The sequence below is a fragment of the Amblyomma mixtum genome, chromosome 1 (genome assembly GCF_055824585.1).
Source record: "Amblyomma mixtum isolate Tamu chromosome 1, ASM5582458v1, whole genome shotgun sequence".
Classification (NCBI taxonomy): Eukaryota; Metazoa; Arthropoda; class Arachnida; order Ixodida; family Ixodidae; genus Amblyomma; species Amblyomma mixtum.
Window position 1 is genome coordinate 99,243,059 of NC_143012.1, and position 129,435 is coordinate 99,372,493.

The following is a 129,435-nucleotide window of genomic DNA, read 5'->3' on the forward strand; positions in this document are numbered from 1 at the left end:
GCGCATGCGCAGCGCGTCGGCAGTTGATGTGACGTCATCATCTAGTTTTCCTCGGTTTTGAGCAATTGTTACCCAAATTATAGACCTTTCGGTGATGCTAAGTACTAATTACGATTGATTACACATTTTTTAATTTAATTTGGCACAAATCCACCGTTTTCCCGCCGATTCTGTGAAAATTTTCACTATGCTGTGACGACTTCCGGTGGACGTGACGTCATACCGTTCTCGTCGCTATATCGACATCCGCGCTGTATCGACTCATTTCGTTGATTTCTTTGGTTTTTTTCGCTACAATTGGCTATAATTAATTAACTATTCAATCTACAGTCATCAAACTTGGCGTGGAGGTTACACTTTGTCCCCTCTGTCTGATGCTACCATTCGTTTTCTCCTATCAGCTGCGCTCGTTGATGAGTCACCACAGGCGATGGATGTAACGCCGGGCGGACGGGAGAATGAGCCGTTAAAGTCTTTCGCCCTAAAATTAAACATACCGGCTGTACAAAACGGATGCATGGCTGACGTCAGTGAATTAAATTTTTTTTCGCTTTGCACAGTCTACGGGTTAGTAGAGCCCAGAATGTCGCTCCTACGCCGAAGATCAGTCGGACACATAGCCTACCTTGCAGAAGAGTGTCCCTGATGCCTGCACGCATCAGAATGCGTTGCGCCTTGAATGCACGTGGGAGAGACGCTGCCAAACTCCAGCTGCGGCAACGGTTCGAAGCATTCTACCACCAGCGTGAAGAAGGCGTTACCAGCTGGCCATTCCGCGGCAATTGTTTTTCGCGACTGACACCAACGCGGAGTTGCCTCCCACTTGGCGCCGTTATTTTTGCTGAGAAGAGGCTGGAGGTGAGATACGGCAAAGTGCTTTAGTGTCCGCCTGGTATTGTCCAAAAGATCGCGTGAATCTCTACTGTGAGGGTTTGTTTCTGGAAGTCCCTTGCAGTCGGGCGCGTCGTCAAGCGGTATTATCTACCGGCACGGCTTTCTGGCGAACAAGTAGAATCCACAGCGGTTTAGACTTATACGCCTGATATGTTTACTCCTTAAGTGAAAAATACTATTCTAGAAGCTTTTCATGCTCAATTTCTGAGTTAGTGTATATAATAGAATTACGGAAAACATTATCCCCTACCAAAGCTTTTTATTTAAACAAACCGTATGTGTAGAAGCCGGCTCGCTCCCATATTTAAATTTAATTTGAATCAAAGCACACGAGGCAGAGGTAGTCCTAAATCCATGAGTATTGGAAGCGGTATTTGAGAACTAAATCTGTAGAAATCACCATGGCTGTTTTGATCCAGCGGACGTTAAGTGGAAGCGTTATAATAGCCTCAGAGATGGAATAAAATAATTAGTGAACAACATTACTTCCCATTCAAGAAGAATGAAAGGAAGTGTGGCAAAATCTACTAGCAAGTTGGATGAAAGTAGCTGGAGTACTTGCACACGTTGCTAACGGGTGGAGTCAATTGTATACGAAATCAGTTGGGAACACGCTGAGAAGGAGAGATTTCTTTATAAGCTAACAGAGTTAGAAGGGCATGGTACATAAATAATAATCAAACAGGATCAGACGGAAAGTCTGCATGATGGCAGCCGGCCAAACCGCCTAATAGAGCTCGTTCGAACTAAGGACTAAAGGCTTATTATCGCAAACTCCATTTTATACGTACATGATGACACTCGTGGCGTGTGCATGGTTTAATATACCTAGGAAAATACAAAACCAATAACAACAAGACAAGAAGTTTAAATACAGAAGAATAAAAAGCGTTTATGATGTTATAGTACCCGGATGTAAGCAAAAACTTCGACCTCATGCCCCAGGAACGAACTGCTACACATTACACTGACACGTACCACGTGTTTCAGGGAAGACTCAAATATTTTCAGAAATGTACTTTTTTTGGGTAAACATATGGCTTTTGTAGCATTGTATTACCAGTGCTGACGGACACCGGACACCCGGTGAATTGTCTTAAGTAGTAAGCCAATGCGCACTTTAAAGAATGATATTCCATATGCCCGTGTGGTTATTTTATACTGGTACTACATTCCGCAGCGTGAGAACGTTGCCTATGCACTCATGGAAGCTTTGGTAGCGCTGCGAGGAACTACTTGGACGGGTTTATACTCGTAAACTAATTTTGTGAGGCCGAATAGCTGATAACTGTAACTGTATTGCCATCATCATCATCAGCAGCAGCATCACCAGCCTGACTACGCCCGCTGCAGGGCAAAGGCCTCTCCCATGCCTCTACAATTAACCCTGTCTTTTGCCAGTTGCGGCCACCGTATCCCCGCAAACTTGTTAATCTCATCCGCCCACCTAACTTTCTGCCGTCCCCTGCTACGTTTGCCTTCTCTTGGAATTCACTCCGTTACCCTTAAGGACCAGCGGTTATCTTGCCTTCGCATTACATGCCCTGCCCAAGCTCATTTCTTCCTCTTGATTTCGACTAGGATGTCATTAACCCGCGTTTGTTCCCTCACCACACCACCCTCTTCCGATCTCTTAACGTTACACCTACCATTTTCCTTTCCATAGCTCGCTGCGTTGTCCTGAACTTAAGCTGAACCCCCTTTGTTAGCCTCCACGTTTCTGCCCCATAGGTGAGTACCGGTAAGATACAGCTGTTGTACACTTTTCTGCTGAGGGATATTGCCATTGTTATTTATATCTGCCAGCTGTTGAGGGCCCACAGGATGAGGACGTTTCGAATTTTGTGGTGCGCGCAAGTGGACCTCGAAAACCAACATGGTTGGTCCGGCTGATGGTTCTCTGACGTGGACGATCTCCGGCGCGGGCACAATTTCCACGTTGGCTTTTAGTAAGGGCGATGGCGGCGTCAATTTGCATGGAGCTGTGTGGTACATACATTTGAATAGGGTGTTCACTGGTAAAACCATGCACTGTCAGCACCCTGCGGCTGAGAGCACTGTCACGCTGGCGCTGACAGCATGTGAGTGGCTGCTTTCTTGCAGTCGGTGAGCTAAAGCTCTCATTGAGATCTTTCATTTTGTGTTTCTAACTGGGACACACAGAATGCGCAATTAAGTTAGGTATGAATGAATAGGAAAACCAAAAAATTGATATCCGATGAAATGTGTGCGGCTTCAAAATAAAACTTGCTGGCTTATACTCGACGATGTGTCAAATTACAGTGCATTGGCACCATTTCACTTGTACCATGGAGAGTGTACTTTGTTAAATCTGCTGGAGGGCAATTAAATCGCAGCGTCACGTCAGCCTCCATCAGTAAATAGCCTGTGGAGGAGAAAAGGCGTCTAGTTCAGGAAAACAAAACTTTGCTAGGACAGAAGAAAGTGTGACGAAGAAACCCCTTTAGTCATAGCGCTTATTTATGAAGTGATGAGGTTTAATAGTAAAAAAGAAAGACAAAAAAAGTAACAAGACGGCAAATAGAAGTTGCCAATGACATGCTCAATCGTGCTGCTCGCGGCAGGTTCAACCAAGGCGCGAGAATTCGCAACATTATTGTTGCTTTATTGATTCCATTTAGGCATGCTGCGAAACCGAAGGTGCCCGGAAACACTGCGCCTTTTAGAGCGAAAAGCTTACCCCTCCCATGCTGAACCTGAAGGTCATCTGGCTCTTAAATTTGACCTCTAGCGGGAGGCACGCCGCATGCCGCCGCGGCGGCTCAGTGGTTATGGTGCTTGTCTAATGACCCGAAAGACGCGGGTTCGATCCCGACTGCGGTGGTCGAATTTCGATGGAGGAGAGAGATTCGTTTCTGTAGCCCATGTTCAGCGTCGGAGCAACATAGGCTCGCACATAAGCCGCCTCAGTTCTACAATTTCAATAAAACATGGTGCTGGGCTAGTTGGTTATTCATACTTGGTAGGAAGGCAGCGCAAAAAGCAACATGAGGAAGCATTTGTTAGATGTGCCATAGGAGTGGTTCACTTGATCCCCTTGTCCTACGGAAAATACTATATCGGCAGACAGGGCGTTGCCTGAATGACCGTTTAAGGGAGCATTCTCAAAACATAATAAAACAAGATAAGCTCGCCACCTTAGCGAAGCATGTTTTGGCATGCAAGTGCGTACCCGACTTCAATGAAGCGAAGATTCTGGGCAGGGGTTTTTCCACAAAAGCAAGACTTTTGCTTGAAGCTTTCCATATCGACAAGAAGGCGGACTACTGCATTAGCGATCCATCTATAAGCCTCTACTCAGCGGAGCGCGGTTTTTTAGAAGGATTTTTATAACAATCTTTGTAAAAGATTTTACTCCCTTGCCTGGTAGTATGTCATGCACGTTTTTTTCTTTTCCTTTTTTGTTTTTTCGTTTTCCATTTTGCAATCCGTCTCTGACAGTAGCCACACCCACAGCTGAAGAGGTGATTAAGCCTTTCTTATCTGTGAGTCTAGGAGCGCGGCAAAGTGTGGCATGTGATGTGACTGGCTGGTTATATGAATGTGATTTGATGACAAAATAAATCAGCTGATAGTAGCGTTAAAATAAGAAAAAAGCGTTCTTTTGTTTCTTGTCCTCCCCTGTGGTGTCGTCACAGTACTTGGCGCCCTTATCAGCTCTCCCCGGGTCTGTATGTGGCCTGACTCATGCACCAGCGTGCCTTCGCTATCTGTGCTTGCGCTGCCTTGGAGGCGCCCGTTTGTTTTCAACGCGCGGTCAACGACAGTACCCGTATCGGCCGCGCGTTGAGTAAGGCCGCGGGGCCCGGACAAAGTATTGCTACCCGACTCCGCCCGCTGCCAGAGCATGAGCGAGGCACGAGCGGCAGCATAACCATCGTGTTTTAACCTTGCGACATTTTTGGTTCGCTTTACTGGGTTTAACAGGCTATGAAGGACGCCATAGTTGAAGGTTCCGGTAATTTCGACCACCTCGGGTTCTTTAACATACACTCACATCGCACAATACGCGGGCCTCTGGAATTTCCCCTCCATGAAAATATTGACGCCACCGCGGCCGGGATCAAACCAGCGTCTTTCGGGCCAGCAGCCGAGTGCCATAGCCACCCGCCACGGTCGCTCAGTGGTTAAGGCGCTCGTCTACTAAGCCGGAGTACCGAGGTTCGAACCCGACCAAGGCGGCCGCGTTTCGACGGAGGCGAAACGCAAAAGGCGCCCGTGTGCTGTGCGATGTCAGTGCACATTAAAGATCCCCAGGTATCGAAATTACTCCGGAGACCTCCACTACGGCACCTCTTTCTTCCTTTCTTCTTTCACTCCCTCCTTTATCCCTTCCCTTGCGGCATGGTTCGGGTGTCCACCGAGGTATGTGAGACAGTTACTGCGCCATTTCCTTTCCTCAAAAACCAATCGACAATCGACTTATCCGCCCACCTAACTTTCTGCTGTCCCCTACTACGCTTGCCTTCTCTTGTAATCCCCTCCGTTACCCTTAAGGACAATCGGTTACCTTGCCTTCTCCTTACATGCCCGGCCCACGCCCATTTTTCCTCTTGGTTCCAACTATAGGTGTCACCTCCTCATTTAAACTGGCTCATTAAATGAAGAGTCCGCCCGCGTGGGTTACCATGCATGCAGTACACGAGGCGTCAGCACGAAAGACTGGATTTCAGCGATTTTCATTCGAATGCTCGTGAAAAGCTGTTGCATACAGATGCGATATGCAGCTTAAGTGGTATTAACCGTACACGCGCTTCAGCGAGGAGAAAAATTCAGGGGGCACTTTGACTGTCTAAAGTGGGTAGAGGCGGAAGCGTTTTCCGCACCACCTTCGCTGTTTCTGTGGCACTGGTGGCGTCACATATAATTGAGTACTAATTACTAAGTGATGGCAAATCAGTAATTAATGGTTAATTACTGATTAATGCCTGAATACTAATTAACTGCTAATTAATGAGGCTTAAGCTTCGCCTTTAGGAGTGGAACGCGACAGCGCGTTGTAGCGCTGCCAGGGAGTCCACGGAACACCACCCGTTCAGCGCGATGCCTTGCCCTTTGAACGCAACGCTTTTTGAGGAAAGGAAATGGCGCAGTAATTCTCTGTCATCTCGGTGGACACCTGAACCGCACCGTAGAGGAAGGGAGGAAGTGGGAGTGAAAGAAGATAGATAAAGAGGAGCCGTAATGAAGAGAATGAAAATTGTATTTGAGGAAAGGAAATTACGCAGTAACTGTCTCACAAAATTCAGGGGGCACTTTTTTGACCTAAAGTGTGGTCACTGATGCCCCTAAGAGTGGAACGCGAGAGCGTCTTGCAACGCTGCCAAGGAGTCCATCGAACGCCATCGCCCATTCGGTGCTACGCCTCGCTCGTCAGTAAATTGGTTTTTGAGGAAAGGAAATTATCTGTCTCTCATTTGTCGGTGGACACCTAAACCCCGCGGGAAGAGAATGGAGGAGGATGAGAGTGGGTGAAGACACCGTATTCACTAGACGCGCGTTTGTTCATTCCGAACCATCGAGCAGGCATGGCGGAGTGGGTAGCATGCTCGTCTCTCACGCCGAAGACCGGGGTTCGATTCCTGAGCTCGACCAATTTCTTAATCGGTTTTATTTATTTATATGGCCTGACTAGTAAAGCTAATTAGGCTAATTGAGTAATTAAGCAATTAACTAAGCTCAGTCCCACTTACTTGGAGCATCACTATACGATCCCTTCAATTGGTTGCATGGTTACTAGCCAAAGTACAATTGGCCCGGTTTGAAATTCGCGCACTGTGACGTCACGACCGTTTCCACCAATTGAAAAGCGTGACATTTTCTGTCGACAACTGCTGCTTACAACGATGAGACATTAAAGGCTTCCTTCCGCCTTAAAACATTCCATCAGCTGACGTGCTTTCGTCGAGATTTTGCGTGTATTCCGGAACCTACCATGGCTCTTTTGTGTTAACCCCCCCCCCCCCCCCCCCCCCTCAGAAAGCTATTCACGAACTTGTAAATCGTAACGGCCACAGCAGAGTCAATCATAAGGGTCGTCTGCGATCATACTTATACAGGGTGCATTCCAATACTCCCGAGTAGACGTCTACTTAGACGTCTTGCCGGACAGCCTCCATTTTGAGACGCGTTAAATTTTTCACGACGCCGTCCAAGAAGACTGCTTCGCCGAAGTCCACATCGATGCAGGCTAACTTCCTGTCTAAAGATGGCGGAGCAGTTGGTGCAGTCAGAGCTGAGCGAGCTAGCCGTGCTCTTGGCGGGCACTGGAGCCCGGAAACGCACCATCTTTCAAGTGTGAGTCATTCCGTTAAGTTAATGTTTATAAGAAGTGGAGTCCAATAAAGCAGTCTTTGTGGACCTACGATTGCTACTGCACCTTATATGTGTGAATCGTGCGGGTGAGATCGTCTGCTAAAGCGGTAGCAATGAACGCACAATTATTTCAGCAAAAATGAAAAGAAAACAAAACAAGCAAACTACTAACAGTGCGTTTTTAACTTGTTTTATTAACAATTTTTAAGAACATAGGAGTGCAACTATTGGTAAATTTTAGTTCAATTTGTATGCCGCGAGGCGGCGCGTGAAGTAGACACGTTCCAATATGTAGACATTCAGACGGCTTCCTAGACGTCACACTAGACGTCTTGACGGACGTCTAGAGAATTGGAACGCACCCACAGCGTCAGTCAACGAACACCCGATAATAGATAACACAGCGCTCTGTTTGACGAGCAGTGCGCATGCAGATTTGACTCGGATACGGTGTTCCCTGAAATACGATAGAGCGCGACTGATGCTCGCATGCGATCGAGGATCCTCCGAAGCTTGCGTGTACACTTCACGCCATAACACAACGGACCCAAGGCCATGACCTCGCCGCGTCGTCGCCGACGTATGCGTGCGTTAGAGCAATACAATTTGTTCTGCAGTTTGCGACTGCACTCGATAACTCAGTTCGTTTTCCACCCATACAGCCTATTTTTACCGTAAGCGTGCAACCGTGAAGCAGACCGTGAAGTCGACATTGCAAAAAAAAAGAAAGGTATAGCCCAGAAGCAAGGTTTGGTTTGGTTTATTGGGGTTTAACCTCCCAAAGCAACTCAGGCTATGAGGGACGCCGCAGTGAAGGGCTCTGGATAATTTCGACCACCCGGGTTCTTTAACGTGCACTGACATCGCACAGTACACGGGCCTCTAGAATTTCTCCTTCAGCGAAATTCAGCCGCCGCAGCCGGGATTTGGTGACGTCCAGAGAATCAGTCATGGAGAGCGTGACGCGACGCACTCTGGCATTGAGTGCGCTCTTCCAGTGTCTTGCGAAATGCTCGTGCCTGCCATCTTAATGCGGTCATAATCTATATCAGTGACTTAGTGAGTGTGGCTGATTCTGATGACAGTGAATTTTGATGACGCAAGGCCATCTGTGGCCAAAGAGCGCTATGGCAGAAGATATTTTCGTACTGCTCAAGGCGGGGTCAAATAGCAATTTCCCAAGCATTTCAACCAGAATTAAGCCAAGCCCCAGACCAGGGAAAAGGCTGTACCCAGTGTATCGCCGGCGGGTACTCGGCGGCACTGGGGACCGAACCCCGCACCTCACGCATGCGAGGCTGTCAGTGTGATTGATTCTGAAGTTAAAATTAAACTACTTGCAGAAGGCTGTCTTCTCTACACAACGGTTAATCACAAAGCGAATAAAATAAAGTTAGACAACAATCTTAGACAACAACAAACAATTTAGACAATGAAGTTAGACAACAGCACCGCACACATCGGCTCGTGTACATCACACGATGAAGACTAAGCCCATTTTCGTCCGTAAAAAACGATACAAATCTCACCTTTGGTCCTGATTAACTTGTACCTTCCTTCTTAACTTGTTTATTTCTGTTTTCAGCCGTTTGTATTCTGTGTTGTATATTTGTTAAGTTTTATTTGATGAATCCCCCCCCCCTATATAATGCCCGTATTGGGCCTTTAGGATATTGAAATAAATAAATAAACATATAAAATCTCGAACAGGTGTACAGAATGGCCCACCTGTCTTAATATTGAGAAGTGTTTGGAACTCCGAACATGTAAAAAGAAAACTGCTCTGAAACATCCATTTTCTATAGCTGGAGTGCAACTCAATCAGCGGTTCTAAAATACCTTCAGATTCAAATCAGCGATTCCTTAAACTGGGATACGCATGTGCTCTTAAGTCCCTGCGGCGTTTGAGACGTAAATTGCCAAAAGCCTTGATGCAGGTCAAGTTGGCAGCATATAAGCCTTTGGTGTAGCTTCGTCTTGAGTATGCATCCTGTTTACGGTACCCATTCGCTGCAAAAAAACGTCGCAAAACTGGAACGAGTGCAGAGAATCGCAGCTCAATAAAAGAACACACAGCCTAACAACAATGATTGTAATGGGAACGACCGGCAACCGTTCAAGCGGTGGGAGGTCGACGAAGTACAGTTCTGGTTCCTTAGTGACTCCTGGGAGTGTGCTAGTTGTGACGCTCTTCCATCAACGACCACCGACCTGCGCTTCGAAGACGCACCTTTGCACTTAGTGGAAGTGCCTCGATCACCGTCCCGGTCCTCAACCTGTAAGTTCGGAGCGGAACGTTACTCGCCCCACCCACAATGCCAGACGCTCCGACTCAGTCATCGCCGCACATCCTTGCCACCGCCCTCTGTTCCGGGGTGCAACGCCAGCGCGACCCTTCTCCATTCAGTGGTACGGACGACCATGAAGTCGACGACTGGCTGGCCTCATACGAGCGCGTCAGCAGTTACAATAGGTAGGACGATTCCGTCAAATTGAGCAACGTACTCTTCTACCTCACAGACGTTGCTAGTGGCAAGGGTGGAAGAGCGGGCTAGTTGGTAGTTCATCTTGAGGAAAAACACAGCGCACTCCTAAGACACGGACAAAGAAAGGCAAGACGATACAGCGCTGGTCAACTGATTATTTTATTGTGGAGCAACATATATACGTTCGAAAAGTGGGCGGGAAGACATGAGTAACATCTGCTGTGTTTGCACGCGACCGAAAGATAACAAACTGCAATTGAAAATAACATGAGGGCAAGGGTGACCCTTGAGGCAACAAAAAATGAAAACTAGACAAGATAAAGAGACAAGTGGAGGGGCGATTAAAATGAGCGCTGTATCGTCTTGCCTTTCTTTGTCCGTGTCTTAGGTTGCTAGTGGTTTCGTAACCATGAAGCCGACCTTAGCACCTGGTCCTCATTTAAGACGCGCTTCGCCGACATCTTCGGCCGTCCCGCTGTGCGAAAACTCCGCGCCCAGCAACGTCTCCGTCCTCGAGCTCAGCTACCGAGCCGAAACTTTTACGAGCTATATTGAAGACATCGTTGACTTATGCAAGCGCGTCAACTCTTCTATGTCTGAGACAGACAAGGTTAACCACATTATTAAAGGGATCACCGATGACGCTTTTCAAATACTCCTGGCGAAGAACCCCACCTCCGTCAGTACCGTCATCGAGCTGTGCCAAACTTTGACTAGTTGCGCAAGCAATGCGCTTCTACGCGGCAGTCTGGTGCGCCTACCGAAGGTCTTGCTGGCTTGGCCCTTGGTCCCTCGTCTTCGGAGCAATCCCTGTTCATGGAGCGTGTCAAAGATTTCATACGCGAGGAAGTCACCCGCCAGCTCTCTCTTCTGTATCACGTGCAAGACCCTGTCTATCCTACTCCCGACATAGCTCCCTCCCTTGCGCCTACTATTTGCCGTGTTGTTCAGGAGCAGGTCGTTGCAGTCCTGCCATCCAGTCCCCCGCTTCCTCCTCTCGCAGCAGCGCTCACCTACGCTGAAGCCTTCACCTGGGCACTGCGCTCTCTTGCCCCTCCCACTTGCCGCAGCAGTCCTGTCTATTATGCACCACCCCCGTCCATGCACCTCCGGAAGCCTCGTTTCCTCGCACACGACAACACCCTACGAACCCTTGGCGCACAGACGATAATCTGCCCATCTGCTACGCTTGTGGGCTTCCAGGGCACGTCGCACGTCTCTGCCGTCAGCACTTGCCTCGCTCTGGGGATGCTGTGCACCCGTACGGATACGATCACTAGCCGCCCTTGCGGCTATGTCATGTCACGCTATGTCATCTCCAAGGACGGCGTTCTTCCTGACCCTGCAAAACTTCATGCCGTCGGTGACTTTCCCAAACCGACCACCTTAAAAGAACTCCGCAGTTTTATATGCTTGCGTTCCTACTTCCGCCGCTTCATCCGAAATTTTGCCTGCATCATCGCCCCTTTAACATCGCTTCTTGCTGCCAGCCCGAATCTCTCGTCTTGGCCGCACGCCTGTGATACCGCATTCAACACTCTCCGTCGCCTGCTGGTCTCCCTCCCACCACTACTCCGCCATTTTGATCCCGGCTGTACGACCGAAGTTCACACTGACGCGAGCGGTATGGGCTTGGGCGCAGTTCTTGCCCAACGGAAGTCTGGGTATCCGGAATATGTTGTCGCTTACGCAAGCCGTGCTCACACCAAGGCGGAATCCAACTATTCTGTCACAGAAAAAGAATGTCTGGCTATCATTTGGGCGATTGCCAGGTTCCGCCCTTACGTCTATGGCCGGCCGTTCTATGTCGTCACTGACCATCATGCCCTCTGCTGGCTGTCCTTCAATGACCCCTCTGGCCAACTCGCTCGCTCGGCTTTACGCCTCCAGGAATTTGATATTCACGTCAGTTATCGCTCTGGACGCAAGAACTCAGACGCCCACGCACTTTCCCGTTCGCCGCTACCTTGCGATTCCACCACTTCCCTCGTCTGTGCCTACGACTTCTCATCGTTCGATGTCCCTGATATGCTCTCCGAACAACTGAAGGGCCCTTGGATCAACTCGCTCCTCACCTTCCTGACTGATCCCTCGCCACCTTCTTCGTCCCGGACCCTCCGGCGCAAAGTTCGCCATTCTGCCGTTCGTGATGGCCTCTTATACCAGCATAATTACATCTCCGACGGGCAGAAGTGGCTGTTGGTGATTCCTCGCCAACTCCGTGCTGCGATCTGCGCCTCTTTCCACGCAGATCCACAATGCGCCCATGCCGGTGTTGTATTGAAAACGTACGCTCGCCTGCGTCTGTGATACTACTGGCGTGGTATGTACCGCTTCATACGTCAGTACATTCGGTCATGTACAGCCTGCCAACGCCGAAAGAACCCTCCCCGCCACGACCCCGCTCCGTTACAGCCGTTACCCTGCCCTGCCCGCTCCTTTGACCGCGTAGACATTGATCTTTGCGGTCCAAACAGTTCGGCTAACAACCACTGGTTCATCGTGGCCGTTGACCACCTAACCCGCTACGTAGAAACGTCGCCTCTCCGATCTGCCACTGCACAGGATGTTGCTTCTTTCATCCTACACCGTCTTGTTCTTCGTCACGGTGCCCCGAAAGGACTGCTAAGTGACTGCGGCCGTGTTTTTTTATCGAAAGTCGTCGCGGTGCTGCTAATGGAATGTCAAATCGTTTTTTGTTGTACTAGCGCCTATCACCCCAAACCAACGGCATGACTGAGCGGTTCCACCGCACACTCAGTGACATGCTCGCCATGTACGTTGACACCGCCCACTCCAACTGGGACAAAGTACTTCCTTCCGTAACCTACGTCTATAATACTACGCAGACAACGACGGGATTCTCCCCTTTCTTCCTCTTATATGGTCGAGAGCCTACATCCACCATGGACACCATCCTTCCCTATCGCCCTGAGCCTTCCGAGACCACATCCCATTCCGAAGCTCACATGTATGCCTAAGAATGTCGACAACTTGCAAGCTCTTTTACCACACAGCTCCAGCGGCACCAGAAGCACCGCCGGGACTCCTTGAACCCTCCCGCGTCATATCCCTCAGGCGCACTCGTTTGGCTCTGGATGCCTTCCTCCACTCCCGTCCTCGCCACGAAACTGCTTTCCCGCCATCGCGGCCCTTACCGCGTTCTACAACACACTTCTCCCAAAAATTATAGTTGAGCCCCTTAACCTCTCTCCGGGTAATCGTCGCCGGAAGGGGTGGGGGGGGGGGGGTGAAGAGGATGAAATTGTACACGTCGTGCGTCTTAAGCGCTACTATGACCCGATAATTCTTTCGTCCCCGTAAGTCGCCAGGATGGCTCCTTTTTCGGCTGGGAAGTAACTGTAATGGGAACGATCGGCAGGCGTTCAAGCGGCGGGACGAAGAGGTCGACGAAGTGCAGTTCTGGTTTCTTAGTGACTCCTGGGAGTGTGCCTGTCGTGACGGTCTTCGAACGACCACCGACCTGCGTTTCGAAGACGCACCTTCACATGGTTAGCTTTCTTCGCTTAGAACTGCTCCAGACGAGGCGCGCAAAAGCCAGGCTGAAAGTTCCGTATTCATTATCTAATGATCTGGTCAAAATCAATAGTTATGAGTACATTACTCCTGCGCTAGAATTTCTCTGCACTGCAGGCCTTGTGACAGCACGAGTCTATGGTGGCAAGTTGTTTTCCCACTCATGGACGGGTGTGATATAATGACATCATTCGAAGTACTATAATTCGGATCAGTTTTGAACTTCAAACCCCTAATGCAGTCCCTGTCACTGCAATCAGACAGACGAGCGGATGATAAGAATCAAATTTTAAAACGAATAACGGTGTCATAGCATAGCCGCGTCACATTCATTACATGCCTTCCATCTACATAAGAACTGGGAGCCCAAAATGCAGTTAATTCCACCGAAACGACAGCGCACGGAAAAAGGTGCCGGTTGCTCAGTCCATCGACAAAAAAACGCTAGGTTATCGTGATGTTTTAAAACAAGCGCGATTTTATTGTACTTGATGCTTGGGCAGCGTTTGAGAGGACAGCGGAAGATTAGAAGCGAACATTACGTACATTTAATTCCAACGTAAGCTGCATCCCGAACTTTTTCGGCGCAGATGGTATAGCAGTTGAGGAGGGCTACAAACGCTTGACATACTGTAGTGGTGGCAGTTTGCTCTGTCTAACACATGTGCGACATTTACAGATTTCGGGCTAGACAAACGTCGATAATCAGGATGCCCTTATGTCCAATAGGGCCTATAGGGGTGGCGTGAAGTGGTTGAGTATAGAAGTTTGGTTTAGTTTATGGGATTTAACGTCCCAAAGCGACTCGGGCCGTAGTGAAGGGCTCCGGATATTTCGACCACCTGGGGTTCTTTAACGTGCACTGACATCGCTATAGTACATGGGCCTCTTGCATTTCGCCTCCATCGAAACCCGACCGCCGCGGCCAGGATCGAACCCGTGTCTTTTGGGTCAGCAGCCGAGCACCATAATCATTAAGTCACCGCAGCGGCTCAGAGTAGAAGTGTATAGCTTACATAGGCAGCCAGAGCATTTATTTATTCAATGTAACTTGCATTATGTAAACCGCGTGAAGAAAAGCACAGAGCGAGAACGAGAGAGACAGGCGTTACCTGGCCATTGCTCGTATTGACCTTTTGCGAAAACAATTTGCAAGAACATTTCGCGAAAAAGAGATGCAAAATTTTTCCTCTCTTTAAAGGGTCAGGATGCTGAGCGATCCTGGTTGGCTGGAGGCCTGTGTGCTGTGCGATGTCATTGGACGTTTAAGAAACCCAGGCGGTCGAAATTTCCGGAGCCCTCCACTACGACGTCCCTCATAGCCTGAGTCGCTTTGCAACGCCTTAGGAAAGGAAATGATCGTGGATGGATCCGGTGGTGGTGACTGTGGTAGAATAGTTGCAATCTGGGTCATTTAGTACATAGTCTTGAATAAATAAAGCAGCCAAAGACGAAGGTCAAAGAAAAGACAAAGCGCACACAGCGACTGCACTAACAATAGTGCTTTATTGAAATAAGTCCGTCGCCCAGGAAAACCAACCAAGCATGCGCACCACAACCACCAAGTCTTTGTTGCGCTGCGCGTGCTCCATTGCTTTTCCTGAGAGACGGACTTGTTTCAGTAGAGCACTATTGTTAGTGGAGTCGCTGTGTTTGGGCCTCGTCTTTTCTTTGTCCTTCGTCTTTTGGCTGCTTTATTTATTCAGGTTTGTGGTAGATTTTATTCGTCAGTTTTGCCATGGGACGGATTGCATTTCTGCTTGTCTTTTCTTTTTTGCCGACCAGTGCGATGACCAAAGCGCGAAAGAGCACAACTGCCCATTCAGATGACCTTTCGAATTGTTCGAAGTCACGAGAAGGATCCCTTTAAAACAGCAGCTTTAATTATCGTAGTGGTAAAGTATTTCAGCGCATGCCTTGCCAAGTGCACTCAAATGCGGGGGCACGACATATTCCTTCGGACTGATATACGAGCCTTCAAAATTCACGCAGCCATCCTGATCGATATCACAACGAATAGTTGGAACGTCGCGGATGTTATGCGGCTATAGTGTTCGTAAACAGAACTGAAGATTGTTTCCGATTTGTATTAGCTATGTTCATAAATGAGGCTCACGGTACACAGCAAGGTAGCCTCGCAATAAAGCACGCCTCGAGAAGAAACGTAATTGGACAATAATTTTTTGATGCCTGTAGACACATATGAAGAAATCGTGGACATGTCTTCATTATATTGGTGGCGTCTCCAGTAGCAATCAAAATTACACTGTTACTGCCACTTTCTCACAGATAATGGCGATCTACCTAGCAGCCAGGCTTTCATCTGTATCCATGGCCGGCTCGCGATGACATTACTTTTATCAAAAATATTACGCGTTTAGTAAACTAAAAAAGATACAAGCGTGTCGATTTGAACACTGCGCGTACATATTTTCGGAGTATTTTGAAATACGCCACCATTATATAGCAGATAGAGACCCAGCTACGGGGCAATGCTGCGCATATGTCACACCCTTCCACCTTTTCCTTTTTATTTTACCTTCTTTTTCCCCGACTAAGTGCAGGTGACGCTAAGCATGTCTCAGACGACCGTCACACGTGCTGCAAAAAAAAGGGAACACACAAAACGAAACATGGCAAGGGCTCACGCCGAACGACACCTCGTTAAGTACGGACCCTCCTGTCAAGTGCCGGGGCGCTAAACGAAGCTATAAACATGACGAGGACACAGCCACACTCGGCTCACGTCGTGTCCGTGACAACGACGTGAATGCTCTCCAGTATGCACACTTATAAGTTCGTCAAAACCTGCGTAATAAAGTAGCCAACAGATGCTTGAATGGACCACAGCACTTGCTGCCAACGTCCCTTCGTGCAGTTCACCAAAACTAGGCCTAACGCTGCCTGCTCAATCTCTACAATGGCGAATAAACGCTCGCACACGATGACAAACGTTCGCAGACGATGACAACCCTGTTTACACAGTGTGTGAAAGACAGTGCAGTGTGCTTTGCACTGCCCATGACAGCATCTTGCACGAGTGATCGCGCATTGCTAGGAGGTGGGAAGCATGGCAAAGCGGAGGAGCTGAGGCGCACTGGAAAGTCATTGAGCGCATCAGTCGCAGCGCGGCGCTGCTTGGTGGGGGCGGGGAGACCTGCAGCGCCCTCTACTTGTCGACGGCGGCGCTCGAGTAGGCCGGCCCCATGGGAGCGCAGTCCCAGTCTTCGCCCACGGCAGGCACGTGGTCGGGCTCCTTGGCCGGCGGCGGACAGACGCAGGGGGGCTCCCGGTACACGAACCAACAGTACCTGCGCCGTGCATTTGGACCACATACTTAAAACTACTTTTCGACAAAAGAAAATGACGGCCTATTACCGTTGTTAGACCAAATGCTAAACAGGAGCGTTAGTAATTTGGTTTTTATTTCGTTTGCAGTGTTTGAATCCATCGCTCACGGATGGAAGTTGTTTCGACAGCGATAATTAGTTAATGCGCATGTATACGGAGTAGGTCATTCTTTACATTCATAGATCCCTGGGAATGGCCATAGCCCTGGTGCAGTAATACAGCGGTGAAGCGACGCGCTACTGCCCTGCGATTGCAGGTGCCGCCATCGGTGGGCATTGTGAGACCCACTTGTGACCAATCACTAAATTTATCTACGAACTGCCACAGAGGACAGTTTGTTCACAATCTGGTGGAAGGTTGCAGGTGTATACAACACACACACACACACACGCACACACATACACACGCACACACACACACACACACACACACACACACACACACACACACACACACACACACACACACACACACACACACACACACCGGAGCCCTTCACTACGGCGTCTCTCATAGCCTGAGCTGCTTTGGGACGTTAAACCCCAAAAAACAAACCAACCAACACACACGCACTCTCTCTCTCACTTGGGCAAGTTTCTCATATCCCGGTGGGCAGACTGTCACAAAGCAGGCTTCAAACACACGACAGCTAAACGCGAGGAGCGGTCAGTACAAGCGCTGCATTCTAAAAGGAACTGCAACCGTGACTCCCTCACCCAACTCTTACGTCGACGCTAAAGTGAAAGGGCTGTGACGATACGTGCAGTTCGCTTTCATTTTCCTATCATTTTCTTTTCCGTAGCTCATTGCGTAGTCCTTTTCGTTAGCCGGCATGTTTCTGCCCCATAGGTGAGTACAAATAAACAAATTAGGCGTAATCTTATCACAGCTGCTTTGTTAAGGGCAAGGGGCTTGCACCCGTGCGGTTCGCACGCCTGTTCGGCTGCTCTCTCGGGCTCGGTCAGCTCGAGCTCTAACGAAGCCTCGGCTATAACGAAGTAATCGCCTGGCCTTTTCGAATTTTGTTATAACGAGGTTCAACATATGCAAATGCCGGTTACGTCAAAGCAGGGCGTATACCTGCTACTGCCGCTAGCAGACAGAATATGGCGGTTGATGAAATGACGTAAACACACAAAAACTTTTAATCTAATCTAATGCTTTCGCCTTTGACTCTTATTGTTCTGTCCTATGGCGCTTTATTACTTTTTCTAGACGAGGGTTCCATCCCGGCCGCGGCGGTCGAATTTCTTTAGAGGTGAATTCTAGAGGCCCGCGTACTGTGCGACGTCAGTTCACGTTAAATAACCCCAGGTGGTCGAAATTTCCGTAGCCCTTCACTACGGCGTCCCTCATAGCCTGAGTCGCTTTGGGACGTTAAATCCCAATAAACTAAACCAATCCAAACAATGAACCATCTTGCCCAGCAACGTGTTTTAGCAGCACCTTTTGATGGGACTTAAGCGCCCTCATTGTTTGTTTTTTTCGACAGCCCACCGATGTCCTCACCGACTAACTGCAGCTACTTATAGCGTCACACACCTCTCCGGAATTCTCCATTTTCTGGGAAAACACAGCGCCAGTATGTCACTGCCGCTGAAGAAATCGTGCAGCCAAAACAAAGCCTTTTACAGCCAGCTTTCTGCAGGATTATGTGCTTATGGTGCTGATGCCGTACACACACACTCGGAAAAGATAACACTCCTACGGAAGGCAACCTTATCGCGACCGTAAACACACCATGGGAAAAAAGAAGCGGACAATCGTTTGAATGTGGCTTTTTCTGGATAAGCGAACACGAGGTTCGACCAACACAGTTCCCACCTCGAGTTATTGATCTATTCGCTCTCGTCCTACCATAGGCTTGCCGTCGCGGTTAGCTCAGTTGGTAGAGCGACTGCTCCGGTGAAGTGGTGGTCCCGGATTCGAACCTCGGACAAAGACGAATTTTTCTTTAACTGCGAAGTTTCTGAGAACGCTGTATAGCTTTCCTTTGCAGCCGTATGGCTGCGCTCGGGTGGATGTCAAGGAGTAATTACTCCCTTATTACGAGCTTACGAGAATCAAAAGGGACCCGCCCATCCCGGATCACCTCGCGGACGCCATTCGCGCACATTAACACGGCCCTCCCCTTATCTCCCTTATCTACAGCTATCTTCGAGGTGACCTCCCGGGGTAGCCATGCCGTTGTGCAGCGTCCAGCACAAAGCGCGCACATGGACTCCGGCGAACAGCAGCATGTATCTTTGCGCCTTATCAGCGCTCCTTCCCTGCCGTTTTTTTTCTTCTCTTGTGAGTTATCTGGCATTCTCCTGCTGCCGTGCCTCTCCCCTGCTTCTGCTCTTGATGTGATAACGCAAGGGGGCTATCTCTTATCTGCTTGCTGTGACCTGTGCCTCATTCAGCCCAGACCGCCTCCTCCGATGCTCTTTACGCTGCCACAACTGCCAGATGACCGACGATCCATATAAATAAGCAAAAAGCAACCAAGAAAGCGTTAGGTAATGCAGACACGTGATAATTAAAAATCTAGAAATCCAGGATTGTTTACGTAACTAGTTTACATTGTCCTCATTCAGCGGACTTTCTAGAGAGTGAGAGCAACAGTCGGGAGGAAGCGAGCACAGCAAGACCGATACTTTCAACGAAGTACGGCATTCTGGCGTCATACCAGGAGGCCAGAAGCATTCTATTGTGGTTCAACACTCAAGTCAGGTCAGCCTCCAGTACCTCTCTCCGACATTCGTCCAATTTCTTTCATGCTTACCATCTCCAAGCTCTACGAAAACATTTTCGCCGCACGCTCGTCGTGGTGGCTGCAATCCCGCGATTCTTACCCAGATTTCCGTATCGGTTTCCGTCCACATATTGGAACGGAGGATGGCCTTCCTACTTTGGCGGCTGACGAGCTTCACCACAATCCACACAGTCACCTTGTTCGAACACTATCTCTCCAAAGCTTGCTCCTTCATCAAGCATTAAGAAAAGTAGAACAACGGCAGATTGCGCGAGTTGGTGTTCCATGGTGACAAGTACATATAAACAGCGCTAAACAACAGTCCTGTTTTCCTGTTGTTTAGCGCTGTTTTTTAGCGCGTCCTGTTGTTTAGCGCTGTTTATATGTACTTGTCACCATTAAGAAAAGGCCAACTTGGGCTTCCGCATTGTTCACGGCCACCCTACATAGCTCGGATCGTGGTTCGGAGCTGTGCCCACACGACCACGAATCCGATCAAACTGTTAAGGGTAGTTGGGGAATTTCTACTTGCCATGATTAATGTAGTGCGTGACAGCATGTCGAAGCGGCAAAGAGGCAAAAATTTTTTGTGTGCCCCCGAGCCGATAGCAATCTTTTTTTGTATTTTATGTTTTGTAGAAAAACCGCGCGATACTGTTTATAAGCCCCGCGGCTGCTCCTTCTGCCTTGTTTCTGAGTGATGAATGAATGAACGCGTTAACTGCACTAAACAAACTATATACATATGTACAGAGCTATCGACCCGGGGGCACACGCCCTCTCCAAAGCTTGCTCCTTCATCAAGCATTCAGAAAAGGCCAACTTGGGCTTCCGCATTGTTCACGGCCACCCTACATAGCTCGGATCGTGGTTCGGAGCTGTGCCCACACGACCACGAATCCGATCAAACTGTTAAGGGTAGTTGGGGAATTTCTACTTGCCATGATTAATGTAGTGCGTGACAGCATGTCGAAGCGGCAAAGAGGCAAAAATTTTTTGTGTGCCCCCGAGCCGATAGCAATCTTTTTTTGTATTTTATGTTTTGTAGAAAAACCGCGCGATACTGTTTATAAGCACCGCGGCTGCTCCTTCTGCCTTGTTTCTGAGTGATGAATGAATGAACGCGTTAACTGCACTAAACAAACTATATACATATGTACAGAGCTATCGACCCGGGGGCACACGCCCTCTCCAAAGCTTGCTCCTTCATCAAGCATTCAGAAAAGGCCAACTTGGGCTTCCGCATTGTTCACGGCCACCCTACATAGCTCGGATCGTGGTTCGGAGCTGTGCCCACACGACCACGAATCCGATCAAACTGTTAAGGGTAGTTGGGGAATTTCTACTTGCCATGATTAATGTAGTGCGTGACAGCATGTCGAAGCGGCAAAGAGGCAAAAATTTTTTGTGTGCCCCCGAGCCGATAGCAATCTTTTTTTGTATTTTATGTTTTGTAGAAAAACCGCGCGATACTGTTTATAAGCACCGCGGCTGCTCCTTCTGCCTTGTTTCTGAGTGATGAATGAATGAACGCGTTAACTGCACTAAACAAACTATATACATATGTACAGAGCTATCGACCCGGGGGCACACGCCCTCTCCAAAGCTTGCTCCTTCATCAAGCATTCAGAAAAGGCCAACTTGGGCTTCCGCATTATTCACGGCCACCCTACATAGCTCGGATCGTGGTTCGGAGCTGTGCCCACACGACCACGAATCCGATCAAACTGTTAAGGGTAGTTGGGGAATTTCTACTTGCAATGATTAATGTAGTGCGTGACAGCATGTCGAAGCGGCAAAGAGGCAAAAATTTTTTGTGTGCCCCCGAGCCGATAGCAATCTTTTTTTGTATTTTATGTTTTGTAGAAAAACCGCGCGATACTGTTTATAAGCCCCGCGGCTGCTCCTTCTGCCTTGTTTCTGAGTGATGAATGAATGAACGCGTTAACTGCACTAAACAAACTATATACATATGTACAGAGCTATCGACCCGGGGGCACACGCCCTCTCCAAAGCTTGCTCCTTCATCAAGCATTCAGAAAAGGCCAACTTGGGCTTCCGCATTGTTCACGGCCACCCTACATAGCTCGGATCGTGGTTCGGAGCTGTGCCCACACGACCACGAATCCGATCAAACTGTTAAGGGTAGTTGGGGAATTTCTACTTGCCATGATTAATGTAGTGCGTGACAGCATGTCGAAGCGGCAAAGAGGCAAAAATTTTTTGTGTGCCCCCGAGCCGATAGCAATCTTTTTTTGTATTTTATGTTTTGTAGAAAAACCGCGCGATACTGTTTATAAGCCCCGCGGCTGCTCCTTCTGCCTTGTTTCTGAGTGATGAATGAATGAACGCGTTAACTGCACTAAACAAACTATATACATATGTACAGAGCTATCGACCCGGGGGCACACGCCCTCTCCAAAGCTTGCTCCTTCATCAAGCATTCAGAAAAGGCCAACTTGGGCTTCCGCATTGTTCACGGCCACCCTACATAGCTCGGATCGTGGTTCGGAGCTGTGCCCACTCGACCACGAATACGATCAAACTGTTAAGGGTAGTTGGGGAATTTCTACTTGCCATGATTAATGTAGTGCGTGACAGCATGTCGAAGCGGCAAAGAGGCAAAAATTTTTTGTGTGCCCCCGAGCCGATAGCAATCTTTTTTTGTATTTTATGTTTTGTAGAAAAACCGCGCGATACTGTTTATAAGCCCCGCGGCTGCTCCTTCTGCCTTGTTTCTGAGTGATGAATGAATGAACGCGTTAACTGCACTAAACAAACTATATACATATGTACAGAGCTATCGACCCGGGGGCACACGCCCTCTCCAAAGCTTGCTCCTTCATCAAGCATTCAGAAAAGGCCAACTTGGGCTTCCGCATTGTTCACGGCCACCCTACATAGCTCGGATCGTGGTTCGGAGCTGTGCCCACACGACCACGAATCCGATCAAACTGTTAAGGGTAGTTGGGGAATTTCTACTTGCCATGATTAATGTAGTGCGTGACAGCATGTCGAAGCGGCAAAGAGGCAAAAATTTTTTGTGTGCCCCCGAGCCGATAGCAATCTTTTTTTGTATTTTATGTTTTGTAGAAAAACCGCGCGATACTGTTTATAAGCCCCGCGGCTGCTCCTTCTGCCTTGTTTCTGAGTGATGAATGAATGAACGCGTTAACTGCACTAAACAAACTATATACATATGTACAGAGCTATCGACCCGGGGGCACACGCCCTCTCCAAAGCTTGCTCCTTCATCAAGCATTCAGAAAAGGCCAACTTGGGCTTCCGCATTGTTCACGGCCACCCTACATAGCTCGGATCGTGGTTCGGAGCTGTGCCCACACGACCACGAATCCGATCAAACTGTTAAGGGTAGTTGGGGAATTTCTACTTGCAATGATTAATGTAGTGCGTGACAGCATGTCGAAGCGGCAAAGAGGCAAAAATTTTTTGTGTGCCCCCGAGCCGATAGCAATCTTTTTTTGTATTTTATGTTTTGTAGAAAAACCGCGCGATACTGTTTATAAGCCCCGCGGCTGCTCCTTCTGCCTTGTTTCTGAGTGATGAATGAATGAACGCGTTAACTGCACTAAACAAACTATATACATATGTACAGAGCTATCGACCCGGGGGCACACGCCCTCTCCAAAGCTTGCTCCTTCATCAAGCATTCAGAAAAGGCCAACTTGGGCTTCCGCATTGTTCACGGCCACCCTACATAGCTCGGATCGTGGTTCGGAGCTGTGCCCACTCGACCACGAATCCGATCAAACTGTTAAGGGTAGTTGGGGAATTTCTACTTGCCATGATTAATGTAGTGCGTGACAGCATGTCGAAGCGGCAAAGAGGCAAAAATTTTTTGTGTGCCCCCGAGCCGATAGCAATCTTTTTTTGTATTTTATGTTTTGTAGAAAAACCGCGCGATACTGTTTATAAGCCCCGCGGCTGCTCCTTCTGCCTTGTTTCTGAGTGATGAATGAATGAACGCGTTAACTGCACTAAACAAACTATATACATATGTACAGAGCTATCGACCCGGGGGCACACGCCCTCTCCAAAGCTTGCTCCTTCATCAAGCATTCAGAAAAGGCCAACTTGGGCTTCCGCATTGTTCACGGCCACCCTACATAGCTCGGATCGTGGTTCGGAGCTGTGCCCACTCGACCACGAATCCGATCAAACTGTTAAGGGTAGTTGGGGAATTTCTACTTGCCATGATTAATGTAGTGCGTGACAGCATGTCGAAGCGGCAAAGAGGCAAAAATTTTTTGTGTGCCCCCGAGCCGATAGCAATCTTTTTTTGTATTTTATGTTTTGTAGAAAAACCGCGCGATACTGTTTATAAGCACCGCGGCTGCTCCTTCTGCCTTGTTTCTGAGTGATGAATGAATGAACGCGTTAACTGCACTAAACAAACTATATACATATGTACAGAGCTATCGACCCGGGGGCACACGCCCTCTCCAAAGCTTGCTCCTTCATCAAGCATTCAGAAAAGGCCAACTTGGGCTTCCGCATTATTCACGGCCACCCTACATAGCTCGGATCGTGGTTCGGAGCTGTGCCCACTCGACCACGAATCCGATCAAACTGTTAAGGGTAGTTGGGGAATTTCTACTTGCCATGATTAATGTAGTGCGTGACAGCATGTCGAAGCGGCAAAGAGGCAAAAATTTTTTGTGTGCCCCCGAGCCGATAGCAATCTTTTTTTGTATTTTATGTTTTGTAGAAAAACCGCGCGATACTGTTTATAAGCCCCGCGGCTGCTCCTTCTGCCTTGTTTCTGAGTGATGAATGAATGAACGCGTTAACTGCACTAAACAAACTATATACATATGTACAGAGCTATCGACCCGGGGGCACACGCCCTCTCCAAAGCTTGCTCCTTCATCAAGCATTCAGAAAAGGCCAACTTGGGCTTCCACATTGTTCACGGCCACCCTACATAGCTCGGATCGTGGTTCGGAGCTGTGCCCACACGACCACGAATCCGATCAAACTGTTAAGGGTAGTTGGGGAATTTCTACTTGCCATGATTAATGTAGTGCGTGACAGCATGTCGAAGCGGCAAAGAGGCAAAAATTTTTTGTGTGCCCCCGAGCCGATAGCAATCTTTTTTTGTATTTTATGTTTTGTAGAAAAACCGCGCGATACTGTTTATAAGCACCGCGGCTGCTCCTTCTGCCTTGTTTCTGAGTGATGAATGAATGAACGCGTTAACTGCACTAAACAAACTATATACATATGTACAGAGCTATCGACCCGGGGGCACACGCCCTCTCCAAAGCTTGCTCCTTCATCAAGCATTCAGAAAAGGCCAACTTGGGCTTCCGCATTATTCACGGCCACCCTACATAGCTCGGATCGTGGTTCGGAGCTGTGCCCACAGGACCACGAATCCGATCAAACTGTTAAGGGTAGTTGGGGAATTTCTACTTGCCATGATTAATGTAGTGCGTGACAGCATGTCGAAGCGGCAAAGAGGCAAAAATTTTTTGTGTGCCCCCGAGCCGATAGCAATCTTTTTTTGTATTTTATGTTTTGTAGAAAAACCACGCGATACTGTTTATAAGCACCGCGGCTGCTCCTTGTGCCTTGTTTCTGAGTGATGAATGAATGAACGCGTTAACTGCACTAAACAAACTATATACATATGTACAGAGCTATCGACCCGGGGGCACACCCCCTCTCCAAAGCTTGCTCCTTCATCAAGCATTCAGAAAAGGCCAACTTGGGCTTCCGCATTATTCACGGCCACCCTACATAGCTCGGATCGTGGTTCGGAGCTGTGCCCACCCTTATAAAAATTTCTATAGAAAGTCCATAGACTGTCTATAGACTTTAGTCTATGAAGTCTATAGACTGTCTATAGACAAATCCTTTAGACTGGTCTATAGACAGTCTATAGATTTATGGCCATACACTTTTAGTAGACTTTTGTCTATAGACAGTCTATAGACAAATGTCTACTGAAAGTCTATAGGTCTATAGGAAGTCTATAGACACATGTCTATAGACAGTCTATAGACGATCTATAGACTTATGGTCATACATTTCCTGTAGAGTTGTCTATAGACCGTCTATAGACACTTGTCTATAGACGGACTATAGACGACCTATAGACTTATGGCCATGGACTTCCTGTAGATTACTGTCTATAGACAGTCTACAGACAAAAGTCTACTGGTCCAGTAGACATATGTCTATAGACTGTCTATAGACATTCCATAGGTGTGTGGCCTGGTAGTGCTATAGACCTTTGTCTATAGACAGTCTATAGACCTCTGTCTACTAAACTATTAGTAGACCATTATCTATAAACTGCCTATAGACAGTCTACAACCACTGAAAAAAGTCACCAGAGTTCACAAATGACACAATCATATACTTACAAATTTAGTTTTATTTCCAAGCTATCCAGGCCGGGAATATGCAATACATGGACCATAAGAATGCACAATAACATAAATGTTGAAAGTAACAGTCCCGCTAGTTTCCTCAGAAGCATTCTTGCGGCCTGTTGTCTGCAGTCAATCATCCGGGCATGTTCACCTGTACAGCACAAAGGAAAAAAATAACAGAGGAACTGAAAAAAAAATTCCCATACCATCTCTACACATGTGCTTTACAATGAAAGGCATATCCTGGCTATGCCATTCTAGAAAGGCAATCTTGATCTTTTGGTTTGGTTTTATGGGGTTCAAAGACCCAAGGCGACACAGGCTACAAGACGCTGAAGTGAAAGGCTGCGGAATAATTTCGGCCAACTCTGCAGAGTACAGAAGCCTTTAGCATTTTGCCTCTATTAAAATGCGACCGCATAGGCCGGAATCGAACCTGCATCTTTCAGGTCGCCAGACGAACATGATAGCCACTGAGCTATCACGCCGGCGCAATCATTTCAGTAAATACACGACAGATTATAAGTGTCTTCATAAAACATTGTAACAAAGACCCGTAATCCCTGGAGCACTCTACTCTGAATCCAGTACTGATACTGATTTCTGTATGGCAATCCTTTTACATTATTTGTAACAGAAGACATTGAACAATTGTGCCACATATCTGCATTGACTCGCAAGGAGGTGTTAAGAATGCCACCTCCATAAAATACAGATTCAGCGCACCTTACACAGGGATCCAAAAAAGAAGAATATTGCAGCATTTATTCTTATAACCGCTATAGAAGAAGCGCTTCAAAATACCCTGCGTGAAGCCTGGTAAACCCGGCCAAATTTTTAACTGGCTCTGGTGTTGCACCGCTAAAGGCACCTTGTAAAAAAGGTGCCTTTTAGCTACACTGCTGGTATATTCATGCTGTAATTTGACGAGTGAAATGTCATTTCGTGGTTCCTTTTTGTTCATATATTGTTTGAGTGCAGCACTTGCGTGTTTAGATCAACGTTATCAGAAATATTCGTCTGCCACTACAACAGCTGAAACAAGCGGCAGACGCAGCAATGAATCTGGTCCATATGGCCTCATCGTCTGGGTAAACTGCCACTCCTTTCATGGCGGACAAGTCGTTTACCTAGAGTAAGTGCAAATGCGCCACCAGAACCATTGGTGCGTATTCCGCTTGTTTCGGCTGTTCGTAGCAGCAGACGATGAATATTTCTGATAACTTTGATCGAAACACGCAAGTACTCCACTCAAACGTTATATTAACAAAAAGAAACTATGAAATGCCATCTCACGTGTCAAATTACAACATGAATATGCCAGCAGTGTAGCCAAAAGGCACCTTTTTTACAAGGTTCATTTATCGATGCAACACCAGAGCCAGTTAAAGATTTGGCCGGGTGTACGTAAGTCGATACTCAAACGGGCACAAGCTATACAAAACCGGCAGGCAGAAGCGACCAGTTCACCACAGATTTGCGCCTATAACTTGAAGCACAAAGATGGAACAGCATACTCATACATCTGCGCGTGCTCTTAGAAACAAGCGGGTTGCAGCGCTTCCATGCCGCGCTCATTATTCAGAAAACCCATACTGCACACAGAGGCTGCAGCTGCGCCGTTTCAAAAGCAGTCGCGAGTTTAAGACAACAAATTACTGTCACGATAAAATACCGTCTGAAATTCAATTAGTCTTTCCTTCAAGTGCAGCCCCAACAGCGCTGTAAAGAGGTGTGTTTCTTGCATGGAGGTAGCCTAACCCAACGCTGCTAGAAAAATCAACGAAAGCATTGAACGCGCTCAAAGTACGAAGTATTTAAATGAAGCAATTAACGCTTTCAAGAGGTGCAGCTATAGTAACACGAGAGCTTAATTTAATTTTAGGCGCAAATAAGCGGCGAATTACATCGGCGCTTTCGTAAGTTAGCAGTCTGAAATCAGAAACACATACTTTGCCTCTCGCGCAAATGGTATTAGAGAAATCTGTGCACGCGTGAGCGGGATTCATGAACGAACCACTCGGAAAGAAATGTAAGCCACCTCTTGTCGAGCCGACCTTTACCCAGCTTTCAAAATGAAGTGCCCGCAGGCGAGCGGGGGCGGCCAACGGCTCTGATGACAGACATGGAGGAATCCGTACGTGTGCAACGACGGGGAGACGGGATGGAGCTCGTGGGTTCTTCGCGGTGTTTGAGCACGCCGGCCAATCGCGCGGGCAATGAATTTTATACCATCACACTAAAAGTATTCCTTCAGCGCTGCTTAACCACAACTTTGACAAACGTCTCGCGCTCCAGTCTGTAGCGTTACAAGACACCTTTGCTGAAACGTCGGCGCCCACGACGCGCACCTAGCGAACGTCCATATACGTAGGAAGGAAATGCACACCTAAAAAAGAACAGCACTCCAAGGTCCAGACAAGCGATAACACAAAGATTAGAAAATAAATGTAATCCACCACAGAACGAGAGTGTATGTAAGTACGTTTTCGGAGGTGCAAAGTAAATTGAGCTCACACGGCGCTAACTACCGCACAGTTCCATTTCGGCCGTTATTCACAGGCTAAACGACATTTCTGGCCGCGCGTCTACCTTGACACACGAAAACTCTAGTAGACAGCTCGCGAGGAGCGGCTTATCATCAAGGGCATCGCACAGACTGCCTTTCCGCGCGTTAGTAAAGACAGCGGCACAGAGATAAGCGGCATTAGTCGAGAACCCGATGGCTTCCGCCTTAGAAACGAAGATAGGACGTTTGTCACTGCGCACATAATCTGTTCTGCACACACAGCTCTGCTTAGAGTGGTTTAGGAGACCAAATGAATAAAATATAAACGTATAGACTTACCGTAAGCGGACGATGCAGCTGGATTTTGAAGAAAACGTAATCCGCGAAAAAAACGCCGACTCCCCCGATGCAGCCACGCACAGGGTTGTTTGCAGCCCGAATGATTTTCCGCCGTCTCGTGGTAAAACGGTAAAACGTGAAACAGAAACCCATTTCACGGTCGTATCTTTATCGCTCGCACTCTTTCCGTGTGGAGCTTGATCTGATATCCAAGACCACAGAAGGTAACTGGTTTATAAGCGTGAATTCTTCGCATACCCTCTAAAAACCTTATTGTTTTCGTGAAAAGAGAACCGAAATCTAACTGCTTGACTGTATACGCGCCGCATCTCCCACCGAATAGTATGTGGTACAATAGACGATATGCGAAATGCGCAGCGCCATCTCTCGGCGCTCAGAGAACTAAGTCCTCCATGTTGGCACGGTACAGAAAACGAAACCGCTGCCCAGCGTTGGGTTAAAACGGCTGCGCTTCGTTTGAAAAGTAAAATGCCGATGCAGTGTTGCGCTACCCTCTCCACTGTGAAAAGACACTACGATGCGTGCCAGAACTAGGTGCGTTCAAGCTTTTCACTTTTCTATTTTTTTACTCCGTCCCAACGTTTTAGTAACACAAAACGCCATGCGAGGTATCATGTGTCAGCACGCGGATCAGTGCGCAGCTTTCGCTTTCTGCGCTGATTTTTGACAAATCTCTCGAGGTGATTTGCGTTTAAATTAAGATAAGGACCACAGCCTTTGTTGTCTCTGATCAAAATTTGAAGCCGATTTCGTGCATTTATCAACTCTCCGGTCGGGCGTGAATATATATAGACGCATACTTGAACAACGTAATAGAGAAGGTAATTTTTTTGAGCGGGCCAATCCGTGGCGAAATAAGTTCACTCGAAGAACCATATGCCGATTACTGCTTAGTTTGCTACGTGTTCAGTTAAGTTTTTCCCGTGTTCAGTTAGTTTTAGAAGGGCGAGCAAACTCTCTGGACCATATACGCATATGTTATGCGCGTTAAGGAGTCTTTGTGAAGCAATACACCCTACGTATAAAAACTGAGGTGCGAATGGTTTATTTCTTGAGGATTCCTATACCTTCGATATCTGCGGCGACCAAAATCTAAAAAAAAAGGAGCGAATAATATAGCTACTTTATTATGAAGGAGGGACGCATGTCTAAGCTAGAAAGTAAATGCAACAGTGTTCTGAAAACGCTTCAGGCCATCAGATTTTATTATCATTGTGGCAAGCTCCAACAGCTTGCTTCGCAACAAAGCCATTTGTCCAAGTTTGGGAGTAAGCTAATTAAGTTTCGGAAGCAACCGAACATGCTAATTTCGCCCCTGCACACACAGCCTGACCAGCGTATCGAGTCCGTGCATGCACCTACAGCTGTGACATCTTTCTCTAATCAAGCCGCCGCGGTGGCTCAGTGCTTATCTGAAAAAAAAAAAAAAGCTGCGTCTTTGCTTACAATATTTTGAATTATATGTGCATGCCCACTTTCCTCTTGTTAATGTCGACTGACTGCGAGCAGGACGCGGTTTCAACGAATTGTGGCGAAAATCAACCGACGCCGGGCTCTGAAACGGTGACGTTGAAAACCGCGGATGCGCATTGCACATTACAGTAAAGGAATCGAATTACGCAGCTGGTCGAGGGTCTTGTGTGATTATACTGCAATGCACGAAGCTCCTGGCATCGGCGCGAACGAAAGTTCGCACTGTCACAGAAGTTTGTCAACACACGTGCGCACTCACCGCAAAATAACCGCTCGCTACCCTACCAGATGAATTCGCGTCCACTTGGGAATAAAATAGCCATGATAATGCGTGATGCTTGAACTGGTGCTTTAATGCGAGCATTAAAACGACAACAGCACACGGTCACGGTTCGACTTTCCAACCCACTTTCGAGTGCGGATTATTGCGATCATCAGCGCCAGACTTCAAGCGAAGCTAAGGATGCGGTAGGAGTAAGCTGGCGCTTATTGAAAGCACCTACATTTGGTCGAAGATCAGCTGTGAAAACAACGCAGCAGCTGAAGCTTGCCTGTTGAAATTCCACTCGCAAGAAGAAAGTACGCATAGCAAACGATGCACCAGCTCGACGAGCTCGACCGCGCCAAGATGGAAACCGGAAGTTGTGGGCGCGGTGTTGCCAGACCGCCAAGCAATTTCGCATATCGTCTATTCTCAAATAATAATTATAATGTTGCATAGCATAACGTCTTTTTTGCGTGTGTTCGTGTTTAGAAAACTGATATGCTCGACATCAGCGTGTCATCGGCTCCGAAGCAACAGGTGCAAGGGTAGGAACGAAAAAATACTGGCTTTCTGATTGTTGCGTCGGTGAACTTATTCACGTGAATACAAACTGCAAAGGTATAAATGGGAGATGTTAATCGCACAGAGGACCAGGCTCTTTGAGACTATTCTGAGGTGTTTCTAAGCGATGGGCGCTTCCTTGAATTCTCACACCCGTCTTTCCCCCTTTATTTTCAGGACGTTTTATAGAGAAATGTAGAAGCGTTGATGAAATGTGTCTGATTTCAGCGCGTTGGACAGTAACGATCGAAAGATGGAATGGAACTGTGTCGAGCGATTCCTTTAAGGGACAGCGTATTCATTCGATGTAGTACAGTTTGCGGCGCCTTTACTTCAAGAACGGCTGCCTATCCGCGGCTTACTTGTTAGCATTAAATATTTAACTGTATTGACAATATACGTCACGATATAACGAAAAGGAGCTTGTCAAGGCTCCTGAAAATATACAGGTGGGTGTTGTAATGTCCTCACACAATACTTTTTTAATTTCCGTAATAGCGAAGGAGGTGGAGGACTCCCGACATAGTTGCGGTCACCAGATGCAGGTCCCCGCAGCATGCAGTGCAAAAATAAATTGGCATTGTTCTATACTTAGTCGAAAGTCAGTGTATCAAACATTGTTAGATAAAATTAGGATTGTTATAGACTGGTCTATAGACAGCAGACTATCTCTAGTGTACAGTGCATAGACGAAAGGAAATTGAGGTATTTGTAGACTGTAGTCTATAGAGAGTCTATAGACCGACTATAGACGAAAGGAAATTGAAGCAGCTATAGACCGTAGTCTATAGAGAGTCTATAGACCGTCTACAGACGAAAGCAAATTGAGGCTATAGACCTTAGTCAATAGACAGTCTGTAGACCATCTATAGACGAAAGAGAATTGAGCCAGCTATAGACTTTAGTCTATAGAACGTCTATAGACAAAAAAAAGTTGAGGCAACTACAGACCTTGGTCTATAGAGAGTCTATAGACCGGCTATAGACAAAAGGAGATTGTGACAGCTATAGACCTTAGTCTATATCGAGTCTATAGACCGTCTATAGACAAAAGGAAATTGAAGCAATTATAGACTTTAGTCTATGGAGAGTCTATAGGCAAAAGGAAATTGAGGCAGCTATAGACCTTAGGCTATAGCGAGTCTATAGACTGTCTATAGACGAAAGGAAATTGAGGTAGTTATAGACCTAAGTCTATAGGGAGTCTATAGACCGTCTATAGACGAAAGGAAATTGAGACAGCTATAGACCTTAGTCTATAGGGAGTCTATAGACCGTCTATAGACGAAAGGAAATTGAGACAGCTATAGACCTTAGTCTATAGATAGTCTATAGACCGTCTATAGACAAAAGGAAATTGAGGTAGTTATAGACATAAGTCTATAGAGAATCTATAGACCGTCTATAGACTAAAGGAAATTGAGGCTGCTATAGACTTTAGTCTATAGAGAGTCTATAGATAGTCTATGGACAAAAGGAAATTGAGACAGCTATAGACTTTAGTCTATAGATTTTCTATAGACTGTCTATAGACAAAAGTAAAAGTCTATAGGATGTCTATAGAGTCTATAAAAAGTCTATAGAAAGTCTATAGACCATTTTTATAAGGGCACAGGACCACGAATCCGATCAAACTGTTAAGGGTAGTTGGGGAATTTCTACTTGCAATGATTAATGTAGTGCGTGACAGCATGTCGAAGCGGCAAAGAGGCAAAAATTTTTTGTGTGCCCCCGAGCCGATAGCAATCTTTTTTTGTATTTTATGTTTTGTAGAAAAACCACGCGATACTGTTTATAAGCACCGCGGCTGCTCCTTGTGCCTTGTTTCTGAGTGATGAATGAATGAACGCGTTAACTGCACTAAACAAACTATATACATATGTACAGAGCTATCGACCCGGGGGCACACGCCCTCTCCAAAGCTTGCTCCTTCATCAAGCATTGAGAAAAGGCCAACTTGGGCTTCCGCATTATTCACGGCCACCCTACATAGCTCGGATCGTGGTTCGGAGCTGTGCCCACACGACCACGAATCCGATCAAACTGTTAAGGGTAGTTGGGGAATTTCTACTTGCAATGATTAATGTAGTGCGTGACAGCATGTCGAAGCGGCAAAGAGGCAAAAATTTTTTGTGTGCCCCCGAGCCGATAGCAATCTTTTTTTGTATTTTATGTTTTGTAGAAAAACCACGCGATACTGTTTATAAGCACCGCGGCTGCTCCTTGTGCCTTGTTTCTGAGTGATGAATGAATGAACGCGTTAACTGCACTAAACAAACTATATACATATGTACAGAGCTATCGACCCGGGGGCACACGCCCTCTCCAAAGCTTGCTCCTTCATCAAGCATTCAGAAAAGGCCAACTTGGGCTTCCGCATTATTCACGGCCACCCTACATAGCTCGGATCGCGGTTCGGAGCTGTGCCCACACGACCACGAATCCGATCAAACTGTTAAGGGTAGTTGGGGAATTTCTACTTGCCATGATTAATGTAGTGCGTGACAGCATGTCGAAGCGGCAAAGAGGCAAAAAATTTTTGTGTGCCCTCGAGCCGATAGCAATCTTTTTTTGTATTTTATGTTTTGTAGAAAAACCACGCGATACTGTTTATAAGCACCGCGGCTGCTCCTTGTGCCTTGTTTCTGAGTGATGAATGAATGAACGCGTTAACTGCACTAAACAAACTATATACATATGTACAGAGCTATCGACCCGGGGGCACACGCCCTCTCCAAAGCTTGCTCCTTCATCAAGCATTCAGAAAAGGCCAACTTGGGCTTCCGCATTATTCACGGCCACCCTACATAGCTCGGATCGTGGTTCGGAGCTGTGCCCACAGGACCACGAATCCGATCAAACTGTTAAGGGTAGTTGGGGAATTTCTACTTGCCATGATTAATGTAGTGCGTGACAGCATGTCGAAGCGGCAAAGAGGCAAAAATTTTTTGTGTGCCCCCGAGCCGATAGCAATCTTTTTTTGTATTTTATGTTTTGTAGAAAAACCGCGCGATACTGTTTATAAGCACCGCGGCTGCTCCTTGTGCCTTGTTTCTGAGTGATGAATGAATGAACGCGTTAACTGCACTAAACAAACTATATACATATGCACAGAGCTATCGACCCGCGGGCACACGCCCTCTCCAAAGCTTGCTCCTTCATCAAGCATTCAGAAAAGGCCAACTTGGGCTTCCGCATTATTCACGGCCACCCTACATAGCTCGGATCGTGGTTCGGAGCTGTGCCCACACGACCACGAATCCGATCAAACTGTTAAGGGTAGTTGGGGAATTTCTACTTGCCATGATTAATGTAGTGCGTGACAGCATGTCGAAGCGGCAAAGAGGCAAAAATTTTTTGTGTGCCCCCGAGCCGATAGCAATCTTTTTTTGTATTTTATGTTTTGTAGAAAAACCGCGCGATACTGTTTATAAGCACCGCGGCTGCTCCTTGTGCCTTGTTTCTGAGTGATGAATGAATGAACGCGTTAACTGCACTAAACAAACTATATACATATGCACAGAGCTATCGACCCGCGGGCACACGCCCTCTCCAAAGCTTGCTCCTTCATCAAGCATTCAGAAAAGGCCAACTTGGGCTTCCGCATTATTCACGGCCACCCTACATAGCTCGGATCGTGGTTCGGAGCTGTGCCCACACGAACACGAATCCCATCAAACTGTTAAGGGTAGTTGGGGAATTTCTACTTGCCATGATTAATGTAGTGCGTGACAGCATGTCGAAGCGGCAAAGAGGCAAAAATTTTTTGTGTGCCCCCGAGCCGATAGCAATCTTTTTTTGTATTTTATGTTTTGTAGAAAAACCGCGCGATACTGTTTATAAGCACCGCGGCTGCTCCTTGTGCCTTGTTTCTGAGTGATGAATGAATGAACGCGTTAACTGCACTAAACAAACTATATACATATGCACAGAGCTATCGACCCGCGGGCACACGCCCTCTCCAAAGCTTGCTCCTTCATCAAGCATTCAGAAAAGGCCAACTTGGGCTTCCGCATTATTCACGGCCACCCTACATAGCTCGGATCGTGGTTCGGAGCTGTGCCCACACGACCACGAATCCGATCAAACTGTTAAGGGTAGTTGGGGAATTTCTACTTGCCATGATTAATGTAGTGCGTGACAGCATGTCGAAGCGGCAAAGAGGCAAAAATTTTTTGTGTGCCCCCGAGCCGATAGCAATCTTTTTTTGTATTTTATGTTTTGTAGAAAAACCGCGCGATACTGTTTATAAGCACCGCGGCTGCTCCTTGTGCCTTGTTTCTGAGTGATGAATGAATGAACGCGTTAACTGCACTAAACAAACTATATACATATGCACAGAGCTATCGACCCGCGGGCACACGCCCTCTCCAAAGCTTGCTCCTTCATCAAGCATTCAGAAAAGGCCAACTTGGGCTTCCGCATTATTCACGGCCACCCTACATAGCTCGGATCGTGGTTCGGAGCTGTGCCCACACGAACACGAATCCCATCAAACTGTTAAGGGTAGTTGGGGAATTTCTACTTGCCATGATTAATGTAGTGCGTGACAGCATGTCGAAGCGGCAAAGAGGCAAAAATTTTTTGTGTGCCCCCGAGCCGATAGCAATCTTTTTTTGTATTTTATGTTTTGTAGAAAAACCGCGCGATACTGTTTATAAGCACCGCGGCTGCTCCTTGTGCCTTGTTTCTGAGTGATGAATGAATGAACGCGTTAACTGCACTAAACAAACTATATACATATGCACAGAGCTATCGACCCGCGGGCACACGCCCTCTCCAAAGCTTGCTCCTTCATCAAGCATTCAGAAAAGGCCAACTTGGGCTTCCGCATTATTCACGGCCACCCTACATAGCTCGGATCGTGGTTCGGAGCTGTGCCCACACGAACACGAATCCCATCAAACTGTTAAGGGTAGTTGGGGAATTTCTACTTGCCATGATTAATGTAGTGCGTGACAGCATGTCGAAGCGGCAAAGAGGCAAAAATTTTTTGTGTGCCCCCGAGCCGATAGCAATCTTTTTTTGTATTTTATGTTTTGTAGAAAAACCGCGCGATACTGTTTATAAGCACCGCGGCTGCTCCTTGTGCCTTGTTTCTGAGTGATGAATGAATGAACGCGTTAACTGCACTAAACAAACTATATACATATGCACAGAGCTATCGACCCGCGGGCACACGCCCTCTCCAAAGCTTGCTCCTTCATCAAGCATTCAGAAAAGGCCAACTTGGGCTTCCGCATTATTCACGGCCACCCTACATAGCTCGGATCGTGGTTCGGAGCTGTGCCCACACGAACACGAATCCCATCAAACTGTTAAGGGTAGTTGGGGAATTTCTACTTGCCATGATTAATGTAGTGCGTGACAGCATGTCGAAGCGGCAAAGAGGCAAAAATTTTTTGTGTGCCCCCGAGCCGATAGCAATCTTTTTTTGTATTTTATGTTTTGTAGAAAAACCGCGCGATACTGTTTATAAGCACCGCGGCTGCTCCTTGTGCCTTGTTTCTGAGTGATGAATGAATGAACGCGTTAACTGCACTAAACAAACTATATACATATGCACAGAGCTATCGACCCGCGGGCACACGCCCTCTCCAAAGCTTGCTCCTTCATCAAGCATTCAGAAAAGGCCAACTTGGGCTTCCGCATTATTCACGGCCACCCTACATAGCTCGGATCGTGGTTCGGAGCTGTGCCCACACGACCACGAATCCGATCAAACTGTTAAGGGTAGTTGGGGAATTTCTACTTGCCATGATTAATGTAGTGCGTGACAGCATGTCGAAGCGGCAAAGAGGCAAAAATTTTTTGTGTGCCCCCGAGCCGATAGCAATCTTTTTTTGTATTTTATGTTTTGTAGAAAAACCGCGCGATACTGTTTATAAGCACCGCGGCTGCTCCTTGTGCCTTGTTTCTGAGTGATGAATGAATGAACGCGTTAACTGCACTAAACAAACTATATACATATGCACAGAGCTATCGACCCGCGGGCACACGCCCTCTCCAAAGCTTGCTCCTTCATCAAGCATTCAGAAAAGGCCAACTTGGGCTTCCGCATTATTCACGGCCACCCTACATAGCTCGGATCGTGGTTCGGAGCTGTGCCCACACGAACACGAATCCCATCAAACTGTTAAGGGTAGTTGGGGAATTTCTACTTGCCATGATTAATGTAGTGCGTGACAGCATGTCGAAGCGGCAAAGAGGCAAAAAATTTTTGTGTGCCCCCGAGCCGATAGCAATCTTTTTTTGTATTTTATGTTTTGTAGAAAAACCGCGCGATACTGTTTATAAGCACCGCGGCTGCTCCTTGTGCCTTGTTTCTGAGTGATGAATGAATGAACGCGTTAACTGCACTAAACAAACTATATACATATGCACAGAGCTATCGACCCGCGGGCACACGCCCTCTCCAAAGCTTGCTCCTTCATCAAGCATTCAGAAAAGGCCAACTTGGGCTTCCGCATTATTCACGGCCACCCTACATAGCTCGGATCGTGGTTCGGAGCTGTGCCCACACGAACACGAATCCCATCAAACTGTTAAGGGTAGTTGGGGAATTTCTACTTGCCATGATTAATGTAGTGCGTGACAGCATGTCGAAGCGGCAAAGAGGCAAAAATTTTTTGTGTGCCCCCGAGCCGATAGCAATCTTTTTTTGTATTTTATGTTTTGTAGAAAAACCGCGCGATACTGTTTATAAGCACCGCGGCTGCTCCTTGTGCCTTGTTTCTGAGTGATGAATGAATGAACGCGTTAACTGCACTAAACAAACTATATACATATGCACAGAGCTATCGACCCGCGGGCACACGCCCTCTCCAAAGCTTGCTCCTTCATCAAGCATTCAGAAAAGGCCAACTTGGGCTTCCGCATTATTCACGGCCACCCTACATAGCTCGGATCGTGGTTCGGAGCTGTGCCCACACGACCACGAATCCGATCAAACTGTTAAGGGTAGTTGGGGAATTTCTACTTGCCATGATTAATGTAGTGCGTGACAGCATGTCGAAGCGGCAAAGAGGCAAAAAATTTTTGTGTGCCCTCGAGCCGATAGCAATCTTTTTTGTATTTTATGTTTTGTAGAAAAACCGCGCGATACTGTTTATAAGCACCGCGGCTGCTCCTTGTGCCTTGTTTCTGAGTGATGAATGAATGAACGCGTTAACTGCACTAAACAAACTATATACATATATACAGAGCTATCGACCCGGGGGCACACGCCCTCTCCAAAGCTTGCTCCTTCATCAAGCATTCAGAAAAGGCCAACTTGGGCTTCTGCATTATTCACGGCCACCGTACATAGCTCGGATCGTGGTTCGGAGCTGTGCCCACACGAACACGAATCCCATCAAACTGTTAAGGGTAGTTGGGGAATTTCTACTTGCAATGATTAATGTAGTGCGTGACAGCATGTCGAAGCGGCAAAGAGGCAAAAAATTTTTGTGTGCCCCCGAGCCGATAGCAATCTTTTTTTGTATTTTATGTTTTGTAGAAAAACCGCGCGATACTGTTTATAAGCACCGCGGCTGCTCCTTGTGCCTTGTTTCTGAGTGATGAATGAATGAACGCGTTAACTGCACTAAACAAACTATATACATATGTACAGAGCTATCGACCCGGGGGCACACCCCCTCTCCAAAGCTTGCTCCTTCATCAAGCATTCAGAAAAGGCCAACTTGGGCTTCCGCATTATTCACGGCCACCCTACATAGCTCGGATCGCGGTTCGGAGCTGTGCCCACACGACCACGAATCCGATCAAACTGTTAAGGGTAGTTGGGGAATTTCTACTTGCCATGATTAATGTAGTGCGTGACAGCATGTCGAAGCGGCAAAGAGGCAAAAAATTTTTGTGTGCCCCCCAGCCGATAGCAATCTTTTTTTGTATTTTATGTTTTGTAGAAAAACCACGCGATACTGTTTATAAGCACCGCGGCTGCTCCTTGTGCCTTGTTTCTGAGTGATGAATGAATGAACGCGTTAACTGCACTAAACAAACTATATACATATGTACAGAGCTATCGACCCGGGGGCACACGCCCTCTCCAAAGCTTGCTCCTTCATCAAGCATTCAGAAAAGGCCAACTTGGGCTTCCGCATTGTTCACGGCCACCCTACATAGCTCGGATCGTGGTTCGGAGCTGTGCCCACACGACCACGAATCCGATCAAACTGTTAAGGGTAGTTGGGGAATTTCTACTTGCCATGATTAATGTAGTGCGTGACAGCATGTCGAAGCGGCAAAGAGGCAAAAAATTTTTGTGTGCCCCCGAGCCGATAGCAATCTTTTTTTGTATTTTATGTTTTGTAGAAAAACCACGCGATACTGTTTATAAGCACCGCGGCTGCTCCTTGTGCCTTGTTTCTGAGTGATGAATGAATGAACGCGTTAACTGCACTAAACAAACTATATACATATGTACAGAGCTATCGACCCGGGGGCACACGCCCTCTCCAAAGCTTGCTCCTTCATCAAGCATTCAGAAAAGGCCAACTTGGGCTTCCGCATTGTTCACGGCCACCCTACATAGCTCGGATCGTGGTTCGGAGCTGTGCCCACACGACCACGAATCCGATCAAACTGTTAAGGGTAGTTGGGGAATTTCTACTTGCCATGATTAATGTAGTGCGTGACAGCATGTCGAAGCGGCAAAGAGGCAAAAAATTTTTGTGTGCCCCCGAGCCGATAGCAATCTTTTTTTGTATTTTATGTTTTGTAGAAAAACCGCGCGATACTGTTTATAAGCACCGCGGCTGCTCCTTGTGCCTTGTTTCTGAGTGATGAATGAATGAACGCGTTAACTGCACTAAACAAACTATATACATATGTACAGAGCTATCGACCCGGGGGCACACGCCCTCTCCAAAGCTTGCTCCTTCATCAAGCATTCAGAAAAGGCCAACTTGGGCTTCCGCATTATTCGCGGCCACCCTACATAGCTCGGATCGCGGTTCGGAGCTGTGCCCACACGACCACGAATCCGATCAAACTGTTAAGGGTAGTTGGGGAATTTCTACTTGCCATGATTAATGTAGTGCGTGACAGCATGTCGAAGCGGCAAAGAGGCAAAAAATTTTTGTGTGCCCCCGAGCCGATAGCAATCTTTTTTTGTATTTTATGTTTTGTAGAAAAACCGCGCGATACTGTTTATAAGCACCGCGGCTGCTCCTTGTGCCTTGTTTCTGAGTGATGAATGAATGAACGCGTTAACTGCACTAAACAAACTATATACATATGTACAGAGCTATCGACCCGGGGGCACACGCCCTCTCCAAAGCTTGCTCCTTCATCAAGCATTCAGAAAAGGCCAACTTGGGCTTCCGCATTATTCGCGGCCACCCTACATAGCTCGGATCGTGGTTCGGAGCTGTGCCCACACGACCACGAATCCGATCAAACTGTTAAGGGTAGTTGGGGAATTTCTACTTGCCATGATTAATGTAGTGCGTGACAGCATGTCGAAGCGGCAAAGAGGCAAAAATTTTTTGTGTGCCCCCGAGCCGATAGCAATCTTTTTTTGTATTTTATGTTTTGTAGAAAAACCACGCGATACTGTTTATAAGCACCGCGGCTGCTCCTTGTGCCTTGTTTCTGAGTGATGAATGAATGAACGCGTTAACTGCACTAAACAAACTATATACATATGTACAGAGCTATCGACCCGGGGGCACACGCCCTCTCCAAAGCTTGCTCCTTCATCAAGCATTCAGAAAAGGCCAACTTGGGCTTCCGCATTATTCACGGCCACCCTACATAGCTCGGATCGTGGTTCGGAGCTGTGCCCACACGACCACGAATCCGATCAAACTGTTAAGGGTAGTTGGGGAATTTCTACTTGCCATGATTAATGTAGTGCGTGACAGCATGTCGAAGCGGCAAAGAGGCAAAAATTTTTTGTGTGCCCCCGAGCCGATAGCAATCTTTTTTTGTATTTTATGTTTTGTAGAAAAACCACGCGATACTGTTTATAAGCACCGCGGCTGCTCCTTGTGCCTTGTTTCTGAGTGATGAATGAATGAACGCGTTAACTGCACTAAACAAACTATATACATATGTACAGAGCTATCGACCCGGGGGCACACCCCCTCTCCAAAGCTTGCTCCTTCATCAAGCATTCAGAAAAGGCCAACTTGGGCTTCCGCATTATTCACGGCCACCCTACATAGCTCGGATCGTGGTTCGGAGCTGTGCCCACACGACCAGGAATCCGATCAAACTGTTAAGGGTAGTTGGGGAATTTCTACTTGCCATGATTAATGTAGTGCGTGACAGCATGTCGAAGCGGCAAAGAGGCAAAAATTTTTTGTGTGCCCCCGAGCCGATAGCAATCTTTTTTTGTATTTTATGTTTTGTAGAAAAACCACGCGATACTGTTTATAAGCACCGCGGCTGCTCCTTGTGCCTTGTTTCTGAGTGATGAATGAATGAACGCGTTAACTGCACTAAACAAACTATATACATATGTACAGAGCTATCGACCCGGGGGCACACGCCCTCTCCAAAGCTTGCTCCTTCATCAAGCATTCAGAAAAGGCCAACTTGGGCTTCCGCATTATTCACGGCCACCCTACATAGCTCGGATCGTGGTTCGGAGCTGTGCCCACACGACCACGAATCCGATCAAACTGTTAAGGGTAGTTGGGGAATTTCTACTTGCAATGATTAATGTAGTGCGTGACAGCATGTCGAAGCGGCAAAGAGGCAAAAATTTTTTGTGTGCCCCCGAGCCGATAGCAATCTTTTTTTGTATTTTATGTTTTGTAGAAAAACCACGCGATACTGTTTATAAGCACCGCGGCTTCGCCTTGTGCCTTGTTTCTGAGTGATGAATGAATGAACGCGTTAACTGCACTAAACAAACTATATACATATGTACAGAGCTATCGACCCGGGGGCACACGCCCTCTCCAAAGCTTGCTCCTTCATCAAGCATTCAGAAAAGGCCAACTTGGGCTTCCGCATTATTCACGGCCACCCTACATAGCTCGGATCGTGGTTCGGAGCTGTGCCCACACGACCACGAATCCGATCAAACTGTTAAGGGTAGTTGGGGAATTTCTACTTGCCATGATTAATGTAGTGCGTGACAGCATGTCGAAGCGGCAAAGAGGCAAAAATTTTTGTGTGCCCCCGAGCCGATAGCAATCTTTTTTTGTATTTTATGTTTTGTAGAAAAACCACGCGATACTGTTTATAAGCACCGCGGCTGCGCCTTGTGCCTTGTTTCTGAGTGATGAATGAATGAACGCGTTAACTGCACTAAACAAACTATATACATATGTACAGAGCTATCGACCCGGGGGCACACCCCCTCTCCAAAGCTTGCTCCTTCATCAAGCATTCAGAAAAGGCCAACTTGGGCTTCCGCATTATTCACGGCCACCCTACATAGCTCGGATCGTGGTTCGGAGCTGTGCCCACACGACCACGAATCCGATCAAACTGTTAAGGGTAGTTGGGGAATTTCTACTTGCCATGATTAATGTAGTGCGTGACAGCATGTCGAAGCGGCAAAGAGGCAAAAATTTTTGTGTGCCCCCGAGCCGATAGCAATCTTTTTTTGTATTTTATGTTTTGTAGAAAAACCACGCGATACTGTTTATAAGCACCGCGGCTTCGCCTTGTGCCTTGTTTCTGAGTGATGAATGAATGAACGCGTTAACTGCACTAAACAAACTATATACATATGTACAGAGCTATCGACCCGGGGGCACACCCCCTCTCCAAAGCTTGCTCCTTCATCAAGCATTCAGAAAAGGCCAACTTGGGCTTCCGCATTATTCACGGCCACCCTACATAGCTCGGATCGTGGTTCGGAGCTGTGCCCACAGGACCACGAATCCGATCAAACTGTTAAGGGTAGTTGGGGAATTTCTACTTGCCATGATTAATGTAGTGCGTGACAGCATGTCGAAGCGGCAAAGAGGCAAAAATTTTTGTGTGCCCCCGAGCCGATAGCAATCTTTTTTTGTATTTTATGTTTTGTAGAAAAACCACGCGATACTGTTTATAAGCACCGCGGCTGCGCCTTGTGCCTTGTTTCTGAGTGATGAATGAATGAACGCGTTAACTGCACTAAACAAACTATATACATATGTACAGAGCTATCGACCCGGGGGCACACCCCCTCTCCAAAGCTTGCTCCTTCATCAAGCATTCAGAAAAGGCCAACTTGGGCTTCCGCATTATTCACGGCCACCCTACATAGCTCGGATCGTGGTTCGGAGCTGTGCCCACAGGACCACGAATCCGATCAAACTGTTAAGGGTAGTTGGGGAATTTCTACTTGCCATGATTAATGTAGTGCGTGACAGCATGTCGAAGCAGCAAAGAGGCAAAAATTTTTGTGTGCCCCCGAGCCGATAGCAATCTTTTTTTGTATTTTATGTTTTGTAGAAAAACCACGCGATACTGTTTATAAGCACCGCGGCTGCGCCTTGTGCCTTGTTTCTGAGTGATGAATGAATGAACGCGTTAACTGCACTAAACAAACTATATACATATGTACAGAGCTATCGACCCGGGGGCACACCCCCTCTCCAAAGCTTGCTCCTTCATCAAGCATTCAGAAAAGGCCAACTTGGGCTTCCGCATTATTCACGGCCACCCTACATAGCTCGGATCGTGGTTCGGAGCTGTGCCCACAGGACCACGAATCCGATCAAACTGTTAAGGGTAGTTGGGGAATTTCTACTTGCCATGATTAATGTAGTGCGTGACAGCATGTCGAAGCAGCAAAGAGGCAAAAATTTTTTGTGTGGCCCCGAGCCGATAGCAATCTTTTTTTTTGTATTTTATGTTTTGTAGAAAAACCACGCGATACTGTTTATAAGCACCGCGGCTGCTCCTTGTGCCTTGTTTCTGAGTGATGAATGAATGAACGCGTTAACTGCACTAAACAAACTATATACATATGTACAGAGCTACCGACCCGGGGGCACACCCCCTCTCCAAAGCTTGCTCCTTCATCAAGCATTCAGAAAAGGCCAACTTGGGCTTCCGCATTATTCACGGCCACCCTACATAGCTCGGATCGTGGTTCGGAGCTGTGCCCACACGACCACGAATCCGATCAAACTGTTAAGGGTAGTTGGGGAATTTCTACTTGCAATGATTAATGTAGTGCGTGACAGCATGTCGAAGCAGCAAAGAGGCAAAAATTTTTTGTGTGCCCCGAGCCGATAGCAATCTTTTTTTGTATTTTATGTTTTGTAGAAAAACCACGCGATACTGTTTATAAGCACCGCGGCTGCTCCTTGTGCCTTGTTTCTGAGTGATGAATGAATGAACGCGTTAACTGCACTAAACAAACTATATACATATGTACAGAGCTATCGACCCGTGGGCACACGCCCTCTCCAAAGCTTGCTCCATCAAGCATTCAGAAAAGGCCAACTTGGGCTTCCGCATTATTCACGGCCACCCTACATAGCTCGGATCGTGGTTCGGAGCTGTGCCCACACGACCACGAATCCGATCAAACTGTTAAGGGTAGTTGGGGAATTTCTACTTGCAATGATTAATGTAGTGCGTGACAGCATGTCGAAGCAGCAAAGAGGCAAAAATTTTTTGTGTGCCCCGAGCCGATAGCAATCTTTTTTTGTATTTTATGTTTTGTAGAAAAACCACGCGATACTGTTTATAAGCACCGCGGCTGCTCCTTGTGCCTTGTTTCTGAGTGATGAATGAATGAACGCGTTAACTGCACTAAACAAACTATATACATATGTACAGAGCTATCGACCCGTGGGCACACGCCCTCTCCAAAGCTTGCTCCATCAAGCATTCAGAAAAGGCCAACTTGGGCTTCCGCATTATTCACGGCCACCCTACATAGCTCGGATCGTGGTTCGGAGCTGTGCCCACACGACCACGAATCCGATCAAACTGTTTAGGGTAGTTGGGGAATTTCTACTTGCAATGATTAATGTAGTGCGTGACAGCATGTCGAAGCGGCAAAGAGGCAAAAATTTTTTGTGTGGCCCCGAGCCGATAGCAATCTTTTTTTGTATTTTATGTTTTGTAGAAAAACCACGCGATACTGTTTATAAGCACCGCGGCTGCTCCTTGTGCCTTGTTTCTGAGTGATGAATGAATGAACGCGTTAACTGCACTAAACAAACTATATACATATGTACAGAGCTATCGACCCGTGGGCACACGCCCTCTCCAAAGCTTGCTCCATCAAGCATTCAGAAAAGGCCAACTTGGGCTTCCGCATTATTCACGGCCACCCTACATAGCTCGGATCGTGGTTCGGAGCTGTGCCCACACGACCACGAATCCGATCAAACTGTTAAGGGTAGTTGGGGAATTTCTACTTGCCATGATTAATGTAGTGCGTGACAGCATGTCGAAGCGGCAAAGAGGCAAAAAATTTTTGTCTGCCCTCGAGCCGATAGCAATCTTTTTTTGTATTTTATGTTTTGTAGAAAAACCACGCGATACTGTTTATAAGCACCGCGGCTGCTCCTTGTGCCTTGTTTCTGAGTGATGAATGAATGAACGCGTTAACTGCACTAAACAAACTATATACATATGTACAGAGCTACCGACCCGGGGGCACACCCCCTCTCCAAAGCTTGCTCCTTCATCAAGCATTCAGAAAAGGCCAACTTGGGCTTCCGCATTATTCACGGCCACCCTACATAGCTCGGATCGTGGTTCGGAGCTGTGCCCACACGACCACGAATCCGATCAAACTGTTAAGGGTAGTTGGGGAATTTCTACTTGCAATGATTAATGTAGTGCGTGACAGCATGTCGAAGCGGCAAAGAGGCAAAAATTTTTTGTGTGGCCCCGAGCCGATAGCAATCTTTTTTTGTATTTTATGTTTTGTAGAAAAACCACGCGATACTGTTTATAAGCACCGCGGCTGCTCCTTGTGCCTTGTTTCTGAGTGATGAATGAATGAACGCGTTAACTGCACTAAACAAACTATATACATATGTACAGAGCTACCGACCCGGGGGCACACCCCCTCTCCAAAGCTTGCTCCTTCATCAAGCATTCAGAAAAGGCCAACTTGGGCTTCCGCATTATTCACGGCCACCCTACATAGCTCGGATCGTGGTTCGGAGCTGTGCCCACACGACCACGAATCCGATCAAACTGTTAAGGGTAGTTGGGGAATTTCTACTTGCAATGATTAATGTAGTGCGTGACAGCATGTCGAAGCGGCAAAGAGGCAAAAATTTTTTGTGTGGCCCGAGCCGATAGCAATCTTTTTTTGTATTTTATGTTTTGTAGAAAAACCACGCGATACTGTTTATAAGCACCGCGGCTGCTCCTTGTGCCTTGTTTCTGAGTGATGAATGAATGAACGCGTTAACTGCACTAAACAAACTATATACATATGTACAGAGCTATCGACCCGTGGGCACACGCCCTCTCCAAAGCTTGCTCCTTCATCAAGCATTCAGAAAAGGCCAACTTGGGCTTCCGCATTATTCACGGCCACCCTACATAGCTCGGATCGTGGTTCGGAGCTGTGCCCACACGACCACGAATCCGATCAAACTGTTTAGGGTAGTTGGGGAATTTCTACTTGCAATGATTAATGTAGTGCGTGACAGCATGTCGAAGCGGCAAAGAGGCAAAAATTTTTTGTGTGGCCCCGAGCCGATAGCAATCTTTTTTTGTATTTTATGTTTTGTAGAAAAACCACGCGATACTGTTTATAAGCACCGCGGCTGCTCCTTGTGCCTTGTTTCTGAGTGATGAATGAATGAACGCGTTAACTGCACTAAACAAACTATATACATATGTACAGAGCTATCGACCCGTGGGCACACGCCCTCTCCAAAGCTTGCTCCATCAAGCATTCAGAAAAGGCCAACTTGGGCTTCCGCATTATTCACGGCCACCCTACATAGCTCGGATCGTGGTTCGGAGCTGTGCCCACACGACCACGAATCCGATCAAACTGTTTAGGGTAGTTGGGGAATTTCTACTTGCAATGATTAATGTAGTGCGTGACAGCATGTCGAAGCGGCAAAGAGGCAAAAATTTTTTGTGTGGCCCCGAGCCGATAGCAATCTTTTTTTGTATTTTATGTTTTGTAGAAAAACCACGCGATACTGTTTATAAGCACCGCGGCTGCTCCTTGTGCCTTGTTTCTGAGTGATGAATGAATGAACGCGTTAACTGCACTAAACAAACTATATACATATGTACAGAGCTATCGACCCGTGGGCACACGCCCTCTCCAAAGCTTGCTCCATCAAGCATTCAGAAAAGGCCAACTTGGGCTTCCGCATTATTCACGGCCACCCTACATAGCTCGGATCGTGGTTCGGAGCTGTGCCCACACGACCACGAATCCGATCAAACTGTTAAGGGTAGTTGGGGAATTTCTACTTGCCATGATTAATGTAGTGCGTGACAGCATGTCGAAGCGGCAAAGAGGCAAAAAATTTTTGTCTGCCCTCGAGCCGATAGCAATCTTTTTTTGTATTTTATGTTTTGTAGAAAAACCACGCGATACTGTTTATAAGCACCGCGGCTGCTCCTTGTGCCTTGTTTCTGAGTGATGAATGAATGAACGCGTTAACTGCACTAAACAAACTATATACATATGTACAGAGCTACCGACCCGGGGGCACACCCCCTCTCCAAAGCTTGCTCCTTCATCAAGCATTCAGAAAAGGCCAACTTGGGCTTCCGCATTATTCACGGCCACCCTACATAGCTCGGATCGTGGTTCGGAGCTGTGCCCACACGACCACGAATCCGATCAAACTGTTAAGGGTAGTTGGGGAATTTCTACTTGCAATGATTAATGTAGTGCGTGACAGCATGTCGAAGCGGCAAAGAGGCAAAAATTTTTTGTGTGGCCCCGAGCCGATAGCAATCTTTTTTTGTATTTTATGTTTTGTAGAAAAACCACGCGATACTGTTTATAAGCACCGCGGCTGCTCCTTGTGCCTTGTTTCTGAGTGATGAATGAATGAACGCGTTAACTGCACTAAACAAACTATATACATATGTACAGAGCTACCGACCCGGGGGCACACCCCCTCTCCAAAGCTTGCTCCTTCATCAAGCATTCAGAAAAGGCCAACTTGGGCTTCCGCATTATTCACGGCCACCCTACATAGCTCGGATCGTGGTTCGGAGCTGTGCCCACACGACCACGAATCCGATCAAACTGTTAAGGGTAGTTGGGGAATTTCTACTTGCCATGATTAATGTCGTGCGTGACAGCATGTCGAAGCGGCAAAGAGGCAAAAATTTTTTCTGTGGCCCCGAGCCGATAGCAATCTTTTTTTGTATTTTATGTTTTGTAGAAAAACCACGCGATACTGTTTATAAGCACCGCGGCTGCTCCTTGTGCCTTGTTTCTGAGTGATGAATGAATGAACGCGTTAACTGCACTAAACAAACTATATACATATGTACAGAGCTATCGACCCGTGGGCACACGCCCTCTCCAAAGCTTGCTCCATCAAGCATTCAGAAAAGGCCAACTTGGGCTTCCGCATTATTCACGGCCACCCTACATAGCTCGGATCGTGGTTCGGAGCTGTGCCCACACGACCACGAATCCGATCAAACTGTTAAGGGTAGTTGGGGAATTTCTACTTGCCATGATTAATGTAGTGCGTGACAGCATGTCGAAGCGGCAAAGAGGCAAAAATTTTTTGTGTGGCCCCGAGCCGATAGCAATCTTTTTTTGTATTTTATGTTTTGTAGAAAAACCGCGCGATACTGTTTATAAGCACCGCGGCTGCTCCTTGTGCCTTGTTTCTGAGTGATGAATGAATGAACGCGTTAACTGCACTAAACAAACTATATACATATGTACAGAGCTATCGACCCGTGGGCACACGCCCTCTCCAAAGCTTGCTCCATCAAGCATTCAGAAAAGGCCAACTTGGGCTTCCGCATTATTCACGGCCACCCTACATAGCTCGGATCGCGGTTCGGAGCTGTGCCCACACGAACACGAATCCGATCAAACTGTTTAGGGTAGTTGGGGAATTTCTACTTGCCATGATTAATGTAGTGCGTGACAGCATGTCGAAGCGGCAAAGAGGCAAAAATTTTTTGTGTGGCCCCGAGCCGATAGCAATCTTTTTTGTATTTTATGTTTTGTAGAAAAACCACGCGATACTGTTTATAAGCACCGCGGCTGCTCCTTGTGCCTTGTTTCTGAGTGATGAATGAATGAACGCGTTAACTGCACTAAACAAACTATATACATATGTACAGAGCTATCGACCCGTGGGCACACGCCCTCTCCAAAGCTTGCTCCATCAAGCATTCAGAAAAGGCCAACTTGGGCTTCCGCATTATTCACGGCCACCCTACATAGCTCGGATCGTGGTTCGGAGCTGTGCCCACACGACCACGAATCCCATCAAACTGTTAAGGGTAGTTGGGGAATTTCTACTTGCCATGATTAATGTAGTGCGTGACAGCATGTCGAAGCGGCAAAGAGGCAAAAAATTTTTGTCTGCCCTCGAGCCGATAGCAATCTTTTTTTGTATTTTATGTTTTGTAGAAAAACCGCGCGATACTGTTTATAAGCACCGCGGCTGCTCCTTGTGCCTTGTTTCTGAGTGATGAATGAATGAACGCGTTAACTGCACTAAACAAACTATATACATATGTACAGAGCTATCGACCCGGGGGCACACGCCCTCTCCAAAGCTTGCTCCTTCATCAAGCATTCAGAAAAGGCCAACTTGGGCTTCTGCATTATTCACGGCCACCCTACATAGCTCGGATCGTGGTTCGGAGCTGTGCCCACACGACCACGAATCCGATCAAACTGTTAAGGGTAGTTGGGGAATTTCTACTTGCCATGATTAATGTAGTGCGTGACAGCATGTCGAAGCGGCAAAGAGGCAAAAAATTTTTGTCTGCCCTCGAGCCGATAGCAATCTTTTTTTGTATTTTATGTTTTGTAGAAAAACCGCGCGATACTGTTTATAAGCACCGCGGCTGCTCCTTGTGCCTTGTTTCTGAGTGATGAATGAATGAACGCGTTAACTGCACTAAACAAACTATATACATATGTACAGAGCTATCGACCCGGGGGCACACGCCCTCTCCAAAGCTTGCTCCTTCATCAAGCATTCAGAAAAGGCCAACTTGGGCTTCTGCATTATTCACGGCCACCCTACATAGCTCGGATCGTGGTTCGGAGCTGTGCCCACACGACCACGAATCCGATCAAACTGTTAAGGGTAGTTGGGGAATTTCTACTTGCAATGATTAATGTAGTGCGTGACAGCATGTCGAAGCGGCAAAGAGGCAAAAAATTTTTGTCTGCCCTCGAGCCGATAGCAATCTTTTTTTGTATTTTATGTTTTGTAGAAAAACCGCGCGATACTGTTTATAAGCACCGCGGCTGCTCCTTGTGGCTTGTTTCTGAGTGATGAATGAATGAACGCGTTAACTGCACTAAACAAACTATATACATATGTACAGAGCTATCGACCCGGGGGCACACGCCCTCTCCAAAGCTTGCTCCTTCATCAAGCATTCAGAAAAGGCCAACTTGGGCTTCTGCATTATTCACGGCCACCCTACATAGCTCGGATCGTGGTTCGGAGCTGTGCCCACACGACCACGAATCCGATCAAACTGTTAAGGGTAGTTGGGGAATTTCTACTTGCCATGATTAATGTAGTGCGTGACAGCATGTCGAAGCGGCAAAGAGGCAAAAAATTTTTGTCTGCCCTCGAGCCGATAGCAATCTTTTTTTGTATTTTATGTTTTGTAGAAAAACCGCGCGATACTGTTTATAAGCACCGCGGCTGCTCCTTGTGCCTTGTTTCTGAGTGATGAATGAATGAACGCGTTAACTGCACTAAACAAACTATATACATATGTACAGAGCTATCGACCCGGGGGCACACGCCCTCTCCAAAGCTTGCTCCTTCATCAAGCATTCAGAAAAGGCCAACTTGGGCTTCTGCATTATTCACGGCCACCCTACATAGCTCGGATCGTGGTTCGGAGCTGTGCCCACACGACCACGAATCCGATCAAACTGTTAAGGGTAGTTGGGGAATTTCTACTTGCAATGATTAATGTAGTGCGTGACAGCATGTCGAAGCGGCAAAGAGGCAAAAATTTTTGTCTGCCCTCGAGCCGATAGCAATCTTTTTTTGTATTTTATGTTTTGTAGAAAAACCGCGCGATACTGTTTATAAGCACCGCGGCTGCTCCTTGTGCCTTGTTTCTGAGTGATGAATGAATGAACGCGTTAACTGCACTAAACAAACTATATACATATGTACAGAGCTATCGACCCGTGGGCACACGCCCTCTCCAAAGCTTGCTCCATCAAGCATTCAGAAAAGGCCAACTTGGGCTTCCGCATTATTCACGGCCACCCTACATAGCTCGGATCGTGGTTCGGAGCTGTGCCCACACGACCACGAATCCGATCAAACTGTTAAGGGTAGTTGGGGAATTTCTACTTGCCATGATTAATGTAGTGCGTGACAGCATGTCGAAGCGGCAAAGAGGCAAAAAATTTTTGTCTGCCCTCGAGCCGATAGCAATCTTTTTTTGTATTTTATGTTTTGTAGAAAAACCGCGCGATACTGTTTATAAGCACCGCGGCTGCTCCTTGTGCCTTGTTTCTGAGTGATGAATGAATGAACGCGTTAACTGCACTAAACAAACTATATACATATGTACAGAGCTATCGACCCGGGGGCACACGCCCTCTCCAAAGCTTGCTCCTTCATCAAGCATTCAGAAAAGGCCAACTTGGGCTTCTGCATTATTCACGGCCACCCTACATAGCTCGGATCGTGGTTCGGAGCTGTGCCCACACGACCACGAATCCGATCAAACTGTTAAGGGTAGTTGGGGAATTTCTACTTGCCATGATTAATGTAGTGCGTGACAGCATGTCGAAGCGGCAAAGAGGCAAAAAATTTTTGTCTGCCCTCGAGCCGATAGCAATCTTTTTTTGTATTTTATGTTTTGTAGAAAAACCGCGCGATACTGTTTATAAGCACCGCGGCTGCTCCTTGTGGCTTGTTTCTGAGTGATGAATGAATGAACGCGTTAACTGCACTAAACAAACTATATACATATGTACAGAGCTATCGACCCGGGGGCACACGCCCTCTCCAAAGCTTGCTCCTTCATCAAGCATTCAGAAAAGGCCAACTTGGGCTTCTGCATTATTCACGGCCACCCTACATAGCTCGGATCGTGGTTCGGAGCTGTGCCCACTCGACCACGAATATGATCAAACTGTTACGGGTAGTTGGGGAATTTCTACTTGCAATGATTAATGTAGTGCGTGACAGCATGTCGAAGCGGCAAAGAGGCAAAAATTTTTTGTGTGCCCCCGAGCCGATACCAATCTTTTTGGTATTTTATGTTTTGTAGAAAAACCGCGCGATACTGTTTATAGGCACCGCGGCTGCTCCTTGTGCCTTGTTTGAGTGATGAATGAATGAACGCGTTAACTGCACTAAACAAACTATATGTATATGTACAGAGCTATCGACCCGGGGGCACACGCCCTCTCCAAAGCTTGCTCCTTCATCAAGCATTCAGAAAAGGCCAACTTGGGCTTCCGCATTATTCACGGCCACCCTACATAGCTCGGATCGTGGTTCGGAGCTGTGCCCACTCGACCACGAATATGATCAAACTGTTACGGGTAGTTGGGGAATTTCTACTTGCAATGATTAATGTAGTGCGTGACAGCATGTCGAAGCGGCAAAGAGGCAAAAAATTTTTTTGTGCCCCCGAGCCGATAGCAATCTTTTTTTGTATTTTATGTTTTGTAGAAAATCCGCGCGATACTGTTTATAAGCACCGCGGCTGCTCCTTGTGCTTTGTTTCTGAGTGATGAATGAATGAACGAGTTAACTGCACTAAACAAACTATATACATATGTACAGAGCTATCGACCCGGGGGCACACCCCCTCTCCAAAGCTTGCTCCTTCATCAAGCATTCAGAAAAGGCCAACTTGGGCTACCCCAGTATTCACGGCCACCCTACATAGCTCGGATCGTGGTTCGGAGCTGTGCCCACACGACCACGAATCCGATCAAACTGTTAAGGGTAGTTGGGGAATTTCTACTTGCAATGATTAATGTAGTGCGTGACAGCATGTCGAAGCGGCAAAAAGGCAAAAAATTTTTGTGTGCCCCCGAGCCGATAGCAATCTTTTTTTGTATTTTGTTTTGTATAAAAACCGCGCGATACTGTTTATAAGCACCGCGGCTGCTCCTTGTGCCTTGTTTCTGAGTGATGAATGAATGAACGCGTTAACTGCACTAAACAAACTATATACATATGTACAGAGCTATCGACCCGGGGGCACACGCCCTCTCCAAAGCTTGCTCCTTCATCAAGCAGTCAGAAAAGGCCAACTTGGGCTTCCGCATTATTCACGGCCACCCTACATACCTCGGATCGTGGTTCGGAGCTGTGCCCACACGACCAAGAATCCGATCAAACTGTTAAGGGTAGTTGGGGAATTTCTACTTGCAATGATTAATGTAGTGCGTGACAGCATGTCGAAGCGGCAAAGAGGCAAAAAATTTTTGTGTGCCCCCGAGCCGATAGTAATCTTTTTTCGTATTTTATGTTTTGTATAAAAACCGCGCGATACTGTTTATAAGCACCGCGGCTCCTCCTTGTGCCTTGTTTCTGAGTGATGAATGAATGAACGCGTTAACTGCACTAAACAAACTATATACATATGTACAGAGCTATCGACCCGGGGGCACACCCCCTCTCCAAAGCTTGCTCCTTCATCAAGCATTCAGAAAAGGCCAACTTGGGCTTCCGCATTATTCACGGCCACCCTACATAGCTCGGATCGTGGTTCGGAGCTGTGCCCACACGACCACGAATCCGATCAAACTGTTAAGGGTAGTTGGGGAATTTCTACTTGCAATGATTAATGTAGTGCGTGACAGCATGTCGAAGCGGCAAAGAGGCAAAAATTTTTTGTGTGCCCCCGAGCCGATACCAATCTTTTTGGTATTTTATGTTTTGTAGAAAAACCGCGCGATACTGTTTATAGGCACCGCGGCTGCTCCTTGTGCTTTGTTTCTGAGTGATGAATGAATGAACGCGTTAACTGCACTAAACAAACTATATGTATATGTACAGAGCTATCGACCCGGGGGCACACGCCCTCTCCAAAGCTTGCTCCTTCATCAAGCATTCAGAAAAGGCCAACTTGGGCTTCCGCATTATTCACGGCCACCCTACATAGCTCGGATCGTGGTTCGGAGCTGTGCCCACTCGACCACGAATATGATCAAACTGTTACGGGTAGTTGGGGAATTTCTACTTGCAATGATTAATGTAGTGCGTGACAGCATGTCGAAGCGGCAAAGAGGCAAAAAATTTTTTTTGTGCCCCCGAGCCGATAGCAATCTTTTTTTGTATTTTATGTTTTGTAGAAAAACCGCGCGATACTGTTTATAAGCACCGCGGCTGCTCCTTGTGCTTTGTTTCTGAGTGATGAATGAATGAACGAGTTAACTGCACTAAACAAACTATATACATATGTACAGAGCTATCGACCCGGGGGCACACCCCCTCTCCAAAGCTTGCTCCTTCATCAAGCATTCAGAAAAGGCCAACTTGGGCTACCCCAGTATTCACGGCCACCCTACATAGCTCGGATCGTGGTTCGGAGCTGTGCCCACTCGACCACGAATCCGATCAAACTGTTAAGGGTAGTTGGGGAATTTCTACTTGCAATGATTAATGTAGTGCGTGACAGCATGTCGAAGCGGCAAAGAGGCAAAAAATTTTTGTGTGCCCCCGAGCCGATGGTAATCTTTTTTTGTATTTTATGTTTTGTAGAAAAACCGCGCGATACTGTTTAGAAGCACCGAGGCTGCTCCTTGTGCCTTGTTTCTGAGTGATGAATGAATGAACGCGTTAACTGCACTAAACAAACTATATACATATGTACAGAGCTATCGACCCGGGGGCACACCCCCTCTCCAAAGCTTGCTCCTTCATCAAGCATTCAGAAAAGGCCAACTTGGGCTTCCGCATTATTCACGGCCACCCTACATAGCTCGGATCGTGCTTCGGAGCTGTGCCCACTCGACCACGAATATGATCAAACTGTTACGGGTAGTTGGGGAATTTCTACTTGCAATGATTAATGTAGTGCGTGACAGCATGTCGAAGCGGCAAAGAGGCAAAAAATTTTTGTGTGCCCCCGAGCCGATAGCAATCTTTTTTTGTATTTTATGTTTTGTAGAAAAAACGCGCGATACTGTTTATAAGCACCGCGGCTGCTCCTTGTGCCTTGTTTCTGAGTGATGAATGAATGAACGAGTTAACTGCACTAAACAAACTATATACATATGTACAGAGCTATCGACCCGGGGGCACACCCCCTCTCCAAAGCTTGCTCCTTCATCAAGCATTCAGAAAAGGCCAACTTGGGCTCCGCATTATTCACGGCCACCCTACATAGCTCGGATCGTGGTTCGGAGCTGTGCCCACTCGACCACGAATACGATCAAACTGTTAAGGGTAGTTAGGGATTTTCTGCTTTGTTGCTCGGTCAGACTTGTTCTGCATCATCGGTTTCCTCTCTCCATTCACGCCTTTTTAACAAATCGAACCTTCAGTGTGCGTGTCCACGGAAAGCCCTTTAGTAACTTCTTTTCCAATAGAGGAGTGCCCTAGGGCTCCGTTATCGCCCCCACATTATTCAGTGTGGCTTTTATTAGTCGTGTTCAAGCCCTAGAAACCAGCCTTTCTATCCGTGTGCTTGCGTACGCCGATGATATTGCCTTATGGTTCTGTCACCCAGATGCGTCTATCCATCAGTCGGTCCTGCAACACGCGCTGGATGTCTTGACATGTTGCCTCCCACATGTGGGTCTAACCCTCTCGCCTACTAAATCATGTTTCATTCAAAATTGGGAACAAAGCCGGGTTACGCAAAGCTCCCCCTTTGAATTTTACGATAGGTAGTTATCCGATTGCTCAGGTAGAAACTGTTCGTATTCTTGGCCTTCTCCTTCATACATCTGGGAATGCCACTCCATGGCTGATAGCCACACGTAAATCTGCTCACGCTACTATTGGTCTGATTCGTCGCTTAGCTATGCGATCTGGTGGCGCTTAGCTATGCGATCTGGTGGCGCTTAGCTATGCGATCTGGTGGCGCTTAGCTATGCGATCTGGTGGTAAAGACGGCAGCGGGAGTAGAAGAAGTCGCAGCGGGGAGGCGAAGGCCATGGGCTGAGGCAATGGTTTCGATTGGTTTGGTTTATGGGGTTTAACGTCCCAAAGCGGCTCAGGCTATCCAGAGCGCCGTAGTGGAGGGCTCTGAAAACTTCGACCACCTGGAGTTCTTAAACGGGCGCTGAGGCAATGACAGGAAATGTGGCCAACGAGTGAGCAGTGAAAGCGGATGGTTCTGTCCATCTAGTAACGTTGGTTCTGTCGAGGGCTGTGCGCCGGATTGCAGTAATGCGGAGAAGAGCAGCCGGTGTGGTTTCTTTCTCTGTAGAAGGGAAAAGGAGGACAGAAAAAGAAAAGAAAGGAGGAAAGAAAGAAAGAAACAAAGAAAGAAAGGAAGGAAGAAAGAAAGAGAGAGGGAAAGCAAGAGAGAAAGAAAGAGAGAAAGAAAGAAACAAATGAAGAAAGAAAGAGAGAAAGAAAGAGAGGAAGAAAGATAGAAAGAAAGAAAGAAGGAAGGAAAGAAAGAAGGAAAGAAAGAAAAGAAGACGGGAAAGAAAGAAAGGAAGAAAGAAAGAAAGAAAGAAAGAAAGAAAGAAAGAGAGAAAGAAAGGAAGGAAGAGAGGAAGGAAGAAAGAAAAAAATAAAGAAAGTAAGAAAGAAAGAAAGAAAGAAAGAAAGAAAGAAAGAAAGAAAGAAAGAAAGAAAGAAAGAAAGAAGGAAAGAAAAAGAGCTGAGAGCAGGGCTGGCGTACGGCTTCGCTGCCGATGGAACATTGCCGGAAAAAGACCAAAGTTGACAATTTCTTTCATCATTAGCCTGACTACGCCCACTACAGAGCAAAGGCATCTCCTGTGTCTGGAAGCCGTTAAAGAAGGGTGGTTACGACAAAAACGGTCTGGAATGTGGCCACTATGGAACGAAGAGGGTATGGCGAGAGCCTAGGATTGCCTCACCGGAGAGTGGTTAGCGAGGAAGTAGTATGGTCTATCTGTGGCAGCTGCCGCGAAAAGCGTCACCCAAGGAGACGGTCATCGATGGCGCCCCGCGCCTAGAACGGGGGACTGTAGAATAGAGCTAGCATGTCTGGAAAAATAAACTGGTGCATTTGGAAAACTAGAAGAGCTTCTAGAACTATGCCGATGTGAAGTAGTTTCCATATTCTATACTTCAACTTACCGTAAAATTATCACCATCAACCTGACTGTGCCCATTGCAGTGCAAAGGCCTCTCAATGTCCCTCTAATTAGCCCTACGCTTTTCGCCAGCTGCAACTGTGATGGACCAGTTTCTTAAAATGGCCCTGGGTCCACACTGGGCATGAGGAGATTGATGCACAGATTGAAGTCGACAGCCACATTATGTGGCCATGTCTCTCCTTTGCGACACGACGCCAGGATGGTGTGGTCTGCCGCTTCTAGGGATAATCACTGAAGTCGACAGCCACATTATGTGGCCATGTCTCTCCTTTGCGACACGACGCCAGGATGGTGTAGTCTGCCGCTTCTAGGGATAATCACTGACTGGGTTTGTGCTGGCCCTGGTGTACGCGCACTATTCGTCACACAACCACCATAGACGCGCAAACTTCTTAATCTCATCCGCCCGCCGAACTTTCACCCGCCCCCTGCTACGCTTGCCTTCTCTTGGAATCCACTCCATTACCCTTAAAGACGAGCGGTTATCCTGCCTTCGAATTACATGCCCTGCCCACGCCCATTTCTTCCTCTTGATTTCCACTAGGATGTCATTAACCCACGTTTGTTCCCTCACCCACTCCGCCCTCTTCCGATCTCTTAACGTTACACCTGTCATTTTTCTTTCCATAGCTCGCTGAGTTGTCCTTAACTTAAGCTGAACTTTTTTCGCTAGCCTTCACGTTTCTAACCCGTGGGTGAATCCCGATAAGACGCAGCTGTTGTATGTTGTTTTTCTTGCATCACGACGCCGTAAAAAGCGTTGACGTCGGGCGATTCTTGTGACTGTGTCGGTGAGGAAACGCACGATGGTAAGAACAAAGGTGCAGGAGCGCCCACGTGGCCATGAAAAACTGAGAACTGGTCACTGAGAAATGGTGGCAGAGTAGCTGTCTCACTTCTCGGTGTACACCTCATCCGCGCCGTGAGTGATGGGATGAAAAAGGGAGCGATGGAAAGAGGGTCCGTAGTGGATGGTTCCGTAATAATACCGATCGCCTGTGGATCATTCACGCGCACGACATCGCACAGCACACGGGCACCTTTTTCGATTCGCCTCGATTGAAACGCGGCTGTGATTGAATCCGGGTCATCCGGCTCACTAGCCGCTTGCGCTTAGGGAATGTTATGAGAAAAGCACGTTATCTGTCGCGCGCAGCCATTCGCTCGTCTTCGCTCGGTGACACACAGCGTGCACGTTGTTTCAATTTTTTTTTTTGTACAACTGTGACGGAGCCTGTGTATTACTAAAACTCTAACCGCATTTTTGTAACCGCAGTGACACCGCCCAGAAAAAGTAAATGCGATCCAGCCAATGGATCGCATCTGCGCAGGATATTGTTTTATCGCATCTGACCATTTCATTTATACAAAACGTGTTATGACCACTCTTTACACTCGATTTTCATCGCTACGTTCAAGCTGATCAAATTACCAGAGTTGGTACTGTTTTGGCAAGTACGTCAAGACACTTCAGTAAAACGGCGAGTTGAGCGAGTTGGTAGTACATACTTGAAGAAAAAAAGAGCGCAGCAACAGGGACAAGAGCGAACCCCGTCCCGCCTGCCCCGGCTTCTCTCTTGTCCCTGTTGCCGCGCTCTTTTTTTCTTCACGTCAATCCGCCTCGGTCTTGTGTCGCTTCCGTCATCATCATCAGCCTGACTACGCCCACTGCAGGGCAAAGACCTCTCCCATGCCTCTCCCATTAACCCTGTCCTTTGCCAGTTGCGGCCACCGTATCCCCGCAAACTTTTTTGAAACTGAAATTGAAAGTTTATTTTCTCCACACACATTACAGTGGAAAAAGGGACTTCTTAATCTCATCAGCCCGCGTAAGTTTCTGCCGCCCCCTGCTACGCTAGCCTTCTCTTGGAATCCACTCCGTTGCCTTTAAGGATCAGCGGATATCTTGCCTTCGCATTACATGCCCCGCCCAAGCCCATTTCTTCCTCTTGATTTCAACTAGGATGTCATTAAGCTATCACTAAGCCAAGCTACACATATACGGTTTTCGAGGCGTCTTTCTTCAGTTAATCCGATCTTACTTAACCATCCGTTGTCAGCAGGTCAAGATTGACAATCAGCTTTCCGATATACAGGCTCTACGAGCTGGTGTCCCTCAAGGCAGCATATTGGGTCCACTGCTATTTACCCTTGACATAAATGATAGATAACAAATGCACATTTATAATGTATGCTGATGACATCAGCCTATTTTTTAAATCAGCTAATGCATATTATCTCTTTGGGCAGGCGAATAAGTGTCTGCTTTCCCTCCATGAATGGACTGCTATTAACTCCTTAGAAATTAATACCAAAAAAAACCAAGGCAATGCTTTTCCGTCCCAGAAATAGAATCACTGATTTTCTGGGATTTTCATTGTGGCTAGGTTCGGCAAAAATTGAGCTTGTCTCGGAATTTAAAAGCCTTGGAGTGTATTTCAATTAATATTTATCATGGAATAAGCATATAGGTACTACGATTAACAAAATAGCTAAGGTAGTGGGCATTCTTTCTAGGCTTCGGTATTGTTTACCACAATGTGTAAAAAAAACTATCTTTCAGTCCCTATTTTCTTCTGTTATAGGTTACCGCTTTTTGGTTTGGGGGACCACCACCTTTTCGAATGTTAGCAAGCTTCATAGATTGCAAAAACGAGCCCTTGGAATGATCGTCAACGTTTCTCGAGACGCATCAACAGAAGCGTTTTCTTCGTAAATTGAATATAATTCCTATCCCGCAGCAATACAAACAAACCTTATTAAGGCGCTACAGGACTACAGCCATAAATACAGCTATCTTCTTCAAGGAACTGTACAGGCTTGAACGCAAGTCTCACAATTACAGCACGCGTACAAAAAATCATTTCATCATTCCGAAATCCCGAACAAATTACGGACGGCAGAGCATTAATTACACCTGGCCTCTTCTTCTAAACACAATTGATTAAGTACAGTGTGCAGAGAACGTTATTTTTACCTCAGTGAAAGTGTGTATTTCTGAAAAAAATTTTTCCACACTGCGTGTATGTTTTTTCTTGTTTGCCGCAATTCTACGTCCCCTTTCCTACAGTCTTTGGTTAAACATTATGTGAAAGTGCCATTTCGTCCTGTTGTTTCTGTTAAAAATATATTTCATAGTATAGCTAACTCTTACGCCGAAGTTATCAAGTTTTTGTAACAGGCTTTTTAGCTGCGCCCCTAGCATCTTTGCGATCTTGAAATAAAGATTACTTGACTTGACTTCGTCGATGCGAGCGATGTTTAAAGGAGAGATTTGGCTGCATATCAGAAAAATGAACCATTGCCTTTAATATTCGCACAACAGTACCTTAAAATTTTCCACATTTTAAAATTTTGTCTGAGAATGTTCGACATATAGTGAGGCAAAGCCGAAATGAATTTTTCTCCGCAAACGTACATCCACCAAAATTTTCTCCGTTACTGTCCTTTATGAAGTTCAATGATTAAATAATTAATTAACTACGAATAATCAATTAACTGTTTATTTTTACTTCATGGACAAAATTATATTGTGAACTTGAAAGACGTCAGTATGGAGGGTGAGCTCGATTTTCAAATTTTCTTAATCGGCAATATGTTCGAATATCGAATGTCAGCAGAACTCTTTCCAAAGTTCATTGAGCTGACTTTTCCACGCTGAAAATTTTTAAAATGGTCTCGATGCAATTTCTAATACTGCAAATGCAGACGCGGTTTGTGCATTTCATCACATAGTAATATTTAACGTGATTTCGGAGATGATACTGCACGCAACGACATCATTTTTTTAGATAACCAGAGCGGGAAAGTCAACTCGACAAGCTTTAAATTGCGGAATTTTAAAAACGATATTTCGAACCACACTGCCGATAAAAAAAAATTGTAAAAACTGGGCTCACCTTCAGTCCTGACGGTCCTCAAGTTCGTTTATTTAATATGGCGCCATGAAGTCAAAGATAAAAATTTGCATAGTTAATTTTAGTTCACTAAACGTCTAATTATTGAGCTCTTTTACATACATGGCGTCCGCTTGCTGTACAATTCGCCTGCACAGAGTGCACTGGGGTTCTTCTGACAGCCTTTAAAATAAAAATCTGTAAACGATTAGGAAATAACTCTAAAAATAGCAAAAATATTTATTAATATGTTAATATTCTATGTATTTCCGCATATAGCGCAAATCTTTGCTCTAATGCACAGCCCCCCCTTCAAGTTCACCCTCAGCGGTTTCGAAACAGCGATTTCGGCCTAGAAGCATCTCAATGTCTGAGTTAAAAGTTAACACACACTAAGGAGACATCACAGACAACTTGTTCGCCGTTATTTTGAGCGTAAATGATACAGGAAGAAAGATGCTATATACAGCAAAGTATTTCAGCTGCAGTCTTGCGTATAAAGAGAATTTTAAAAAAGCGGACACTCCACACACTACAGTCCAGCACCGAAGGGAACGATTGCTTTTTATGGTGTAGTTTTCCGCTCTCACGAAACGTCTCCTTCATGCCGCTCGGTGGTGCCGACTAAAGCGAAGTAGGGATGTTGTGCGTTATGAGAAAAGAATTACACCTACATATTATAATGTGTTAAACAGCTTTTGAACTCCCCTTCATAATGGCTCGGTGATTGAAGATAGGCGAAATAAGTAAACGAACATGACAAGACCACACACCCTTCCGACCATACACAGGGTGTTTTACCTAAGACTTTACACAATTTTTAAAAATAGGCTTTTTCAGTCAATTGAGCGCTTTTTTCGGCATAGCATTGTTAGTGTTGCAGAACACCAGCATATAGCTAAAGACGTGCTAACCAGCCAGATGGTTAACTAATATTCAATAGTCGACTTTTTAACTATTATCGTTAAGATTCTTAATTACTGAGAGGCGCGTAGCCCAATGTAAGTAATATATCCATGTCACTTTTTAGAATTTCGAAAATCCGGTTATCCTCGGCGCTGTGGCCCCACAAACTTCGGCTATTCCGACGAGTTACGTGCACTGGAGAGGTTGCTCTGCCTGCAAGCTCCTCGAAAGCGCGTGAATTTTGCCGCGATGTAGCCAGGATTTTGTTGGCTCACAGCACCGATGGTAACCAAGTTTTCGAAATTATAACAACTGATATCGATAATACTTACGGTGGGCTACACGCCGCTCAAAAAATAAGAAGTCTAACAACAACAGTTAAAAAGTGATGCATTGAATATTAGCTAACCGTCCTACTAGTTTCCGCAAGCGGACTTGTCTGCGTCTGTGCGAAAGGTTGGCAAGCTTCTTGAGGCGTTCCCCTCCCTTGTTCACGCGCAGTACCAGTTGTACAGGGTGTGCCACCTATGATTTTTCATAATTTTTAAATATATGCTTTTGGGGTTATAACAGCGTTTTTTTTTTCGGGAACACTGTCAGTGCTGTAGTAGATAAGAATAGAGCTGAGGCATGCGCTAAGACAGACCCTTGTTCACGCGCAGAACCAGTTATACAGGGTGTCCCACCTATGATTTTACACAATTTTTAAAGCATGTCTCAGCTCTATTCTGATCTAATACACCGTGACAGTGTTATGCCGAAAAACAGCGCTCTTATAAGCTCAAGAGCCTATATTTAAAAATCGTGAAAAATCATAGGTGTGACATTGTGTAAAATCATAGGTGTGACACCCTGCATAACTTGTACTGCGCGTGAACAAGGGAGGGCAAAGCCTCAGGAAGCTTGCCAACCTTTCGCACAGACGAAGACCAGTCCGTTTGCCGAAACGTCGACAAACGCACCAGCAGTATTCGATAGGCAAACTAGAACGCATTCAAAACTTAGCAGTACGCTTTGTATATTCAAACTTTTCACAAGGCATATCAACAATCTCAGTGGTGCACCAAATGCAAGTCGTGGACGGGCTTTCAGTTCGTAACGGGGATACACAGGCTATGGAGGAAGTAGCGATAGCCCTAGCCGCAACGCCCTCCGCATCTAAATACATAGTTACAGACTCCCAGGCGGCTTATAGAAACTATATGCGTGGCAGAATCGCGCCGCTAGCCTGCAAAATTCTTAGTCAATGTAGGACTTCAGCTGAGCGGAAGGAATTAATATGGGTACCAGGTCACCAGGGAGTTGAAGGAAACGAGCGCGCACACGCTTCGGTCCGAGCTTTTCTTCCCCGGAATCCTTCTACGTCCTCCCTTACTGATTCAGGCTCCCCCTCTTCATTAACAACATATTCAGAAATATTGCAACATTTTCGCCTTAAGCAGACACTCCCGAGGCCCGCTAAGGGTCTTAGTAAATCAGAAGAGTGTCACCTTCGCAGGCTACAAACTATGTCTTTCAATAATCTAGCTACGCTTCATGCCATTGAGCCCGAGTCCTTTTCGGCACAGTGCAGATTTTGTGGCCAGAAGGCAAACTTGTACCATACGGTATGGGCTTGTCAGCAAAATGACAGCGTTGACATCATACATCAGCCAACGCGGGTGGTGGTGGTGGTGGTGAAAAACTTTAATCAAAGAGAGCTTGAGGGTAAAAAAAAACCCTGCTGCATGGTCGGTATCCTTAGTCCGGGATACCGCATGACGAGGCCCCGTCTCGCGCCCGCTTGACCAGAGCCCTTTGGGACTCCAGTGTGGAGCAGTTGAGGAGGGCAGTCTCCCATGCCTCTAGGGTGGGGGTGGGGGAGGGGGGAAGGTGAGGATTCTCACACCATGTGAAAGATATCGCAGATCTCTCCACAGTGCGGGCAGCGCCCATCTGTGTTCGGATCGAAGTGTTTTGCTATTGCAGGACAGAGAAGGGTTCCTGTCTGCAGGCGCCGCAGAGTTCGCTCCTCCGCCTTACTCAGCCCCTTGGCGGGTGCCGGGTAGAGACGGTGGCTGTCGCAATAATAAATTATAATTTCGCGGAACCGCAGAAGCGGTTTATGAGCTTCTGAGCCATGAGAGCTAGGATGAGGAGCCCGGTGTGTGAGCGCTCGGGCGGCCGCATCAGCGGCCTCATTGCCTCGTAGACCCTGGTGGCCAGGAGCCCAGATCACTTTTGTGCGAGTTGGATCGGCGAGAGCGCGTCTTAGAATTTGCGAGGCCAGAGGTGATATTTCGCCTGCAGGATAATGTTCACAGGCCCGGCGAGAGTCTGTGATAACCGTTTTCGATTTTGGATCGGCGGCAGCGAGAGCTATTGCGACTTCCTCCGCTCGTGTCGCGGAGGAAGTCGCGGAGGAACGCGGGAGGGCTGGGAGGCGGCCCTGTCCAGCTCGGACCTCGAGGAACAGCGAGCCCTCGTCGCCAGAGCACGGGCAGCGGCTCTTGCCAACGGCGACGCGGACTAGGGACCCGATCAGCCTTCCCTTCAACTAAAGCATTGTGGCTTTCAATAAATGTTTTCATCAGACATTCCAGCGTATCTAACCTACTTCACAAAGCAGATCTTCACAACTTGGCACAGCGTAGAACATCAAGACTAAAATTTCTGTTCTTACTTTATCACGGCAATTTGAGCATATCAAGCGAAGCATACTTCCAGGAACAATTTCGTCACTCTTCGAGCACTAACCATGAAAAAGCACTTCATCAACCCAAAAGCCACATTAATGCTCATAAATATTCTTTGTTTATATCGGCTATATCTAGCTGGAACAAACTACCCTCGGCTGCTGTAAACTGCAACTCAGTTGAATCATTAATAGAGCATGTCAATAGCATTGATTCATCAGTAATGGCACCATGATAAAGCTATGATGCTGACTTTCACGTTGTATTTTTTGTAACTATATTTGTTTCCTTGCTGAATCCGTTTTTTTCGTTTCCCCGAATCGGCATCATTACCACCACGATGCCGCTATGATGATGAATTCTTATTTTGTATTATATATGTACCTAACTTGTTCACTTGTATTCTCTCCTTTGTATCCACTCCTGCATGGGCCCGAGAAGGGCCTGCAGTATTTGTAAATATATATATATAAGCGCCCTGAGGCTTTCCCCTCTCTTGTTCTCTTCGTGACTGTCAAGAAACCATCTGCCTACTCTCCCTCTCTCTCTCTGCCTTGCGCTACGCGTATGATCACTGCACTGCACTGCGTACAATCACTGCACTCAAACATTCTATCTCCCTCCCAACACTTGAATCACGCCGCATCATTTCACGCCTTTGCCTACTGCACAGATTTTTCTACCATCCGATATCAAAACACCCCCTGCTGAAACCACCCATCCGAACTTCCAGTCGCCTCAGCCACCCCATAGCCAGCATCAAGAGCCGTACTTTAGCAATGAGCAGTTCCTTTTTTCCTGACGCAATAAACCATTGGAATGCCCTGCCCAACGACATAGTATCATGCAACGACCACAAATCATTTCGCGCGAAACTCACCACTCATTTTCAGAACACGTGAACCGTTTCTTGGCCTTTACTTTTTTTCTGTATCTTCCCTGTGTTTTTCTTGTATTTTTCTATACTTTTTTGGCTTCTCTTATTTATAACCACTTGATACTCTTTATTTTATTTTTGTAGCGTTTGCAGTTGCAGTGTTTCCTTCATTGTCTATGTTTTCATCATGAGTGCATTTACACAAATCAACTTGTAACCCCCTCCTTAAGTAATGCCCTCGGGCCTTTAAGGACGAAATAAATTAAATGAAATGAAAAGAGGAAGAGGAGGAGAAGCTTACACGATGGAGGCGAGAGGGTAGATCTCGAAGAGCACGTAGACGAAGTATGGCAGCCCCGGGTAGAAGCTGATGCAGGCGTTGTACACCTGCGAGCCGAACACCGAGGCCACGATGGGTGTCAGCGCCTCCACGGCGATCCACACCGAGAACACCTGCGCTGCAGAGGGAGGGACACTGAGCGGCCTCTTCCTTCAGTTCAATTCAATTTATTTCGAATCTGTTTTACAGAAAATACAAAACACTTTTTGGACCCGTAGCCAACGGCTAGTTCGGGTCCAAGTGCACAAGATACGTAAAAGCAAATTAAAAAACGGCGGACTTGTACAGAAAAGCGTAAGCGTAGTACAAGATTAAAAGCAAAGCAGTCTAAATAACAGTGGTGGATAACATTCGGTGAGCCAGAAAGGGAAGAAAACAGCTTTGAAAACATGACATGCAAAGAGAATTGCAAAAAGAACTTTCAAGCATCGAGTGCTAGTACAAGCTTAGTACAAGCTTTGTACAAGTTCTAGCGTTAAACGTTTCCATGTTCAGTTTCGAGTTATACGCGGTGTAATACCAAATTCGTATTCCGAATTTCCTAGCACTCGAAAATGGCAAATGTTTTCATAGTTGACTCAAACTGCTATCAAAGGCAGTTGAAAGAATGTGATCCGCACAGATAGGATTCGTCTTATCTTAAGGTATTTTGAACACTTCCAATACTTCTCGGTCCAAACGGTCACCCCAGTCAGTTTTGCTATGGCTTGTTTTCAGAAGTGGTTATGATAAGTTATCATGTGTGCACCGTCGTTTCCTTCGCAGAGGACAACATTCTCATATACGGTAGGCCACTAAAACAGAGGAGGCCAATCTTCGCTTACTCGTTTCGTCGCGGTTCAAGAGCTTGGACGCGTGCGCCTTAATGCCGATCGGTGCCGAAGCCTCCAGGGTGCCAACCACGTAGCCTGCGCAAAAGAGAGGGAGGCATCAGTGGACGACCGCAGAGTCCTCAGAACCTGCAGCGCAAGGAGTCCATGCCCGTCGAAGGCGGCGCCACGTCTCCCACACACACAGGTGGGCCCAGCGTGCACTGGCGCATAATCTGCTCTTTAGGTACTCACCTGGCTCCACGTATCGCAGGGCCGGGTCGGTTTTCTTCCTATGCTTCTTTCTTAGTCCTACCAGATTATTAGTCCTTACCTCCGTGTCAGTGGTACACCTACGGTATCTAGGCGGCGGCTCACTCTTGTGAAGCATTCTGAGTACAAACAACTTTTCTTACCAACATCTGTTGTGGCAATCAAAAGTCCTTGTGGCGCTAAGAAACATAACCGAAAAACTTAAAACCTCAGAAATCTACCTTTCTCGTCGCAGCTGGTATCTGCGAACCATGACGTCAGGTACACAACGATTGCCACGCCACCTATATGGCGCGCAAAGGCAGCAGTGTGCGTGCCAGTAAGTGCAATACATGGGTTTTATGGAAAGCATAGTTGAGGTGAGACAGATACTTTTAAAAGTACCTTCAATACAATAAGGCTGGTAATATATCACCAATAACCCATACCTCTTTTGCCGGCAGCACCGTTGCTGATTGCAGCGCCACTGGCAGAATAGTGGCAGCCTGCCTTTTTAGAACAATTGTAGAGCTATTCACAAAGGAGGGTTAAATCATGGAAGACACGATAACTAGTTGCAAGAACAACAAAATTGGAGGGTACACTTAAACTCCGCCTTAAGGGTATGATGCGATGACTTAAAGGGTTCCTTTAGTGGCCCAGGGCCCTGTACTCCTCCTCTGCCGCCTAGGTTCTGCCTACATGCCCACATACGCGAAATTGGTGATTGTCTACTTGAAACTCATATATCTCTGGGAGACCTCATACCACTCCTGGTGGAGCGGTGCAGCGATGCACCACTGCCCTACCATGGTAGGCGCTGCCATCGGTGGGACTTGATAGACCTAGGTTGCTCTTCGTGAGCAACCTTCAGTGGGCAGGTTATGACGACGACACAAGGTCACATGACCTAGGTGGCGGCTGGCACGCCTGATTTTTGTTCTCAACGTCGGCCACGACGATGACGCTGGATTTTCTGCAGAGCGGAGGAGTTAAAAATTATGGAACCTGAAGCTTCTTCCAGCAGAAATAAGGCTATGTATTGCTCTCAGCCCACGGTGTAGGTATATATCTAGGTGTTGACACTGACCGACCGCCCCGACGGAGAACGCGCACAGATTATGTTCGCCCTCTATTACATGGGCGATGCGGAAAAGTGGCCAAAGCGGCCAATCGTTTGCCAAAAAAAAAAGGCTGTGTTTGTGTTTATTCCGGCCAGAGGGCATCTCAATGCGTGAACGCTTTATGAACGTTAGGTTCTTTGTTTCTACGTTGTGGCGGGCATTATGCACGAACAAGTTCGGTTAAAACTAGGCTTTTGTGTTGCGGTTTGGTACCCCCCGCGCCGATCGTTGCGCAAGGTAGTACCGTAGTGTACGTTTCGTAGACGGTCGTCGCCGGCTATGGGCCCGGTGTTTGTGATGTGTTGGTTGCGGTTGCGGCATTACGAAGCCCACCTTGGTCCAAAAGCCGACTCGCCGCGATCATGGGTAATGCGTCCGTTGTACCCAACTGCAGTTCGGGCTAGAAGACTTACGTTGATCTAATGCCGTTTTTTCAAGTTCCTTCGTTGCATGCTCAACTGGACCTGTTTGGACAGGTTTCAAGACTTTTGACGTTCAAACGAGACTCATGCTATTGAACACCGTCGGGGGGAGGGCTCCGGAAATTTCGACCACCTGGGGTTCTTTAACGGGCACTGACATCGCACAGTGCACGGGCCTCTAGAATTTCGCCTCCATTGAAATTGCGACTGCCGCGACCGGGATTGAATCCGCGTGTTTCAGGTCAGCATCCGAGCACCATAACCACTAGGCCACCCACGGTGGCTTTGCCAGGACCTGTGGCGCAGGGTTATCTCCAGAACAGATAAGGTACGCCAACCGAGAGACCATGCCTGTTAAGTAGTTTTCAGTTCGGCATAAAGTGGATGCATATTTTTGAGAAGTTTCTGCAGTCATCATCCCAGAGACGGATGCAGTGATTGTCAGAACTGCTGCCCCGGTCTGGCCTCCTGGCTACCCAAAAATTGCCCATCAGGCTGGAACTAAATGTCTGTTGTGTCTAATCTTGTGAATATGCGAAATCACATCTCCCATCCAGGCTGTTTGTTCCCTCGCGTTTGTTCCCCGCATTTGCTCCCTCACCTACTCTGCCCGCTTGAGGTCTAAGGCCAAAGCCTTTAATTCCTCATACTCTCGTGACCAAGACGTGTTAGCAAATGTGTCCGCGTTTCGGATGCATGCCTTATATTGGCATATGGCAATCGACAGTTAATCAGGTGCAATCGAAAGACATCTGAACATGATATAAAGGGATTTCATGATTATATCATTGTACTTAATGACTAATTGGTAATTAGTAGTAGTTAAGAAGTGGCATGTGGGACTGCGCACTGCGCCTGTACCTTAACTAACAGTAATTAATTGGTGTACTAGTTAAGGTCACGTTAACTATCACTAACCATACATTAAGTAGTATCACGAAATGTGCAAGTGATGTTTAACTATCATTAACCAACATTAATAGCTAGACTTCGCTAGACGTTTCATAGACATTGTGTCGAACATTCTAGAGTTTTCCATCACTTGACAGGTGAGTGACAGGACATGATGGATGGCAATAGAACAATAGGAAAGACCAGTTAGCCGAATTAACCTTTCTAGTCAGACCACATAAATAAATAAAACCGAGTAGGAAATCGGTCGAGTTGGGGAATCGAACCAGGGTCTCCGGAGTGCGAGACGAGCACGCTAACCACTCCGCCATGCCAGCTGGATGGTTTGGAATGAACAAAGGCGCGTCTAGCTAATACGGTGTCTTCGTTCACTCCCATCTTCCTTCCTTCCCGTTACGGCGAGGTTCAGGTGTCCATCGAGATATGCGAGAGAGATACATTTCAATTTACCGTCGAGCAAGGCGCAGAGCCTAACGGGCGATGGCGTTCTGTGGACTCCCTGGTAGCGTTGCAAGGCGCTGTCGCGTTCCAATCTTAGAGGCGAAGCTTAACATCTTAACCACACATCGTGACACAAGCAACAACACCGCGCTTGGGGCTTTCGCCTCACCGCACTTTAGGTGAACAGAGTGCCCCCTGAATTTTTCTTTCCATAGCTCACTGTGCTGTCCTTAAGTTGAACGGTTTTCGTTAGCCTCCACGTTTCCCTAGGTGAGTACCGGTAAGATGTAGTTTATAAAACTCCCTAACTGACTGCACTGACTCGCGCACTGACTGCACGAAGCTCACTGACTGCACCTATCGCTCCCTTCAATTTTCCCATCAAAAGCAGTGAATTCTAGCCATCGGTAAAAGGAGCCACACATCGGCTGCAGCCACAGCGCTCGCATTCGCACGAGTACGGTGGGCAGCTGTCCTTGCGGAGACGCGACACGGTTTCCCGCATGGTCGACCAAGCGCGCCGCCCGTGGGCGCGCGCGCCCAAGGTTTGCGTGAAATACCGCCCGGAGACGACGAGACGCTACTTCGCCGTTGCACTGTTGAGCAGGGCTAGTGTCAAATGGAGTCCCATTCGTACCGTGATTTCAGGCGTAAAATCGGCGGGCTATACAAGTTTAAAAGCTGTTATTTTTCATTCGCGGACTAGGCCCCGCCGCGGTGGCTGAGTGTTTACGCCCGCTCGGCTGCTGACCCGAAAGATGCGGGTTCGATCCCGGCCGCGGCGACTGAATTTCGATGGAGGGGAAATTCTAGAGGCCCGTGTACTGTGCGATGTCAGTGCACGTTAAAGAACCCCAGGTGGTCGAAATTTCCGGAGCCCTCCACTACGGCGTCCCTCTTTGCCTGAGTTGCTTTGGGACGTTGGACCCCAGTAAACAAAGAAACATCATTCGCGGACTGTCTTGATGTGCGGAATTGCAGTATTTTCGTTTTCGGAAATGCCCATCCTATTACGTCAAACACGATTCCCATTGGCATGATGTTATTTCTTTCCTCGCGGTCAAATTTCCACCGTGCGGCAGTCGCTATCGCGCACCTCACTGGTTTGACGCCTGCCTACTCGAACTTATTAGCATATCATACACCTGCACACCTGGTGCGAACAACGGTATGGAAATAGTAGTATATAAGCTCTGTGGACAGGCACGCTTTCGTAGAGGATACTCGTCAATACACCATATTCACACTACCAATCGCGTGATAGAGAAATGTGCAGAATATAACTAACCCCTATATATACAGAGTTCATTAATTAAGTGGAAGGATTTGACTCAGTAAAGACCTGTGCAGTCATCGAGGCATTGCGGAATCAGGGTGTAGAAGAGCCTTATGTGAAAATACTGGAAGATATCTATAAAGACTGCACAGCTACCACAGTACTTCATAAAGTCAGCAATAAAAGTCCAATAAGGAAAGGGGTCAGGCAGGGAGACACGATCTCGCCAATGCTGTTAACTGGCTGTTTACAGGAAGTATTCCTCTTCCTGAAATGTGAACAGTTGGGAATAAGTGTTAATTGAGAATACCTGAGTAATTTGAGATTCGCTGACGACATTGCCTTGCTAAGTCACTCGGGACATGAACTGCAAAGCATGATCAATGAATTAGACAGGCAGAGCAGAACAGTTGGGCTAAAAATTAACATGCAGAAAACCAAAGTAATGTTCAGCAGTCTCGCAAGGGAACAGCAGTTGGCGATTGGTAGCAAGGTGCTGGAAGTGATAAGGGAATACATCTACTTAGGGCAGGTAGTGACAGCTGATCCAGATCATGAGAGGGAAATAACTAGAAGAACAAGAATGGGGTGGAGTGCATATGGCAGGTTCTCTCAGATCATGAATGGCAGTTTGCCAATATCCCTCAAGAGAAAAGTATACAGCAGCTGTATCGTACCGGTACTCACCTACGGGGCAAGGACGTGAGGAATTACAGACCGATCAGCTTACTGTCTGTTGCCTACAAAGTATTTACTAAGGTAATCGCTAATAGGGTCAGGACAACCTTAGACTTCAATCAACCAAATTACCAGGCAAGCTTTCGTAAAGGATACTCGACAATGGACCATATTCACACAATCAATCAGGTGTAATGAAGAGGTTGCGCCGAACCCGTAGACGTAAAAGAAGACGGGGAGTGTAGCCGCCCGGCAGACTACGAGGCAACTACGAGCTTCGAAACCAGAACATCGGTGCTGCGTTTGTGACGGCTGCCAGTGCTTTAAATCATGCCGTACACTTGGTGGAGGTCGCGGGTTTCGATCTTCTCTGTCCACCCTGGAACTCCGCAGCCGTCGGCTCCCCACCTCGATGACTGCTTCCGGCAACACCAGCTCCGGCCCCACTTCTCCGGCCCCCTCTGTGGCTTGCTCCGGAATGCTTCGCCCCCTGGACCCGCCAGTCTTCAGTGGCACCGACGATTAGGACGTCGAAGATTGGCTTTCATCTTACGAACGTGTAAGCACGCACAATAAGTGGAATGACGTCCTTAAACTCAACAACGTCATCTTTTACCTTACACAAGTCGCGAAACTCTGGTACACCAACCACGAAGCCGACATCACGACTTGGGACACCTTCAAAGCCCGCTTTGCGGATGTCTTTGGACGCCCTGCAGTCCGCAAGCTTCGCGCCGAACATCGTTTGCGCGGCCGGGCGCAGCAGTCTGGGGAAACATTCACCAGCTACATCGAGGATGTTTTAGACCTCTGCCATCGCGTCAACTCCTCGATGCCCGAAAGCGACAAGGTTCGACATATCTTAAAAGGCATCCATGAAGGCGCTTTCCAGCTGTTACTATTAAAAGAGCCCCGCACTGTTGCTGATGCCATCACCCTGTGCCAGAGTTATGACGAGCATCGCCGGCAACGTGTCGTCACACGGCAACCCGACGAAACGATCGCAGCCATCTCCAATGTCACTGACGACTCTGCGTTCCTTCAACATATTAAGGACTTTGTCCGGGAAGAGGTTGCCCGGCAGTTATTACTGCTGCCCAGCACTCCAGAGTCTACCTCACAGCTGCCGCCTGGGGTTCGTCATGTTATTCGCGAACAAGTTGCCGAAGTGCTTCCCCCTGCCTGCCGTCCAACTTCTGTTACGTTTCGCCTTCGTCGTGAGGAAAAATCGGCGCGGTTGCAGCGGAATGCCGATGAGTCACGAAAGGCACGCGGGGTCAACGCCTGAATTAGCCACGGAAGCGGCGTCAGTAATCCACCCCGCAACTAGCCAGCCAGCTCTGCAGTGCACCCTCCAATACAGAAAGAAGTTAGCTGCCACGGTCGGCAGTACTTGACATTAAAGCCGGGTCCAGTCATCAAGTTTGACAGCAGCATCCGTCTTCCAGGAAGAAGTGGTCAGCGACCGTTTCCTCTACACCGCGCGGCCTTGCGCGTAGCCTGGACCCTGCACGTGCGACCACATGAAAAGCGCGGGAACGCTGCTCGGGAACATTCCAGCGTCTGCGCGACGCAGATGGCATCCTCTCTCTCCCCACACGTGTCGGTGGCGTGTTCCCTAATGAAATGGTGTGTGATGGGTGCCACGGTGGACTTTTCAGGACACTCCTTCCTCGACAAGCCCGGCCCCCATCTAGGGAGCCCGGGGAAAAGAAACGCTATAAAACCCGGCAGCGAGGACGGCGGAGTAGCTTCTCGTCATCAAGCTCCTTGCTATCGAGACTCTCTTACTGAGACGTTCTCTCAGTTGCTGTTTGTATATAATGTAAATTTACCTGCATAAAGTTCTTTTTCTTGTCTTTCCCGTAACCTCGTCTCCGACCTCCCTCATCCCCTCTCCGACCCGACCATGCTACCTGAGCCGCAACACTTCCTACGACGCCCCGCTCACGGCTCCTCTCACCTATGCCGAAGCTGTTTCGTCACCACGAACGTCGTTTCCTGCTCCCCTATCTTATGCCGAAGCCGTGGCACGGCCACCACCACCCGCACGTTTCTCTTCCTACGCCTCACCCCCGCGTTCATTTACCTCCCAGCGACGTTTACCACCCCTTGCGAACTCTTGGCGCACCTCTGACAACCTGCCCATTTGCTTCGCATGTGGCCTCCCTGGCCACGTTGCCCGCCTGTGCCGCCGTCGCACGCCTCCGTACGTACGTCGCCGACCAGAGCCCGGCCGCCTATGCCCAGCCACCGTCCCCTCCCCGTGTACCGCTTCAGCACTCGTCCCATTTTGACCACCCCTTCTCCCCTGCGCATCGCTCGCCCTCTCCGCGTCGTCGCTCGCCGATGCGACGCCGACCTACCTCTCCACCGCCGGAAAACCACTAGCCGCAGTTCCGCAGGCAAGAACTGCGCTTTCGTCGACCTCCGAAAGTCCTGCCTCGTCTCCTCGAAATTTAATCAAACTCTCTATTGAACACGTCTCTACCCTTGCGCTTGTAGATACTGGAGCTGCTGTGTCCGTCATAGATGCTCAATTCTGCCGCCTGATTCGAAAAGTTGTCCTGCCGCTTTCTGGCGTTTCCCTCCGCACTGCAACTGCACAGTACATAGAGCCGCTCGGTACCTGTACGGCCCGAGTCAAGATACAGGACGTTCTCTACGTCATCAGTTTTATTGTTTTGCGTGCCTGCTCTCACATTATTTTAGGGTGGGACTTCTTATCACGTCATCAAGCCGTTATTCATTGCGCCCGTGCTGAAGTCGAGCTTTCTCCGCTCTGCGACGCACCCACGACCGCTGAAATTCTTCGAGAGGCCAAGTGCAATATTTCGGACGATACCGTTATCCCACCGTCTTCTTGTGCCCTTGTTCCTGTCACATGTGCCCCTTTTTCTGAACGTACCGTCCTCTTCACACCGTCTTCCCTTTTCGTCTCTCGAAGATGCCTTCCTCTACCCTTCGCCCTTCTTACTGTATGAAGCGGCCGCGCCGATCTAGCCATCACTAATGACTCTTCCTGCCCCATCATTTTGCATCGTGGTGAAGCGTTGGACACGCCGAGCCTGTTCGTCCCGATCACATCGTTCTAGTGCCGCCTCTATCCCCCACTGCCACTGGAGACCCCGACAGCCTCAATGCCCTCAGCCCGCCTCGTTCCTTGCCCACCTCATCACTACCGGCTGCCTTCACCACCGCCGTTCACCACGCCCTTTCTCCTAATCAACGCGCCCAGCTCCTCGACTTGCCGCACAGATTCCGCACTTCTTTTGACGCCCAGCAACCATCGTTGGGTCGGACCTCAACTGTGGCTCATCGCATATACACTGGTGAGCATGCACCGTTACGCCAACGTCCCTACCGTGTCTCCGCCTCAGAGCGCCGCATTATTGAACAGCAAGTCGATTACATGCTCCGCAGAGGCGTGATTCAGCCTTCCGACAGCCCCTGGGCTTCGCTGGTCGTCTTAGTTAAAAAGAAAGACGGATCTATTCGGTTCTGTGTCGATTACCGACGTTTGCATGCCATCACACGCAAATACGTCTACCCCCTGCCACGCATAGATGACGCGCTTGGCTGTCTGCATGGAGCCGCATTTTTCTCCTCTCTCGATCTACGGTCTGGCTACTGGCAAGTCCTCATGGCGGAGGGTGATCGGGCTAAGACAGCTTTCGTCACTCCCGATGGGCTCTACGAGTTTAACGTCATGCCGTTCGGCCTATGTAATGCGCCCGCCACCTTTGCACGCATGATGGACACCATTCTTCGGGGTTTGAAGTGGAACACATGTCTTTGCTACTTGGATGACATTATGGTGTTTTCCTCCGACTTCGCTACCCACCTCACCCGCCTTGAGGCAGTCTTGAAGTGCCTGACCGACGCCGGTCTGCAGCTCAATCTGAAAAAGTGCCATTTCGCCGCCCGCCAGCTCATTATTTAAGGGCATTCCGTGTCAAAAGATGGCATTCTTCCTGACCCCGCCAAACTCCGAGCTGTCGCTGCGTTCCCGAAACCGACTTCAATCAAGCAACTCCGCAGCTTTATTGGCTTGTACTCTTACTTTCGGCGCTTCGTCCGGAACTTTGCGACCATCATTGCCCCTTTGACGCAACTTCTTGGTAGCCACAACGACCTTTCTGCCTGGTCGCCGGCTCGCGATGCTGCGTTCACGAAACTGCGCACCATACTTACCTCGCCTCCCATTTTACGCCACTTTGACCCAGCTGCGCCTATCGAAGTTCACACCGACGCCAGTCACGCCGGCCTCGGCGCTGTTCTGGCCCAACGCAAATCTGGCTCTGAAGAATACGTCGTGGCCTACGCCAGTCGGACACTAACCAAGGCCGAGACCGATTATTCCGTCACCGAAAAGGAATGTTTGGCCATCGTCTGGGCGCTTCAGAAATTTCGGCCGTACTTGTACGGGCGCCCATTCGATGTTGTTACGGACCACCATGCTCTTTGTTGGTTATCTTCACTGAAAGACCCCACCGGTCGTCTCGCCCGCTGGTCGCTTCGACTGCAAGAATACGATATCCGCGTCGTCTACCGGACTGGGCGTAAGCACACTGATGCCGATGCTTTATCCCGCTCGCCGGTGCACTCTGACGTTCGGTTGCCGCTTGCCTCCAGCTCCGTCTTGTCTTCCCTGTCCGTTGACGACATGCCTGCAGAACAACGCAAAGACCCCTGGCTGGCGTCACTCATCGCTCTCCTCACCAACTCGTCGTCCTCGTCGGTCCCTCGTGCCCTTCGTCGTCAGGCGCAGCACTTCGCTCTTCGTGACGACCTCCTCTACAGACGCAATTACATGCCAGTCGGCCGTAAGTGGCTGCTTGTCGTACCTCGCCACCTCTGTAGTGCTGTCTGCGCTTCTTACCACAACGATTCCCAGTGTGGCCACGCGGGAGTGGTGAAGACTTATGAACGGTTGCGACAGCGTTTCTACTGGCGCGGCATGTATACCTTCGTCGTTGAGTATGTGCGCTCGTGTACCGACTGCCAGCGTCGCAAGCCTCCTCCACCACATCCTCCTGCTCCGCTAGTCTCTCCCTTGCCCGGACCGCCCATTTGATCATGTCGGCATCGAGCTGTATGGGCCTCTGCCGTACACGCCAGCGGGGAATCGCTGGATAATCGTGGCCATCGATCACCTCACTCGATTCGCGGAAACTGCAGCACTTCCGGCCGCCACCTGAACTGACGTCGTCTCCTTTCTTCGCCACTTCATTTTGAGGCATGGCGCCCCCCGTAAGCTTCTCAGCGATAGAGGCAAACCATTCTTATCTGAAGTTGTTGCAGCGCTCCTCCATGAATGTCACACAGTCCACCGGACCACAAGCGCTTACCACCCGCAAACCAATGGGCTTACCGAAAGCTTCAATCGCACACTGGGCGATATGCTGTCCATGTACATCGCCTCCGATCACTCCAATTGGGACCAGATTCTACCATCTGTTACATATGCGTATAACTCCGCTGTTCAAGCAACCACTGGTTTCTCTCCATTCTTTCTCCTGTATGGTCGCGAGCCTTCATCTCCGCTAGACACCATCCTGCCCTACCGACCGGACATTTCGGAGCACACGTCGGTTTCCGAAGCTGCCAGGCACGCTGAAGAGTGCAGCCAGCTGGCTCGTTCCCTGACATCAGAAGATCAGTGCCACAAGAAAGCCTGCGTCGACAATAATCCCTCCACCCATACCTTCCTTCCTGGTGATCGCGTCTGGCTGTGGGTCCCTTCATCACCAGCGGGCCTGTCCAGCAAGCTGGGTGCAAAATATCACGGGCCCTATCATGTCATCCAACAGACTTTCCCTGTCAACTATTTCGTTGAACCTTTAGCTCACTCCAGCGACCTTCGCCGCCGTGGCCGTGAGATCGTTCACGTTGACCGCTTGAAGCCATACTATGACCCCGCCATCATTTCGTCTCCCTGAGCCGCCGGGATGGCTTCCCCTTTCCTGGAGGGGGGGGGGGGGGGGGGGTGATTGTAGTGAAGAAGTTGCGCCGAACCCGTAGACGTAAAAGAAGACGAGGAGTGTAACCGCCCGGCAGACTACGAGGCAACAACTACGAGCTTCGAAACCAGAACATCGGTGCTGCGTCTGTGACGGCTGCCAGTGCTTTAAATCCCGCCGTACACTGGTGATAGAGAAATGCGCAGAATATAACCAGCCCCTATATCTAGCGTTCATTGATTACGAGAAAGCATTCGACTCAGTAGAAACCACAGCAGTCATGCAGGCATTGCGGAATCAGGGTGTAGAAGAGTTATGTGAAAATATTGGAAGATAATTATAACGATTGCACAGCTACCACAGTACTTCATAAAGTTAGCAATGAAAGTCCAATAAGGAAGGCTTTCAGGCAGGCATACACGATCTCGCCAATGCTATTCACGGCCTATTTGCAGGAGGTATTCCGAGGCATGGACTGGGAGCAGCTTGGGATGTGAGCTAATGGAGAATACGTAAGTAATGTGCGATTCGCTGATGACATTGAATTGCTAAGTCACTCAGGAGAGAAACTGCAAAGCATGATTAATGAGTTCGAAAGCGCAACAGAACGGTGGGTCTAAAAATTAATATGCAGGGAACGAGAATGATTTTCAACAGTCTCGAAAGGGAACAGGAGTTTACAAGTGCTAGCGAGGAACTGTAAGTGGTAAGGGAATACGTCTGCTTAAGACATCTAGTGACTGCAGATCCAGTCATAACAGTGCAATAACTAAAATGATACGAATGGGGTGGAGCACACATGGCAGGTTCTCTCAGATCATGAATGGCAGTTCACCGATATCCCTCAAAGAAAAGTATACAACAGCTGTATCTTCCCGGTACTCACCTATGGGGCAGAAACGTGGACGCTAAAGAAAAGGGTTTAAGGACAATGCGGCAACCTATGGAAAGGAAAATGATAGGTGCACAATTAAGGGACCGGAAACGGGCGGAGTGGGTGAGGGAACAAACGCCGGTTAATGACATCATAGTTGAAATCAAGAGGAAGAAGTGGGCTTGGGCAGGGCATGTGATGCGAAGGCAAGATAACCGATGGCCCTTGAGGGTACCGGAGTGGACACCAAGTGAATACAAGCGTGTTTCATTTCGGAAAGAGATAGAAGGGAAAAAACTTACAGACGGCGTGAGGGAGTGGGACGAGCGCTGTACAATAAACAAGCTGTATTGGACGAAGGGTGTTTATATACCAGCTCCTTCACTTCTGCGCCCGCATGGGCGCAGCAGCTAGTATATAAACGCTAATTAACCTTGTTGATAGCACGGCGCTAGTCCCGCTCCCTCACGACGTTCATTAAAGTTTTTTTTTTTTTCGCTACTAAGTATTTCCGAAATCTGCGCCCAGAAGGCCAGCTGCAAGTACTTCTCAAAGCAAACGCAGCAGGGGGCGGCAGAAAGTTAGGTGGGCGGATGAGATTAAGAAGTTTGCGGGGACATGGTGGCCGCAGCCGGCGAAGCACAGGGCTAATTGGAGTGACATGGGAGAGGCCTTTGCCCTGCAGTGGGTGTAGTCAGGCTGATGATGATCAAATATATGTCGGTGTGGTCTGTGCATGTGCATTGCAGGTCAAGGCGGGCATTTTTCGCGCGATAGATTGCACTAGAAAGCAGGATAATTAAGTAATGTTAACTAATCCGGACTGGGTTAATAGGGGAGATATCTGACAGGCCATTGTCCGCTAAGGGGCATTGTCCGCTAAAGGGTACAGTCAGGCTGATGATGATGATGATTTTATTTTTAATTTTAACGCGATAGCGTTAAAGCCCCTTTCACCAGAGAATCCGGTATCGACGTTGTCGGCGTCGGCGTTGCCCAGAGAGAGGAGCCGAGGAGGTAGGTGGACCAGCTAGGTCACGTGACCCTGCGCCGTCATCACAACCTGCCCACCGGATAGTGAGCAGACTGCCCGACATGGAAGGTGGGAGTTAAATTACTGATCGGTCACTGGGGAAGAGTAACCCGGGCCGCACAAAGCCCCCCTCCCCCTTATTGAGCACTGGCCATCACAGGGCAGAGGCGCATTGTTTAACCGCTGCAACACTGCGCCAGGAAGGGTATGCGGACTCTCTCAAGGATCTATGAATGTGAAGTAGAGGATGACCTTCTGCATATATGGTAATTAACTTTTACGGGCGAGCTTATGGGTCCTTTCCAGTTTTCTGGGGTACTAGGGTGCTAAATTGTGTCGCGAAATTTAAGCACATGGTTAATTGGAGAGACATGGGAGAGGCCTTTGTCCTGCAGTGGGCGTAGTCAGGCTGAAGATGATAATGATGATGGTGAACATCGAAGTGAAGACAAGATAAAATTTATTTCGGCATCGGGGTTCTATACATCGAAATTAACAATTCGCTTTTGATAGCATTCAAGTTGGCTTTGAAGCACTACAAACTAGTAAAATGGCCTCTATGTGCGCGGTTCGTCACAATAATCACGTCATAGAAGACCTAACCTGTGTTCTATTTAATTCAAGGGACGCCATTTTATCAATTTTTCAATGTGGCAAAGCCAAGTTGACATATCTTTCAATAGCATTTTTTTTTTCACGTTCAGTACTTCGAACCACAGCGCTGCCCTAAATTAAAAAAAAAACTGTGCTCTCCTACACTACTGAAACCTTCAGTTTCGTCATTTAATCATGTACCCTAAGCCCGAAAATAAGTAAGTTGATTGTTTAATTTTAGTTAATCGTTTTTTTTTTTCACTCTGTCCGCCTTAGCTTACAACCAACCTGCAAACACTGCACGGAAGCATCTTTCTCGGTTTTTAAAGGGAAACTGCATAGGTTTTAGAAATGAGCGAGCTTAAGAGGGTCGAATGTGTGAAACTTGCAGGTGAAGCATGCGAACTCTTGTTGAGCTAGCACTTGAAATAGTGAAGTAATCGCCGGTTAAAATCCCGATGCCCTTCAAGCTTCTCCGCAGCGCACAACGTCAAGTGGGGGCGCATGATGACGTCATCGAAGGTATCGGTACATTTCCAACGCACAAACGCCTGCTTTGAAGGAAAAAAACCGAAGCCACCGAAGGCAAATCCTGCCGAGATTTGTTTGGCTGCGTCCAACGAATCAGGGCAGGTGTGGCTGACGACAGAGGTAATTTAAAATCATACCTTCCGTGACGTCAAGCTAAACTTCTCTGCACATCTCCGGTGCATTGCGGAGAAGCGCGAAATTCAATCGTCGATTACGTCACTATTTTAAATGCTAGTGCGAAAACACTTGGCTTGCTTTACCTACAGCCTATATAGATTTCAATCCTTGAATATCCCGGAATTCTCAAAAAAGTGGTGCAGTTGTCCTTTAGAAGAAAAATTTGTACTCCATAATTTTAAACTGTGCACGCAATGAGAATTCTTCGTTGTTTCTTTAGCCATTCTTCTCGCAGCTAGCGCATGCTTTTCTATACTTGTCCTTTCTGGTTTTTGTTACAGTTGATCCCGCATACATCGAACTCGAAGGAGACTACGAAATAGCTCGATATCGGGTTTTTAACAGCGCGAAAAAGACAACGACGTTTGCACACACAGCCACGCGAGCGCTGACTTTCAACTAAAGATTTATTATCACAAACGACATTTATACATAATGCCGCCAAAAGACACACAAAAACCTACTTATCCTATCTTAATCTTCTGGCAACGACTTCTCAAGAAGGGCAAATTCACGGTTAATCAATGACAACGACGGTTTTGCCACACACGCGGAACCCCCCTTATCAATGTGATACGTCTCTACTAGTTCTCTTACCGTCTGATCTTTGTGCTCAAAAATTACAGACGTCTCTTAAAGCAAAGGAGTGCAGGCGTGTTCACGTTGTCTGAAATGCAGAGCTAAATTAATTGAGCATGAATAAACAGTACCAAGGTGCGCTTTTCCGAATCCAGTTCATTTTCCGTTCTCCTGCTGCCTTTCCCCCAGCACTTCTCGATACTTAGAGAGCCAGCCGCATTGTTAGAGGGCTACGATGAGGAGGCTGCGGATTTTCTTCACCCCCTTACAAACTCGAGCGGTTGTGCTTATAGCTGCACCAATTGTCTATCATCGCTAAACGTATGCAGACAGTTTTTTTTTTCTTTTCTTGACATTTAAACAGCGCTAGATATTTAGACGATTACACAGAAAGACATAACAGGATGGGCGTTGTCCTGTCATTCCTTCTGCATAATCGTCTAAATACGTAGTGCTGTTTAAATTTCAAAAAAAGAATATGCATCACAAATTAGCCCCGCAACATGTTTTAGTATGCAGATACGCCAGGCTGAGTGCCAGTTTCTTTTCTGACTCTTCTGCATAATTAAAATACTGTTGAAGCATTACTAATAGAGACGAAAAGTGATCTAGTTGAAGCAGATGGGGAAGGGGGGCTTGCTGCTCATAGCATTTCCCAGGAAGCGCCCACGCTACCGGCTTCCTTAGAGACCTTTGCTCACTCAAAACTTCATCCCCTAACGATACAAAGACATCGCTATTTAGACGGGCCAGTGCACAAACTGTTCTGGTCAATATAGTTCTTTGCCAAAAACAAACAAACGTCAGTTATACCAATGTGCCCGCCTTAGTGTATCGTACTGATGCGTACTTTATGCTATGTTGTAAATAATATTTGGTTTTTCAGGAAAGGAAATGGCGCAGTATCTGTCTCACATATCTCGGAGGACACCTGAACCGCGCCATAAGGGAAGGAAGGTAGGAGTGAAAGAAGAAAGAGATAAATATTTGTCGTAGTGGAGGTCTCCGGAATAATTTCGACCACCTGGGGATCTTTAACGTGCACTGACATCGCACAGCACACGGGCGCCTCTTGCGTTTCGCCTCCATCGAAACGCGGCCGCCGCGGTCGGGTTCGAACCCGGCTACTCCGGCTCAGTAGCCGGGCGCCTTACCACTGAGCCACTGCGGCGGGTATAAGTTATCGCCCCAAATCAGCCAACAGCACCTTTCTTTTCCGCACCATGTCCTCAATCATAGAATTCCCCGAGATAACCTAGTACATCAATGGAAACATGCCTACTGGAGCATCTCGAGTGGAGGACAGCAACGGCCGAAGCGTATACCGCATGCACGCTCATATTTGTCGAGCGTCTTTTAGCAAACTTGGGAAGTAAGAGGATTTAGGCCAACTCATACGCAGTTAGAGGCACAGCTGAGGGCTTTTGCCGAATGCCGAGTATTATATTTACACCTTTCTCTTAAAACCTGTCAAGGCTTCAGTTCACTTTGCTTGAGGGGATGTTTGTAGCGCGACAAAAACAGACAAGGGACAGAAGACGAACGGGACCCTTGTTTGTTTTTGTCCCTTGTCTGTTTTTGTCGCGCTACAAACATCCCCTCAAGCAAAATGAACCAACTCGCCCAGCAAAAAGTTTTATTGAGCTTCAGTTCAATTCAATGTGTTTTATTTCCTGCATAAGTACCAAAACATTTACCATAGTCCAGGGCTAGTTGTGGGTCCAAAAAATAAAAGTGTATTGTTGTATGTAGCCGTCATGAGAGTAATCGGACTAGATAAGTTATTGTAATAAAGAACAAGCAACATAAATGCTATATACAGATATAGAACCTTATTTATATAAGGTGGATTCGCATGCAGAGTTAGCAAAAATAGAGCACAACATTGCGTTTTTACAAATAAACAGAGTAAACTCGATGTCTGGTGTCAAAGAATATAAATACACTAAATAAGGAGGACAATCTTAGGCATTTAAGACAAGGTAATAGTTTTGATGAAGCCTCAGACCAACAAGAATTTTATTTCAAACTATTGCACCAATGGCATATTCTTAAGACGCTGACCAATTAAATTATTAGTTAGGGAAAGATTGAAATTGTTGAGGGCGAAGTTCCTTGTGTATTCTAGAGGACTGTTGATTAAAGAAACAGGAAATTAATTCTATGACTACAGCGCAACGAACGGGTAAGAAGAAGGACAAGAAGAATGCACAAGCGCACCATCTGTATTGCTGTCAGGAAAAGAAAAACGCTACCTCGAATGTGAATGTTGACACGCGTGTGCTTTATTTTGTTGTTTTATTTTTTATTTTTTTAATTTCGTGTTTCCGCTGCATGGCTTGTGTCCATTACTTTCCATTTTTGGCCCCCAGTTAGGTACTTATTCCGGCTGGCAGCTAATGAAGATTTCAGTTGTGAGTCAGCGCTGTGTTGTGTCCCTGCCTGTGTCCTTCCCCATGTCCCGTTCGTTGCGCTGTAGTCATGGAATATGGAAACCAACTCAATTCAATTCAATTCAAGTTTATTTGCATCTATACATGTACAGATGACGGGAGTGCAGACAAAAAGCCAAATGGATTTGGCTTGACGGGGTCTGTACCCCCTACAGAAATGGCACTATGCACATAAAGAGAACGCAAAGATACAATAATGGATAAACGAAAAAAAAGTATTAGTGAACATTCTATAACATACTATGCTATAACAGAAATACATACGGCCAAAAAAAAAATCAATGATAGAATGCTGAAAGGATTTAAAAAGCAGAAAGCATAAAGCATAAAATTATACAAATAAAATAGCTTTGAAATTCACAAACATAAATAATAAGTTACTAACAAGCAAAGAAAATTGGTTAGACATTCATGGCGTCAGTGTATACTACAGCAAAGCAAACAAAACAAAAAAACGAATCCACAATGAGCCCATAAAAGGAGAGCTACGTTGTTATTAAGTTTCTAATGAGTTTAACAAAGATGGCAGTGTGTGGCGTAACATTTGTTGACCGTAGTTAGTGCGCGTTTTAGGAACGTACCATGTTTCTCTGTGACGTGTGTCGCCCAATAACTCACCTTAGGAAATGGATGAATGTTTCTAATTAGGGTCCAACGTGCTATTTTTTCTTCCCGAATATTATAGATATTAAGAAATTAGGCTCGTTAAATAATTATGCTTCGCGAATTTCATTATTCTAACTGCACGCTTTTGCAATCGTGTGACAAGATTAAGATAAGTAGCGTAATTCTAGCCCCAGGATTATAAACAATATGAAAAATTACTGCTGATATATGCAAAGAATAAGATACATAAAATGTTAGTGTCAAAGCAATCACGAGCCTGTAAAAAGATGTAACAACCAGAGGATAGCTTAGAACAAACAGCAGCAGTTTGATTTGTCCAATACAAATTGATGTCAAATACAATACCTCGGTATGTAAAAGAGTTGGTTTGCAGAAGTGCACTGTTGTTACTAACCAGGTTTATTAAAGTGGAGTTTATGGTTTTATCGGCAAGTGAAATACTATGTATTTAGCTTTCTTGGTGCTAGTGGTTCATTCGTTTACCAAGACTCAATCTGATATCTTCAGCTCAGTGTTTAAATTTTATTGCCGGTCAACCTCGTTTTCAGCAGTGAATACGATGACAGCGTCTTCAGCGTACGTGAACATTTAGAAACAAATATTTGAGGCAAGTCGTTAGAATACAGCGTAAAATGCAGGGGCTCGAGCACTGACCCCTGTAGTACACCTGCGATTACATCGAGGAGTCAAGATGTTATGTTCTTAATGAGCACTTTCTTTGTTCAGGAAATTATGAAATAAATTGAAGGTTTCGCCTCGGAAGCCATCTTTATTTAGATTACTCAGATAGTACTGTGATCCACTGCATCAAGTGCTTTTTGTAGGCCCACGAATACCACTGCAGCAAGCTGAGATTATGCAACGCAGTATTTATTTAACCTAAGAGAAAGAACGGCTGTTATTGAGTGTCGTGGATGGAATCCCTGTTGCTGTGGACGCATTAGTTGTTACTTTTCAAGAAACTGATGAACGGGTACTCATATTAGTTTTTCGAAAATATTATTGATAACATTCTAAACTGAAAATAGTATGCAACTACACAGGTCCGATCGGTCGCCCTATTTCAAAACAGGGATAACTTTGGCGATTTTCAGGCGTGATGAATATACCCCCAGTAAATATAGAGTGATTACATGAGCGGCATAAGAGAGGGCCAAGAATATATTATCTCCAATAAGGCGCACGCTGATTTCATCCGATTCCATTTGTTTCTCTTTCTAAAAACATATTCGTGCCAGTGAGTGAATGCTACACTTTTTTTCATTACCAGCGATTTGTTAACATTTAGAGAAGTCGCGCAAGCAAGGATACCCTTCTGCTGCTGAAGCTAAACACGGCTGACGCGTCGTGGTTCACAAAGGGCATTCCATTTCATCCCAAAACTCGTAGCTTGCAGTGAGCGCTTTGTTAGATAGTTTTATTCACGGAACGCCAACGAAGGAGGCTTGTTCCAGAAGACGACGCGAAGGAGAAGACGTACAAGTGTGAGAAATAGAAATGCTCATCCTGTATGAATAACACAAGGTCGATTCGCTGTCGGCATGTTAGTGGCACGAGGAAATTAAGTTACGACATTATATTCTCTTAGCCGCCGCGGTGGCTCAGTGGCTATGGTGCTCGGCTGCTGACCCGAAAGACGCGGGTTCGATCCCGGCCGCGGCGGCTGGAATTTCTTTGGAGGAGAAATTCCAGAGGCCCGTGTACTGTGCGATGTCAGTGCACGTTAAAGAACCCCAGGTGGTCGAAATTTCCGGAGCCCTTCACTACGGCGTCTCTCATAGCCTCAGTCGCTTTGGGACGTTAAACCCCATAAACAAACAAACAAACAAACAATTATATTCTCTTCTAGGCGTCAAGTTTTGAGTGACGACCTGCAGTTGCGCTTATATGCCGGTAAATAAGGTACTTACTCACATAAAAAAGAACTTCGTTGGTGGCCACGCCCGTGCTAATGCCCTGCAGGATGCCGCAGCAGATGCCGATGAACGCTATGGTGCAGTCGGAGAGTCGGAGGAGTAGGTTGGCCACCACCACGAACGCCGAGACGCTGACCATGCGGAAGAGCAGGAAGCCCGAGTTGATGTCCGAGTACTTGCTCACGTCCCAGTCGAACATCTTCTTGGCGTAGAAGAAGTTGATGCCGCGGGTGCCCTCCGACACGAACAGTATGGTGCACATGGACGTCATGAGCAACAGTATCTGGGCGCGGCCGCGATTGGGCCGTCCCCGGACGCACACCAGAAGGCCGTCCACGAGGTTCCGCGGCTGCATCAGGTCCCGGAGCATGGTGCGCCAGGAGTTCTTCTCAGCCGCAGCCGGGTTCTTGAGCATGACGACGACCCAAGCGAGGGACGCCGACAGCAGGCTCGCCGAGACGATGAACACGGGGAGGTATCCTCCGGCGCGGAAGATCTGTCCGGCCATGAACTGGCCGATGGCCAGGCCGACCATGGCCGACATGAGGACGATGAGGAACTGCAGCGTGCGCATGCTGCCGGAGGTGTTGAGCGAGGCGTTGCTGCACACTGCGGTCAGCACGCACACCAGGCCGCCGCTGAATCCGTTGGGCAGGCTGCACAGCACGTTCAGGTACATCGGCGCGCCCATGTCGACCACGGTGTAGATAGTGCCCAGGTCCTGCAGGATGCCGCCCAGCGTGGCCAAGAATATGGGGAGCTTGTGGCCGTACCTGAAGAAAGATATTAAGGTTTATTTGGTTTATTGGGGTTCAATGTCCCAAAGCGACTCAGGCTATGAGGGACGCCGTAGTGAAGGGGTCCGGAAATTTAGACCACCTGGGTTTCTTTAACGTGCACTGACATCGCACAGTACACGGGCCTCTAGAATTTTTTCCTCCATCGAAATTCGACCGCCGCGGCCGGGATCGAACCCGCGCCTTTGGGGTCAGTAGCCGAGCGCCATAACCACTGAGTCACCGCGGCGGCACCGAGATATTAAGGGAAGCTGGTACGGTGTCAACCACTTTTCGCTGGGCTGCGCTTGGAAATACAGGTAGACCCGTGTGCTGTCTTCGGCTCGCGGAAATTGTAGCATTTGTAACAGATCTCAAGCTTGCATTTAAGAGTGAAGAGGAATTTGGCAATCGCTCCGGTTGGTATGAATCTTGAAAAACACAGGACGGGCGCTGTGTTTTTCGTGTTTCTTCTGTCCTTGTGCCGTAGCGCTGTTGTGAATCTGTTTATTAAGCATGAACCAACTAGCCCACACCAGAATCCTCTTAGAATGGTATGAATCTATTCCGCTAGAAACTTAACGTCTTTCTTTCTATACCTACGAGCTCTCGGTAGGTGACACAGTTCTACAACTTCACTATACGCTCACATGTGACAATTAACAAGGTAGACTTGTTCTTCATTTGACAAATGTGTCATATATAAAGACAAAAATGACACCAAGAAAAGAGGGGATGAGAAAGTAACGTGAATCTATCAGGTCGGCTGCGTGTCTGATGAAAAACCGACACCAAGATAAGCACACGAGGAAACCGTGGTTTGAGGACTATTGCGAAGGTTTACCTTTCGGCGCTGTAAAGAAGTCGAGATGACTTTTCGCGTTGTAGCTAGATCAAAGTGAGCAAGAACCGGATTACAGGCATCGGCTGCAGGATGGCCTGTACTCGCCTTTAGATTACGCGTGCATTTGTCAAATTGTCCCTGAGTCCTTACTTGGAAAAGAACAGTCCGGGTATCACAGCAAGAGTAACATCACAGAGAGTGGAAGAGAGTTAAGAGCAGAAGGGGAATTGAGACATTGGCTATAGTTAAGGCTGCCACAGCGGGCGTAGGACAGAACAACTGAAGAACAATAGAAGAAACTCTTGTCGGACAATCAATGTGACCTGCCTTATAATGATGATAATAATGGAAAACGCAAAATGATGTGGCTTTAATTTTGAAGCGCCCGGTTGCAATACAGATTATGTCCACCTCGTCGCGTATCAATAAAACGCGATGTGCATTCACCGCCCCTAGACCAATCTCTCGAATATAACGTTGTTTATTTTTTTGACGCGACAGCGTTAAGCTCCGTTCTGCGCAGAAATTTCAGTAGTTGTTACGTTGGGATGTCGAGAAAATCCCCATTGGTCGAAAATGCCGGGACGTTACACTTTGATCCATGTTGTGTAGGGGCAGCAGAAAGTTAAGTGGGTGGCGGATATTAAGACATCTGCGGGGATACAGTGGCCGCAACTGGCGAAGGACAGGGTTAATTGGAGAGACATGGGAGAGGCCTTTGCCCTGCAGTGGGCGTATAGTCAGGCTAATGATATTGATGATGATTTACGCTGACTTTAGTAGCGAGAGCTACACTACGCCAGCCGCTTCGCGAGGTCAGCGTGGCTGCGCGCTGAGCCGTGGCACCACGCTCCGCCAGCTGTGCGCATGCGCGGAGTGACGTCACATCACGCAGCTGGTGGGCGTGTCGTGCGCCTCGCCGCGTTGGTAGAGGTCAGTTCCGAGGGAGATGTGACTTCTCCCTCTACTAGAATGCGCTCCATGCCGCCGTCGAGGCGCCGACGCGCCAGTGGTCCGAGCGCGAAGCTGTGTCGCTACCTGCGTTCGGTATCGGTGGCTGCTGCGTCGCGAGGCTTAGCCTCTTAGCGCAGCGCTGTGAGGAAGAGGTATAGAATTGCCTCTTGATGTGGTAGTCCAAAGCGGAAAAGGTTGGCATCGGCAGGTTCCTGACGAGAAGCGGAGGTTAATAACACTAGTTTCAAGCGGCTTTGATGAGGTAATCCGGTCGTAAAGGATAAAGTTTGCGGAGCGCATAGTGAAGTGCGTCCGCTCACACGGCCTCCGAACGCTGCGTCGTGTCTGAATTTCAAGCGAAACCTAAGCGTAGCCAGGGGTATGTACCTGTCGCCATTCTACCAGGTTTGACCAGAGATAAACCACAGCAAATTTTTCAAAGGACTTCGGCCACCTTGTCACCAACCCTCTTTAAAAATTTTGAGTTAAACGGAGTTCGTGGGACAGCTACATCTCGTGCAGTCTTATCTGCAGCAACATATTCAATGCGTCAGCTCTGAATATAGTAAGTCTTCCTTTGAAGATATTTCTACAGGTGTTCCCCACGGAGGCGTTCTCTGCCCACTGTTCATTTTGTGCATTCGTGGCATCACTTGTACTAGCGATGAACCTAAGTTATCTACGCTGATGATAATACCCTACTCTTTCAGGGCAACGAAATGCAGTCATGTTACGGGCAGTTAATGACACCCTGGTAGAATTTAATAAATAAAGCGAATTAATTAATCCCGCTGAAACAAAAGCCGTTCTTTCTCATCCACGGCACCCTGTGACACCAGTGGAGAACGATTTATACCTTGGTAATTGCCGAACGGAATTTATTAACACAATAACAACCCTAGGTGTTCTTTTCAACGCAGGCATGTCATAACAGCTTTCAAGTTCTTTTGAGCCTTGGAACTTTGTGTCCCCTGTGGTCTTCGGACGGAGGTTACCAGTCCGGGTTGTACAGCTCAACCATTCGCTGACCTGTCAGGACCGAAGCAGATCGCTCCTGAACTGCGCGAACTGCGCCTACGAGACACTGACGGCGAAGAGACAAAGACGCTCACAAACAGAAGCTAACAACTTTACTACGTGAAGGATTACAAGGCGTATATATTCTTGCCTCGGCACTTGTTCACGTGCCGGCGTTCTTTGGTAAAATGTCGAGATCGCCTATGTGTACGTCTGTAGTAAAGTTGTTAGACTGCACTTGTGTGCGTCTTTGCCTTTTCGCCGTCCTTGACTCGTTCGCAGAGTTCTTTTTTAATAGTAGTAATAGTAAGGTTCACTTTACTTCGGAAAAGTGCATACACTCTTTAGAATAAGCCACAGGCCAAAAGCTAAAGAAAATAGCTTGAAGATGCCTGTGTCTCATCAAAAGCCATTACAAAAAAATAAACACATACATACAACGGTGGCAGGTCACATACGAGCACACTACAGCAAACAAATTATAATATTTACGGTTGAAGACATTGTAATACAGAGTAGTCGTTTTGAAACTAGCAAAAACATTACAACTAAACAAAACACATTTGAAAGTGACACACTGGTGGGTCGCTGACAAACGGGAAAAGGACACCGATACATACACAAACTACAATATATACCAAAAAGTTATGGAATATTATTTACAAGGTACACTTTTAAATCATGTGGTCGGAGGTTATGCATGCTAAGCTGGTTAGATTCGTAGCTGTTTAGAACATGAGGTATATGGAAATAAAGTGCTTGTTTGTCATAATTTGTTCTATCGCGTGGAAGTGTCCATTTCTCAGTGGATCGGGTTTGAACATACTTTTCTGTGGGCTTTAACATTGCGATATTAAGCAAAAAAATCACATATTGATGGTGAAGAATCTCTAATGAAGTAGCTAGGCACACAAGTTTTACCAGTTGACGACCGAACAACGGCACCGAGGCACGACAAAGCCCCGCCAATATAGTTCGGCGGCCTTCTGGGCTTCGTTTGCGGCGCTGGCCGTCTGCGCACGCCATACGCATCTCTTCATCCGTCGCGGCGCTAAGCCATTCATAGTCTTTCATTGAAAAAAAAACTATCAAAAGACGGGACATAGCGAAGAGACGAGGCGCACACACGACGAGTGGACTCACAACTGTGCTTTATTGAAGTAAACAGTCTCACAGGAAAAAGGTCGCAGAGCATGCGCAGCTCAGTCGTCAAAAATCTGCATTCTAAAGATATGCCTTGCTCTAGCGCCGTTGAGAAAGGATGATTAGTTCCATCTGCATAAGGGAGATAGAAGGATTGCTGATGCAATCATCCCCTTGCAAACTAATGAGGAACGACTCGAGGATTTCACGCTCAACTTTTCCCCTTGCCTCTGCCAACAATACTGGCATACTGACATTCAATACTGACATTCTATCTCCCTTATCCAGAAGGAACTAATACCCCTGTCACACGGGCACTGTAAAGGTACTTTGAGCTAAAGCTCCATTACTCCAAGGGAGAACGCGCGCTGCCACACGGGCGCGCCTAAGGACACCTAGTTCAAAGGAACTTCGAATCAAGGCAGCTCGAGTTTGTCCTTTGAGGCTGCAAGGGAGTACTCTCTCTCCCAGTAAGTTAGCAGCAAAAATAAATGGGGATAAGAAACGATCGATATTCTTTTCTGAAATTTGCTTCGTAAAATTATTGGTCTTTTAAAATATAAGGTTATTTGTTTTGTGGCGGTTTCACCACGCCATACTCTCGTCCCGGATTTACAAGCGCCACGGTAACTACGACGCCATGTGGGCCATGTTTGTTGTTTTCAGCAAGTACGGACAGTGGCGGACAGCAGCTAGTGATACATCTTGACGGAGATCGCCGAGCATAACATGTGCGACAACTTCGCCGACGCGCCGCACCGATCGTCGCGTGCGAACTGGCATCCCACTGCAAACAGGGACACACGGAGCGGTGAGCATTCGCTGCGCCGCTCTACCCAAGCTCCGCCCACAACCGCTGTCACACTTCGCCGCCGTGCAGCGGTGCCTCAGCGCTGCTTGTGATCGTGTACAAATATCCCAAGAAAAGACAAGATTGCCTTGTTATCAGAAAGTCTGCTCGAGCAGCGACAAAGCATGCCTGCTTATGTTGCGAGCTTTCGGCAACGGCACCGCTCGCGGGCGCTCCGGGCGACGAGCTCTGCTACTGCCTGGCTGCCGTGGTCGTCGCTAGGCCTATAGCCTCTTTCGGATCGAAACCGCAGCGGCCGGCGCTTCGGAAGTCGCCTGAGCTATAATAAAAGGCCTACTCCACATATCGCTCTACTGTCAACAGCATCATCTCACAATAAAGTAATAATATGGTCAATTTCCGCGACGCCTTCGGCAGCGAAGCGAGCGAGCGCCAGGCGAGCCGGACCCCAACGTCATGCAAGCGGCAGCTGCGGGGTGGTTGTGGATAGAAGTAGAAGTTTGCTTGTATCGCAGTCGTTACCTTTAGCAGCAGCTCAGTATTGGTCAGCGATCCTCAAAAATGACATATTTTTCACATTTCTCATCCCAGGGTTTATTATTTAAGTCAAGAACACACTTTAGCTCGTTTTTATGACGCCGGCAGACGGGATCCAGGCTGGCCGGCCGGCCGCTCGGAATACTTCACGTTCGCACAAGAAAGTACAAAACAGCCATGTACCAGAGAGGATGCTTCCTAGATTCGAGCAACGACAATATACCTGTGCAAAAGAGGATCTTTCGGCAACGACACCGGCTGCGGCAACGCCGGGCAACGAACTGCGCGCTGGTCCCGGCTGCCGTAGTCGTCGCTAGGCCTACTGGATTTCGCGTCGAAGGCGCAGCTGACAGCGCTTCGGAAGTCGCCTGTGCTATAATAAAAGGCCTACTATTCACATCGCTTGACTGCGAACTCGTCCCATAATAAAAGATATGTTCGATTTCCACGACGCCTTCAGAAACGGATTAGCAGACGGCAGGCGAACCACACCAAGTAGCAGCAGCACCGAAGCGGCTGTGGGATGAAATTTTCTTGTTACGTGCAACTCGGTATTAGCCAACGATCGTCAGAAATGACGCAATTTTGACATGCATCTATCCCTGGGCTTGCTAGAACGTCAACAAACAATACTAGCGCGTTTTTCAGTCGCCGGCGGCTGGCATCAGAGCTGGCAGACCGGCCCGGCATGGCTCGGCCCCGAGCGCCCTGAGCCTCGCGTTGATTGAGCATAATATTGATATAAAACAAGTTTTTTTATGAAAATATGTGACACTGCTATATTCTCATGTGCACTGAAGTCTGCAATTTTAATCCAGTTTTCACCGATGAGGGCGCTAAAATCGTTTTTCAAAGGTCGTTCCGCGACCGTGTAGCACGGGCGAACTCCCTTGAAGTAGTGCTCCTTTGGTAGCGTAATGGAGCTTTAGTTCAAAGTACCTTTACAGTGCCCGTGTGACAGGGGTATAAAGCTTCCTTTCTCAACGGCCCTAGAGAAAGACATATCTTTAGAATGTATATCTTTAGAATATCTTTAGAATACAGATTTTTGATGACTGAGCTGCACATACTCGGCCACCTTTTCCTGTGAGGCTGTTTCCTTCGATAAAGCACAGTTGTGAGTCCAGTCGTTGTGTGTGTGCCTCGTTTTGACCGTTTTTTTATGAATATACACCAAGTGACCCATATTTCAACTGTACTGCATAGTCTTTCACGTTCGTACCCGCCGCCGCGTCGTTGATTCAGTCTCTAAATATCGGCTGGGATTCGTCATGTATTATTTCAGGATTCTCATTCGGACCATTCTCACTTCTGTTCTGATAAGCAGGCTGCTGTACAGCACCCAGAAAATAGCACATTCAAGAGGCTGTCATCAGTAATTGACTTTTTCTGCGATTGGCGTAACTCGAGAGATGGAATATCGGGTCCGTCGGATGCATAACTCTCACATTTAGTAGTAGTTATATAATTTGGCCATATTATGTACAATATGCCCTATATATAGGAGGTAGCCAAGCATGCTTCCCGACAAGGCCTACACACCGGTTAGCACATCATGGAAACGGTGGCCGAATGGACAAAAGAGAAAAACAATGAGCAACATTATCACAATAGAAAATAGTTAATGATAGACAATAATAAATATCAAATAACAATAAACAAAACATTTAATAATATGCACATTCAGGCAAAAAAAGGAAGACAAACACACACTCAAACTAAGTATACGCAGTTAGCTGAAATTTAACCTGGGGGGGGGGGGTAGAGAATATTCAGTTTTTTCTTAAATACAGACACACTATAACTTCCTAAAGCAATCTGAATAAGAGACTGGTAGGCATTACACGATGTTATAATTTGATAATCTGTTGTTTGTTTACAATAGTTTGTTCTGGGTCCTGCAGTAGATAGGGCAACGGAACGTAGACCATACGCAACATTTCTTGCATTATAAGCATTGCAAAATGAGCTGAAGTCATGCTTGACTTTATAAAAAAAATGTGTAGAGCCAAACTCAAACTCAGCGTCTTCTTTGCGCTTCTTCTCGCATAGTTTCCTTGCAGTTTTGTTTAGAGCTAACTAGAGACAGGCGTCAGTCCTGTCTTGTGTGCCTTCTGTGTACCCGTTTCTTGCGCCAATACCAGTTTTTTTTTTTTCAGAGCTAACTGTTTAGAGTAACTGTAAACTCTTTAGACAAACTGCGTCTAACTGTCCATACTTGAGTCCATGGTAGAGAGAGGGTGTGGTAGATGGTACTTGGCGATCACAAAATGAACAAGGGAGGGGAAAACCTCAGGTTGCTGGAGCCAACGTTTCGACAAGGGGACAAGGGGACGAAGACAAGTCCCCTTGTCGAAACGTTGGCTCAAGCAACCTGAGGTTTTCCCCTCCCTTGCTCATTTTGTGATGTCCATACTTGAGTAATTTTGAACTTGAGGCCATTCCGCAGCCCCGTAAGACAAGCACGCCATTATGCTTGAACGGTATTCGCTGGGACCGGCCCCGAAATGCCTTTTGCTCCTTCTAGGAGGCTCGCCAGTTAGTGAAGTCGAGGGAGACAAAAGCCTAGCAATGTGGCAAAAAGGAATGTCTATTGGGTCCTGCTCCGGCCGCATCTGAACTCAAGTTCAAGTTCAAGTTTATTTTCCTTTCTTACAAAGAAGGAGCCGGGACTAAAAGCTGTGGTAACAGCTTGACTGAAGGTCCCGACTCCTTGAGACAGTGGCAGTACAGAAGGAAGGCGAGGGTCACATCATTTACATCAATTAGTAATGCCACGGGTATGCGATGCAGATCCACATTTACGCGAAGCGCGAACACACATGCAAAACGAAAATCGCAATACACACATGTACTCAAAGCAAATGTAATACATAACTAGAATATACAGGATAGATGTCCCAAACTTTGGACAAAAAAAAATGTCTGCTTCTTTCACAGACTGAAATTGTCTCGGCAGTAGTCACGGATATTGTGTTTTGAATTTCTGGTAATATCAAAATTGTCATGGATTAGTTTGTTTAGCAAGACGGGAGGGTTGTAACTTAAGGACTGGTTCATAGAGTAAGTTCTTGGTGTTGGAGTGATCCAAGTTTCTTTGTATCTAGTGTTACGGCAGCTGTTATTTTCTCTCAGTTGTCCAAGTACAGTGAAGGGATTATCACTAACTCGGAGAGGAAGATGAGGAGGGCGCTCGTGCCTTAGCGAGCCAAGGTAACGACACAGCCCTCCTCGCCCCCTAACATACGAGGTGGTCTTCCTCCTACGGGGCTTCCTCGTAGCCCCTTTGCCAAAAGTAACCAAGCAACAGGTTTTTGCTTCTCAAACGTATAACGGAGCATTTATAGCAGTCCTAAAGACCGAACGGTGCCATAATGTAAGGACAAGAGACATAACTTCACCAGCGAAAGAACGAGACACCAGGAGAAGAAGAACACAGGACAATGCTGGTGAAGAGTGAAGAGTTCGACTCAAAACTCGTACGCTCTAACCAGCGTGTCTCAAGACAAACTACTGTAAGCGATCCTTCGTTCCGAAGAGAAACCTTCAGAGTATCACAGCTGACTAGACATTCCGGTTTTTCCGGCTGTCTGACTTGCGAGTAAAAAAAAATCCAGTGTTGTCCTGTGTTCTTCTTCTCCTGGTGTCTCGCAGTTATGTCTGATGTACACCAACTATCCCACATGGGTACCTTGTTTGTAAGGACAAGGTGTCAACTTTCTTTACACAGAATCAGAGCTTAAGGGCTGTCATGAGTGCTTCACTACGCGACTAAGAAATAAACCACCTGTGCCGGGTTAGTTTTGGCAAAGACTACGTGTAACGTGCCGGGGAAGGGCGACTTCTGGACGTGGGCCTCTTTTTTGAATAATAATTCATTCAATCCAGGGATATACGTCGACGTGAGTTGCGACTCAAGTTTTTTCACGCGATTTATCATTGTTCTGTTGGCATTGAAAGAGAGAAGTATATACTGGCACCTCATTATAGTAGTAGTAGTAGTAAAAGACTTTTTAATCGACCATAATTTACAGGCCGCGCATTTCGACCGCCTGGGCGACCAGAAGCCGCTGTTCTTCTTCCCCTTCAGCGCCAAGCCAGTCGAGCCAGGTGGTGATGGATAGAGAGGGTGGGGGGAAGGAACCCGACTGCTGAGCAGCCGGGCAATAGAAGAGGCAATGGGCCAGGTCCGCATAGATACAGGGGCAGTTGGGACAGGAAGGGTCCGATCGATAGCGATAGAGGAAGAGGCGGGACGGAGTGATAATTGCATTCATCTGAATGTGCCGAAGAAGGCGAGACTCCGGCACCGTGAGTGATGGATGAGGGGGAGGGTAAAGGCGTTTGTCGAGGCGGAGCTCAAGGTAGACCTCTTTTATGGTGCGGCGAAGGGTGAGTCTCCCACCGTCCTCCGAGGGCTTGGGCCAGGGGATCAACGGTGCCCGGAAAAGTGTGTCGCGGGCGAGCTGATGGGCCAGCTCATTGCCGTCATTCCCTGAATGCCCAGGGACCCAGCGGAGGAAAACGATGGAAGGCTGCAGTGCGGAGACCGCTCATTTGACCTCCTGTTGGAGAGAAGGGGTCTATCTGACCGCGTAGACCACAGTTTCAGAGTACGGGAGATTGCCTCAAAAACTGATGCATTTCGATTGTCTTTTTTTCCCAGAACAGTACACGATTGGAACAACATGTCTTCAGACACTGCTTGTATTGTGCCTAATGATATTTTCTTTTCTACCTTATAATAACCATTTCAGCTTCGTAATTCTGTGAAGTTTTTATCTGTTTTTGTTTTTCTTTGTTTTGATGCAATTTGTACTTGTTTCCGTGGCTGACACTGCTTATGTTATGTTTGTTTTTATGTATACCCTCCCCCACTGTAATCCTTTCTCGTTACTTAAACAAGGAAGGGCGCAGGCGATGGAAGGATTAATTAATGGATTAAAGCGGTCAGCCTGAACCCTTTAATCCTAGCTATAACACGTGAAATTTAACTAGTCTCTTGATTTTAGCCACCAATCAGATAACCTTCGCTTGGTTTTTCCACCCGCTTAAAATCTGTTTTTTTCGTCACCATTCTTAAACCCCAATGCTTTGTGTAACTCAGCGTCGCAGCAACACGAGCGCCACGAACGGCCTGATTGCTGCGCACGCGCGCTTGCGGAAGGCAACTCTCTCTTCGGCTGGGGAGCTCGTCGCGTACGGATGTTTCGGCGCGGCGCTCCGCTCTCCGCCAGCGAGGCGAGGCCTAGTGGGAACATTTTCCCTCTTGCTTGTCCCGTCCGCCCTCGGAGCTTCTCCCTTGCCCTAGCGGGGGCGAACGTTCGCTAGTAAACTTGCGGGTGAGTCGGACGACCTCGATTCATTAATGTATTTTGTTACTAGCTGGCGTTATGGTTGTTGTAGCAATAAATATATTATATATTCCTTGGAACTAGTCCAAAATAATTCCGTTCGCTTCATTCTTTCAAATTACAACCGTACGGCAAGCATCGCAGCCATGAAATCTAACGTGTCACTCCCCCCGTTACAATCTCGCCGTAAAATTGGTCGCCTAACACTGTTTCACAAGCTATATCATCGTTGCGCTTCACGACTATTTCATATCACCCCCAGAATACATATCACGTCGCATCGATCACCGCCACAAGGTTGGCATCCCAACATGCCACACCAAACCTTCTGTTCAGTCATATCTTCTTCGCACATCTGTGGAATGGAACCGCCTTCCCCCCGTTATTGCAGCGATTGCAGATAACAAAACCTTTCACGGCGCAGTAGCTAACATTGTTTATTCAGAAGAAAGTTGATCATGTGTTATATCTGTTTCATCTGTGTTGTGTACATTGATTTTATGCTATTTACACTTCGTGAATGTTGTTTGTTTTATTCTGAAGAAAATTTAATTTGCACTACCTGTTTTCACTGTATTATATTCATTGTTCTTTATCCTAATTAACCCACTCCCCTCTGTAATGCCTTTGGCCCTGAGGGTACAATAAATAAATAAGTGTTGTGTCCCCTTATTGCTTTTGTGTGTGTGCGCCCCCGCGTCCTCCTCCTAACGACAGTTCGCATCCTCCTCCTAACGACCACTCAATCCTCCTCCTAACGACCGCTTGCCCTTCGTCGCACGCTGTCGCCGGATGCCCCCCCCACGGTGCGCCCCCGCACCCTCCTCCTGTTCTGGGAAGCCACTCCCCCCCGTGGACGCTTCTCCACTCCCCCCTTTCTTCGGGCGGCCAGTTCGGCTCCTGCCTCGGTCGACGCTGGTCGCACCCTCATCGGCTTTAAATAAACGAAGTCTTAAAGTACCGTGTGCGTCTTTCGCTGCATTCAACACAGCGACCGGACACGACAGTGGCGACGAGAAAGTGGATTCGACCCGCGCTACGCAACGCTATTGACAAGCCATGGCTACGCGAGGGTTTCCCAATCAAATACCAGAATTCAACGGCTCATCGTGGTCATCGTGGGTTGGACGCCTTCAGTTCTACTTTGAAGCTAACAACATCACAGACCCAGCCTTGAAGAGGGCCAACCTGCTGACGCTGTGCGGGGAGCAGACCTACGATACTGTCTGCGCCCTTATTCAGCCAAGCACACCAGCGGCAGTGTCTTACGACGACATCGTAAAAGCGCTGCAAAAGCACTACGACCCAAGGCCATCCGAGGTCTACAGCCGGGCTCGCTTCCAACGACGAGATCAACTGGGAGGAGAAACTGTGAGCGCCTACGTAGCCGCGCTCAAGAAGCTCGCTGCCGACTGCAATTTTGGAACGCTGTCGACAACAGCTACCGGGCAGGAGGGAGACGCAGCTTCTTCTGCTAACACCACCATGCTTCCCTCGGACGTGATGTTACGCGACAGATTTGTGTGCGGACTGAGTGACGAGTCACTGCAGCAGCGCCTGTTCGCTGAGAAGGACCTCACATTCAGCAAAGCTTACGACATCGCCGTTCGAGCGGAGAGCGCCGGTCACCAGCAGAGAGGGATTCGCCGGAACACCGAGCCGGTACACCAGACAAGCAACCAGGTGCGCAAGCCTTCTGTTGTTGTAAAATCGGTCAAAAAGGCACAACGCTGCTGGCGTTGTGACGACCAACACAACCCCCAGGGATGTCGATTCCAGTCAGCCACGTGTAATTTTTGCCACAAGCGAGGGCATATCGAAAGAGCATGCATTACGAAACGGAGACTTGCCAAGATAAAGTCACCTTCCCAGCCTAATCACAGCGTCAACGCCTCAGAGAATACGCCGCTATCTGATCTCCATGGAACAACATCAGCAACACCATCTGTGTTGTACGACCTGAACACCATGAATCTCGGCACGCGACCGAAGATTTTTACAGAAGTAAGCGTACATCACCAGCTGATTAAGTTCGAGGTGGACTCCGGCGCAGCCTGTACTCTGATCAGTGAGGACACGTTCCGAACTTCATGGCCATCTGACGCACCCGCCCTGCAACAAGACGACACGCACCTGCGAACGTGGTCAGGACAGAATCTGCCACTATTGGGCTCTGCCAACGTGCAGGTTAACTACAACGGCCAGACCCATACGCTACCTCTGCTTGTTGTGAAGGGCACAGGATCAAGCCTTCTAGGGAGAAACTGGTTTTCCCCACTAGGCGTGATGATATGCGGCATACACCAGACGCCGAGCCAGAACATGGTTGAGCAACTCCAAGAGAAATACGAAAGAGTATTCTCGGAAGAGATTCCAAGAAACGAAGGGCCCCCGGTCACACTGGAGTTGTTGGACAACGCGCAACCCAAATTTCTGAAGGCCAGGCCGGTGCCGTTTGCTCTCCGAGATTCAGTTGAAAAAGAGTTGGACAAACTGGAGCAGCAAGGTGTCATCGAGCCGACGCAGCATTCCATCAAACTCTCAGCGTACGACTACGCTCTGGTCTACCGCAATGGGAGTAAACATCAAAACGCCGATGCGCTAAGCCGTCTGCCACTAGACGCAACTGTTGACGAACCATTTCCACCAGGAGACGTTCTGATGTTCGAAGCACTGCCAGAACCTCCGCTTACAGCAGGCACAGTTGCAGCATCTACGCAGAAGTGCGCAGCTCTCCGGCTAGTTTACACAGCTGTTCAACAAGGCAACGTGCATAAACTCAAAGGGGACAACTTCGACGCTTACCGCAGGCGAGCTACAGAGTTGAGCACCCATCGCGGCTGCATCATATTTGGGTCCCGAGTTGTGATGCCGAGAGAACTACGCGCACAAGCTATGTCTCTCATCCACGCCGGACATCGGGGCATCGTTGCGATGAAAAAGTGTGCCAGAAGCTACATGTGGTGGCCTGGCATTGACAACGACATCGAAACAGTGGTGCGAGAATGCAAGCCTTGCCAGAGCAGCCGGAGCGCCCCGCCGAAAGCTCCTGTCCCAGAATGGGAAAAGCCAGACACACCATGGCACACACTGCACATTGATTTTGCAGGACCAATTGAGGGCTGCACTTTCCTTGTGGTCGTAGACGCCTACACAAAGTGGCTTGAGATAAGGCAAATGGGACAGACGACTTCAGCAGCAGTCATTGACAACCTCCGATCACTATTTGCAACGTTCGGCCTGCCGCGCAAGGTAGTGTCGGACAACGGAACACCGTTTGTGTCTGCGGAGATCCTCAAGTTTTATCGCGACAACGGGATCTCATCAGTTACATCGGCCCCCTACCACCCAGCGACAAACGGACAAGCCGAGCGCTACGTAGCCGAGCTAAAACGCGCCCTTGAAAGAGATCAGACAGGCTCGCTGCAGCGCCGCCTTGCGCGCTTTCTCTTCAAGCAGCACACGACGGTTCAGAGCACAACAGGCGAGACCCCCTCGAAAATGATGTTCGAGCGTGAAATGCGAACCCAGCTCACAGCCATCCTCCCCGAGCCAAAGGCAGAGACGTTCCGGGAAGAAAAAGCAATTCCGCGCTGCGGCACGCTTAATGAGGGGCAGCGCGTCCTCGCCCGACAGTTTCTGAAAAAGCCACGCTGGGAGGAAGCTACAATTGTCAGACGCATAGGCCTGCGCTCTTGGCTCGTCAACATACATGGCACAGTAGCACGCCGACATCTCAACCAGCTGCGTAGATTTACGACGCCGTCTGAGAGCTGTCCGCCAGCGGAGAGAACACGTGCACCATTTTCCCACATAGCCTGGCACCTCTTCCCGGAAGAAGAGACTTCGCCCAGGACAGACCCAGGAGACACAGCGAACAACAGCCAGCCTACAAGTGTTTCTCCCCCGAGCGCACAAAGCCAGCGCGCCTCCACGCGTGAGCGCCGACCCCCTGCACGATACCAGGCAACTTTCTAAGGGGGAAGGAAGTGTTGTGTCCCCTTATTGCTTTTGTGTGTGTGCGCCCCCGCGTCCTCCTCCTAACGACAGTTCGCATCCTCCTCCTAACGACCACTCAATCCTCCTCCTAACGACCGCTTGCCCTTCGTCGCACGCTGTCGCCGGATGCCCCCCCCACGGTGCGCCCCCGCACCCTCCTCCTGTTCTGGGAAGCCACTCCCCCCCGTGGACGCTTCTCCACTCCCCCCTTTCTTCGGGCGGCCAGTTCGGCTCCTGCCTCGGTCGACGCTGGTCGCACCCTCATCGGCTTTAAATAAACGAAGTCTTAAAGTACCGTGTGCGTCTTTCGCTGCATTCAACACAGCGACCGGACACGACAATAAGTAAATAAATAAATGGCTTGTTTGTGTCAGCCAGTGTGTCGTTCCTTTGTTTCCCTCAGAGCAAGGCCCGCCGTGGTCGGTGTGCGCTCGGTAGCGCGCGCTATCATGGGGTGGGGCTTCGTAGTTTTTAACTGTGAAAGCCGCGGTTAAGCGGGCAAAACGGATGCATACCCCTATTACAACCCCGCAGGATTCTCCAAAATGAGTTAGCACTCTAATAATTATATATCAAGAAATTTTTCCCAGTGGGACTGCTTTAACATGTGCCAATTTAAAATCAAATGTCCAGAAATATCGTAGCACAACAATTCGTTGAACAAGCTGACAAATGAATGTAAACCGGTGGAGAGGAATATACCTTGTGAATTTTTGGAGGATTAACATATAACTCTTTAACGAAATTCTTAAGATTACGGTTTGTCCTGTTTCTCCACATAGCAGAGCATTTAAAGAAACAACACAGGCCAAATCTAAGCAAAGAAAAGCCTAAAGGCTGGGCTATTAAACGGGAACTGCATAGGCTTTAGAAATCAACTAGCTTAAGAGGGTCGAATGTGCGAAACTTGCAGGGAAAGCATGCGAAGTCGTTTTAGGCTAGCACTTGAAATAGTGAAGTAATCGCCGATTAAAATCCGGACGCCCTTAAAGCTTCTCCACAGCGCACAACGCCAAGTGGAGGGCGCATGATGACGTCATCGAAGGTATCGGTACATTTCCAACGCACAAACGCCTGCTTTGAAGGAAAAAACCAACGCCACCGAAGGCAAACCGCGCCTAGAGTTGTTTGGCAGTGTCTAACGAGTCAGGGTAGGGTGTGGCTGACGACAGCGGTAATTTAAAATCATACTGTTACGTCCTTTATTGCTGGTGGCAGGGTACAGACTGGCGGGAAAGCCGCCAACACGTGACACATGGTAGCTCAGGGTTGCTTGGCCCTAAAGATTGTCCCGCTATAACACTCCTCCCCCCTACGTCACGAAGTCCTTCAGATACGCAGGGCGGCTGCGTTGGCGCTGTGGTCGCTGGACTTGAAGGGAAGCACTCGCTTCACGGTCCTCACCACAGGAAGCAGATTCGGTACTGGGCGCTGCAGCCTCCTCCAGTCTTTCTCCTTGGTCCCGTCTTCCAGGGTCCTCTAGGCTTGAAGGAATGCCAAGCCCGGAACACCCTGCCGGGGAAGCAACCAGCGGTTCCTCCTCTTCACACATCCCAGAAGCGAAACTGTCCAATGCGTAGCTGGCAGAACGACTTCTGAGTTGGTCAACATGACGTCTCCATCGACGACCGTCCTTGGTGACGACCAAGTACGACACTGGTCCTGTGACAGCATCCACAATGCCCGGCAACCACTTGGGCCCATAGAGATAGTTGCGCACAAACACTCGATCCCCCACATCAAACAGTCGCACTGCCTGGCTACGGCGCTGCATCACCTGCTCTTGTTTCTGCTGCACACTGGACTGCAGGTCAGGATGCAGACGCTCTAACACAGTTGAAAGTTTCCTGCCCATTAGCAATTCGGCCGGGCTCTTGCCTGTTGTAGCATGAGGCAGGATATGCTGGGTCATTAAAAACCTAGCCAGACGTGTGTCGATATCGCCTCCAACCATTCGCTTGAGTACTCCCTTGGTTTCGCGCACCATGCGTTCTGCTTGACCATTCGAAGAAGGGTGATATGGGGCAACGGTCACATGTCGGATTTGATTCCGGCACATGAAGTCTCTGAACTCCTCCGAACAAAAGGCAGTGCCATTATCAGAAACAACAGTTTCTGGAATGCCATGGGTAGCAAAAAGGAAACGAAGCTTCGCACAAACTGTAGCTGTCGACATGGAATTCATCCGGCACACTTCCAACCACTTTGAGTGAGAGTCCACCACAATGAGGAAAACTTTGCCTTGGAAGGGCCCAGCAAAATCGATGTGTAGTCTTGTCCAAGGACGCTTGGTGAATTCCCAAGGGTGAATTTTTGCAGCTGCTGGCGCAGACCTGGATTCCTGACAACGTGCACAGTCTCTCACCTTCTGCTCAACATCTCTGTCGATTCCTGGCCACCACACGGCTCCTCTGGCAAGCCCCTTCATCTTGACAATTCCTGGATGAGCTGTGTGAAGAATGTCCATGACATACGGTCGAGCTGGCTCTGGAATGACCACACGACTGCCCCACAGCAAACAACCTTGGTACACCGACAGTTCATGCTTGCGGCTCACAAACGCTGCAAACTCTTCTGGCAGCTTACCCTCTGGCCACCCATGCTGCACCCAATTGTAGACTCTAGCCAACAGCTTATCCCTTGACGTGAATCTTGCCACCTTCCTAGAGTTCCATGCTACTTCCGGCGCCATTTCCAGCATCCCTACTTCCCAAAGACGCTGCTCCTCTTCCTCTGCCCTACTGGCTCTCAGTGGTAAACGACTGAATGCATCAGCATTGGAAAGCTTCTCCGCTGGTTGATACTCAATTTCATAGTCATAAGCCGATAACATGAGGGTCCAACGCAGCATCCGTGGTGATAGCACCTGGGGAATGGGCTTGGCATGGTGCAACAGTCCTAAGAGGGGTTTGTGGTCTGTCACAATTTTGAAATGTCTCCCATATAGAAACTGATGATACTTCTTTATGCCAAAGCCGATGGCGAGCGCTTCTCGGTCTGTCTGGGCATAATTCCGTTCTGCCGCACTCATAGTTCTCGACGCATATGCAACCGGTCTCTCGCTGCCATCTTCGCACACATGACTCAACACAGCACCCAGTCCGTACGGGGATGCGTCACAGGCCAGCACTAGGGGTTTGTTGACATCATAGTGCACCAGAACATGTGATGACTGTAGCAGATCTTTCGCCTGGCGAAATGCTTCCGCCTCAGCTTCCATCCAACGCCACTCGCGACCCTTGTCCAACAGCCGGTACAGTGGCTCCAAGGCATGAGCTGCTCCTTTAAGAAACTTGTTGTAAAAGTTCAGAGCTCCTAAAAAGGCTTGAAGTTCCTTTTTGCATGTCGGCTCTGGGGCCTTGTGAATAGCACGCACCTTGTCTTCTGTCGGCTGCACACCTGCAGAGTTCACACGGAATCCCAAGTAACACACTTCCTCAACACCAAATTGACATTTGTCAAACTTTAGTCGCAGACCGTCTTCATGAATTCTTTTGAGCACTTCTTGTAAACGAGCATTGTGCTGCACCTCATCCTTTCCACCGATCAAGATGTCATCCAAGAACACAAGAACACCATCAATTCCATGCAACAGTTCTTCCATGTACCTCTGAAAGATAGCCACTGCCACTGCCACGCCAAATTGAAGACGGGTTACGCGGAACAGTCCCCGATGTGTTGTAACCGTCAACAAGTCAGCTGTTTCTTCATCAACAGTCTTCTGTTGATACGCCTGTCCGAGGTCTAGCCTTGAAAACTTCGAGCAACCTGCCAGCCTGGCAAACAGCTGCTCCGGTGTCGGCAGGGGATACGTCTCCCACTGCACTACACGATTGACTGTGCTCTTGTAGTCCCCACAGATCCTTATCGATACATCTTTTTTGACAACTGGAACGACAGGTGTTGCCCACTTCGAGTGCCGCACAGGCTGGAAAATGCCTTGGCTCACCAACTTGTCCAGTGCTTCGTCCACCTTCGGTCTCAATGCAAACGGTACTTGTCGTGGCTTCAGAAATCGCGGCGGAGCTGCCGGGTTCACCTCTATGCGTACAGGAGGCCCTTTACTTGTCCCAAGTCCAGGCTCAAAGACTGAAGAATACTTCTTGAGCAAGGCTGTTGTTCCCCTACTGCCAGTTCGACTCGGCTCGTACACACTGTGAACACCACTCAGACTTATTCCCAAAGACTTGAACCAGTCCCGACCGAGAAGTCCGATACTAGCACCCTTAACCACCACCAATCGCAGGCGATGTTCCTGCCCCTTGAATTCCACCTTCACGGTCAGTTCACCCAACACTCGTAGTTCCTTGTTATTGTAAGCTCGGAGATGAAGAGTACTTGGGCGCAACGCCCTTTTCGATATTAGCAGCTTCTGCATAGTCCGGTCGTTGATGACTGAACACACTGCACCAGAGTCCACCTCCATCTCTAGGGGACTTCCGTTGACGCGCACTTCCACTCTCACGGCTGGCTCTTCACCAGACAGCACGAACACGTCGTAAACGTCCGACGCAGCATTCTTGTGACGGCCTCCACTGGCCCGTTTTTTGTTCTGAGAGTTGGGTTCAGCCGAAGCGCGAGCTGCCGCCTTCCTCCTGCATGCTCTCACTATGTGCCCTCGTTGCTTGCAGAAGTGGCACTGCATATTCATGAATGGGCAACTGCTTGGCGAATGCGCACCCTTGCAGCGGAAACATACGCTTGTGCTTCCAGGCGAACCAGCCTGCTTATGGGTACCCTCCTTGGCTGTCACTGGCGCAGAGACCTTCGCAACACACGGGTCGAAACGCTGCCCGCTCACGCTGCCAACTTCACACGATGCGGCACTGCCGCGAATTTGCTCGGTCTGTCGCTGCGCAGATTCCATTGCAATGGCTTTCTCCCGAGCTGTAGCAAACGTAAGCTCCGGCTCCGCCAGCAACCGACGCTGAAGGGTCTCGCTTCGCACCCCGCACACTAGCCGGTCGCGCAACATGTCATCGAGCGACGCACCGAAATCGCAGTGTTCCGAGAGACGTCGCAATTCTGCGATGTAGTCGGCAATTGACTCACCGGGCTGCTGTTGACGTGTGCCAAACTTGAAACGCTGTACTGTCACCGACGGTCGCGGCGAGAAGTGGTTTGAGAGACGCCTGACGATCTCATCGTAGGCCACGGCCGACGGCGCATCCGGAGAACAAAGGGAGCGAACGATGGCATACGTTGCTGGGCCGCAAACGCTGCAGAGCGTTGCTCGCTTCTTCTCGTTACCGTCGATGTCGTTTGCTTGAAAGAAAAATTCGAGGCGCTCCAAATACAAGGGCCAAGACGCCGCCTCTGTTGGAACGAATTCCCCAATCGTGCCCAGCGCAGTTGCCATTTTTACCTCGTCGCCAATTATATGTTACGTCCTTTATTGCTGGTGGCAGGGTACAGACTGGCGGGAAAGCCGCCAACACGTGACACATGGTAGCTCAGGGTTGCTTGGCCCTAAAGATTGTCCCGCTATAACACATACCTTCCATGACGTCATGCTGAATTTCTCTGCACTCCTTCGGTGCATTGATGAGAAGCCCAAAATTCAATCGTCGATCACGCAACCATGTTAAATGCTAGTGCAAAAAACACTTCGCATGCTTTATCTACAGCCTATATAGATTTGAATCTTTGAATATCGCGAAATTCTCAAAAAAGTGCTGCAGTTCCCCTTTAAAAGTCTGATGCCAAATTGCAGGTAATCCCTCATTGTCTATATATACATATATATATATATATATATATATATATATATATATATATATATATATATATATATATATATATATATATTTTCCAAAATACTGCAGGCCTATGTGGCCCAGGCCTATATATATATATATATATATATATATATCTGTACGAAGGTATTCTGCAGAAGGAACATAGGTAATGGGGTAGCAAGAACATGAGGCGGATCTGAAACTATGCCAAAAAAAATCAGATCCGTTATTCGGGACCAGTCTGTGTGGATTTTTAAAGCAGAGCAGCTTAGTTTTATGGGTGTTAATTTCAATTAAATTATATAATCTCAAATATGTTAGCCTAACAAAGTCCTGGTCTCCGTTGTCGTCATTATACGACAGATCAAATCTTTATTTAGATCATCCAGATGTTAGGGGCGCAGACAAAAAGCTCTCACTGGAGCTTGATTGCGCGCCTGCGCCCCCGTACAAGGTTTCATGGTTTGTTTTATTGCATATATTGGCAGCAACTAGCAAAACAATTGCGTTTGAGGAAAAATAAGCGAGACACAACTGACTCAGAAAAAATAGATAAACAAGAGATAAAAACAGACAAAAACAGCAAAAGAAATAAGTTGCAAAAATACTGGTTTGTAAGACTAACACAAAGCATTTAGCAATAATGGTAAGTGGTAGCTGAGCATTTGACGTCCATAGTTAGTACGTATTTGGGGAATGAACCATTTATCGCGGTTTCTTATGGCATGAGTGTGTTCTCTAGGTGTTAGTTGAGACAAGGTTTCAAGAAAATTACGGTATGTATTACTTCTCCTATATCGTTTTATTAAGTTGACATTATATAGATCGTGTATTGGAGTTATGTGGAAGGCATTAAAAAGGGGTTTTGTCGTAACGTCGCGGGGGATGCTTGCAATGCTTCTTATGGCTCGTTTTTGGATTACATGTAACCTGTTTAAGTTTGAGAGTGTGGTAGTTCCCCATACCGTGAAACAGTAGTTTAAAACGGAAGCAAACATGGAATTATAAAGAATTAGTTTCACTTTTTGTGGCAGAAAATAGCGCAGTTTACTTAACACACCAGTTATTTTTGACAGCTTGTCCGCTGTTTTATCGACATGTGTTGACCACGATAAATGCTTCTCAAAATATACTCCAAGGCTTTTTACGACAGGGACAACTTCTAAAGGCACAGACCCAATCCGAAGTGAAATGTCGCTATCGCATACTGTTTTGTTTCTTGGCCTGAAAAGCACGACTTTTGTTTTATTTATGTTTATAGATAGTGAGTTTACGATCGACCAATGATTTAAAAGATGTAAACACGTGTTTGCTTGTTCAGTCAGATTATGTATATTGCTAGAGGTGAAAAATAAACTCGTATCATCAGCATATATTATAAATGTTGGGCGTGGGTCAATGAGAACGATGTCATTAATGTAGATGTTAAAAAGTAGAGGCCCCAATATGCTTCATTTCATTTCATTTCATTTATTTGTCCCTTAAAGGCCCGAAGGCATTACATAAGGGGGGGCGTACATACAGGTTGGAGGGTAGTGGCGGGACGCCTGCTAAAACTGATTTCGGGTCGGATAATTTATTGTTAATTACTACTTGTTGTACTCGCGCTGATAAATAAGAGTGCAATATGTCATGAAAAACGCCACGGAAACCATAGAACTCAATCTTAGCAAGCATTGTCTGATGATTAATGGAATCAAATGCCTTTGAGTAATCTACAAATACACCAAGGGTTAATTCGTGCTGTTCGAAAGATTGCAGGATTAGTTCCTTTTGAGTTAAAAGCGCTGTATCTGTGGAATGGCCACTTCTAAACCCATGTTGATGAGGTGTCAATAAGTTATGTTTGATACAAAAGCTAGTGATCCTTTTGTACAGCAGTTTCTCTAGGCATTTTGAAAAAATGGAGAGGATTGATATGGGACGATAGTTCGACAAGTTATTTTTCTCGCCACCTTTAAAAACTACTGTCACCCTAGCAACTTGCATGGCTTGTGGGAAAACTCCCTGCAGAAAGCATAGATTAAATATATGCTCTAAAACAGGGCTAATTAGATCCATGGTATGTTTAATAGGTTGAATTTTTAGACCATTTACGTCCCTTGTACTACTCGTTCGGAGAGCAAGAAAACAGCTTTCAATTTCACTGCGATCCGTTGGTGATAAAAATGCACTACTGTGATTTCTAGATTTGAGAGAGCTTAGGGAATCAGGATTATGTACACTGTTAACTAAAGACACGAAGTAATTATTAAAAGTATCTGCTAGTTCTTTTCCCGAAAGTTTCTGATTTCGGACTAAGATTTCTAGCTCGACGGGTTCCTGTTCTGTACGGTTTAGAACTTTATTTATTCCTTTCCACATGAGGTCGCTTCGGTTTTGTACATTACCAGTAAATAAGATAGGCTTACATCTCCCTGTCATCGCCTAACAAAGTCGTGCTCTCACTGGAATTGGTCAGCAAAGTTCTCTCCTCAGTAAAACCGTGAACCACGCACTGCAAGCACAGCGCACCCGCCGCGGTGGCTCAGTGGTTACAACGCTCGGCTACTAAGCCAGAGTACCCAGGTTCGAACCCGAACGCAAAAGGCACCCACGTGCTGAGTGATGTGAGTGCAGCGTAAATATCCCCCGGTGGTCATAATTATTCCGGAGTCCTCCACTACGGCACCTTTTCGTTCTTCCTTCTTTCACCCTCACTTTCCTCCCTTCCCTCGCGGCGCGGTTGAGGCATCCACCCTTCAGTCAGTGAAACAGTTACTGCGTCATTTCCTTTCCTAAAAAGCACTTTTCAAGTTCAGCGCTGGCGCACTCACTTATCACACCAGGGACCCAAGAAGATGGAGAGCAGAGCGGCGGGCGTCAGCTGCACGAGCAGGATGAAGAGGGAGTAGTTGTTGGCCACACGCTCGATGGCGTTCTTGGTGTCCGAGAAGTTGCTGAAGTTGGCGCACAGCTCCGGCTCGAGGCCCAGCTGGTAGAGGCACGTCTTGGTAAGCAGCAGGTCCTGCGCATGCGCGAAGAAGCCAAAGAAGTAAGCATGCGCAGGTGATTACCATGAGTATAAAATTATGTCTTTCCTTTTCTGTCGTCCTTGTCCTTTTGAGCGCTTTCACTGTCAAGATGGAAAACCAACTCGCCCACTTAATTCCATTTCTCAAAGAAGTAGCTTGAGCATTTTCACCTGAACAGAGCCCATTTGAGTTTGCGGAACTTGTACCCATTTTCTCCTTTCCTCCCATCAACCCCAGGTGGTCGGAATTTCTGGAGCCCTTCACTACGGCGTCCCTCATAGCCTCAGTCGCTTTGGGACGTTAAACCCCAATAAACCAACCAAACCATAGAGAAAAGAAAAAAAATTAGGCGTGGTTTAGCTCTGGCTAAGCCTGGTCAGTCGCTTTAGCTGCGACGCTTTTCGAGTCGTGCAGCGCCTTCTTCTGCTGTCTACCGAGCGCGTTGTCTCTTTCTAGCTTGGTCCTGTCGCCGCTGCTTCTCTAGCGCTCCCCTTAACGACAAGATTCCACCGAGGCAAAGCGCGCATACACCCCCGCGAAGAGCCACCTCCTCAGCCTCTAACTCGGCGGAGAGCACGCATCTGGCAGGAGCGAGCGACTACGCGCGCGGCAGCGGCACGACGCCGACGACGGCGACGCCACCTGGCGGAGCTCGGCTGAAATGGTTGCTAGGCAACGGCTGTTCAAGGCCATTCGTGCCTACCGGCCACCGGCTACGCGACGAGGCGAAAACCTGGCGTAGTGTTGCTAACGCAACAAAACGTACAGCCCAGTGATAAGAATGGTGGCCTGCATTTTGTTTGCACGGAATTAAAGCATCGCGGCAGCAATACGTCATGAGTATAATCAGGGCATTCAATGATGTGTGTAAATAAAATAAAATTTTCAAATCCTTGAAAGTGGATGCGTGGTCACAGACGTTCTCACTGCCCGTGCAGTTCACAACAGATCGTTTCCTTGGGCCGTCGTTTGTTTCAAATAAATCAAGTAGAAGTTTTTATTTTAATTCACTTAGGCCGAGGTTTGTCGTGCTCTCACGTCATCAAAAACAGCGCGAGAAAGACAGGACGAACAAAGGATACTAAGAAAATGGAAGGACGCCCGTCCTCTCACTAAGTGCCTCTTGAGCGTCCTGTATTTCTCGAGCTGTTCTTGTATTATCTTTATTTCAACATCGCAGGAAACAACAGGTTTTGTTACTTTGTGTGTGTTGTTCCCTTGTCTAGAACCTAGCGCTCCCCAGTCTCAGTATGCAGGAAACAACAAACTTTGGCCGCGCATTCTTAGAAAAGAAATAGTTGGCATGCGCTCCACAAGAGTATCGCAGCCCCTCAGAAAACCGTCGTGGAACGAAAAGATAGAGGCCAAGCATGGAAATGCCCTCAGCATGCATGGCCGCCTCCTCCTTTAGAACACATCTGGACAAAGTGGGGAGATGCACGTCAGTAAGATCACCACTGAATCAGAGCATAAACTGATGCACAAACTATACAATAGCCAACGCAGTAATCCGACGCCAACTCGTGGACGACCACTTGGCACCGAACGGCGCTCTCTAGGACGAGCTACCACGCGATGTCACGGGAGCTTCAGCTCAAGGGGGTTAGGGAGCTGCGGTTGTTTTGTTTCGTTTCACTGCCTTTACAGCCTTTTAGGTGCGGTAATGGCGTCGGAGTCCTTGCGCTGTTTACGGAGCACTCAACTGCTGTCGCCTTAGTTGTCCGTTGGCGCAGTGTGCCTTCGCCTGTAACTCTATAGTTGATGCGCACTGGCCAATGAATGTGGTCAATATCTGCGGTCCGCTCTATGAGAACTTACTGTATGGGGTAAGGTATATGAAGGAAGCGAACAGTCACTGAAACCAAGGACCATAGGGATTTGTGGTACTGATCAGTGAGAGATTATTAGCTCAAATATTTTACCATCATCCTCATCGTCAGCCTGACTACACCCACTGCAGGGCAAAGGCCTCTCCCATGTCTCTCCAATTAACCCTGTCCTTTGTCAGTTGCCACCACTGTATCCCTGCAAACTTCTGAATCTCATTCACCCACCTAACTTTCTGCCGCCCCCTGCTACGCTTGCCTTCTCTTGGAATCCACTCCGTTACCCCTAAGGACCAGCGGTTATCTTGCCTTCGCATTACATGCCCTGCCCAAGCCCATTTCTTCCTCTTGATTTCAACTAAGATGTCATTAACCCGCGTTTGTTCCCTCACCCACTCCTCCCTCTTCCGATCTCTTAGCGTTACACCTATCATTTTCCTTTCTATAGCTCGCTGCGTTGTTCTTAAGCTGAACCCTCTTTGTTAGTCTCCACGTTTCTGCCCCATAGGTGAGTACCGGTAGGATACAGCTGTTGTATACTTTTCTCTTCAGGGATATTGGTAAGCTACCATTAATGATCTGAGAGAACCTGCCATATGCGCTCCACCCCATTCTTATTCTTCTAGTTATTTCCCTCTCATGATCCGGATCTGCGGTCACTACCTGCCCTAAGTAGACATATTCTCTTACTACTTCCAGCACCTCGCTACCAATTGCGAACTGCTGTTCCCTTGTTAGGCTGTTGAACATTACTTTGGTTTTCTGCATGTTAATTCTTAGCCCCACAGTTCTCCTCTGCCTGTCTAACTGATTGATCATGCTTTGCAGTTCTTGTCCTGTGTGGCTTACCAAGGCAATGTCATCAGCGAATCGAAAATTACTCAAGTATTCTCCATTAACTCTTATCCCCAACTGTTCCCATTCCAGTCCCCGGAATACCTCCTGTAAGCAGGCACTGAAGAGCATTTACGAGATCGTGTCTCCCTGCCTGACACCTTTCCGTATTGGAATTTTACTGCTGACTTTACGGAGAACTATAGTAGCTGTGCAATCGTTATAAATATCTTCCAATATTTTCACATAACACTTTTCCACACCCTGACTCCGCAATGCCTGCATGACAGCTGAGGTTTCCACTGAGTCAAATGCTTTCTCGTAATCAATGAAGGCTATATATAGGGGTTGGTTATATTCTGCGCATTTCTCTATCACCTGATTGATAGTGTGAATGTGGTCTATTGTCGAGTATCCTTTACGAAAGCCTGCCTGATCATTTGGTTGACTAAAGTCCAAGGTTGTCCTGACTATATTAACGATTACCATAGTAAATACCTTGTAGGCATATATTTTATCGTTGAAAGGCAATTCATTAGAAACCAGTAGAAAAAACAACCGCATGCAGCTGGTCTGATCCGAGCACACGACCTCCGAATTTCAAGTCCGGTGATCAGCCAACTGAGCTACACGGCGGCGTCTGTCCAATCATCATGCTTTCGGGGGCATTTATGTTGAACCTAACCTCGACAGTAAAGCACCTCTATCTTACCCGCCGCGGTGGCTCAGTGTTCATGGTGCTCGGCTAGTGAGCCGAAGTACCCGGGTTCGAACCTGACTGCCGCAGCCGCGTTCCGATGGAGTCTAAACGCAAAAGGCACCCGTGTACCATGCGATTAAGTGCACGTTAAAGATCCCCAGGTGGTCGGAATTATTCCGGAGCCCTTCACAAAGACACCTCTTTCTTCCTTTCTGAAAGCAAAAAACTAAAGTAGTGTTTCAGAGCGCAGCCCTATGGCGCCCGTTCCTGCGTTTCGCGGCGTCGCCGTTGTCCCTCGTAACCAGCTCCGCAGCCGGCTAGCTGCGCTGCTCTAGCTGCGCTCGCTCCTGGCGCCAACTCCCATACGCCCAAGGCGAAACGCATAGCCGCCGCCGTTGCGCACTGGCATTGGCTGTGAGGCGCGGGAACGCACCCCGTGATGTATCCGCCATGTGTCAAAAAGGAGTCAAACGTGTTTTCCTTCTTTGTTTTTTCGCCCGGTCGCCATTTGCTCACCTCGTGCGCTTTCTGCATCTGCGCTGCCCGCGCTGTTTCACGTACTGTTGTAAAAAATGCGAAATAAATTGAATTAAATTGAATTGTATTCGGGTGCACAAAATGCCCCGCTGCTGTGCGTGTCGGTGCACGCTTTCGGTTTTTCGCCTTCCTTATGGCAAACGAGACGACCCCAGCAAATAGCATTGGCCGCACGTCATCGGTACAAAAGACGTTGTTGTAAGGAGCAGGACTCCTTTGTCCGACATATGCTGTAATTCTTAATGTTTCTGCGCTTATACGAATGACTTTATGTAATGTGACGAGCTCGCTATTTCATTTGTCCCAACGTCTTATTTTTTTTATTTTTTTTTGGAGACAATAACGTTTTACTTAGCGGCGGGTCGGGAACCGAAGACTTAAAGTGAAGTCCACTGAAATACACGCTTTTACATTTTAAGGCGAAAGCCTTTAATGCCTCATACTGTCGTTACCAAGGAATGTTAGCAAGTGTGTCGTCGCTTCTGAGTCACTACTTAAAAAGAACTGTGTCGAGGCTGGGAATTGAACCAGGGCCTATGGCATTTGAAGTGGAGACGCTACCACTCCACCACGAAGGCTGAGGGTTTGAGCGTGAATAAAGGCGCATCTAGTGAATGCATCGGTTTCATAAATAAAATAAAAGAAATAAAAATAAAATAGGTTGGCAGAAATAAAATTAAAAAACAAAACAGAAAATAAAAATGTGAAATAATAAAAAATAAATATAAACAAACAGTGCGCCAGGAAACGCTTTCGCATTGCAGCACTTTAGAGAGCCAAAGTGCCCCCTGAATTTTTTATGTACTACTGATAAGCGAACACTTTAATGCTGCTTTTTGCGTTATTCTTGTACGGCTCCATGTTAACAACACTAACAACCTGAATTCAAGCTCGGAATGTTTCAGAACGCCGGCATGAACACCTACACAATCTTTTTTAGTGTAGTACATAACAGCGAACGCTGAAGCAGGCCTCCCCGTTCAGAAAAATTCAGGGGACACTTTGGCTCTCTAAAGTGCAGCAAGGCGAAAGCGTTTCTGGTGTTTTGTTTGTTTTTTATTCTCCACCTTTCATTTTTTCATTTTATTTTTATTTTTGTTCCTTTTTATTTTTATTTTCGTATTTTTATTTCTTCTATTTTATTTATGAAACCCATGCATTCACTACATGCGCCTTTATTCATGCCCAAACCCTGAGCCTTCGTGGCGGAGTGGTAGCGTTTCCGCCTCAAATGCCAAAGGCCCTAGCTGGTTCGATTCTCAGCACCGACACAGTTTCTAAGTAGTGACGCCGAAACGCGGACATATTTGCCAACACGTCTTGGTCACGGCAGTAAGGCATTAAAGGCTTTCGCCTTAAAACGGAAAACGCGTGGACATCTCCGGCGTTTTTTGCCGACAGCCTCATTCTGTCTTCAATTAGCTGCGGAGCGTGAGAGAGACACGTACGGGCGCGCTGTAAGGCGCTGCACACCTGTGTGATGAGCAGTCGCATGGCGTACGACACGGTGTAGCCGAGCAGGAAGACGCACAGCGTCTGGCTCTTGACCACCGCAGCCCAGACGTCGCTCAGCTGGATGGCGCCAAGCGCCGCGCCGCTGCACGCCAGGCAGCCGGCCGCCGCTGTCGGCACCACCACCGGCGAAGCTGCTTCCCTGTAGACGTCGTCGCCGGACTTGGCGGCGCCCGGCTGCGGCGACAGGACGGGGGCAGCGCTGTTGCAGGAGTAGCCATCCTCGCTGCTCGGGGACACGCTGGCAGCCGAGCGCCGCGCCCCCAGCAACATCGGCGGGCCGTCGGACGAACGGGCTGCGCCGCCTGGTCGGGGCACGTCCGATCACCGACCGCCCGCGACCGCCGCTACCAGCAGCGGTCGGCGCGCCGCCCGTCCGTCGAGCATCGTTGAGGAACAGCCTTGTGGGGGGAGAAGAGATCGGAAGGCGACATGCGCTCCAGGAACCCAAGTTTAACGCTTCTAACAGTAAGCCCACGAATGTGCCGCAGAAAACAAGAAATGCTCCGGCAAAAGTTCTACTGATCGGCTTCACAGAATGAGACGGGTTAATGCTTCAACTGCCGAACAAATTCTACACGCGTAGTTATCATCAATCAAGATGTGCATGAGATTACAAGGTCACGTGGCGGAATGGGAACTGCAAAGATACCTACACAGCAAATCATGATGAAGATAATCCTTGTAATCGATGATCATTCCAGAAGAAGTCACAGCGGAAGTGCAAATTATGCAGGACCAATGTATAAATGACAGCAGCAAGAATCAGCTGTCCCGAGGGCTTTCCACGACACCCGGAAAAGGCGATTTTGGGAATTTTAGGAGAGTGTGAGAAATCTCTAAGCATGAAATCTTTCTAGTTCTACGGGCCAGTGATGGCATTGGCCTCCTACAGCGCAGTGTTAAATGCAGCGGAGGCCTTCGGCCTCTTTGTTACGAGGTTTAAAGGTGAACACAGAGTGGGAAGCGGGAAGGACCTGTTATCGCCCTCCCCTGGTCCAGAAGTGGACACTGCGCTCCTTTCTAGGTCTTCTGTGAGTGCTGAATATAATGGAGGAGCAAGCTCGCGGTTCAAGTTTTCTCGATACAGAGACTTCGTACGCGCAGCGATTGGGGAACGGGAACTAGGCACTGGAATCAAAGGCTCGGTTCGCAGGAGAAAACTAGGAGGACATTCGTTGAAAATCTGAAGGCAGGAATACCGACCGCTAATGAATAATTTGAAGTTTGACGCCACGGATACCCCCCGGCAGCCTTGTTCACACGGGTGTCCATTGTCAAAGAGGCTCGCTTGTGGGATCCGAAACGTCAAGCTATCTATTCTCTTCGGACTTCATAGTTATGGCCCGTGAGGAAAAACGCACATGTACACCCAGCCATTTCTTTAACAGTATGGCGTTATCGGAGTGTTAAACAAACGGATGTACAACCCTCTGTGACGTAAGGGAGTGGAAAAACACGCTGAAAACAGCACGCACTATTCGTGCATTTATGTATTCTGGCCTGTGCGGCCGTTCGTCCAACGTTCAGGTGATCCGGTTAAAACAAATTAGCGGATGTACAAATGCGCAGGGTGTCCGACCAGTCTGTATTCACTTGGGATGATGATGGCGCGCCAGAACTTGAAATATGTAATCACTAGAGGCCGGATTTTTAGGCACTAAAAATCACGTTTTAGACGCCATAAATAGGCGGCTAAAATTCTATTTTAGGCACCTAACGAAGAAATATAGGCACTATAAACTTTATCAAAAGTGCACATAGTTCCGAACTTCAGCGCGCAATATCTGCCGTAAAATAAAAGAAAAACACAACAAGAATGATTTGGGACCTTAAGCAAGGTGCGAACATTAGAAGCCGTTTTTTTTAAGGCTGTCATGCAACTTTTCGCACAATACACATGCTTCAGCAGTGCAAAATGGACAGTTACCAACCATTTTAAAACACTTCGGTATACCTCGAAACAAGCAATTCGCTTGTCATGCACAAAAGTAGAAACAATGAACACCTTAACAGGAGGCCATGTATTTAGAATTTGACAGAAACATTGTCAATTCAAAGCATCTGACAAATGAGTTAAGTCTTCGCTCACACAGGAATGGAACTTATTTATTGCAGGCATACACGATGCTTCAACATTAATAAATATGTTGTCATTTGTGGTGCCATCTGGCCAACTACCACTTCAACAGCCAAAGTCGTCAACAAGCTGCCGCTATAAAATGGCAGAAAATAGGAAAAAGTTTGCTTCGATATTTTCGGCTGACGTGGTTGGTATTGTGTACGCAGCCGGTGTAGGTGCAGTGTTCACCACAGCCAACTGACGAGATCATCTAATGTTACCAGGTGTGTGTTTTACTCAAAACCTAAATGGATTCGAAAGCAAACATAATCTGAAAGCAAAACCACAGCGTATTACAGGCCCCTTTTCTGTAAAATAGGGCATTTTTAGGCACCGACGTCGGAAATAGGCATTTGTAGGCACTGACACCAAAATAGGCATTTATAGGTACTATAAAAAGAATATAAAACATATTGTCAACACCTAATTCGTGCTCATATTTAAAAATGGTGCGCCTACGAAGCGTTGAAAAAAATAGGCATTTGCCTAAAATCTGGTCCCTAGTAATCACTCACACCCTTTACCTCGCATAGTAGTTAGACAAGAAGGCATATTTAACTTGCTTCTCAACCTAAATGAAAAAAAGTCTACTGGTCCGGACGGTATTGCGAACACCTTTTCGAAAAGGTGCGGAGAATGGTGTTTATATTACCTAAGAGATATTTTCAACAAGTCTCTTCAAGGTGGGGAAGTTCCGAATGATTGGAAATGCGCTAAAGCCATAGCCTACCCATACCCATACACAAACAAGACGCAAAGGACAAAACAGAAAATTGCCGACCGATATCCCTCACTAGCACAGGCTGTAAAACCCTTGAACATATATTAGCTAAGCATCTGGCGGAATTAACCCAGAAAGATGGTATTCTACATCGTCACCACAATGGTTTCCGAAACAGTTACTCAACAGCGACGATTCTACATGATATTAGTCACACAAGTGATGAATTAGGGCAGACAGACATCATCTTTGTCGATTTCAGAAAGGCATTAGACCGGATATCTTGTCCTAAGTTATTACTAAAGCTTAAAATTCCATTTCAGAATGATCAACTTGTCAGTTCGATTGATGCTGATCTGTACCAAAAACAGCTATTTTGGCTAGAGCTACCTTAAGGAAAACAGTTTGTTTCTTTGAATGGTCCATCTAGTACTACTGAACATGCTCGATCCGGTGCACCACGGCAGTCGCTCATAGGACCTTTGACCTTCTCTATCTATATCAGTGATGTGAATATTGGTTTCACTCAGATGTAACGATACGACACTATGCAGATGATACTGCAGTACATGCTAAAATACACTGTTCCGATGACCAGATTAGACCTAATGAGCATTTGCAGAATATTGACCAGTGGTGAAAAAAAGGCAACTGGATATAAACAAGGGGAAAACAGTTTTCACCCGGGTAACACGCAAAAAGCTTTGTGCTTCGCTAGAAATTCGATACCACTAATTTAAAAGAGACATAAGAATATAAGTATCTTGGTATTTGCCTCACTAGTGAAATGAACTGGTCTGCACCTGTGGCCCATGTTTGCAACAAGGCGAATTTCAATTCTAAAAAATCGCAAAAAGACACGGACGACAGGAAAAGACGTACAAACAGGCGCTGACTCACAACTAGGATTTTATTGCAGAGACACTATCTTATATACATATTGTGACGAAGACGAAGCTGGCAGTGGCGCGGGACGGAGCGTCCGCGCTAGGCCAGCGGCCATTAAATCATCTCATAGCCATGGTTCACCACGTCTCATTCTTCGGCTGGCCGCCGCGTAACATTTGGTGTGAGGTGCTGGGGTCCCTTCATCGCCATCCTGGTCACGGAGCTTCGGCGTCCTGGGCCTGCCGTGGACGTCGGCCGTGAGTACCTAGTCAGCGCCGCACGGCCGTGCCCCAGCCCGCCGGACCTGAACCGACCTCGCCGCTCACCCCAGCCCCGTCCCCCGCCCGGTCCACAAGACACGACGACACAAGACCCCACCGACTCGACCGACCCGAGACCCGACCGACCCGAGACCCCACTGACCCAATTGAGACCCAAACGTGAAGACACCGTCCCCCTGCCTCTGCCGTTCGGTGCGTCCAGAGACCTCGGCCGTCAGCTCCTGGCACCCTCCGGCCCGGATGCTTCGTGGACCGGGACTCATTCTCTCATCTTTCTCATCGTGGCGGCCAGCACTGCACCATCTTCTACATATTGTTCGATCCTTCACTCAAGACCATCGCCATTTCGCCGTCTGTTCGTCACCGATCGGGACGATCGCTCGGAGGCCCCGGGTAGTGTGACGAAGACGAAGCTGGCAGTGGCGCGGGACGGAGCGCCCGCGCTAGGCCAGCGGCCATTAAATCATCTCATAGCCATGGTTCACCACGTCTCATTCTTCGGCTGGCCGCCGCGTAACAATATATGTGTGAGTGCGCAGTAAAACTGAAAGTAGTGCGGAAAATACACAAAAGGAGAGGGAGTGAAATAAACAAAGCAAACTTACCGTCAAAGGTTTCCCAGGTTAGCAGAAAGATACATCACTTCTTTGTCAGATAAAAGCACTGATGGCGCACAGACACACGTGTCTTTATTAGATGCTATGTTAAACAAATTGGACTATGCAGCATCTATCTGGGACCCTGGCCTGGCATCATTAGCATCTGATATCGAATCTGTTCAAAACCGCGCGTCACGTTTCATACTTTCCAACTATCACCGTAACTCCAATGTTACCGCTATGAAAACTACTTTATCATTGCCACCGCTTTCACTCCGCAGAAAAATTTCTCGCTTATGCCTATTTCATGAGATCTATTGCTACAATCCTGTCCTTAAGAACCGTCTACTAACTACCCCTACATATGTTTCAGGCCGCATTGATCATCTTCACAAAGTAGGCGTTCCTTCATGTCATACCAAACACGCTTTCTATTCGTTTATCCCTAACACTTGACATTTGAAACCACCTTCCCAGGCTCATTGTCGGTATTACTGCCCAAATGCCTTTTGAGACTGCCCTATGTAATCTCTATTTATAGATTTTAGTCAATTTTCTTTGAGTTGGCTCTCGCTGTCATATTGCTGTCTGCCGGAAATGTTCTTTCTTTTTGCCTCACTTGTTCTTTTTTCCCCTTTTATTATTTGCCTTATTTTTTTTTCTCTCGCTTCGCTTTTCGCCGCGTTATAATTTCTTCTCTTTTGTTTTTCTGCTGCACTGTATCTCACACAATATGTCGACGAGGAATCCCAGCACCAGGGTTTGTCGCTCGCCGAAGTGACACTTTTTAGAATTTAAAATTAGTCCAGCTTGTTGAATGCAGTCTAGCACGAGTCCAAGACGTTCGTTATGCTCACGAAATGTCGTCCCATAAATGATGACGTCGTCCAGGTAACACATGCATACCTCCCACTTTAGGCCACGCAAGATTGTGTCCATAAATCTTTCGAACGTCGCTGGGGCATTGCACAATCCAAAGGGCATCACATTGAATTCGTAGAGTCCGTCAGGAGTCACAAATGCTGTCTTTTCCCGGTCCGCCGGATGCATCGGTATCTGCCAATAGCCAGATCGCAAATCCACCGACGAGAAATAGGATGCGGATTGTAGGCAGTCCACGGCGTCATCGATGCGCGGAAGAGGGTAGACGTCCTTCTTTGTGATGGCGTTTAGACGCCGATAATCAACACAAAACCTCCATGAGTTGTCTTTTTTCCGCACCAAGATGACAGGGGCAGCCCAAGGGCTTGCTGACTCCTGGATAACACCTTTCTCCAGCATGTCTCGGACTTGCTCGTTGATTACCCGCCGCTCCGCTGGGGACACACGATATGGCTTCTGCCTGATAGGGGTTGCGTCACCGGTGTTTATCTGATGGTGCATACGTGATGCCGGCGGAGCAGGCAAATCAGCTTTGTGAGCAAAATCGAACACGGATGCGTAGTGAGTCAGGACTTCATGTAAGGCACGCTGCTCGGACGTAGGGAGAGATTTGTTGATCATGCGGTTAATATCGGCGTGATAGTCGGGTTGTTCTGCCCTCTGGTGCGGGAGAGGAGACACGGACCGAATATCCAGGCTTTCATAGTCGCCAAACGTCGCCAACTTGAGGCCGGAAGGTATACAAACGAGCTCCGACGAAATTCAGGGCCAAATTCCAGATCGTGCTTTCCAAATTTTACACAGCTGTGAGTACCGGGATTTCCCGGCGCACCATCATCTGGGCCCCAGCACATGCGGGGATAGAGGGAAATAAGGTAGCGGACACTACCGCCCGCGCGCTTAACCACCGGGCATCGCCTCTCTCGCCGCCTGATCCGGCTACTGATTTTAATCCGGCTATTACTTTTCGGGAGATCTCTCTCCTGTATCAAAACGCTCACGGCCGATACCCACCCCCCTGTAAAGGCCTCAATAAGGCAGAGGAGCGTTGGCTACTTCGCCTCTACACCAACACGGTACTGTGCCCGGCAGTGCTCAAACATTTCAATTCAGCCTTTTCGGGCGAGTGTCCACACTGTGGGGAAGTGTTTGCGGACACGTATCACATGGTGTGGGCATGCCCGGTGAATCCTGCTTTCCCACCCCACCCCCCCCCCCCCCCCACCCGAGAGGACTGGGAGGCTGCCCTGCTCGGCTGCTCAACTCTCCAGGACCAACGAGCCCTGGTGACAAGAGCCCGGGCCGCCGCGGAGGCCACAGGGGTCCCGGACTAGGGATCCCTCCTAGTGATTGTGAGGGCCGGGCCCTTCAGGCACGGTCCAAGCAATACCTCTGTATATAGTAGAAATAAATGTTTTACACCACCACCACCGACGAAATATTCACCGTCCACACGTGGGCACAACAATCGACGGCCTCAACAATAGCACGGGGCACAAGGAGATGTTTCTTGACGGGGTTGTTATGGTTGGGTTCAACGAGCAAACGACGGATGCCTGATCGGTCGGCGGAGCAGCGTACAGGCACAAACATTGCCGCCTGAGCTGGTAACAGTACATCTGTGGCGACACACAATTCGCTGTTAACAGGAGCGGCTGAATCTTCAACTAAAGCAGACAGAATATTCCGCCGAAGGATAATTTCGCCAGCGGCACAGTCAAGCGTCGCTCCACACTCACGCAGAAAGTCAATACCGAGAATAACGTCATGCGTGGCTCGTTCCAAAACCGTGAACTCGACCCTAAACGTTTCTCCAGCGATCTCGACCGGCACACAGCAGAGTCCCACAGGTCGCAAATGTTCGCCCCCAACTCCGCGAAAACTGGCGCTGCGCTCCGAAGCAAACATAAACGTTGGCCCCAACCGATTTTTTAAAACACAAACTCATTACAGACACTGCGGCACCGGTGTCCACCAAAGCGAGAGTATTTACACCATTTACACTAACTGGCACTTTGTTTTTCAACATCACAGCAGGCGGAGGAATTGGCGAAGCTGAACGTTCTGCGACCTCACCCCCATCGGCCGCTCCCGCTAGTTTCCCGGCAGGGGCGAAGAAGAGCGCTGGCGTGGAGATGGAGACCGGCCCCGTCGCTGCGGTGGTGGAGTGAAGCTACGGTCAGAAGCGGGAGAGTCACTCCGGAAGGCGCCAGGGCGAAGTGGCAGGGGATGAGGTTGAACCCATGCAGCATTTCCCCGGACACCGGCCGACCGATTCCGCACAGTGTTCTCCCGGAAACTGGCTGGTTGATTCCACGCAGTGTTGTCCCGGAAACTGGTCGAAGATCGGGTCCAGGAGCGTGAAGGCTGTGGTCGCCGGCGTTGGCAAAACCTCGCGATGTGTCCGCGGCGGCCGCAATGATAGCAAGTCGGCGACTCACGAAAACCGTAGGTATCGACGGGAGCGGGCGGTGCTCGGGAGTCGGAGGCAGCTGCAGGACCCACGTTGGGTGTACGGGGTACGGGTGTACCCCGGATGTACGGGGGCTCGGAGACACGATCGTAACTGTGGGAGTACCGCTGATGGTCAGGAGGCCAGGTCCACGAGGCTTGGGGATCGGAAGGCGGTGGTTGGACTGCGCATTCGTGATATACAGGCGGTGGTGGTACGCCGACGCCTTGCAACTGCTTGCTCAACTCGTCGGCGACAACCCTGCGGACGAGCGTGGCAAGATCGTCATGGGCAGAATAGTCGACGCTAGCAACAGTGGTAACATTAGCAAGGCGCCCAAACTTCGATGCAATTCGCCGCATTTTCAACGCCTCGAACGTGCGGCAATGCTGAATAACGTCAGACGTGCTGGTGAGGGTGTCCTTAGTGATCAGAAAATTATACACATCTTCAGCAATTCCTTTCAAAATGTGGCCAACCTTGTCCTCCTCGCTCATGCTTCTGTTCACAATTCGACCGAGCCGCAAGACTTCCTCGATGTATGTCGTACAGGTTTCTCCAGGCAACTGTGCTCGTTGAGATAGGGTGTTCTCTGCCTTGCGTTTCTTTGTAAGGGAGTCGCCGAAGCACTTTGCGATCTCCTCCACGAACTTAGTCCAGGTGGAGAAGGATTCTTCGTGGTTCTCGAACCACAGTAGTGCGGTACCGGTGAGATAAAGAACCACGTTGACGAGCTGCATGGTTGGGTCCCAGCGGTTGTATTTGCTGACCCGTTGGTAGTGTTTGAGCCAATCTTCAACGTCCTCGTCCACGCCGCCGGAAAACGTTCTAGGCTCACGCTGAGGAGGCCAGGAATTGGTCGATGCTTGGTGTTCACGGCCTGCGTTCGAAACAGTACCAGCCGTACCCGAAGAAGGACCGCTTCCGTCTTGGCTCGCCATGTCGGGTAGGTCAGGGGGTAGCCCAGCCAAGCGTTTGCTCCGTCGAGGTTCTGCAGGGTCCAGAACGACTTACCCGGCCCCTCCACCAAGTTGTGACGAAGGGAATGGGTTTATTTACAGGATGAACTGGGATATGGGAGCAAACAGTGAAACGGTGAATGGCCAGCGTCGAGCCAGTCCCAGTCACCAGTACGCGCCCCTTCGTCGTCCTCTTCTCATCCGCTGCGCCCTTCGTCTTCCTCACTTGCTCCGAAGTGCGGCCCGGCGTAAGTTGCGTAGCAACCCGGCATAAGTTCCATAACAATATCTTTCCCACTCCCCTCTTTAATGCCTTCGGGCCCTGAGGGTATTGAAATAAATAAATAAATCACTTCCCTGGTAAGTTTATCTGCTTGCCGGGCTAAGACGCTGCACTGTTCTAATTCAGGCTCACACTTCTCAGATTCTACGTGGCATGCGCTATATGGTTTGCAATGTGCGGTGAGGTGTCCTTTTGAGCCCGTTTCCATATCACCACCTAGCAATAAGCAACCTGTGGCTCCATATCGTTCCGCACATTCCAAAGTGGTCAAGCGAGCCATAGCCAGTCTGTGTTTTTCCAACGGCCTCAAAAAATCCTCAGTATGAATGGTAGCTTTGAAAAGCAGTATCTTCGGTTGTCAGAAGCGCGTTATCCTTCACACCTCTTAACATCAGTTGCCCAGAAGCCACAAAAGCGAAGGAAAAAATCAAGGTAATGAAATTGGCCTGGCTCAGCAGCAAGAAAAAAGCGAACAAAAAGTAGCCGACATCGCGTATTACCACACTCTCTCTTATAATGTTTAAAATATTATGAATCGTGCCGAAGTGAAGGTGGCTTTCTCCGCTCCTGAAAAGCTGTCCAAGGTATGCACCCGTGTTAATCCTGCACCCAACAAAGCCCGAACTTGCAAAACTAAACACCAAAATCACCTGAATGACCGGCTGCGCGAGCACAATAATGATGTGAAAACGGGTTCAAAAGGACACCTCAAATCACATTGCAAAACATGTAGCGCATGCCACCCAGAATCTGAGAAATGTGAGGCTGAACTAGAACAATGCAACGTCCGACGAAAAAACTCAGCGCTTCGCCGTCCGCCTGGCGGCCGAGGCTGAAGACCTCTTCTCCAAGACGGGGTCGGATGTCCTCCGGCCGCGGTGCGACAGACTGCCTCCCCGGACGCCTGCGTGCGGACCCGGAGGTGGCTGCCGAGCCATATTCGGCGGAAACAAATGTTCTTCCTCCTCCTCCTCTTAGCCCGGCACGCAGATAAACCCACCAGGGAAGTGATTGAGGCCATTAACATAGCATCCAAAGAAGACACGTGTGTCTGTGCGCCATCGGTGCTTTTGTCTGACAAAGAAGTGATGTATCTTTCTGCTAATCTGTGAAACCTTTGACGACAAGTGTGCTTTGTTTATTTCACTCCCTCTCCTTTTGTGTATTTTCGCACTACTTTCAGCTTTACTGCGCGCCCCCATATATATAAGGTGGTGTCTCTGCAACAAAATCCTAGGTGTGAGTCAGCGCCTGTTTGTACGTTTCTTCGTGTTGTCCGTGTCTTTTTTGCGCTGTTTTAGAATGAACAACCACCAACACGCCCAAGCTTTTGCCTTAGCAAATTTAAACTATGGATATTGGGGAAGAAACTATTTGGTGTGACACCAGATGTAAAGCTTCTTGCGTATAAAATGACGGTGATGCCGCTCTTGACATATGCAAGTCATCTCTGGCTACTTACAGTAAACAAAAATAATAAATACAAAAAACGCAAGTGGGTTCAGAACAGTGAGCTTAGATTTGTCCATAGTGCCTACACTAGAACAGTCTGTCACAGAACTCAGAAAAAAAAAAGCCGGAATCGTTACATTACACCAAAGAATGAAATACTATATACTGGTGTTCTTTTTTCATGTCCAGAAATTTATCAGGAAGATATCACGAAACACATCTCAGCAGATGTTATTTCTCAGTCAAGAACAAAACATTCAAGATACATCAAACTACTTAAACTACAGAAGCGACTGCTTCAAGTATTTCTTTTTAGTTAGTGTATAGGCGAGTGGAACAAGCTGCCAAATGAAATTGTCGTCCTTACAGAACCAGTACCGTTTGAAAGTGCTTTGCCAAAGTACTCGCTAAGGGTATAATAAATTCCTGGTATGATGTAACCAACGCTAGTTACTCACGCACTTCTTGAATTATTATTTGTTTCTGTTCTATATTTATTCTAAGTTTATATTTATTTCCTCGTAAAGCAGCGTGTATTGTGCATCCTATATGTTAACACTGCAAGCAGGAGCGAATTGTATAGTTTCGTTGATTTGTTTTCTTTATTTTTATTTTATGTGCATAATAATTTTCATTGCATACATCCTGCAACTCCTGCCCTGGCGCAGGCTGGCAGGATGAATAAATAAAAAATATCTTGTGAAATCCCATTAGTATGTTTTGAGTACGTGTACACGGGGCAGACGCGTCATCATTTTAACGATAGAGCCCTGCAATTTCGCAGTCCGGTAGGTAAAGGTGAGAAAGAGCATTTATCGAATCATTTCTTGACTTTTTAGCGCGAGCCTATTTTAAAAGTCAAACTTTTTATCATGCCTGAAAGAAAAAATGGCTGAGGCTTAACTTGGTTAAGCCTGGAGAATGGGAAGCATCATCGTGTCGCGTAATTTGGAGGCGCACAACCACAGCGACGGCGCCAGGTGGGCCCCCGTTTCTCCACTGTCGTGACGTCATCGTGTCACGTGGTGTGACGTCATGTATCACGTGATTTGGAGGCGCACAACCACAGCGACGGCGCGAGGTGGGCCCCCGTTTCTCCACTGTCGTGACGTCATCGTGACACGTGGTGTGACGTCATGTATCACGTGATTTGGAGGCGCACAACCACAGCGACGGCGCGAGGTGGGCCCCCTATTCTCCACTGCCGTGACGTCATCGTGTCACGTGGTGTGGCATCATCCTGTCACGTGATTTGGAGGCGCACAACCACAGCGACGGCGCCAGGTGGGCCCCCGTTTCTCTACTGTCGTGACGTCATCGTGTCACGTGGTGTGACGTCATGGATCACGTGATTTGGAGGCGCATAACCACGGTGAAGGGCTGAAGTGGTAGCTAAAGTAGTATGCTTCGCATAAAACCAGAAAGGAAGGTCGTTTAAACTTACACCATAAAGAGAACAGGGGAAACGTGCCCTGGTGCGCGACCCTTATGTTCGGAAAAGAAATGATTTGCTAGTGCTTACTGTTCCGTGTAGTACTGTGTACGCTTTGGATGTGCATAGAGAAAGAAAATACCGTGCTTACCTTTCCGATACAAGCCAAATTAGAAACCGTATCTAGTGAACTTATGCTCTAATATTTCCTTTAAAAAATTCAAACTGAAAGAGGCCTCACAATAACTTCCAAACCTGCGCGAAAGAGCCGAATCCAAAGTCACGTGCTGATATTGACTTAAATATACGATCAACTTTTCGTTGCCTGTTTGTGTACTCTAGAATGTACTCCAACTGTTTGTGCTCCAGCTAGCATGTAAAGCATAATATAACAGCATGGACAAGGATAAGGTTCCGGCGCATAATAATTTTTCGCGTCTTTCTCAGTCGTTGTTAGCCTAATAAGGCTCATTTCGAAAAAAAAAACTCAAATGTGTTACAAAAAAACATTGCTGTTTGGCCTTTGCCTTGTATGTCTCCTTATTGGCTATAGGCTAGCACTGTGCGCACAACCAGAAAGAGAAACAGAAGGACGTAAGGGCGGGGAGGTTAACCAGGCGATGCTCAGCAGGCTACCCTACATGTGGGGAGGGGAACAAAGGGAGAAAAAAAGGAAAAAGAGCGGCAACGAAATTAGTTTTTCAAGTGTCCATCGACCATTATGTCAAGGGGACAGAGGGCGCGCACTTAAAGCTTATCAGTTTTCTTCTTCTGTCTTTTCGTTCCATCTCTCGAGCTGTTGGCATCGTAATGCAGACCTGCCAACTCAAATGGCCATAAAAACTGCAATAAAAAGAAGAAAACACTTTTTCGCGTCATCCTTGCTTGTTGCGCGCAGCACAAGTTGTAGCCACGCGTACCGTATCTGGGATCTTGAACAGCTACCACCACAGACAGGACCAGGTCGGGAGGTTTCAAAGGCCTCGGTAGATGTCCCCCATCGGTACTTGAGTCGAATAAGGGGTGCGTGTGAATGGAGTGTTTCCGTGCCTTTCCCGATTAAAGCGTGGCCGCATGCGTCGCAAGACAGCGCAAGAACTCTCACCTTGGCTGTGTCGTGACTGCCGGCAGCGGCGGTCAT

The 129,435-nt window shown here is 47.8% G+C and overlaps 1 protein-coding gene and 1 long non-coding RNA gene across 3 annotated transcripts; both read right to left on the reverse strand.

Moving 5' to 3' along the window:
• Nucleotides 1–14,932: 14,932 nt before the first annotated feature.
• Nucleotides 14,933–116,496, reverse strand: LOC149367320 (proton-coupled folate transporter-like). Of its 2 annotated transcripts, none has more exons than XM_089567092.1 (6): nucleotides 116,185–116,496; nucleotides 110,617–110,807; nucleotides 86,622–87,400; nucleotides 66,791–66,874; nucleotides 65,928–66,079; nucleotides 14,933–16,564 (listed from the first exon to the last, which is right to left on the reverse strand). In XM_089567092.1, the coding sequence occupies exons 1-6, from the start codon at nucleotides 116,494–116,496 to the stop codon at nucleotides 16,169–16,171; spliced, it is 1,914 nt and encodes a 637-aa protein (XP_089423218.1). In that variant the 3' UTR covers nucleotides 14,933–16,168. The 2 variants fall into 2 exon arrangements, with proteins under 2 accessions (XP_089423218.1, XP_089423227.1); XM_089567101.1 differs by having other exon boundaries at nucleotides 16,299–16,564; nucleotides 65,928–66,084; nucleotides 116,185–116,347.
• On the reverse strand, nucleotides 25,727–28,929 carry LOC149367321 (uncharacterized). The gene is made up of 2 exons (XR_016284706.1): nucleotides 28,591–28,929; nucleotides 25,727–25,893 (listed from the first exon to the last, which is right to left on the reverse strand). It is a non-coding gene; the product is annotated as an uncharacterized LOC149367321 (long non-coding RNA).
• Nucleotides 116,497–129,435: the final 12,939 nt, after the last annotated feature.

Excerpts from the sequence above, each read along its gene's own strand:
- LOC149367320 (XM_089567092.1), bottom strand. The coding sequence starts at position 116,496 with ATGTTGCTGGGGGCGCGGCGCTCGGCTGCCAGCGTGTCCCCGAGCAGC. Across the intron at positions 87,401-110,616 it reads TTGGGTCCCTGGTGTGATAA|GTACGGCCACAAGCTCCCCA; the intron begins GTGAGTGCGCCA and ends ATCTTTCTTCAG. Across the intron at positions 16,565-65,927 it reads TACCCTCTCGCCTCCATCGT|GTACTGTTGGTTCGTGTACC; the intron begins GTAAGCTTCTCC and ends TGCACGGCGCAG.